This window comes from Lampris incognitus, chromosome 5 (assembly GCF_029633865.1).
Source record: "Lampris incognitus isolate fLamInc1 chromosome 5, fLamInc1.hap2, whole genome shotgun sequence".
NCBI lineage: Eukaryota > Metazoa > Chordata > Actinopteri > Lampriformes > Lampridae > Lampris > Lampris incognitus.
Genome location: NC_079215.1, coordinates 62,959,549 through 63,103,727, shown reverse-complemented (window position 1 = coordinate 63,103,727; position 144,179 = coordinate 62,959,549). Strand labels below are relative to the sequence as shown.

The window sequence follows — 144,179 nt, the reverse complement described above, 5'->3', positions numbered from 1 at the left end:
GACTGGATTTTCCCCCTCTGGCATCTTAGTGTTTTGGGAGAAGGACGCCTTGAGGCTGCCAGTATCACAATATACTATCAGCCCTGTCTGGAAATACACAGACAGCAACACCTTCTCACTGAACAGCAGACTGAACATATCCCGGCGGTCCGAGAGGGACCAGGAAGCAGCATATTCCTGTGTAGTAAAACACGAGTCATATGAGGAACTATTCAAAAGCACAGTACAACCTGTGTTTGGTAAGCAGTAAATGATAATATTTAGTAGAAGGAAGCATCAGCACTTGTAATGTACAGTTGTCTAAAAGAATAGTTGGGTTTCCAGGGTTTCTATTGTGTATCCTACTTAGACAAAGTCAGACAACTCGTGGGTGCATGTGGCTGTGCTTGCAGGGTGAAGGTAGGTTGACAGGGAGTCTGGCCTCGCTGAGCTCAGCTGCTGCAGGTCTACCGGGATCCTCTTAAAAGAAGGGAAACACACTTTCTTTGAAACCGAGTGTTCATACTTGTTACTCGCTAGCCTGCCATTCACCATTTCTCTTCATTCTACGAATGGTCCAAGTAGATATCCATCATCTGAGCTAAGCTAGGCTAAACTCACCGTTCAACGTACCTTCAAACTACACACAGATATAACAGGGCCTCCAGGTGGCATGGCGGTCTATTCCGTTGCCTACCAACATGGGGATTGCCGGTTCGAATCCCCGTGTTACCTCCGGCTTGGTCGGGCGTCCCTATAGACACAATGGGCCGTGTTTGTAGGTGGGAAGCCGGATGTGGGTATGTGTCCTGGTCGCTGCACTAGCGCCTCCTCTGGTCGGCCAGGGCGCCTGTCAAGGCGGAAGGGGGAACTAGGGGGATTAGCTGATCCTCCCACGCGCTACCTCCCCCTGGTGAAACTCCTCACTGTCAGGTGAAATGAAGCGGCTGGTGACTCCACATGTATCGGAGGCGGCATGTGGTAGTCTGCAGCCCTCCCCGGATCGGCAGAGGGGGTGGAGCAGCGACCTGGACAGCTGCACAGTGCCGATTCCGGTTTCTACTGCAGTGGTCATACTAGTTTCCTGTTTGTTGGCGCGTGCTATTGACAGTGGCATATTTTCCGCGATGCCTGCAAGATTTGCCATGGATCAATGTCAACGACATGCACACAACTGTCGACAAACCTTCACCTGCACCTCCCAGCAAGCGGGTGAAAAGGTTCAAGTTGTACATATCAAGTTACGGCCACCATTATGAGGACGAGCAGACGAGCAGACGGACGGGATTGTGGACGTAACTGGATATGTACAACTTGAACCTTTCCACCCGTTTGCTGGCAGGTGCAGGTGAAGGTTTATTGACTCAGACATCAGGTTTAAAAGGCGTTCCCGGAGCAGCCGGAAGGTTTCATTTCACTGGGCTGAACATACTTTCTCATGGGTGTCATACATAGTGGATCTTAATTCTCTATATTCAAAGAACATTTATAAAAGTGACACGTGTTCCCCAGCTCCAGTGACACCGAGTCCACCTTCAGTCACCCTCCTCCATGGCCCTGGCGAGCTTGTGTGTCTGGCAAATGGTTTCAGGCCTGCACCGGTGAACATCAGCTGGTTCCTTGATGAGACTACAGAGTTGTGGAGCTACAACACCAGTGAGCCACACAGAGGACCACAGGGGGACTTCAGCGTCCAGAGCCGACTCCGCCTGCCCCCTGTTGACTGGCCACTCGGGGCAGTCTACACTTGCAGGGTGACACATGTTACCCTGACACTGGCCTTAAATTTCACCAAACCAAGTAAGTAAACGACTCATTGACACGTCACACGAGAAGATGAAACGGTTCTCCCACAAAATATCAAAGCTCGACCAGAAAGATGTCTCGTGCACTGGCGCCACGTGGTCCCTGTAGCCCGCGGCCGTGAGCCACGGTAGTTTGAACTCTTCTTGCTCTGAGCTGAAAGGGGGAGATGTGGGTTTCTGCACTGTGGGGTAGTAGGGCCTCATAAAACCCATTTTACTTTTTTCTCCATTCCGTTTTATTTTTTCCCAGTTTCGGGATTTCCGGTTTTCTTTTTTCCTGGATTCTCTCTTTTCTTCTTTGTTTAACTGTATAGATTTAATCATTTAATCACTGCCACTTGTCCCATGTCCCCTCGGGGGTGAAGAAAGTAGTGCTGGTTCTGATTAACTGTCTACATTTAAGTTTTTACTTATTTTACCAATTTCTTACAAGATATCGTTGTATAATAAATGTAAACAAGACAATAAAAACAATCATAAAATGTTAAAATGCTTCCAAAAAGGGCTTCAAATCTTAGAGACTGGGTGGACTTAACACAGTCGACCTGATAAAGGACAAACTCAGTATTCTATAAAATAATGAGCTCTCTAACGGGACGATGGGCTCAGCACTACTGTAACAACACCACATCTTGCACCACAGGACTTCACCATGGGCAGGAGTGGGACTTGCAGCGGTCACTTGCTGCCTTCTCCTTCTGTCGTCGCCTCTTGTTCTGCTGCTTAGTGGCTTCTGGACTTCACCGGCACACCAGCACACAACTGCTTGGACAAGGACAGATCATTGTAATGATCACGTGACCATACTGGGCCTGTCCCATTACCCGCACCTAAGTTACCAGGGTTCCTAGTAAGCTAGGCCCTACTTGGTTGCATTTTCCTGACTGTGGTAAGACGGCAAGTGTGGGCCAAGGCTGTGCAGAACTTGTGAAGCAAAGTCGCACACTGAGGTGTTGTTGTCACCACGTCACTCACGCTACAGCTAAACACTTGTTTTAGCCACCGGCAAGCTGTGGGCTGCTGACTTCAAGATTATTCAGTGACATCTGCTCTCAACTTTAACACACTTACTGACTCACGAGGCGTCTGGGTAGTGTAGTGGTCTATTCTGTTGCCTACCAACACGGGGCTCGCCGGTTCGAATCCCCGTGTTACCTCCGGCTTGGTCGGGCATCCCTACAGACACAATTGGCTGTGTCTGCGGGTGGGAAGCTGGATGTGGGTGTGTGTCCTGGTCGCTACACTAGCGCCTCCTGTGGTTGGTCTGCTCGGGGGGGGGTGACTGGCGGGAATAGTGTGATCTTCCCACGCGCTACGTCCCCCTGGTGAAACTCCTCACTGTCAGGTGAAAAGAAGCGGCTGGGGACTCCACATGTATCGGAGGAGGCATGTGGTAGTCTGCAGCCCTCCCCACATCAGCAGAAGGGTGGAGCAGCAAGCGGGACGGCTCGGAAGGCTGAGTTTGTTACCTCAGCCTCATTTTTTTGATTAGTCATCAAATATTCAACAGTGAGGTGTAGTAAATGTGTAATAAGCTGTGCTAAGATGATAACAGGTGTTAAAAAGATAGCCTACATTAAAAACACTTCTTGTCCGTCGTTTCGGCAGCCATTGTTCCTCCAACACCGGCAGCAACATGGCGGCTACACGTGACTCTGGACACTGTTCTGGAGCGGTATCAGCATCAGGGTGCACCCAGTGTCGGTCACGTGGACTGTAGGCTGAACGCTTTTCAGATGTAGGACACACTTGGACCACATGGAAAGGTGCACTTATGACCACAGAGTTTCAGGGGTTCTGCATTTTACTCCAGACCCTCTACACACCGAGACCCCGTCTGCAAGCTCTGCAGAATGTCCAGGCCTCTGACGGGCGATGTCGTCCACTTTATACACATGGACTACGTACATACACCAGTGTGCTGCATGACAAATGACTTGCATTGTGAGAGCATGTTACCCCTGCAAGGGGTAAAATGTCCCTTCAGAAACATCTGGGCAGGGGTTTTATGTCTGTGGTGCAGTCATTTCATTAAAGATGGTCTTTAATTCAGCAAACATCATCTACTGTTACAGAACTTCTAGACCATGTGTACGTTGACCAGAACCAGCATGATGTTGTTATTCAAGATGTGGAGGAAGAAGACTGGTACATGGCCTTCACTTTCCTCCTGCTCTTCTTCATTTCCCTTCTCTATGGAGTGACAGTCACCCTCATAAAGGTGAGCATATGAGCAGCGGCTCTGAACGGCTTTGGCAGCATTTTGTGTCACTGGTATGATTTACCTCTGTTAACATGAATACATGCTGGTTATATGCAGGTAAACTATTTATCCATATTCATTATGGTCTAAAACGTAAGACAGCACCCATCCTGATGTGTTTCCAGCCTGCTGGAACTTTCTGGTATCACAGCAGTTACACATGCTGTTCAGTTTTGTGCCAGAACCAAGATGAAATCAGAATAAGACAAACAAGATGTTGATATGGTGTCTTATGATATCTAAAGTGTGTGTGACTTCAAAAAATGTGTTATTTTTAGTTAATTTCTGCACATATCTTACAAAAGACCATTTACATTTTTTAATATATATTTTTCCTTTCAGACTAAATGACATCCCAAGACAGATCCAACGGATTCCTGTCTATGGCCGGAAATGTGGATTTTTTTTTCTTTCCTTTTCTTTTCTTTTTAACGGGCAGATATATACGTATATATAAAGTTTACCCATTCTCTTAATGTTTGTTCATGTAAGCTGATTTGAGTAATTCCATCTTGTACAGTCGAACCCGCTTCAGTGGAGAACAGCCTGACAACTCGAGGGTTGTTCACATCTTTATGCCAGAACAACAACGGCTCAGTCCAGACCCCTCTTAGACCACTCCGGTCTCTCCGGACCTGTCTTTCAATACTACTCAGCTTGATTTAGTGACGTGGACACCAAGTGGTCAGCACCGCTTCCACCCAGCCAGAGGGCCCCTGTGTATCCCAGCCCATCTGTGTGGAGATCCACGTGCTCCCTGTGTGTGCACGGGGTTGGGTTACACATGCTCTCCTCCCGCTGCACAAAGGTGTGTATTTTAGATGAAGTGGAAACTCTTAATTGTGTGTGGGATGTCCGTTGTTCCTCTCTGACTTCCACCCTCAGCCAGAACCCCGAATAAGGTCAAGACAGTGACTGGACAGTGGATGGATGAATGGACGCATGGATGGAGTATAACAAATTATGTCATCTCATTAGTTTTTCAGTGTCATATCTGGTGTAGTAATGTGCATATTGGCAATTTGTCATCGCCGCTTTCTACATTGCAGAGAGTAACACAAATACTAAAACATTACAGTTGTATTTAACTTGTCATGGCTGATGATTGAAAATGCAGTCACGTGTCATTTTCACCTCGTGAAATGAATTAAAGTGTTTACATGAATTTGTGTGTCGGCGTGCTGATTATTCCCCGTCTGATAGGATATTAAAAGTGGTGTATAAATAACACTTTGATTGCTTGCTTGATATCAAAACAAACCACTCAACTCACTCCTCGGGACCATCTATGCAAGGCATTAGTTTCAATTTTGTCTAACCGCTGCTGTACCAAGAGTATCCACAAGAGGGAGCCGTAACCCCATTTTCAAACTTACATTTATTGGACTTTGCATTTTATAAATCACAGAATCAGCATGAAATAAATCCAGTATAATTCCCATCCCTCCTCTGCTCCCTAACACGTCTCCTACCCCCCCCAACCAACATCCTTCGAAATAACATCAAGTACAAATAAATATATGACAGATATACAATGACCTCATTCACATAAACACACAAGGGAGAAAATAAAAATAAAATGATAAAAATACACTCATTTTTATCTTTTTAAACTAATTCTTCATTAGACTGCTGCAGTTCTGCTCCAACCAAGAAAAGATTAGGTTCTGAACTATCCAGTCTGTTATTTGGGTTAGGTTCTCATAGTAGGTAAGAAAAGGCCTCCAGACTCTTTCAAATGTATTTGCTTTCCCCTTCAATGTAAACTAGATTGTTTCGAGCTTCAGGTGAAACATCATCTCTTTAAGCCATCTGGTCTGGGATGGTGGCCCCGCTCTCTTCCAGTTGAGGAGGATGAGACGGCGAGCTAACAGGGTAGTAAAGGCAACCACGTGGCACATTTCAGTCGACCACACTGCGTCCTCTGGCCTCAGTCCAAACAGGGCACTAATGGGCTGAGGGACAACTGTCCTATTATACACGTCACTAAGGGATTCAAAGACCTTTTCCCAAAAAGTCTGAGGGCTTGAGCGTGACCAAAACATGTGCAGCCAGTTTGCAGTGGTGGTCTTCCACCGGTCACAGGTGGGATCAGTGTTTGGGTACATCCTTGCCCGTTTCTCCTTAGTGAGATGAAGACGGTGAACTATCTTGAATTGTATTAGACCGAGTCTAGCACAAGGAGATGAGGAGTGCACTAGGTCGAGAACTCTAGTCCACCGGTCCTCCGCAAAAGACAGGCCGAGGTCTTGTTCCCCAACTGTCCTTAGGTTGTTTAGAGACTGTGGGTTAAAAGTGTTAATTACATCATGCATCCAGGAGATGGCGCCTGTGAGACTAGTGTTAAATCCTAAAAGAGCATCTAAGGGGGTGCTTGGAGGTGGCTCTGGGAAAGGGTGATAGCCTTTTGTACAAAGTGCCGAACCTGAAGGTGTCGAACTCCATTTTATCTTCAGCTGTAATGTTTCGTCTGTCCCCACGTGAAAGACAAGTCAAGTCATGTGTGGCAGTGGCACTGGTCTGTATGCAGATGCTCACAGGTTTGAAATCATCTGGAGATATCTAATGGCAGAAGTCAGGGCAGCACCTCCTGGACAACACAAACAGCAACAGTCGAAGGAAAGAGAGAGGGGAGAGAGAGAGAGGGGGGGGAGAGAGGGGGGGACAACTGTCTGTGGTTGCGAACACTTGTGTGTGTGTGTGGGGGGGGGGGTGATCCATCCAGCATCCAAACTGCTTATCCAACTGGGGTCGCGGGATGCTGGAGTCTATCCCAGCAGTCATTGGGCGGCAGGCGGGGAGACACCCTGGACAGGCCGCCAGGCCATCACAGGGCCGAGAGACACACACACACACACACACACACACCCACACACACACACACACACAGAGACACACACACACACAATGTAGTACGACCGATCCACCTGACCTACAGGTCTTTGGACTGTGGGAGGAAACCGGAGGAAACCCACGCAGACACGGGGAGAACATGCAAACTCCACACACAGGACGACCCGGGACGACCCCCAAGGTTGGACTACCCGGGGGCTCGAACCCAGAACCTTCTTGCTGCGAGGCGACCGCGCTAACCACTGCGCCACCGTGCCGCCCACACACTTCATTGAAAGCTCACCGCCATCGGAGCAGCTTAAAGCAACGTCAGCGTTTTACCTGCCTTTTCTCTTCATGGAGGACGAAACTGGCTCCACATATTGTTCTTCATCACAACAGGAACAAGGTGGTCATTCAAGAAGGAAACGTGTCATCTTCTCTTTCATTAGCGCCACGTGTTAGACGTTCCTTACAAAAACAAGAAACATGCATATTTACTGAATATGAAACATATAATCTGTTTCAACATGAATAAAAACAAAGATAACAAGAATCAATGAAGAATCAAGAACAATGTGTTGTCATTTCTATCATGTAACGGAAGTTCCTTTCACCCGCCCACAGCAGTGCAACACAAAAGATAAAAACATCCACATTTCCAAAAGCACCAAAACCAGAAAACAAAGCCAAACACACACACGGAGTTAACAACACAGTGTGTTCAGTGCAACACAGTCCAAAAACTCCGCTGTCTGGATAATGAAGCCAAGCAGCATGACTGTCGGAACTTCCGGTCTGTATGGGCTAGCAGTTAGCTTAGCTTGCTCCGCTTCCGTGTCCTGTCAGAACGCCCTCGATCGGTGCGTCCCTCTCGGGCGCTGCTCCAGGCAAGGCCGTGGTTCTTGGGCCCACAGGACGCAGCAGACCAGGTCCCTCAGCCGATTCACCTAACATTATTTTATTTAAATCCCAGAGACTACCGTAAATTGCTTCAACAGACGCCGCCAGGATGCAGACGAATGGTCGCGCATGCGTAAAACAACTCGGGTTTCCGTAACAGATCGGGTAGGCGTGGTCACAAAAATTGAGCTTCGCGGGGACATCGGCAGGAGGACGTACGCTGAGGTCCGCCATTGCGTCATTTTAGTCCGCGAGGACCCCAGCCGAGTACAGTCTGTATGGTCCGCAAGACTATGAAGCGGCCTTAAGCGGCTTGGATAATGGACAGGAAGGGAACGTGCCCTCAGCTCCTCCCCCCTCTGTGTCGTCACGGCGTTCCCTCCCCCGCTGCGCCTCGCAGTGTATATAAACTGGTGCGCTCAGCGCGGCCGCGCCATTGCTTCTAGACTTCTACGAGGGAACAACGAGAGTAACGCGTCCACTGTGAAGAGATAACTGTAAAGCGACCATTGAAGACTACGAGGTAAGTATCGTCACACTTTTATGGCTCCATCATTTTCTACATTCTCCTTAAAAAAAAGTCACGAGTGCAACGTATTCTCATGAACGGTTCGTATGATATCGTAAGAAAAGTGAGGTCCACATTTTCGAAGATATCCTACGAAATTCTGCGATTCAGAACGCATACGCAATCCCCCCGTCGCCCAACCTCCCCCCGCGGGGGGGCCTGTTCTGTGGGGGGGCGCGCCTTCGGGGGGGGGGCAGGGGACTGTTCTGCGGGAGGGGTTAAGGGGGCCCTCTTGGGGGGACGCCTGGGCCTGTTCGGGGGGGCGCCGGCCTGTGGGGAAACTGTTCTGCGGGGGGGCGCGCCTTCGGGGGGGGCAGGGGACTGTTCTGCGGGGGGGTTAGACCGACCCGGGCTTTTCATGGGGGCGCCCGGCCTGGGGAGAGGGGTTAAAGTGTCCCGGGGGCGCCCGGGGCTGTTCATTGGGGGGTGTTAGGGTGCGACAGGATGGGCCGGGTGGGCTATTCTGCGGGAAAAGTTAGGGTGCCCCGAGTTGGGGCGCCCGGGGCTTTTCAGTGGAGGGGGGGTTTAGGGTGTGGTGGGGGGGCAGGGGGGGCCGGGGAAATTGTTGTGCGGGCGGGGTTAGGGTGGGCGTTCGGGGGGTGGCGCCAGGCCTGCAAAGAAACTGCTCTGCGGGGGGGGGGGGTAGGGTGGTTAGAGTGCCCCAGGGTGGGGCGGCTGGGACATTTCAGTTGGGGGGAGTTAGGGTGTGGCAGGGGAGCAGGGTGGGCCGGTGGGCTGTTCTTGGGGGCGCCCGGCATGCAGGGTTCTGTTCTGCAGGAGGGCATTAGGGTTTGGCGGGGGGCCGGGAGGCCTGTTCTACGGGGGTGTTAGGGTGAAGTGGGACACTCGGGGCTGTTCTGCGGGGGGGTTAGAATGCCCCGGGGGGGCACCCGGGGCTTTTCATTGGGGGTGCTAGGGTGCGGCGGGATGGGCAAGGTGGGCTGTGCTTCGGGAGGGATTAGGGTGCCCTCTTGGGGGGAACGCCCTGGGATGTTCAGGTGGGCGCCCGGCCTGCGAAGAAACTGTTCTGCGGGGGGGGGGGGGGGGGTTAGGGTTTGGTGGGGCGCCGGGGGGGGCTGTTCTGCGGGGGGGTTAGAGTGCCCCGGGGGGGGGCGCCCGGCCCCCTCGCAGGCGGGAGGGGGCGGGTTAGGGTGCGGCGGGAAGGGCCGGGTGAGCTGTTCTGCCGGAAGAGTTAGGTTGCCCCAGATTGGGGCACCCGGGGCTTTTCAGTGGGGGGGTTAGGGTGCGGGGGAACTGTTCGGCGGGGGGGGGGTTAGGGTTTAGCGAGGTGTTGGGGGGCTGTTCTGCGGGGGGGGGTTAGTGTGCCCTCTTGGAGAGACGCCCGGGACTTTTCGGGGGTCGCCCGGCCTGCAGGGAAACTGTTCGGCGGGGGGTAGTTAGGGTTTGGCGGCGGGGGCTGTTTTGCGGGGGGAATAGCGTGGCCCGGGGTTGTTCTGCAAGGGGGCTTAGGGATTGGCGGCGGGGGCGGTTCTATGGGGGGGGTTAGAGTGACCCGGGGAGGGCGCCTGGCCCCATCGCAGGCCGGGGGGGGGGTTAGGGTGCAGCGGGGTGGGCCGGTTGGGCTGTCTGCAGGAAGAGTTAGGGTGCCAGTGGGGGGGTAAGATGCAGGGGAACTGTTCTGCGGGGAGCGTGGTTAGGGTTTAGCAGGGTGCCTGTTCTCTGGGGGGGGGGGGTTAGGATTTGGCGGGGGGGCCGGGTAGCTGTTCTGGGGGGGTTAGTGTGCCCCGGGGGTGGTGCTCCACCCCCTCGCAGGCCAGGGGGTTAGGGTGCATGGGGGGAGGCACCCGGGGCTGTTCTGCTGGGGGTTAGTGTGTCCTTGGGAGGGTGCGCGAGGCTGTTCAGTGTGTGTGTGGGGGGGGGGGGGGTTACGTTGCGGCGGGTTGGGCCGGGTGGACTGTTCTGCAAGAGGGGTTAGGGTGACCCAGGGCTGTTCGGTCTATTGAGGGGACACTCGGGGCTGTTCGGGGAGCTGCCCGGCCTGCGGGGGGGGCTGTTCTGCAGCAGGGATTAGAGTGCGGTGGGGTGGGCCAGGTGGGCTGTTCTGCGGGTGAGGTTAGGTGGTCCCCGGGCTGTTTTGGGGGGCTCCCGGCCTGCGGGGAGGCTGTTCTGCGGGGGGGTTAGGGTTTGCCGGGGGGGCTTTTCTGCGGAGGAGGGAGTTAAGGTTAGGGGTAGGGGTAGGCGTGGCCCAGAATAACTTGGAATACATACGAATTTCCGTGCACTACTTTTCGTACGATATCATACGAACCGATCATGAGAACATCCTGGTGATGGTACCTTCAGTGAAGAGGTAGAGGATGAATTGAATTTGTTGCCTCCATTAGTCACAAAAACTCATCATTTGTAAAGCAAGACATGCACCAATGGTTAGTGAGTGTGTTAACAGATGTTTTATCAACACTCAATACTGCAACTCGTGATTAATTCAGGTCGTTACTAGTTGTTAGTTAAGTGTTTTGTATGACCTCATCTAAAGTGAGGACTATCTATGCCTTACAGAGCACTTACACCTGAGACTGAAAGACCAGCGGTACCTTGAGACTCACAACAGTCTAAAGGATCACAACATTCTTCAGAAAGTGTAAGTACATGATTAACACACTATTTACACACCTTCTACCAGATGATTAACACTATTTACACACCTTCTACCAGATGATTAACACTATTTACAAACCTTCTACCAGATGATTAACACTATTTACACACTTTCTACCAGATGATACACACCTTCTACCAGATGATTAACACTATTTACACACCTTCTACCAGATAATTAACACTATTAAACACAATTTCTACCAGATGATTAACACTATTTACACACCTTCTACCAGATGTCTAACACTACTTACACAATTTCTACCAGATTAACACTATTTACACAATTTCTACCAGAAGATACATACCTTCTACCAGATGATTAACACTATTTACAAACCTTCTACCAAATGATTAACACTATTTACACACCTTCTACCAGATGATTAACACTATATTTACATACCTTCTACCAGATGATTAACACTATTTACACACTTTCTACCAGATGATACACACCTTCTACCAGATGATTAACACTATTTACACACCTTCTACCAGATGATTAACACTATTTACACACCTTCTACCAGATGATTAACACTATATTTACATACCTTCTACCAGATGATTAACACTATATTTACACACCTTCTACCAGATGATTAACACTATTTACACACTTTCTACCAGATGATACACACCTTCTACCAGATGATTAACACTATTTACACACCTTCTACCAGATGATTAACACTATTTACACACATTCTACCAGATGATTAACACTATTTACACACTTTCTACCAGATGATTAACACTATTAACACACCTTTTACGAGATGATTAACATTATTTACACACCTTCTACCAGATGATTAACACTATTTACACACCTTCTACCAGATGATTAACACTATATTTACATACCTTCTACCAGATGATTAACACTATATTTACATACCTTCTACCAGATGATTAACACTATATTTACATACCTTCTACCAGATGATTAACACTATCTACACACCTTCTACCAGATGATTAACACTATTTACACACCTTCTACCAGATGATTAACACTATATTTACATACCTTCTACCAGATGATTAACACTATATTTACACACCTTCTACCAGATGATTAACACTATTTACACACTTTCTACCAGATGATACACACCTTCTACCAGATGATTAACACTATTTACACACCTTCTACCAGATGATTAACACTATTTACACACATTCTACCAGATGATTAACACTATTTACACACTTTCTACCAGATGATTAACACTATTAACACACCTTTTACGAGATGATTAACATTATTTACACACCTTCTACCAGATGATTAACACTATTTACACACCTTCTACCAGATGATTAACACTATATTTACATACCTTCTACCAGATGATTAACACTATATTTACATACCTTCTACCAGATGATTAACACTATATTTACATACCTTCTACCAGATGATTAACACTATCTACACACCTTCTACCAGATGATTAACACTATTTACACACCTTCTACCAGATGATTAACACTATCTACACACCTTCTACCAGATGATTAACACTATTTACATACCTTCTACCAGATGATTAACACTATCTACACACCTTCTACCAGATGATTAACACTATTTACACACCTTCTACCAGATGATTAACACTATCTACACACCTCCTACCAGATGATTAACACTATCTACACACCTTCTACCAGATGATTAACACTATATTTACATGCCTTCTACCAGATGATTAACACTATTTACATACCTTCTACCAGATGATTAACACTAGTTACACACATTCTATCAGATGATTAAAACTATTTACACACCTTCTACCAGATGATTTCCAAACTGGGAAATAGTGCAGCGGTATTCTTTATAATGTTGGGGATACCACCTGCAGTCAGCTGAGACTGACAAAGTCACTAGATGAGTGATGAAACGTGTTTCCTGCTAAACGTAGTGTCCAGATGAACCGATTCAATTTTTTCTGGGATTTCTACACCTGGATTTTTGAGCACTTATTGCAGTGCCCGTTCAAAACGAATTTGACCTGTTGTAGAAATTTGTAATCTGAGTGTGGGGACAGTTGATCTGAAGTATTTACTACAGTGACGTCATCACGTCTGTGCATTTGACGAACATTAGCCGAAAGAACGAATGACTGCGCAAGGTTCGAATATACGTGAACTAGCTCGTGGAAGAGGGAGGGATTAGTAAAGAGAGGGAGACCCAGAAAGAGAGAGAGGGGCAGGGAGAGAGAGAAAAAGAAAAGTGTGACTGAAAAAGTGAAAGAGGGGGGAAGTGGTGAGCACTCTAATTTGTTTGAGCTCTACAACGAAGCGGCGGTCGTCTGAGAAGGAGTTTGTTTCACAGCGACGCTGACATCGTCTGAGCCGCCACTTCTTTTATTATATTTAGGGGCTTCTTCTATTCTTATCATTTTGCTACCTCCCTGTTTTTACTACCTCACTTATTTATGCTAAATGTTGTTTGTTCTTGTTTTTAGCTTGTTTTTTTTAAAAAAAAATTAATCATTTACCTTGTCTAGTGTTGCTGGTCTGAGAGTTACCAAATAAAATGTCGTTGTTTGCACACAATGGCAGTAAAGTATCTTATCTTATCTTTCTTATTATTCTTTTTTTTCAGATCCCCACAGTTGTTGTTTATCATCTCCATAAAATCGTCCTGCATCTGAAAAGCAGCCACAGCAACCATGTCGTTCCTGTACGTGGACCGCAACCTGGTCAACAACCCCTTGGCACAGGCTCAGCTAAAAAAGGCTCTGTATGATGAGGCCAAGGTCCATGAACTGCAGGTGCTCGAGATGAAACAGAAACACAGCCAGGCCTTTGACGAGCTCAATGAGCAGCTTAAGCAAGCTAAGAGGAACAAGGTGTCTGTAGACAAGGCCAAGGAGGCTCTGGAGTCTGAGAGGAATGAGCTTGCCATAAAGTTGCAGATACTGATGCAGAGTAAAGGAGAATCTGAGCATCACAGGAAGAAGGCTGAAGCCCAGGTCCAGGAACTGCTTGCCAAACAAGCAGAGACTGAGCATCAGCGCCAGGAGCTGGCTGAAAAGTTGACCAAGCTGGAAAATGTCAATAGTGTGCTGAGTGATGTGGAGGGCAAGTTGATCAAGGCAAGAACATACTGCTCTGCTGTTGAGTCCCAGCTACAGGATGTCCAGGAACTGCTGCAGAAGGAGACACGCAAGAAGCTGTCTCTCAACACACGTATGCATCAGCTGGAGGATGAACAGAGCAGCCTGAGAGAGCAGCTGGAGGAGGAGGAAGAGGCCAAGAAATCTGTACAGAAACAGCTTTTCAGTGTGCAGGCTCAGCTTGCTGACATGAAAAAGAAAGTGGAGGCAGAAGCTGGCTGTCTGAAGAATGCTGAGGAAGGAAAGGAGAAGCTTCACAGGGAGCTGAAGGCAGCGCACCAGCGATGGGAGGAGAAGTGTGCTGCCTTTGAGAAGATGCACAAGACCAAGATGCATCTCCAGCAGGAGCTGGATGACCTGCACGTGGGCCAGGACCATCTCAGACAGATCATCTCCAACTCGGAGAAGAAGCAGAAGACGTTTGACCAGACGCTGACAGAAGAGAAGAACATCTCTGCACATTATGCACAGGAGCGTGACCGTGCTGAGGTTAAGGCAAGGGAGAAGGTGACTCATGCCCTGACTTTGACCCGTAAGCTGGAATCTTTTATCGACATGAAGAATGAATTGGACAGCAGCAATAAACTGCTGCGTGCTGAAATGAAGGAGCTGGAGAAGTCCAAGCGTGGAATGAGGCAGCAGCTGGATGAGATGAGGACCCGGCTGGAGGAAGTAGAGAATGAGTTGCAGGCCACAGAGGATGCCAAGCTGCGCCTGGAGGTCAAGATGCAGGCAATGAAGGCCCAGTACAAGAGGGACCTGGCAGGACGAGATGAGATGGGTGAAAAGAAGAAAAGGGCACTGATTAAACAGGTGCGAGAGATGGAGCTTGAGCTTGTGGATGAGAGGAAACAGCGTTCTGTCGCTGTGGCAGCCCGTAAGAAGCTTGAACTGTACCTGAAGGAACTGGAGGCAGCCACTGATATGGCCAAAAAGAACCGCGACGAGGCCCTTAAGCAGCTGAAGAAACTCCAGCCCCAGATGAAGGAACTTATCAGGAAGCTAGAAGACACTTGTATGTCCAGGGAAGAGATCCTTGCTCAGGCCAAGGAGACCGAGAAGAAGCTGAAGGGCATGGAGGATGACATGATCCAGCTGCAGAAGGAGTTGACAGCTGTGAAGCATGTGAAAAGACAGGCCCAGCAGGAGAGAGACGAACTACAGGGTGAGATTAACAACCAGGCCAGCAAGAATACGCAAATTGCAGCGGAGAAGAGAAGGCTTGGGGCGCACATTGCTCAGCTCGAGGAGGAGCTCAAGGAGGAGCAGAATAACACAGAACTGGTCAACGACAGGCTGAAGAGAGCCATGCTGAAGAATGACCAGATGAATGTGGCGCTTACTGCTGAGCGCAGCACCTCCCAGCGCATCGAGGGGGTTCGAGCCCAGCTGGAGCACCTGAACAAGGAGCTGAAGGGAATTGTCAAGTCCAAGTCCAGTATCTCCGCCCTGGAGACCAAAATCGCCCAGCCGGAGGATCATCTGTACATAGAGACCAGGGAGAGGCAGGACACCTCCAAGTTGGTCAGACGCATCGAGAAGAAGATGGAAGAAGTCATCGTGTAGGTGGAGGGTGAGATACGCAACACAGAGCGGTACAAAGACCAGGCAGAAAAGTTAAAAATCTCGTATAAAGCAATTGAAGAGGCAGCTGGAGGAGGCTGAGGAAGAGGCACAGAGAGCAAATGCAAACCATAAGAAACTGCAGTGGGAGCTGGAGAATGCCGCCAGACCGCCTCAATGTTTCACCTCGGGTACAGCTCTGGGCAGGGCCGTACAGCTCCATTCCAACGACAGCTCTCATAGCCATTAAAAGGGAGAAAGAAATCGACGAACAAATAAATAATAAAAAGGATACAAATAAAAAAAGAAGAGAACGTTTAAGGCGCGCATTGTTCAGCTAGACGAGGAGCTCGAGGAGGAGCAGAATAACAAAGAAGTGGTCAACAACATGCTGAACCATAGGAAACTGCAGCGGGAGCTGGAGGATGCCACAGAGTCCGCGGATGCCATGAACCGTGAAGTTAGCACCACCTTCCTCTCACCATGTGTCAGATTGTTAGCCGTGCCGGTATTGAAAGCGACGAGGAAAAACATACCAGGTGTCATGATCTGTAATCTGTGCTCTCTCATGCCATGGTTTTTGATTCAACTGCGTCCGTGTGCCTGAATGACCTTCATTGCATGGCTTCATTCACCTCTGCCTTCTCCGATTGGCTGTCCAGTTTCTGCCCTGTCCTGCACCCAATCTCCCTGATGGGCCTCCATGGGGTATATATACCCCTTGGTTGCTCTGCTCTTTGTCTGGGGTTAATGGCCTCCGTCGGGGGGGTTGTTCAGCTGGATAACCAGCAGTCTGTTTCCCGGTCTGCTTGCCCTGAACCCGCTAGCCGACAGCCTGCCTACCGGCCAATAAACCACCAGTCAAGGGGTGGTGCCGAGCCGGCTCCAGCCCTGGACCCATTCTGGGGAACCCGCACAGTGGCCAACTCCTTCTACAGGTTCCTGTTCTGCTGGCCACCTCAGCCGACCCGTCGGGTTCAGCTGCCCAGCGTCCCCGAGCCTCAGCTGCCCAGCGTCCCCAAGCCTCAGCTACCCAGCATCCCTGAGTCTCAGCTGCCCAGCGTCCCCGGGCCGCCTATGAAGCCTGCTCCAAGAGCGGCTGCCACGCCGCCTCCGAGGTCTGTCTTCTGAATGGCTTCCTTGCCGCCTTCCATGCCTGTACCCCGAGGGGCTGTCTTGTCACCTTTGAAGCCTGTCGCCCGAGCAGCTAACTCGCTACGTCTGAAGCTTGTCCCCCGAGCGGCTGCTTCACCTCCTCTGAAGCCTGTCCCCAGAGCGGCTGCCTCGCCACCTCCAAAGCCTGTCCCCCGAGCGGCTGTGTTGCCGCCTCCGAGGTCTGGTCCCCCAGCGGCGGCCATTCTGCCACCTCCGAAGTCTGTTTGCCCGACGGTCGTCCCGCCACCTCTAAAGTCTGTTTGCTTCGCGGCTGTCCCGCCGCCTCTGAACTCTTTGCCCAGCGGTTTTCCTGCTGGCTCTGAAGTCTGTTTGCCCAGCGGCCGTCCCGCTGTTTCCGAAGTCTGTTTGCCCAGCGGCCATCCAGCCACCTCTGAAGTTCATTTGCGCAGCGGCCTGCCAGCTGCCTGCGGAGTCCGTGTGCCCAGTGGCCCTCCAGCCGCCTCCGAAGACTGTTTGCCTAGCTGCCCTCCAGCCACCTCCGAAGTTCTTTTGCCCAGTGGCCATCCAGCTGCCTTCCCGAGCGGCCCTCCAGCCATGGCGGTACTGTCGACATCGCTGGTCTTCGGGTCATCCATCTGCCCACCCGCTGGAGGTGCTCTGCCTCCTGGTCCTGCATCCTGATCGCCCCCCCGATCGGTCCCAGCCCTCGGGCAATCCGCCTGAGATCCCTGGCCCCATTCGTCCTCCCACTGGGCCCCTCTGTCCATCCTCTGGGTACTCTGGGTCCTTTGGTTTTGGGACGTCTGGAATCTGCCCCTTGGGGGGGGGGGTGTTGTTATGGTCTGTTATCTGGGCTCTCCCATCCCCTGATTGGTGGGATGGTTAACCTGCGTCTGTGTGCCTAAATGACCCCTGATGGTCCGGCTTCCCTCACCTCACCCTTCTCCGATTGCCTGTCCGGTTTTTGCCCTGTCCTGCGCACCTGCACCCAATCCCCGATTGGTCTCCAAAGGGGTATATATGCCCATTGTTTGTTCTGCTCTTTGTCGGTTCGTCTCATTCACACACTGAGACACATTTAGATACAAAGGGACTTTTGTTCACCAGAGTGCCGTGTGTGTTGTCAGCTTTCCCCGTTGTCTGTTCCTGCCGTTTTATTCCTGCGTTGTGTAAGTTTTGTCTCATTCCTGCTGTGAGCTTTCCCCGCTCTCTGTACCTGCTATTTGTCATTTTCCTGTAATAAATGAGCTGTCTGAACTGGTTGCCTCCACCATCTGCACTTGGGTAATCTCCCTTCTACTCCTGTGACAGCACGAACCGACCAATATGGACCCTGAAGATGGTTCAACGTAACGGAGACAACGTAGGCTGAGGCCGGTGTCTGGGGTGAATGGCCTCCGGCAGGAGGTTGTTCGGCTGGATAACCAGCAGCCTGTATCCCGGTCTGCTGGCCCTGAACCCGCTAGCCACCAGCCTGCCCACCGGCGGGTAAACCACCAGTCGAGGGGTGTTGCTGAGCCAGCTCCAGCCCAGGACCCATTCTGGGGAACCCGCCTGGCAGGGGAGGTCCCCGTAGTCTCTTCCAGGCCCATGTCCCTCGGCAGCCAGCCGATGTCCTGTCCAACTAACAGCCGCCGGCCACACTGGCCGAATACGTCTATGAGTTCCTGTTTGGCCAGCCACACCAGCCGACCTGTCAGGTTCAGCTGCCCAGCGTCCCGGAGTCTCAGCTGCCCAGCGTCTCCGGGCCGCCTCCGAAGCCAGCTCCATGAAGCCTGCTCCTCAAGCGGCTGTCTCGCCGCCTCCAGAGGCTGTCCCCCGAGCAGCTGTTTCGCCGCCTGCACAGCCTGTCTCCCGAGCGGCATTCTTGCCAACTCTGAAGCCTGTCCCCTGAGCGGCTGTCTCGCCACCTCCGAGGTCTGGTCGCCCAGCTGATGCCCTTCCGCCGCCTCCGAGGTCTGGTCCTTCAGCACCGGCCCTTCCGCAACCTCCGAAGTCTGCCTGTCCCGCGGCCGTCCAACTGCCTCCGAAATCTGTTTACCCCACGGCCGTCGCGCCGCCTTCGATGTATGTTTGCCCAGCGGCTGTCCCACCACCTCCAAATTCTGTTGGCTCAGTGGCCCTCCAGCCACCTCCAAAATTTGTTTCCCAAGCGGCCCTCAAGCCACGGTGGTACTGTTGGCATCACTGGCCTGCGGGTCATCCATCAACCCGTCCACCGGAGTTGCTGTGCGTCCTGGTCCTACATCCTGTTCACCCTCCCGATTGGTCCAAGCCCTTGGCCTGTCCGCCTGAGATCCCTGGCCCCATTCCTTCTCCCCCTGGGCCCCTCCGTCCATCCTGCTGGGGACTCTGGGTCCTTTGGTCTGGGGTGTCTGGAATCCGTCCCTTAAGGTGGGGAGGTCCTGTCATGGTCGGTGATCTGGGCTTTCCCATCCCGACTGGTGGCTTAGTTCATCCTTGTCCATTTGCCTGAATGACCCTGATGCCCCGGCTTCCCTCACCTCCCCCTTCTCCGATTGGCTCTCCGGTTTCTGCCCTGTTCTGCTCACCTGCGCCCAATCTCCCTGATTGGCCTCCTCAGGGTATATATGCCCCTTGGTTGCTCTGCTCTTTGTTGATTCGTCTCACTCACACACTGAGACACACAGAGACTTTTGTTCGCCAGAGTGCTGCATCTGTTGTCAGCTTTCCCCGCTGTCTGTACTTGCTATTTGTCATTTTCCTTTAACAAAAGAGTTGTCTGAACCGGTGGTGGCCTCCACCGTCTACACTTGGGTCCTCTCCCTGCTAATCCCGTGACATCAGGCTCCGTCAGCCGATCCAACGCCAGCTCTCCCAGCCAGATACATTCGACACACCTCCCCCGCACTCCACACGATGACGCAAACGCAGACAAAACCACTGGACAGTCGACGCTAGGCAAGGCCGCCGTCATACCGCCTCAGTGTTTCATCTCGTGTACAGCTCCTGGCAGGGCCGTACAGCTCCGGAAAGGGCTATAAGCCCCCTCCGCTGACCCAACGCCAGCTCTCCTAGCCATTAAACGGAGAGAAAAAAAAACTGATGAACAATAAACAAATAAATAAATGAAAATAAACAACTTCACACGGAGACACAAACTTAGACGTAGACATGGACAAAGACACTGCACAGTCGGCACTGGGTGAGGCCGCCGCAAATGCGAGTTCACGCCGCCATCTTCCCACACCTATGGTTGATAAATAAAAATTAAAAGCGCTACAATAAACATCATTAAAGCACAGGGTGAATGTGTTGAGTCTTTTGTCGTTAGTTGGTATAGAAATCTGTTTCAATCACGTTATGCAGACTTGATGAAAGAGGACAAGGTTATTTTAATTTGAATCTAGTAAAGTTAAATTCTCAGGATCTACTCATGTTTAAAACCACATTATTGTTGACTTGACTGATAACTGATGTATTACAAACCTTCTCTGCCACTGCCGACTTCCTCATACAATACCACGCCTCCTCTCTCATCACCCTGTCATATGGTTTCTCTAACTCCACAAAGACACCGTGTAACTCCTTCTGGCTTCAAGTGTCGGAAGACGGCGGCGCAAGGCAAAATTCCCTTACAAAAAACACTATAGTTTTATTATAGAAAATTACTTTAGAAATACCACAAAAAAGAAAAAAACTATCAAAATTTACTATAGTATTTCTATAGTGTTTTGGGACGCATTATAGAAAAATACTATAGTAATACTTTAGAGTTGGCTATGGTGATGATTTAGTTATACTATAGTGTTTGCTATAGTGTTCCCTATAGTATTTCTATAGCAACTATAGTATAACTATAGTTATACTGTAGAGTTTTATATAGTATTGCTATAATGTTATCTGTAGTATTCCACTATATGAAACAACTATAGTAATACTATACAGCTAGCTATACTGATATTAGTGAATTTATATCTAATTAGCTATAATATTTGTATAGTCAGCCCTATAGTCAATATGGTCTCACACAAATGAAAGCATATGTAGTGTCGGTGTGACCAGAGCTTGTCCTTACTCCCTACTTGCCCACTCTGGGTTACACTAGAATGCAGAGCAGTTTCAATGGGTAAGATTACACATTAAACAAAACACATTCACAGAAAGAAAAGTGAAAACAAAACTACATTTTAATCTATTTATTAATCAATTTACATTTTGAGGTATTTACTCTCATTGTTCCGTTTCATTCTCATGACGGCCAAACTTTCATTGAAGGTGAAGTCAGGGTGCTGCTCCTGCACATACTCTGTAGGGGACAGAACAGAAAACTTATTAGAATTTAGCAAAACACAACACCAGAAATAACTACTGGTGGACTCGGAAAAGGGTCTACTCACTTGCAATCGCAGACACAGCTTTGGGGTGGAGCTGCGCTTTTGCCTCCAACCCTTTCCAGGCATTTGCCTGCTTGCCAGACAGTGATGATGCAGCCATGGTTTCCCGGCTCAACAAGACGGACATTAGTTCCGTTACCTTCTTTTTTGGCTCCTTGCTCAGCCGGGAAAGGACATGTTTTTTGACTGACACCCCCTCAGCCAACTCCACCTGGTAGAAATCAGACAAATGGGTAGGCGTGAGAGTGACAATACATTTTAATGCAGTAAAAATTGTCTTCGGCTTCTAAGCGATATTTAGGCTAGGTATTTACAGTAGAAATGGGTGAACACATACAATTCAACATTGTCATGAATTACACTTTGAGAAAACGCATAACATGTATTTTTACTGCGAGACAATCATATACAATGTTATTAACGATTGAATTAAACATGCACAGTTTCATACCACCTAGCAAGGAGATTGGTGTAAGTTGATGGAACTTGATGACACTGTATCAACAGCCACATGGTCCTCAGGGGTGGGGACAACAGTGGGCATCAGTTGTCTCTAGATGAGGAAGATATGACAGAAATAAGGATCAGCTGTTATCTGTCATGTTATTCCATTTAATCAGAGGAGATCTATGTAGCCTTTTGACTTTGAAATAACAGCTTTAAAATCATTTTGATGGTTCCGACTTGTAATAGGAAGAATTGTGCCCATTTTGACTCACTACCTCCAATGCCTGGTTCTAGTACTATGTCACTTTAGGTAGTGTCACGATATTTCCACATTTCTCAAAAAGATTGATTGGTGTGTGTGAGAAAAAAAAAACTTCTCAGAAAGATTGAATGATCCTAAACAGGAGTTACAGTGACAGAGACCGAGGTATATTTTTAAGTTTAAGGACACATTTTCTGTTGTTTGTGTGGTCGGTATATGAAGAGAGTTTAAGGTGCTATGAATCATATATACGAACCTTGTGAGCTCGCCATTAATTTCTATGTTGCACAAAATATTTATTGCTGAAAAACATGACTTACCTTGACCTGCACTAATGCACCGCTGCAGATGGATGTTCTCTCTTTTTTTAATTTAATACTGAGAGATTGTCCGATTTCCCGACTAGGAACTGCGAGTTATGAGAGCGTTTTATTTAGGTTTTATTTCTCAGAAGTCGGCGATCCCGAGTTAGACCATGGGGCGATATAAAAAAGGGTATATAGCAAAACTGGACATGCGGGCTCAGGCTGGAGGGAGGGAAGCAGTCATTGAGGCCTTTTTTGCAGAAAAACCCCAAAACAAAACCATTGGGACATAAAACGGGAACCCCTAGCTCTACACCTTTTCAGACAGGTTTGTCGGGATTACATAAAATGGTTACAGCTGGTTTGGAAGGAGGACAGGAGAGGAGTCAAAACATGTTTTGACAAAGGGAAAAGATAAGATTCTGCATCATCTCATCATAATGCCACGTGCACTCTGCGTGCGTTAGTTATCACATATACGACCCCCCCCCCCGTTTTTCCATATTGCATCGTTGCAAAAGGAAGACGGAGGTTATTACATAATGAGGTGAAAATGTATTACATTTTATCGAGTTATTACATATGTGATGTGTGCATACTTATTTCATTTGCCTTCGCTCTTCATGGAGTCCCTCTGTGTCAAGCCCTAAAAAATGTCAGAGAAAAAATTCCTTCATTTGCAAATCCAAATACATTTCTAAATGAAGACCTGCAGTCTATGAGGAAGACTAAAATGATAGACTATGAGAGATTATGCTGTCAGCAACATTTCTGTAAATTTCAAACATATACTGTAAATTTGATTCTATTTCTATCTATGCACATTCTTAATTTAATAACTCCATCCAACAGTTAACTAACTAAGATCTATGGAAACAAGAGGGTTTCTTTTGTTGTTTTTTTCTTTTCCTTTACTTACACGTCAAAGACTCCGGTTGAGGGCTTCTTTCTGTGATTTTCTTTTTCTGGTCATGTATAAATGATATAAAAAAGAACTTGTCAGCTGGCAAATAATCAAATGATAAAAGGTAAACATCCATCTGTAGTTAGGGTCAATTGTCGCACATTACAAAACATAAAATAACCCTTTTAAATCACCAAGAGGAGGACCTCAACAGTGACAAGGGATAGGAATTGATAGCTAAGATTTGATCGATAGCGGTCTACTTTCGTGGGGACAGACAGACAGACACTGTTCTAGACGGCTCCGGCCACGAGGCCACGCCGTAAGAAAATATTTAGTTTACGTTAAGAACGTGACAGTAAAATCCAGGAGCTGTTAGATTTTTCATATTTAAAAAAGGACCAGCTGCCGTATTTCAAAATGAACATGGGGTCCGTCCCAACATCAGTTCCACCACATGCAGTACCATGTGTTTCCAATGGGGGGTAGCAGAGCTAAGAGTTCCCTGCCACTCTGTGGCCCATAGAAATCAATGGAAATTAAATGGCAGGGAACCTCACACAAATTTGCCCCATGTTTATTTTCAGGTATGGTGGTGGCTTCATCATGTTAATGGTATGCTTGTCATCAGCATAAACCCAGAAATATGTCAGTGTCAAAATAAAATTGACTAAAAATGTATTGACATTTATTTTAAAAATGAAAAACTAAATCTGTAGGCTAAATTAGGCTATCCAAAATACATAGGAGTAAATAGCGGTCTGAAACCGGTCTGAAACTAGAATATTTGGGTTTTTAATTTTTACCAATCTTTTGAAAATTTTTAGAAAATGTTTCACACCACCATATAACAGAGTACTATGTGTAGATAAATGAGACAACAATCCCAATTAAATTGATTTTAATGCCATGTTTTAACGCCATAACGTGAAAAAAGTCAGGGGTCTGAATACTTTCCAGAGCCACTGTATATGGGTTAAACTGTTATCAATTGATAATATTGAAATATTGGAAAAAAAGAAAGCATTGCCTGAAGTTCAACATCAACAAAACAATCAGTAAATAAAAGATCTGGTCTGTAAGCAAATCATCAGTTTGTCAACAAGGAACTTGTGATATCCACTATTCCCATTATTCTATTCCAAATAGTGGCCATCTCTTTGTGGAAAAAAAAACTTCATTTACAAATACTTTTTGATTATTGTAGGCAATTGAGGTGCCTGATAATCATCTCAAATATATTCAGTTCCTGACCCAGGTCGCTTGTTTTGTGGTTCTTCTCAAAGCCTTTTCAAGATGTGTTTTTACTGACTTGATTTTCTCACACTGGCCAGAAACTCCTTTGTTGGCATGGAAGCCAACCTGCTCAGCCGAAGGAATCTGTCTCCTGCACGTCTGCCCCAGTTGGAGGCCACCAAAAAAGCCAAAGCTCAGCAAAAGGCCGACAGGGCAGAGAAGGCCAGCGACGTCGTTTTGAGGCCCTCCACAAGTAACGAGAATCAGGTCATGAGATTACAGATCCCCCAGATTCCTCAGGCAGAGGGAGTCTCGGTCAGGAGCTTCAAACCATCCACGACGATGAGTAGCAGACCGAACAGAATGGCTAGTGAAATGAAATGCCAAACTTGTAGTGAGCAGGTTTTGATATGTAATGAGCGCGCATGCGCGAGTGTGGAGACTTGGAAGATATGCCTAGTAAAAGGTCAACGTTATGCCTTGGTCTCCGGTCCATTCTTTACTAATATAAGTACTATAAAGTACAAGACATGGTGTCAAAAGTCGTCGTCCTCGCCTCTGAGATAAATACCATCACCCGACGCAAGTGACCGGAATGATCCGTGCAGTTTGACTACGTGAGAAAAGAACTTTTGAATTCGCCGAGTGCACTAGCAGAGTTAACGCTAACGTGGCGCTGCATTGATACAACGTTTGAGAGGAGCATTCGGAAGGTAAAACAGAATGGATTCTCTATTTTCAATAAGTCCGCCTGAAGCATTTGACTTCGGAGACTTTGGTAGTTGGCCTAATTGGATCCGACGTTTTGAAAGATTCTGCACAGTGGCAGCAGGACTAAATGCAAAGAGTCAAGAGTATCAAGTTAACTCGCTAGTTTACACTATGGGAGACATGGCGGATGACGTTCTGAACACATTAGCACTGACGGGTGAGGACAAGAAAAAGTACGACAAAGTAAAGCAAGCATTCGATAAACATTTCATATGCAAGCATAACGTGATCTACGAAAGAGCTAAATTCAACAAACGTAGCCAGGAGCCTGGTGAGACGGTTAAAGCGTTTATTACTGCTGTGCATGAACTGGCTGAGCATTGTAAGTATGGAATTCTCCAAGATGAGATGATCAGAGACCGCCTTGTCGTAGGTATCAGAGACCATGGACTTTCAGAGAAGTTACAGCTAGATTCTGAGTTGACTCTCGTGAAAGCTATCACAAAAATCCGCCAAAGTGAGGAAATTAAAAAGCAACAGCCTGCATTGAGACAGAGTAGCACAGATGGCACAGATGCAAAAATGGATGCAGTTAGATTCTAGTTCAAACAGAAATACTCTCCACACGGAAAAAGTGGTTTTAAACCAAAGGAAAGAGTGCAAAATAATGCAAATACTAAATGTGGCAGATATGGGTAGGCACATGAAAATTCATTCAATGCATGTCCCGCGCGCACTGCTGAGTGCAAGAAATGTAAGAAAAGGGGGCATTTTGCCGCTGTTTGTAAAACGAAAATGAGAGTGGAAGAAATTAAGGAAAATGACTTGGATGAAAGCGTAGAGACATTGTTCCTGGGCACAGTGAATTGTACAAAATCCAACACATTCTGGCAGAAATCGGTTGCAGTGAATGGTCAGCAGATGACGTTCAAGTTGGACACGGCGCTGCAGTGACAGCTATCCCGGCAAATTTGTATTCACAAAAGCGACATGGAAAGCTGCTACTGACAACCAAAAGACTGTGTGGACCAAGTAACTCTCCTATAGAAGGGAAGGGACATTTTACTGCGGATATTAGTCACAATGGAATTGTAGCGAAGCAGCAGTTGTATGTCGTGCCAGAGTTAGTGACTCCTTTGCTTGGCTTACCAGCGATACAAGACCTCTGCCTGCTCAGCCCTGTGCAAGCTATCACAGCAGCTGAGGTAAGCTACAAAGAACAATATCCCAGAGCTTTCACAGGCTTAGGTAAGCTAGAGGGAGAATACAAAATTAAATTAAAAGAAAATGCCACTCCCTTTGCCCTCGCTGTGCCATGCCATGTGCCATTGCCCTTAAGAGGAAAAGTTCAAGAAGAGTTAAAAAGGATGGAGGAAATGGGCGTTATTTCTCCCATAGAGGAAGCTACAGAGTGGTGCTCAGGAATGGTCGTAGTACCAAAACCTAATGGAAAAATTAGAATATGTGTCGACCTAACCCGCCTGAACAAAAATGTGTGCAGGGAGAGACATATTCTTCCAGCTGTTGATGAGACGCTAGCTAAGCTAGCTGGAGCTAGGATTTTTTCCAAACTGGATGCCACTGCCGGTTTTTGACAGGTGCCTTTGCACAAAGATTTAGCCCCACTCACCACCTTCATCACACCATTTGGCCGTTATTGTTTTAATCGGCTTCCCTTTGGAATATCATCTGCGCCAGAACACTTTCAGAAGCGTTTAATGCAGATGCTTGACGGCCTAGAAGGAACTTTGTATCATGCAGATGACATCCTGGTGTTCGGTGCCACGACCAAAGAGCATGATGACAGGGTGCATCAAGTGTTGCAAAGACTGCAGCAGCAGGGCCTAAGTCTGAATGACAAATATCAGTTCGCAGTGAAGCAGGTCAAATTTCTCGGACACGTTGTCAGTTCAGAGGGCATACAAGCAGATCCTGAGAAGATTAGGGCAATTAGAGAGATGCCACCACCCAAAGATGTGGCTGACGTAAAACACTTCATGGGGATGGTCAACTATGTCGGGAAATTCTCTCCTAACATCGCAGAGCTCAATGGGCCAATCAGAGAACTCCTGAAAGCAGAAAACATGTGGATGTGGGGAGCAGCGCAGCAGTGTGCCTTTGAAAAGGTGAAAAACGAGCTCAGCTCATCTACTGTCCTTGCCCGATACAGTCCAGAGAAACTGACCAGGGTGTCAGCAGATGCATCGTCTTACGGATTAGGAGGGGTCTTATCTCAGCTTCAATAACCTGGATACTGGAGGCCAGTGGCTTTCATATCTCGCAGCATGACTGAAACAGAGTGCAGATATGCCCAAACTGAAAAGGAGGCCCTTGCTGTCACCTGGGCTTGCGAAAGATTTCAGACCTACCTCCTGGGCCTACACTTTGTGATGCAAACCGACCACAAACCGTTAATAAGCCTTCTCACCTCAAGGACGCTGGATGATGTCCCGCCTCGTATAATGCGCTTCAGATTGAGACTTCTGCGTTTTTCCTACTCAATCGTACGTGTACCAGGGAAAAATCTTATTGCAGCTGACGCTCTATCAAGAGCTCCACTCCAGCGTACTGCAACAGAGGAAGACCTTGCACTTCAGAACGACGTCACAGCTCAATTCAGTGAGGTCATCCAGCAACTCCCGGCCTCACCTGAGAAGTTGCTACAAATAAGAGCACAAGAAGAAGATCCAGTGTGTAAGCAGCTGTCCTCCCTGATCCACACAGGATGGGAAAGAAGCAGTTCTGCGCCACAGTTAAAGCCTTTCTGGCAATACAGAAACGACCTGTTGATGGTGGATGGCCCGTTGATGAAAGGAAAGAGAATACTGATTCCAGCAAGCATGCAACAGGACATCTTGGACAAAATTCACCAGGGTCACCAGGGAATGGTGAAATGCATGGCCAGGGCCCATGAAGCAGTGTGGTGGCCTGGGCTGACAAAACAGATCAGAGGGAAGGTATGTCAGTGTGAAATTTGTGCTAAAGAGAGTCAATATGCCACAGAACCTCTGATGACCACACCCTTGCCATCACGCCCATGGGAACGGCTAGCAGCTGACTTATTTGAGTGGAAGAAGGGTCAGTATTTAGTAGTCATTGATTACTATTCAAGATACATTGAGGTTACCAATTTAACAAGCACTTCAGCAACAGCTGTGATTGTGAAAATAAAAGTCATCTTTAGCCGCCACGGGGTGCCGGATACACTCGTCACAGACAACGGACCGTAGTTTGCTGCTGTAGAGTTCGCAGATCTTGCTAAAGATTACAACTTTCAACATGTTACCAGTAGCCCCCATTACCCGCAAAGCAATGGGGAACCTGAACTTGCAGTAAAGACTGTGAAATCCTTGTTGCAGAAGAGTGAGGACCCTCACAAAGCGCTTATGGCGTACAGAGCTACTCCTCTTGCCCATGGAGTATCACCGGCACAGCTCCTGATGGGGCGCAACATCCAAACACCCCTTCCGGCGTGTCCACGCACTCTCAAACCAGCATGGCGAGACTTGAGAGCTTTTGAGTTGAAAGACCAGGAGCTTAAAAGAGAACAGGCTGAAGGACACAACAGACGACATAGAGCACGGGAGACACCACCACTCCAACCAGGTCAGAGAGTTTGGATACGGAATGTTCCACACACAGGAGTCGTCTCTGGATCAGCAGGGACGCCACGTTAATACGTGGTCCAAACCTCAACAGGCAGTCTCCGAAGAAACCGTTCTCATTTGAGTAGTGCCTTCACCGTCTGGAAGCCAGCCAGACTCTGGACAACACACCAGAGTTGGCAGGGCAGTCAAGCCTGTTAAAAGACTGAATTTGTAGTTTAGTGTTGTGAGTATACACGGAGCAGAATAACCTCCATACCACAACAGAGAGGATCAGGTGGTCTACCCTACCTCTCAGTTAGGTTATGTACTTGTCTTGATATGTTCATAGGTAAAAAAAAAAAAAGGAAAATGAGATGTGAAATGTGTCTAGATATGAGATGTGAAATGTGAAGTTCATTTAACCAGTTTACATATGCTCACGTTTACAGAGCTGTTTAAGGTGCCAGCTGTTCCCCTGCCTTGTTGGTAAAATCAGCATTAGGCTTTATTAACATATGATTTAATTTGTCTGTAAAGATCCTGAAACTATCAGTTTAAAAGGGGGCGATGTAGTCAGCAGGTTTTGATATGTAATGAGCGCACATGCGCGAGTGTTGAGACTTGAAGATATGCCTAGCAAAAGGTCAACGTTATGCCTTGGTCTCCGGTCCATTCTTTACTAATATAAGTATTATAAAGTACAAGACAAAACTGAGCCGCTGTCATCATTTGCAAGAGTAGAATAGCCCAACCTCCCACTGCTGCCCAAAACTGCAGAGGTGCCAGTCATGCCGGTCAAAACCAGCCAGGCAGGAAGTGCCAGAAAGGACAGCGCCACCAAGAGAAAGACCCAACTAACCAGCAAAGAGCCATCCCTGAGATTACAGCTCCCCCAGATTCCTCAGGCAGGGGGAGTCTCAGTCGAGAGCTTCAAACCATCCAGGCCGATGAGTGGCAGACCGAACAGAATGGCTAGTGAAATTAAATGCCAAACTTACCCGCTGCCATCATTTGCAAGAGTAGAATAGCCCAACCTCCCACTGCTGCCCAACACTGCAGAGGTGCCAGTCATGCCGGTGAAAACCAGCCAGGCAGGAAGTGCCAGAAAGGACGGCGCCACCAAGAGAAAGACCCACCTCACCAGCAGAGATCCATCCCTGCAAAACAAGAGCTTTAGGACAGAGAAAGAGCAGGATGGAGCAGCAACAGAGAAAACAAGAAACCCCAAACGATATAAAAGATAAAGATAGGACTTCCGGTGGGACGGTAGAGCAGCATGCACGCTTGAGCTGTGAACACTCTCGCGCCAAAACATTAAACTCCGCCAAAACTTGACAAGTAAACACAGAAGGACCTAAGACCCCTGACAATGATTGGAGGTTCAATAAAAAACCAAGAACAAAAGAAACCCAAACAACCCAAGTTAAAAATAAATAAATAAATAAACCGTTCAGCCGATGACAAGCATGCTAATAACACTACGGCGTCATTTCAAACTAGCCTGGATTCTTTTTTAATTAATTGTTTTTTTTATTGATTATTTTTTAAAAAAAAAATTTTTTTGCCCCTTGGTAAAGAAGAAGAAGGTTATTTTTTTAAAAAGAAGGATGTTAAGTGTATAGTAGGTTGCAGTATCACCTTTCTGAAGGCCTCGTCTTGTACTGCACTCCAGACCCATGCCACGTCGCCTCTCAGTAGGTCGTTGAGTGGTTACCAATACTAACTAGTGAATACTGATGAGTCACTACATCTTACAGTTTTTCAAATATCACAATATTGCGATTCGAAATTATGATTTTTTTTAAAATATAATTTTACAGTATATTTCTCATACTTGATACTCATGACCAGTGCTCCCTGGAAGAACAAATCTTTTATCTCAATGGGACCTTCCTGGCTAAATAAAGGATAAATAAACTATTTCCTCTCAGAGATGACTAAAGTATTCTGATTCTGAAAAACAAAAAAATAGATGAATAAATATATAAATAAATAAAACAAAAACTTGGATCGGCCGGGGCTCACACCATAACTGTATTTTCTAACACATCTTTACTTTTTACAGTGTCTTTTTTTTTTGCATATCGTTCTCTATGATTAATATATTAAGAGAGCAAGGTAACAGGTCAAATTCCTCATACACAAACATACTTGGCGAATTAGACTGATCCTTGAATCTTAAGGCTCCATCCACGGTAGAGGCTAGTTCCCATCGATGCAGAGAACGGAAATGGAGTAGAGAACGGTCAACTGAGCATGCGCGAAATGCCTCTACCATGCCTCCACATGCCCCGCGCAGCATCCAGGCGCTAGGATTCTAGGAAGACCCACCCCTACTCTGCGTCTGATTAGCTAACTTTAACCCTAACCCCGCCCTAACCCTAACCTACCCAAACAACGGAGGCAACGAGTACTTGCGCATGCTCAATTGACCGTTCTCTGCATCGATGGGAACTAGCCTCTATCCTCCATCCACTCTGTAGTATAGCCGATTAGACAAGTTGATGAGATATCGCGAGAAGAGGACAACCGAGAACGACGGGAAACTGAGAAGGTAGATCAAAAGTGAATGCTGTGATTTGAACAGGAATATATGTTATTTGTAACGGTGCGGCTGCCCGCTACTGCAGAACTAGCCGGCATCCTACATTCCGGATCAGAATAAACTAGACGGACAACAATATTGACAAACAAGTGTTTATTAGCGCACACGATTCACACACACACTCCGACAGTCAACGTCGCTCCACAATATACGGACGGCATCGCAACGCGATCGTTCCCCCGTCTGCAAGACATAAACCTAAACGCAAATGTAATATTACTTGGTGTTGAGATCGGCCGGCTGAATGTTAAGAAATTATGGACTGTTTAGCCATATCACATGAACTCATCAGGTACTCACTGTTGCAGTTGACAGTCTTCCGGTTTTGGATGGGGAGAGAACCCGACAGAAAGTCGTAGCGGACATTTGAACTGTGGAGGGCGTGACGTCATAATTGAGATGGGGTTAAGTGTCTGGGATTAGAGGGGTGTTTGGGGCTATGATAGATATTTATGGTTATTTATGGTGTTGCGTAATGAATTGAGTAACTGTCTTTTGATAGAGTTGTTTATTGTAAGATGTTAGATGTATTTGCAGTTGATTGATTTGAGTAAAGTGCAATGGACTGGACCAGGGAATGAAATGCCGGGCCAGGTTTGGGTTATGGGAGTTTTGGTCTGAGGTGAGTGTAAGAGTTGAAAATGACCTCACTCAGATAAAGTGAATTCTCCCAAAATTTGTATTTTAACATGAAAGTGTTGGCTAGCCTGTTGAGCATTAGTATGGCATATAACGCAGGATGCAGTATTATTTGAGCAGAGTATCCATGGTTTTCTTGTGTAATTTTATGGGTAATAAGTGCCTTATTTAATTTATAATGGATGACATTTGCTTTGGTTTTGCCGTAAGGTAGCATTTTGATATGAGATGTGTTTATTTGCACATTTGCAATTTTTATTTTAATTTTATTGAGAAAAAAAGAAATGTTTTTTTGTTTCTTCTGCCGGAAGCTGTGAGTATGAGGAGGCCAGCAGCCAGCTGATTGATGAGAGGTGAGGTGTAAGCGAGTGCCAGTAAAGTGTCCAGGTCTCAGCCACGATCCCAAGCCTCCGCCTCCTTCCTTTTCCACGCAAACATCATACTACAACAAACACAACGCAGAGTCCCAGGGCGTGTAGGGAGACGACGGCCGAACGCAAAGTGCGGGTTACATCATGGTGCCGTGACCCGGATCGTGGTGCTTCGAGATCCAAGGAGATACAGAGACTCGCGTCCTCGCCTTTGCTGCTGCTGCATTGAACTGCGTGACCTTCAGTGACTGGACAGTGTGGTGGACTGAACTACTGTCATCGGCGCTGCAGCATTGGCAAGATACTCACCTCTTCAAATATCCTTTAAAGACTGTTGAAAGCTTGCTATATCCATTTGAGGACTTTTTATGATATTTCGATAAACTTAACTGTTATTTGAGTTGTGTAAAAGTGTGCTATGTGAGATCCTGCTATAGGAACACTGTGTTTAACATTATGCTGATATATATCATTCATAATTTTTTGGTTTTGGTTAAGGGTTGTGTATTGACCATCTGATTTTGACTCAAGTTTAATGTGAGTTTTGAGTTGATAGTGATTATTGTTTTTTGATATATTTACTGGAAAAAAAGAAAAAAGGGGAGATTTTGCATACACAGCTAAACTTATTCTGTGAACACAGTGAATCATTAATAGTCATCTGTTTTGACACCAACAGTTACACCAGTCATAGTGATTTAGAAAAAAATATATCAAAATGTTCAGTGACTATGCAGATTATCAGTCAAAGCAAGAAGGTGCCTCTGCTGCCACACCGGGTTCCCAACTGCCCCCGATGCCCACAGCCAGCCACAACTGTGACTCTCCAGCCCAGACAAAACCCCACCTTTCAAGCAAGGGCGTAACAACCACCAGTGCTGCAAATCAACAGCAATCAGTGAGGCCAAAGCTTAACAACTACTTCACTAGCCCCACCACCACCCAACAGCTGATCCTCCCTCAAGACCACCACAGCAGTCAGCAGCCCCCATACCCAGGACTAAGTGCACCACTCACTCCACCACCCCCAATACTGTCACCTTACCCTATTCACTACTCCACTCCAGCTCATGCACCCACCTTGCCAGCCTCTAGAGCTCCAATGCAAGCACCCTCACTATGTTTTGACAGCAGCCCAGCGGCCAAACCAATCCACCGGAACAGCAGGCCAGACTACAGCCTGCCCAGTGCATCCCTTCCAGCTGTACAGATATTAGTGGAACCTAATCCCCCGGCTCAAGCCAGTGTGAACCAGCACACACACCCTTTGCCCATTCACAGCCTCTCGTGACCCACCTCCACGGAAATGCAAACTGTACAGCGGCCTACCATGACTCACCCAGACACCCCTCCTTACCAAAGCCCTGCTGCCGAGCCTAAACCCCAGGTCTACACTGGTCCTGCATATAATCCCCCTGTGCCCCAGGCCCTCATGCAAAGCTTTCAAATGCCACCAATGATGAACATTATGAGCTACCCCTCTTCTACTGGCCAGACCCTTCAAAGTTTGCAGCATGGATCAATCCCCCAGGTGCATATGTCACAGCCTGCTGCCCTCTACCCCCAAGAGGTGACCACCCCACTAGCAGTGCAACATGTAGCCCCTAACCACACAGCCCCTGCCTCAGACCCTCGAGCTGTCATGTACCACAACACACTCCCACAACACCCTCCACCACACCCATCCACCACCCTGCACATGCACCCACGTCCGTATGAGCCCCCAATGAATGCTGCCGTCAGAGCCGCAGCCAACACAACCCTTCCACCAGCTGCATATGGTGGGTTCATGCAAACTCGTCAGGTAAAAAATGTCCAAATCTTCACTGGCAATCCAGACAGCAAAATACTTGTAGAAGACTGGGTTCGTGATATGCAGTACCTTCTGGAGGCAATCGAGCTCCCCAAACACCTCCGCTTTTCGACTGTTGTGCGACACCTGAGCGGTGAGGCCAGGAAGCTAGTCCACGATCAGACTCCAGAGAAGGCGTATGAGGAGCTCAGGGCTGAATACAGCGACACACAAGGCTCACTTGATCCACTAGCCGACTTCTATGAGCGCAGCCAGAGGTCCGGAGAGTCTGCCTGCTCTTATGCTATTGCTCTGGAGGCAACACTGAGAGCGGTAGAGGAAAGTCAGAGAGGGGGCAGGCAATTTCCTGATCGTGACAGTAAACTCACTCGACAGTTTCTAAGAGGGCTTATGGATGAGATGGTGTATGCAAGGATCGCACCAATGAAGCCCAGGTTTTTGAGTTTCCGGGAGCTGCAAGCAGAGCTTAGAAACCTTGCAAATGAGACTCAGAAGTTCCAGTCACAACACAAGACAAAGAAAGCGCTCACCCAGGTGCAGGTCACATCAGAATGTGATACCAATATGAGGTCAGAGAGGTCAAAACACACTTCAGAGTGGACAGAGCTTAAAGATATGGTCAAGAAATTAGCTCTTAGCCAAGAAGAACAGATAACCAAGTTGGCTCACCTTGAGTTGAGAATTGCTGCACCTACCCCTGCACCAGCCCCTGCACCCCACTAAGGCCCCAACCATCTCCCAGAACAGTTACTCAGGGCTCCAGTGTTGTTTGCTACCGGTGTGGGAAGCAAGGGCATATAGCCCGAGTATGTCGAGCGGTGCTCCCAGATCCCAGTCCGCCCTGGACTCACCGACCCCAGCCTGCGACCTCCGCGGAGGGCACCACGCCCCACTCAATGCAGCATTTAAATGCCTAGAGCCTGTGGTAACTGGGGCAACCATGGGCAAGCAGCAAGACCCCCCACTGCAGGTGAGCGATACTGATGATGGAGTAGAGGACATTCCTATTGTGGGTCCCAGGAATGAGGGTGAGGTGGAAGTCGATGGATTAAAGTGCAGGGCTCTTATCGATTCCGGCTCTCAGGTAACCAGTATTACTCACGGATACTGGTGCAACCACCCTGACCTCCATGGACAGAAACTACGGCCCTCTAAAATACCCATAGCAGGTGCAGCAGGTCAGGATGTGCCTTACTCTGGTGTCCTGCGCATGAAGTTGATAGTGCTGGGGAAAGAGTTCCAGAGTGTGCCGGCTTTTGTTGTCCCTGACTCCGAGTATCGCTCCTCCGTCCCACTGCTTGTGGGAACTAATGTCGTCCATGCCGCCAGGAGGCACCTCCAAGCAACCTATGGGGAGCAATATCTTCAGCGGGTGAAGGAAAGCCATCCAGAGTGGTACACAGCTTTACTGGAAACTGGCGACACTGAATATACAGGAGCAGACGACATGGTGGGCCCTGCTGTGTACACTGGCTGTAAAATACGCATCCCGGGAGGGAAAGAGATGGACTTAATGTGCAAAATCAAAGCTGGCCCACAAAGAAAGACATACACAGCGCTAGTTGAAGGCCACGCCTCCATTCGGCTTCCCCAGGACCTTATGGTCGCCAAAGTTCTTGCAGATGTGAAGAAAGGCTGTGCTCCTGTCAGAGTGATGAACCTGTCCCAACAAACTGTCACAATCAAACCACACACACAGCTGGCCAGCGCCTTCCTGGTGGACAGTGTTGTGGATTTTTCAGCCACGGAACAGGGTTGTCATCAAAATGAGGAAAACAAAGAGACATACCTGTGTCTGAACCAAGTTGTGAGCAGTGGTGGGGTGGACATAAGTGAAGCAGCAGTGGAGAATGAGCACCAGCGCGCCCTCCTAAAAGAGCTTGTGGAGAGGAATATGGGGGTGTTCTCACAGCACTCAATGGACTACGGCCACACAAAAGCAGTGCAGCACGAAATCCCCCTGGTCGACTCAAAGCCCTTTCGACTCCCGTACCGCAAGATTCCCCCTTCACAGTGGCAGGATGTGAGGAAGTTGCTGACAGAAATGGAAACAGCAGGGGTTATCAGGCCTAGTAAGAGTCCATATGCTTCGCCAGTAGTGATTGTTACCAAGAAAGACGGATCACTAAGATTAGGCATCGATTACCGAAGGCTTAACGCCTGCAGCACAAGAGATGCATTTCCACTGCCCAGAATAGAGGAGGCCCTGGAGGCTCTGGGTCAAGCAAAGTATTTCTCAACACTTGATCTCACATCTGGATACTGGCAGGCAGAGGTGGCGGAGCAGGACAAACACAAAACAGCATTCAGTACTCACATGGGGCTGTTTGAAGCCAACAGAATGCCTTTCGGCCTTCAAAACGCTCCGTCCACCTTCCAGAGACTCATGACCTGCTGCTTTGGCGATCTGAACTTCACCCATCTCCTGATCTACCTTGATGATCTGATCATATTCTCTAAAACCTTTGATGAGCATCTGGAGAGGCTGCAGCTGGTGTTCGATCGACTGAAGGAGCATGGCTTGAAGTTGAAGCCTTCCAAATGTCAGCTTGTGAGAAAGGACGTGCACTACTTGGGTCACCTGGTGTCTGCGGAGGGCATCAGGACAGACCCAGAGAAGATCGGCAGAGTCAAGGACTGGGCGAGGCCCACAAATCGTAAAGAGGTGCTTCAGTTCCTGGGATTCACCGGATATTACAGGCGGTTTGTGTGCAGTTACTCCACCTTAGCCGCGCCCCTGTACCGCCTTACCGCTGGTGACCCTAGAAAGAAACGGAGAGGGGGGAAGAAGAGGTTAGTGCCTGACCCGCCCTTTGTCTGGACTGATGAGTGTGAGGAGGCTTTTCAGTCACTGAGAGAAAGATTGACAACTGCTCCAGTGTTAGGCTATCCAGACTACAGCCTACCCTTTCTGCTCCAGACTGACGCCTCGGGGGAGGGGCTTGGTGCTGTATTAGCCCAAGTTCAGGACGGAGTCGAGAGAGTCATAGCTTATGGCAGCAGAGGCTTGAGCCCAGCAGAGACGAGGTATCCTGCACACAAACTAGAGTTCCTCGCTCTGAAATGGGCAGTGACCGACAAGTTCTATGACCATCTATATGGGCGCAAGTTCTCAGTCCAGACAGACAATAACCCCCTCAAGTATGTCATGTTGTCTGCAAAATTGGATGCTACAGGTCAGCGGTGGGTGTCTCGGCTGTCAGCATTTGATTTTGATGTGCAGTATCGAAGGGGACAGAATAATGCGAACGCTGATGCCCTCTCCCGGCTGTCTAACCAGGAGGTCACCCAAGTCCTGCAAACCTGCCCTCAGCTTGTATCAACCAAAGTACAAAGGTGTGTAGAGGAACAATCTCCCCAACAACTGGAAAGCTCCGCTGCAGAGGGACCTGAGCATCAAGAACCTCTGTCACACACGCTCGGTGGATCCTATCAAGATGTGGGGATGGACTCTCTACCTGCATTGACAAAACAGGAGATTCGTGCAGGGCAAAAAGAGGATGCTGTAATCGGTCCCGTTTTGCACTTTAAAAGTGTGAACCAAAAACCGAGCCGCAGCGAGAGGATTGGTGGTGGCAGGCAGGTTTGCCTTTTCTTAAAAGAGTGGCGGAGGTTATTAGTAAGGGATGGAATAATGTATCGTCAGGTCCAAGACTGTCAAAGGGGAGTAGTAGAGCAGCTGGTACTACCAGAGAGATTTCACACATCCATCAAGACTGCATTTCATGATGACACAGGGCATTTAGGGTTTGAGAGAACGCTGCAGATGATAAGGGAGAGATTTTACTGGCCTAAGATGTTCCAGGAAATCAAGGCTTGGTGTGAGCAGTGTGAAAGGTGCTGCCTCAGAAAGACTCCGACTGCAGGCCTCAGGGCTCCCCTGGTCAGTATTCACAGCAGCACTCCTATGGAACTTGTGTGTGTAGACTTTCTGACTCTGGAGAAATCAAAGGGAGGCATAGAAAATGTGCTTATTGTCACTGACCACTTCTCCCGGTATGCCCAGGCCTATCCCACTAAAGACCAAAAAGCCTGTACAGTGGCGAAGGTACTGTGGAAGAACTTTTTCTGTCGGTTTGGATTCCCAGCAAAACTACATGCAGACCAGGGGCGTAATTTTGAAAGTGCTGTGGTGAAAGAGCTGTGTAAATGTACTGGTGTCACTAAGACACACACAACCCCCTATCACCCCCAGGGTAACGGCACCACCGAAAGGTTCAACCGGACTCTCATGGACATGCTGGGGACACTAGAGCCTCACCTGAAACCCCGCTGGCACGAGTATGTGGATGCAATGACACATGCGTATAACTGCACCAAACATGACTCTACTGGGTACACACCGTATTACTAATGTTTGGTAGACATCCACGACTCCCAGTCAACCTGATTTTTGGGCTTTCTACCACCAAAGAGCCATGTGAGTATAGTGAATATGTCCAGACCCTGCATGACTGTCTGTCGGAAGCTTATACTCAGGCTAACCAGCCCTCACGACATGCAAAAGAGCAACAGAAAAGGTACTATGATCAAAAGGCAAAGAGTCAAGGTTTCAGCCCAGGGGACAGAGTCTTGGTCAAAATATGTCATGTGGAGGGACGGCAGAAACTGGGAGACAGATGGGAGTCACGCCCATACATTGTGGTGAAGAAACAACCCAGTATACCTGTGTATGTGGTCCGAACAGAGGATGGTGAAAAAGAGAGAGTGGTTCACCGCAACCTTCTTACACAGTGTATGTTTCTTCCGGTGGAGCGGGCTGGTGCAGCAACAAGTGCAGGAGTTGAGTCTGACATGGGGGACTGGGAGGTGGATGGCATGGAGGTAAAGGGGGAGGAAGCCGAAAAAGTGAGTCAAGGGAGGAAAGAGGACATAAATGTCAGTGACACCAACGCACTTGATGGCCCCAGCCTGAGGAGGAACCCAAAGAGAACTCGACGTCCCCCAAAGAAACTGTCTTACGAGTCACAGGTGGTGAGATCAAAAGAGGAACAGCAGAAGATAGAGAGGGGCTGGACATTGTGGCAGAGGGCCATAGCAGAGAGAGCAGCAGGGCACGTATAATCCACGGAAAAAACAAACAAACAAACAAACAAGTTTTATTAATGGTTTATTTACTTTGATTGCATTTACACATCTACATTTCATATGCAACTCATGGTATTAATACGTCACTTTCAGTGTGATCTGTTTTAATGTTTATGCTCATAAGTTTTATTTGTTTTGTTTTGTTTGGTCTGATGGCTGGGACGCCATCAATTAAAGAAGGGGTAGATGTAAGGTAGTAATGTAAATCCGCCACAGGGTGGCACTGTTACGCTGTATGTTCCCCTGGGAATGCCGCAAATGGCGATGTTTGTCCCTTTTGCAACACCGTACCCCTAGTTCTTGTCCCGGGCAAAAGGCTACGTTGATCACATGTTTTTTGTTTCTTCTGCCGGAAGGTGAGCAGTGTTGCTGGCGGTCTGCATTATCATAAAGATATTGATTTATATCGCACATATTGTCTAACTGTTTATTCTGTGGTGTTAATAGACAAGTTGGCTTATAACCTAGTTAAAGTTTGATGTCGAACATTGTATTTGGCAAGAGAAATGTGACAGAAAGTGTTGGCTAGCCTGTTGAGCATTAGCATGGCATATAACGCAGGATGCAGTATTATTTGAGCAGAGTATCCATGGTTTTTTTGTTTCATTTTATGGGTAATAAGTGCCTTATTTAATTTATAATGGATGACATTTGCTTTGGTTTTGCCGTAAGGTAGCATTTTGATATGAGATGTGTTTATTTGCACATTTGCCCTTTTTATTTTAATTTTATTGAGAAAGAGAAATGTTTTGTTGTTTCTTCTGCCGGAAGCTGTGAGTATGAGGAGGCCAGCGGCCAGCTGATTGATGAGAGGTGAGGTGTAAGCGAGTGCCAATAAAGTGTCCAGGTCTCAGCCACGATCCCAAGCCTCCGCCTCCTTCCTTTTCCACGCAAACATCATACTACAACAAACACAACGCAGAGTCCCAGGGCGTGTAGGGAGACGACGGCCGAACGCAAAGTGCGGGTTACATCTATAAAAACTATTTTTAGCTCAAAACATGCGATTATTGGCTGATTTCGAATCATTTATGACGAAATGAAAATTTGTAAAAAATAATATATTTTTTTTTTTGGGTAGGAAAATTGTAGGGTGGGCCTGGTGAAAAGTGGGCGGGCCTAGGACCGTCAGGCCCACCCATAACGCCGTGCCTGGAGCACACCCTCCGGAATATAATTTGGGAGGGAAATTAATCTTCAAGAAATGACGTGTTCGTACAACTTTGAAGAGCATGGGGATTTCAATCTGTGGGGTAAAACTGTGGAACAGTGTCACCATGAAACTCAAACAAAGTACAAACATAACACAGTTCAAGAAGAAGTACAAAGGTCTGATTATCAAGAGATAAAGAGATGATGAAGAGTTATATTAATGTAGAGGACTGGAAAATATTGGGTTGTAAAAACAGACCCCCTTCTATTTCATTTTTTACTTTCCTTTCTTAATTTATGTTTATTTACTTACCAGGTTCATTTTCACTATTCACTGATCAGGCCTGAACATTGAGTCTAGTTTAGGTGCTATTACACAATAAGTCCTGTAGATGGCGGACAGCGGCCACAAATGAAAGGTCTCTGGTCTGTGTAGCTGTAGTTTAAGTTGTATTAACAGAATGCTGAGTGTTTTGGAGGCATTATTTTGATTGTTAGATTGCTGGTTAGCATACTGCTGTGCAGCTGGCTGGGCTCCGTTTTCTCAGTGGCCGGCGTGGGGTGGCATGTGGCCAGCGGAGGTGTAGCATGCATCACCTGAATTTTGGTGGCGTTTAGCTCAGTAGGAGACACATACTACTATGTTTATGTGTGTGATGAACTTCTAATGCGTTTGTGTGTTCAGTTAAGTAACTGTCATGATAAAGGAGAGACCAATGGCTACTACTGTTTTGCACGATGTGTTGGTTTATTTTCAATGCATTTGGGTTTGATGGTTTAGGATTGTGTTTGCTGATTGGTGGACCTTTCTCATGGATACTTGCCTGTAGTGTTTGACATTTCACTCCTACCTAAAACCACCATGGGCAGTCAAAATGACAGCCGGTTTTTAAACTTTATATCTGTCAAGACAAATACCCAACTGAGATATTAATGCATCAGATATGTTAGTATGTCTGTTAGGATATTTACTGGATACCAATGATTCTTTTTAACGAAGAAAGGATCTCTCTCTCTCTCTCTCTCTCTCTCTCTGTATATATAGATAGATATAGATATATATCCGCTTACTGTCCACAATAGTGGAAGCATTATATCCACCAAACATGGAGCATAAACCCCTCTTAGAATACATACAAGCAGTGGATAGAGGCAGCCAAAGCAGAAACATGATACTGTTGCGGGACAGCTCCCTGACAGACAGACAGTCTGACTAAAGTAACGCGAGACCCTGTTAGCCAATGAGAAGAGACTTAGGAATGCGTGCGTGCTGCCTATTGTTATCCATTGCACAGCACAGCGTGAGTTAGTTGTTATAGTGGTTTACAGACTGTCACACAGTGTTAGCTTAGCATAACGTGTTAGCGATCAGACGTAACATTCCTGACTCCTACACCTCGACTGAGCTGACGCTAGACAGTGACTAACCAGCGACGACCATAATAGAACCAGTAAGAGTGATTACCAGCCCCCAGAGAGAGATCAGAGTGTGCAGCCAGTGACAGTGCGAGTGTCTGCAGAGTGAGACCATCCCAGCCAGGCTAGCCAGCGTCCGTCATCGTCTGCAGACTGCAGGAGCAGTGCAAGGTGGGTTGCTAAACCCGTAGCCTAGCCCGGCTAATTAACGCCAGAGACTGTGTTGTCGCACCATAATTCCCAGCCTCCAACTACTTAATATAAGAACATCTAAACCCAGTCCCGCGACAAGTGGTGTCAGAAGTGGGATAATTGGATTGCATTCTGTCTCCATACAGAATAGCGGTGCTATTGCTATTTACGTTAGCGTCCTTGCTAACTAGCAACCGGCTAATTACGTGCAGTAGCACTTTATCAAGGCCATCGTTGCATGTGATCTAGATGATGTTGGAACCTACTGAGGAGATCGAGCACGTGGAGCACGGTGCTGTAGGGGGGGGAGAGGATAGCGCTGTGGAAAGCGAAATGGAAAAGCAGATGTGTCGTCTAGCCCAAATGTTTGAGCGGTCCCTCCTTAACCAAGAAAAGCAGGAACAATCAATGGAGGAGGTGAAGTACATGCTTAAAGGGGTACTTGTCGGGCGAGTTGTGCCACATCCCCAACCTCCCGCTGTGCAGCAACTGAGCACGGGACTCCACCCGCTCCCTAGTTCCCCGCAGCCATTCAATGGCTATCAGGAGGGCTTTGATAGTGGCCATGGAGCCAGTCATAGCATTACAACATTGGAGGTGCAGGACATGGAGTTAACTACTCCACTGGTCCCCCGTCCAGACGGACCGGATGTGAGACCCCGTGAATATGCTTTGCCCCCGGGAATGGAGAATGTCGGCCCAGTAGCGGATGGCCGCAACAGAAGTCACCATCCCAAACCCCTTGTCACCAGTACTCCAGCGGAGCGTAAAGGGGGAGCGCCAAACCCGACATCGACGGCCACCGGCGCGACGCAGTCCGACCTAAATGCTGACATCAAGGAGTTGAAAGCCGAGGTAGCGGCGCTGCTGCAGGAAATGCGGCGTTCCTGGAAACCGTCCCCCCCGCAGCTGACATCCGACACAGCCGAACAGAAGAAGGACGAACGGGGCAGAACTCTAGAGCGGCCGGCGAGCAGCACTAATGGGCAGCGGCGTTACCAATCACCGAGTCCGGGCGCCACCCCTAGAGGCTCCTGTTACCAGTGTGGAGGCCAGGGCCACTTCCAACGAGACTGCACCTCCCGCTCACCGAGCCCTCACGTCAAGGAAAAGGCCGATAGCCAGCCAGCACCCCGCATAAACCGAGCAGCAGGAGATGGTCCTAGTCTGGTAGTGCCCATCACGGTCAACAAACTGGAACTCAAGTGCGTTGTGGACACCGGCGCGGAGGCGACCGTCATGTCTGAAGACACCTTCCGTCAGCTGGAGCTAGCTGGTCAGCCAAGTGTGGGGACTGCCGTCCTGAGGAACGCGGAGGAGGGGAAAGAAATGACCGAGACTCCGAAGTATAGAGTCACCATCCGCTTGGGCCGTAAGACCAAGGACTGGGACGTCTACGTCGCACCCATCCGCGACCCCTTTCTCCTGGGTCTGGACTTTATGCTAGCCGCCAGAGTCACAGTTTCGGTCGGAGGACAAGTACACGTTGATGGAGAACCGATCGGCACTGTCGTCATAGGCAGGTCGCTAGGAGAGTACACGGTTTCCAGAGTACTGCTGGAGTGCCCCTCGACTTTACCAGCGGAGAGCGAACGCGACGTCTGGGGTCTAGTGGAAGGCCCAAAGCCAGGAATTTCTGCCGTCCTGGAGCCCACTGGCCTTGCAGAAGGAGTCTCTTCAGGCAGTGTAGTAGTCGACGTTGCCAAGAGAGTCCCTGTGCGACTATGCAACTTGTCGCCCCGCGAAGTGACCCTAAGGAGAGGTGTTTGCTTGGGCGTGTTGGTTGAGGCAGAGGAAACCCCGTCCCTAGAGCCGAACCCCACGAACCCGGCGGAGAAGGAACAAGTGTCAGTGCGACGGCTGGAGTCCGCAACAGCCTTCGATCTACCAGACCATCTGTCATCCCTGTATGCAGCCGCCAGTAAGGAGCTCGAAGAGGGGCAGCAGAGAGCCCTACTGCAGCTTCTGGTCAAGCACAAGGAGGTCTTTGCAGCAGCAAACGACGACCTGGGCTGTTTTGATGCTGTCCAGCACCGCATCGACACCGGAGAGGGACGCCCAGTACGCCAGGCAACCCGCCGCACACCGCTGGGGTTCCAGCAAGAGGAGGAACAGCACCTCCAGGAAATGCTGAAGGCTGGAGTGATAACGCCATCGACGTCTGAGTGGGCTTCACCTGTGGTCCGGGTGAGGAAGAAAGATGGAGGCGTTCGATGGTGTATCGACTACCGAAGACTCAATGAACTGACGCTGAAGGACGCGTACCCGCTTCCAAGGATTGAAGAGTGTCTGGACACCCTGGAAGGCGCAACCGTGTTCTCCACGTTAGACATGCAGAGTGGATACTGGCAAATTGGAGTCCATCCTGCTGACCGATGCAAGACGGCCTTCATTACTCGCTATGGCCTGTACGAGTACGCCCGAATGCCTTTCGGACTCTGCAACGCGCCAGGCACCTTCCAGAGGGCCATGGAGGTTGTCCTGCGCGGGTTGCAGTGGAAGAGCCTCCTCGTGTACCTAGATGACGTCATCGTCATTGGCCGCAGTGTTGAAGATGGGTTGAAGAACCTGGCCATCGTCCTCGAGCGGGTCCAAGCCAGCGGGCTCAAGCTCAAGCCCCATGAAAGCCCCACGAAAGCCCCACGAAAGCCCCATGAAAGCCCCACGAGCGCCCAGGTGTCTCCCTCCTTGTCTCCGCCCTTGGCTACCAGCAGTTCTCCAGGGGAGCCGACCACTACTCGACGCCGAGAGGCCGCAGCCCGTGTTCCAGGCGGGCAGTCTTCCGCCCCTGACCCAGAGGGAGCCGAAGCAGACGTTGCTGAGCCCCTGCCCCTCCCCACCACTAGACGGGGCAGACCAGTCCGGCCGCCTGCCTGGCTCCGGGACTCTGTTCGAGACTGATCTTGACGGACGTGACTAGTTGACTTAGGGGGTTACTAGGCTAGTCACAGGAGTCCTACTTTAATAGTGACCACCCAACCAGTTTATTTTGACGCCCTTAGTTCCGGGCCTAGTTGTGTGCCGGGTGTTTTGTCCCGGGTGTAATTCCGACTCTAGTTCCCAGAGTTATTTTATCTTTATGTTGAAGGGACTCAACAATCTAAAGGGGGGGTAGTGTTGCGGGACAGCTCCCTGACAGACAGACAGTCTGACTAAAGTAACGCGAGACCCTGTTAGCCAATGAGAAGAGACTTAGGAATGCGTGCGTGCTGCCTATTGTTATCCATTGCACAGCACAGCGTGAGTTAGTTGTTATAGTGGTTTACAGACTGTCACACAGTGTTAGCTTAGCATAACGTGTTAGCGATCAGACGTAACATTCCTGACTCCTACACCTCGACTGAGCTGACGCTAGACAGTGACTAACCAGCGACGACCATAATAGAACCAGTAAGAGTGATTACCAGCCCCCAGAGAGAGATCAGAGTGTGCAGCCAGTGACAGTGCGAGTGTCTGCAGAGTGAGACCATCCCAGCCAGGCTAGCCAGCGTCCGTCATCGTCTGCAGACTGCAGGAGCAGTGCAAGGTGGGTTGCTAAACCCGTAGCCTAGCCCGGCTAATTAACGCCAGAGACTGTGTTGTCGCACCATAATTCCCAGCCTCCAACTACTTAATATAAGAACATCTAAACCCAGTCCCGCGACAATACTGAGCATTAAAGATGGGTAATGTCTCAAGTTACTGTAAATAGCATGGGGTGTTGTGTCTTTTTGTTGCTGTACACTCAGACAGTAGTGGGGAGGAATATGTCCCACATGACACTAAGACAACTTTTTGAGGAAGTAAGATGTCAGTCAGTAATGTTAGCAAAGGGAACTTAACACATAGTATTTACTGTGAAGGAAACACCTGCTGTCAACAGTAATTTGGGTGAATATGAATATTTGCTGGAGAAGAGAAGTACACTAGAAAAAAAAGTCTAGTTGATCAGCAAAACCTGATCTTATCATTTATGTAACAATACTAAGTACACATGAGTTATGTATTTGTGTGGAGCATTTTACTAGTTGGTATATACAGTACAAAACACCTTGTAGTTCCTCTGCTTTGCTGCTCAGGACATCCACCTGTCAGTTATTTGAGTGAAGCAGGTGTTTTATTGTGCAAGACGGACACATCAAAACAGCCCAAATGTACTCCACATACAAAGTAATCCTTCACATTCACTTTCTCAAGCTGGAATTAAAATGATCCAGCAATCCAGTCTTTCACTGAAATCTAAGACTGGCACAAAGAACATGTCCACTTCTGTATTTGTGTCAGGTCACCAAGTTGTTATTCAAATCTCTTGAGAAAGAAATGTGATGTTTTGCTGTGTGTGTTCAGGGAAGATTATTAGAAAACCAGCAATCAAGCTCTATTCATATTTACATAAGACTAGTGACTATTCCTGGAACACTTTAGTATGTAGGTGTCCTATTCTATGCAAAGTATACTTCCTTGTTAGTCCACTATAAGAAGTTCATACCAGGCTCTTAGTTGGACCAGAAGAAGAGCAGCTCCCAGCAGTTCAACTTCAACACAAACCATGTTGTCTGTAGCTCTGCTGCTGCTGCTGCTGGCAGCTGGATCCTGTGAGTCTCTTTGAGGGAGAAACATTCAGGACCACAAAGCTTCTTCTGTTTATCCTTTCTGCACTGAGGTACAAAGTTGAGTTTTCAACTTTTTCTCTCTCTTCTACAGGTGTGAACAGTCAGCAGTTGAATCAACCAGCGTCTCTGACTGTCCAGCCAGGACAACCACTGACCATCACCTGTCAGGTCTCTTATTCTGTTGATAGCTACTGGACAGCCTGGATCAGACAGCCTGCAGGAAAAGGACTGGAGTGGATTGGAATGAAAAGATCTTCATACACATACTACAAAGAGTCACTAAAAAACAAGTTCAGTATCTCTTTAGCAGCTTCCAGTAAGACAGTGACTCTAACAGGACAGAATATGCAGCCTGAAGACTCAGCTGTGTATTATTGTGCCAGAGACACACAGTAACACAAACCACTGGTAGACCTGTACAAAAACCCTCTCTGTTCCTGAACAGTTAAGCGATGATCCACCAGATGACACAACCTCAACTCACTAAAAACTTCAACCACTGTTTCCTGATGAAACACAAAAACACCCTTTGAATAAATGTAAAAGTTAAAAAGTGGAATGAAAATAGCATTCTATTGAGAGTATCTACATAAATCTATTTATGGAGAAATATCTAAATATTTACTAATCTTATCCAGATTTACATCTTTTTCTTGTCCAAATAAATGGGTGCCATATTAGGACTATAAGAAACTTTATATTTTGCTCTACATTATGTATTTATGTTGTTTCAGAATTATAAAATAAACACCAAAGTAAAAGCAGTGATAGACAATCTCTAACTAGAAAGAGTATATGAAAATAAACTCCTAGGTGTGATACTAGACCACAACATCTGCTGGAAACCTCACATTCAACCTCAATTCATTGAGAAGCACAATATGTTGACCAGTAGACAGTACGGGTTTTGACCAAACAGATCGACATCTCTGGCACTCATTGAATTAATTGAAGGAATAACTAATTGCATAGATTAAAAAAAGTTTGCAGAGGGAATATTTACAGATAAAAAAAAAGCTTTTGACAAGGATGATCATAATAGATTAACAGACAAATTGGAAAGGTATGGTATCAGAGGGGTGGTACAGAATTGGCTAAGAAGATATTTAAGTAACAGGCAGCAGTTTGATAGGTGAACATGAATTGTCATGCATGGATATTGCTTGTGGTGTACCCCAGGGGTCGGTTTTAGGTCCAAAACTGTTCATTCTCCACTTAAATTATATATGCAACATATCAAAAATATTGAAATTTGTTTTATTTGCCGATGACAGCAATATATTTTGTGCTGGTGAGAATTTACAGCAGCTTTTGGAGGTGACCACAACAGAAATGGAAAAATTAAAACTGTGATTTACAAAAATAAATTATCCTTTAAATCTGGACAAAACAAAGGTTATGTTGTTTGGAAATTATAAGATAAACACCGACCTGCTCTCAGGGTCATAGGGGTGCTGGAGCCTAACCCAGCAGTCATTGGGTGGCAGGCAGGGAGACACCCTGGACAGGCCGCCAGGCCATCACACAGGGCCAACAAACACACAAACACACACACACACACACACACACACACACACACACACACACACACACACACACACACACACACACACACACACACACACACACCTAGGGACAATGTAGTACGGCTGATCCACCTGACCTACATGTCTTTGGACTGTGGGAGGAAACCAGAGCCCCCAGAGGAAACTCACGCAGACACGGGGAGAACATGCAAACTTCACAGAGGACGACCCGGGACGACCCCTAAGGTTGGACTACCCCGGGGCTCGAACCCAGAACCTTCTTGCTGTGAGGCGACCGAGCTGTCCACAACCATTATGTACACTACAAAAAAGAGCCATAAGGATAGTTAATAATGTAGGATATCATGAACACACCAACAAGCTATTTTTAAAGTCAAGTGCCTTGAAGTTCAGGGATTTAGTAGAATTTAACACAACACAAATAATGTTCAAAGTAAGAAACAATCTACTACCGAGCAATGTACAACAAATATTCCCAGATAGAGAAGGGGAATATAATTTGAGAGGGAAATTAAACTTCAAGACATTATTGTTTGTACAGCTTTGAAGAGCATGGGCATTTCTATCTGTGGGGTAAAGTTGTGGAGCAGTGTGAGCATGGAACTCAAACAACGTACAAACACTACACAGTTCAAGAAGAAGCACCAAGGTGTGATTATCAAGAGATATAGGCATGATGAAGAGATGTGCTACCTGTCTAAGGTTTACTGATCTCCAAACAGCAAACATTCCTAATAAAATGTTTATATTAGTGTATATCTGGGTTGTTTTATATCTTCCATCCATCCATCCATTATCCAAACCGTTTATCCTGCTCTCAGGGTCACGGGGATGCTGGAGTCTATCCCAGCAGTCATTGGGCGGCAGACGGGGAGACACCCTGGACAGGCCGCCAGGCCATCACACAGGGCCGACTGTTACGGCCACGGGTGTGTCCGTGTCCGTATAGTTGTGTGTTGTGTTGCCTCCTGTATCTAACCCTCCCTCTGACTCTACATCCAGGTATCCTCCAGGTGCTCCTCCTCACCTCACCAACCGGGCAACAAATCGTCCAGTTCCATCAGCTGTCCAGTGTCCCATGTAAACCCCCCCCCCCCCCCACGTGTCTTCAGGTCCCCGGCCAGCTGGTTTAGTTTGTGTGATTTTCTTTTGTGTGTTGTAGCTACTTTGTGTTTATGTCTTTGTCTCTGTAGCTACTTTGTGTTTGTAATGTCTGGCCCGTTTTCATTTAAGTTTTGCATTGTTTAAATCTTGAGTATTTTGAGTTGTGTTTAGCCTTTAATTTGTTTAGTTCTTTTGGGCAAGGGGGTCAAGGTAAGATGCCCATGAGCAAACCCCCCATCACGTAGCTTACCTCTGTTAGACACACTAGGTTAGCAGCGGCTGCCACTTTTTGTCTTTAGGCTTGGTGCTTTTCAGCACTGTCGGGGGGGGTTACTTTTGTTAGTAGTGTATTGTTTTGGCAACCGTTCGGTTCCCTTGTCCTGTCATGGTGCTAATAAATATTTATATTTTATTATATATAAACGTTTATGTCTCATGTGTTGCACCTTCACCTCAATGTTACCCAGTACACTAATTGTTGCACCCTCATCGGACCGAGGGACGTGACACACACACACACACACACACACACACACACACACACACACACACACACACACACACACACACACACACACACACACACATTCATTTCATACCTAGGGACAATTTGGATTCACCTGGCCTACATGTCTTTGGACTCTGGGAGGAAACCCACACAGACACGGGGAGAACATGCAAACTCCACACAGAGGACGACCCCCCAGGGTTGGACTATGCCAGGGCTCGAACCCAGGACCTTATTGCTGTGAGGCGACCATGCTACCCAACGTGACACACACACACACACACACACACACACACACACACACACACACACACACAATGAGGAGCGGAATATCAACACAAATACAGGAGAAAAGGTTTAATACATTGCAGTACAGCCCTGTTTCGTGCGTCGCACACTCATCAGCAGCTGGCGAGTGTGCGACGAACGAAACAGGGCTGTACTGCAATGTATTAAAACCTTTTCTCCTGTATCTGTGTTGATATATACAGTGCTGCTTGAAAGTATGTGATCCCCTTGAGCAGTTTAGATGTTTCTGTTGTTTTACCATGATTTTCTTATTCTATCATCACCAGTTTTTATGTATGAAATGTCAGATATATGTTTATCAGTTGCATGTACTTGTTTAGTGGGACTTGTTTAAGTAGCCCAAAAACTACATGAAACATGGAATTAGTGTATGTGCAAAAGTAAGTGAACCCCCAGCTGCACTGGTTAAGTCAAGCAGGTAACAGACTGAGGTGAAACACATTTGGGTGCTTAATTAATCATTTAAGCAGGCCAATGAAATGAGACATCCTTGGGAAAGGGTTTGGCCTGCACTAATTAAAAGACAGAGGAAACCAACCAAACCACTGTGGTCCCATACAAATCAACAATGCCGAGAGCAAAGGAGATATCCGAGGACATGAAGAAGAAGGTAGTGACAGCCCATCAGTCTGGGGAGGGATATAAGACCATCTCCAAAAGATTCCAGCTCCATCCATCTACTGTAAGACAAATAATTTACAAATGTAGGGCCTTCAACATGACAGCAACTCTGCCTAGAAGTGGACGCCCATCAAAAATATCACCCAGAAGCACCAGAAAAATAATAAATCAGGTAAAGGCCAACCCACACATCACCTCTAGAGAGTTGCACACCTCTCTGGTAGCATCTGGGACAAATGTGCATGCATCTACAATCAGACGGAAATTGAATAGCCATGACATTCATGGGAGGGTTGCTAGAAGGAAGCCTCTGCTCTCAAAAAAGAACAAAGCTGCCCATTTCAACTTTGCCAGAGAGCACTTGGACAAACCAGAGACCTTCTGGAAGTCCATTCTCTGGACAGACGAGTCCAAAATAGAATTATTTGGTCACAATCAAAACCAACATGTTTGGAGAAAAGCCAACACTGCATATGAAGAAAAGAACCTCCTCCCAACAGTGAAGCATGGTGGTGGAAATGTGAAGGTCTGGGGCTGCTTTTCTGCTTCTGGACCTGGACGACTCCATATTATCCAAGGAACCATGAATTCTCCGGCATATCAACAAATTCTTGACCAGAATCTCCTGCCATCAGTCAGGGAGTTGAAGCTGGGACGAAAATGGATTATGCAACAAGACAATGACCCAAAGCATTCCAGCAAAACTACAAAGGAACGGCTTCAGAGAAAGAGGATTCGTACTCTGTATAGGCCCAGTCAAAGTCCGGATCTTACTCCAATTGAAATGTTGTGGTGAGACCTGAAGAAGTTGGTACATACCAGATGTCCCTCCAACCTCTCTCAACTGGCTGAGTTCTGCAAGGAGGAGTGGGCAAAAAGCCCCATAAGCAGATACAAGAGACTGGTTAGTGGTTACAGAAGACGTTTGGTTGAAGTAATGGCTGCAAAAGGAGGAGCCACAAGCTACTAATACAAGGGTTCACATACTTTTGCACATGTTAAATTTTCAGTTTTTGTGAAATAAACTACCTTTGTTGAATTAAATAATGAAAATATATCTCTTTGTGTGTGTGTGTCCATTATTTGGAAGGTGTGCTTTACAAATTGGGATTTGGATGTATGTGTAATAAGCTTATTTTAATGTTTTTTACAAAAACAGTGACCATGTCTGGAGGGTTCACAAACTTTCAAGCAGCACTGTATATATGGCAGTGACTTCGGTGGCCAGCTTGGGGATGTGGAGTGGGAGATACAGGCATTGCCTCCCGGCTGCGACGGTTCCCTCCATTGGAAGCGCTCCCCAGTCGGAAAACTAGAGTGGGGTGTAACCGCAGTGAGAATGCCACCCAGCCAACCGACCATATCCCCCATTGAGAACTCTTCCCAGATCGGCAGAGTGGGCCACGCACACGGTCTCTATCTTTGCTGCTCCATTGATGGACACCACTACTGGGCCATTGTGGACAAAGGGTCCACCATCTCCATTGTGCATCCAGGGGTGCTGCCAGAGACAGAGTGGAGGCCCACCACCTGTAAAATCAGAACTGTGACTGGGGAACTAACCAGCATGCTGGGGAAGAGAGCACTGCAGGTGCAGGCAGGGAAAGCCGCAGCCAACCACGAGTTTTGGTTGGCTGAAATACAAGACCCTGCATCATCGGGCTGGACTTGCTGACTCGCTGGGGGGCTCTGGTCAATGTGTCGAGTAATGCCATTCACCTCGGCACAGAGACCTCTCTGGACGGCGCCGGAGGGCCAGGGAAGGTGGGATGTATCCACATCCAGCCAACTCCACCTGTCACCACGCCGCCGCCCCCCCCACCCCCACCCCCACTGTCACCACCACTGCCACCCAAGGTGATGACGACACTGCCCGGCCCACCAGCAATGACGACAACCCCTATTGAGGCTACCATTCCTCAGACACCCTCATCGGACACTGTTGCCACCATCCAGGATCTGTATCAGCGGAGCAGTGAAGGGCTGGACCCTCAGCAGAGCCAACAGCTGAGAGACCTGCTCCAACAGTTCACTGAGATTTTCGCTGCACACGAGGAGGAGTGCATCCAGACCAACCTGGTGCAGCAAACAATTGACACTGGCACAACTCTGCCCATTAGACTGCGACCCTACTGGTTAGCGCTTGCCAAGCGTGAAGCTGCAGAGAGGATGAGTCTAGAGATGGCTGCGGCCGGGATGATAGAGCCATCCAACCGCCCTTGGGCCGCCCCTGCCATCCTGGCCAAAAAGAAGGATGACACCTGGAGGTTCTGTCTGGACTTTCGTCAACTGAATAATGCAACTTGTAAGGACTCCTACCCCTTGCACTGCATTGACGACGCTCTGGACCACATCGCAGGGTCGCAGTGGTTCAGCTCACTTGACCTACGGAGCGGTTACTGGCAGGTGGAGCTGGCACCAGAAGCCAGACCCAAGACAGCCTTCACCATCGGCCAGGGACTCTGGCAGTTTCGCGTGATGCCCTTTGGTCTCTGCAATGCCCCCGCCACGTTCGAGAGACTAATGGAGAGGGTGCTGGCTAACATCCCCCACAACCGGTGCGTGGTTTACCTTGATGACCTTCTGGTTCATGCCGCTGACTTCGAGCTGGCCCTAGAGAACATCCGTCAGGTCTTCCAAGCCATTCAGGGGGCGGGTCTGCGCCTGCACCCCAAGAAATGCAACCTCCTTTGACGTGAGACCAAGTTTTTGGGGCATGTGGTGGGGACAGAGGGCGTGGCCCCTGATCCTACTAAGGTGGAGGAGAAATGGCCAGTTCCGCGAAACGTCAGCGAGGTGCGCAGCTTCACGAGGCTCGTCTCCTACTTCCGACGTTTTGTCCGCAACTTTGCCTCCATTGTCAGTCCCCTACAACGTCTCACCGAGAAGGGACGGGAGTTCAACTGGATCGACAACTGTGCAGCCGCCTTTGCGCGGCTCCACACCGCCTTGATCACTGCACCCATCCTGTCCCTTCCTGATTCTAAGTGCCGCTTCATTGTGGACACAGACGCCAGAGATGTGGGGCTGGGGGCCGTCTTGTCTAAGGAGGTTTGCTGGGAGAGAGAGAGTGGTGGCCTACTACAGTCGTGCCTTGAGCTGCCCCGAACGCAATTACTGCGTTACACGATGCGAGCTCCTGGCGGTAGTCGCGGTGTTCGATCATTTTCGCCCCTATCTCTGTGGCCAGGCCTTTCTCCTGCAGACGGATCATGCGGCCCTGATCTGGCTGCTCAGCTTTAAGGAGCCCAAAGGCCACGTGGCTAGGTGGATTGAGGAGCTGCAGAGCTACGTTTTCGAGACCCAGCACCGAGCCGGGCACCTGCACAGCAATGCAGTTGCCCTCTCCCGTCATCCCTGCAAGGACTGCAGACACTGTGAGTGCCAAGAGGAGCAAGACAAAGCAATCCTCCAAGTGTCCACCATGTGGCAGGTTGAGCCAGAGGAGGCGTGGCTGATGGCAATTGACAACCAGGAGTGGCAAGCAGCGCAGGATAGTGGGTCGACACCAAGGCACGCCCCCACTGGCAAGCTGTCTCTGCCATGTCAGTGGAGACCAAGGCCTACTTTTCCCAGTGGGCCACCTTGGACTGTAGTACCGGGTCTGGCAAGCGCCGGGCCGGGGAAGAAGTGTGTGGCAGTTACTGGTGCCCAAGGACTAGCGTCAACGAGTGCTACGGGTGGCCCACGGCTCGGTGGGGGCGGGTCACTATGGGGTGGCCAAGACGCTGAACAAACTGCGCTAACGGTTCTACTGGGCCGGATGCAGGTACGACACTGAACTTTTTGTGCACTGTTGTGATGCCTGCACCACCAAGAAAGGACCAACCAGACGCTCTCATGCCCCTCTACAATAATACCAGGTGGGGGGCCCCATGGAGCGGGTCGGTGTTGACCTTCTTGGCCCATTTCCCACCACAGACAATGGAAACCGCTACGTCCTTATGGCCATGGACTACTTTACCAAATGGCCTGAGGCGTATGCGGTCCCAGACCAGAGCGCTGCCACTACAGCCGAGTGGCTGGTGTGTGAGATGTTCTGTCGGTCAGGGGCGGAACTTCGAGGCACAGGTGTTCGCTGAGGTGTGTCAACGCATGGGGGTGAAGAAGACCAGGACAACGACCCTCCACCTCCAGAGCGACAGACTGGTGGAGAGGTTCAATCGTACGCTCACAACACAACTTGCGATTGTCACCTCACGGCACCAGCGAGACTGGGACTGTCATCTCCCCCTGGTCCTGTGGCCGTACCGGTCGGTAATACAAGAAAGTACTGGGTGTTCACCGGCCGCGCTCATGTTCGGGAGAGAACTGCGGACCCCTGTGGACTTAGCCTTTGGCACGCCCCCTGGCACTGACCTTCCCAAGATATCTGGCTTCGAGTACCTGCGGGACCTCCAACAACGTCTGGCCAAGGCACACGATTTTGCTCGGCAAACAAAAGCGGGCGTATGACACTCGTTGACAGGGCCGCTCCTTTACCCCAGGAGCGAAGGTGTGGGTCTTCAACCCAACTCGGAAGAGAGGAGTCTCCCCCAAGCTCGCCAGCCAGTGGGTGGGGCCCTGTGAGGTGTTGGAGCAGCTTTCGGGTGTTGTGTACCGGGTGAAAATGTGTGTCCGGGGGCGGGTGGTAGTTCTGCACCGGGACCGTTTGGCACCTTACCGCCCCTTGGCTGAAGAACCTGCAGATCAGCTTAGCCAACCCGGGACGGTCCCTCCTACACCCACAGGCCCTACCAACCGGACGGACAGTGGGGAACAGGGACCCGTGCCTTCCCCTTCGCTATAGGGACTTTGTTGTCGGCTGAGGACAGGCGACACGCTGAAGGGGGGTAATGTAGCGAAGAGGCTACCCCATTAGAATTGTGCCCTCCTGTTTCACCCATCAGGTACTGCGTTCAGATGGTCAGTTATGTTATTAAATGTTTTGCAAGTGTTTTATGTGGTTTTATGTGTTTATGTGATTCCTATTTAGTGTAGTATAACTGTAGTTATCGTTCTGTTATGTTGTGTAACGTTGGTACTGAAACCATGATCAACATTGTTGTTCAGGTAGATGACCCCCATGTATTGTTTCGTGTTTCTGTCAAGTTCCTGTCTGCATGAGTTCAATATAGGAGACTGAAAAGTTACCTTTGTCACTATTTTCACATTCGCCATAAAATAAATACAACTGTTAAAACAAACACTCAACGGCTGGGAAAGTGCTCAACAAATAAAGAGAAAAATAACTCAGTGGGTCAAGCAAATTCTTTATGAGACAGTACAAGCCTGTATCATGCCATAAGCAGCCAGCTGTCAATAAAGCTCCTCGGGAAAGGACCTTTCCAGCTTTGACAGCTGTTTGTTGCATAAGCGGCCTCAATTCCTCTACATAGCATTTATAAAAGAAGAAGAAGAAGGAGCAGAAGAAGAAGAGAAGCGGGGAGACGAGAGATTCAAGGCCGGTGAAGAGGAGATAGTTGGAAAACGTAGCAAACGTCAGTTTTATAATTTACAAGTTTAATCGCACAATATTCGAAGGCGTAAGCTGTAAGTGTGATACCGGTGGATGTGAAGTGGACGTCGGTTAGATGTTGCTGCGTCCTTCTCCAGTTCGCCGTGACTCGTTAGCCAGCTAGGTAGCTAAGCTAGCAGCTGCTATAGTAGCCTTGTTTGCTAGTTCCGTGAACATACGCAGCTGTTAAAAGAAGACTCGTACGGGATCAGACACACCAGAGAGCGGGTGGAGCCGCCGCCAGGGTTTGCTCCCCCTTCCTCCGGCTACGTGGGGTTCTCACGCTGGAACAAGTCACCAGCAGCAGGCCTTTGTCTCGTCCCCACCGCGCCTGCTGGGCCATTCGTGCGCAGCGCCACCTCCTGACCATTGCGGAACTGCCCTTCTCCTGACCTGAGTGAGTACGGTTGTCCGTTTAGCTCGCAAGAGGGACGGTAACATCGGTGGGACACGTGAAACCAGACCTGCAGCGAGGGTGGGTTGTTGAGGACCTCTTCATTAGTTTGATAGATGCCGGCTTTAGTTTAGTTAATGTTTAATGTGCTTGGTTTGGAATACTGAAAAAGGTCCCTACTTTAATTTTGTATTTGAACCGTATTGAGCTTGATATAGTGAAAGTGCACTATTTATTTTGTTTTGTTTTGTTGTGTTGGTTTTTGTTGTTGTTGCAATAACTAAACATTTCGAGTTGCAACTTTGTCTTGTTTGATTATTCATCTAAAGGTTATTAATTTCATGGGAATTTGTATGTTTAGGGAACCCAAACTAAGATTAATGTAAATACGCCCATTTCACGCCTCGGCCATCTTGGATTTTTTTTTAAAAAAAACAAGCGGTGGGAATTTAGCCACGCCCCCTTCTTACTTCGTTGAAAACGCTGCTGGAAGCAACATGTCGTACTGCTGTGTACCATCCTGCAACTCCTATCAAAGAAGGGAAAGAGATAAATCCTTGACGTTTCACCGCTTCCCCAAACGCCTGCACACCCGTAAGGCATGGGTGGTGAAAATGAAGAGGGATACAGGGCCACATTTTCAGGTAACTACCAATACCTTCACCTTTACCTAGCTAGCTGGCTGGATAGCTAGCTAGCTAGCGCCCTAGCAACGTTGTTAGCTAGCTACGACCATGACAGTTAACATGTTGCTGACAGTAACGTCAGATATAATTTGTCATTATAGATCACAGACAACACCAGGGTGTGCTCATAGCACTTCACCGTGGACTGTTTTCGCAAGACGTTTGTTGGGCTGACAAAACTGAAACCCGGAACTCTACCGACCATTTTCCCATGGTCAAATCAACCTACGCCGAGGAGGTAGCTAAGTTTACTAACTTTACTAGCAGACAGACATCACGGTAGGTCATGCAGAGCTATAATAACGTTAGCTGGATGTTGTCATGAAAATGATTTTAGGATGTTGATGAAATGAAACATAATACCTGCCATTAATAGCTTGTATTTTTAGGGTTCCTGTTCGTGGTGGTCAACCTGCTGGGGAGGTGACACCTGAGTCAGCAGATGAGTGAGTAACGTTTACAGTTGTGCACTCATGTTTACAACTAAATTCCACATTAAGATGCCATATGGCTAAATGTTTACTCCTCCTGCTATTATTGCAACAGACATTATGTACATGTAGGCCTACTGTATGCATTGAGCTGCAGAGGTTGCACCATGTACAGCCAGTTAAATAATATTGGGGTGACCAGTTTCACTGTGACTACAACATTACAAGGGAGACAGAAGTTTGACGTTGAAAAATGTTTGCTCCCGTTTGTAGTCACATTGGTGACTTAATAGCGGAAGAAGATGAAGAGGAACATGAAGAGGAACATGAGGGAGATAGGTGAGTTGTTACTGTCAGTACAATACAATTTTTCAAACATGTAGATTACTGCATTGTATAATATGTATATATATATTCACTAATCTTTCAATAGTGGATAGCTCTGTTTTGACACATCATCTTGATAACAGGAAAATGTGTGGATTTATATTGCTTCCCACATGTATGACATATCCTCATGTGTCTAGTGAGGTTTGGGTGACTCTACCTGATCATGACTACGACGTGAAGCCCCTTTCTGTGGAAGACCAGCTTGACGCAGTGAAGAAACGTGTCGCTCTCCTGGAGGACAAAAATAAAAAGCTGAAAAGTGAGCGTTTCGGTCTAGAACGCTTCCAGTGTGCACCCAATCTGATCAGGTTTTACACTGGTTTTAAGGATTACCGCACCCTCAAAGCACTCTTCCTAGCTTTACAGCCTACTGCAGAGTCCATGGTGCGATGGACTCAAATGCAAAGGAACAGCCATAACCTAGAACACATTTCTGTGTCTGGCTTCCATGCAGAGCATTTATCGCTGATTGATCAGTTTTTCCTGTTCTTGTGCCGTGTGAGGCAGGGCTTTTTTGCTCTGGATTTATCTGTACGATTCAATGTGTCGCCGGCCACAGTCAGCAGGAACTGTACGACGTGGGCCAACTATTTGCTCTTTATGTTAGGGACCCTCCCAATATGGCCTAGTAGAGCAGCAGTAGATGAGCTAATGCCACCAGTATTCAGGGAATTCAACCCAAACGCAAGAGTGATACTAGACTGCACAGAGATCCACATCGAGAGAGCTAGTTTGAAGGTTTTGAACACCATGATATACTCCCATCATAAAAGTAACACTACACTGAAATCCCTAATTGGGATCACTCCCTCAGGGTCAGTTAGCCTGGTAAGTAATCTATACACAGGATGCATTTCTGATAAGGAGATAACTAAGAGGTCAGGTGTTCTGGACCTCTTAGAGTCAGGTAATGAGGTCATGGCCGATAAGGGCTTCCTTATCAAAGACCTGCTCGATGAAATAGATGTAAAACTTGTCATCCCTGCATTTTTAGGCCCAAGTGGACAGTTTAGCTGTGATGAGCTCACAGACACACAGAGTACTGCTGGCTTGAGAATACACGTCGAACGGTCAATAAGACGCGTAAAGGATTACCACATTTTTGATGGAGTCATACCCCTTCCACTAAGTGGAACAGTCACCCAACTGTGGACTGTGTGTGCTCTCCTAACACATTTTCAGGGACCCATGTTTTAAACCTTTGTTAAATTCAGCTGACAAGAAAATAGTGCACACAAACCTTAGATAGATTGAAACATATTTAACTTCATTTCAGTACAGTCCCATTTTTTTAGCGAGTTCCAGTTTTTTGCTACAACAAAATGACAGTTGACCGAACATATTTTAGTTTAAAATGAACCAACAGTTTTGTTAAAGTTAAAGGACAAAGAATGAAAATATTGTAGGTGGGACAATCTAATGTATAAATATTGAATGTACAGTATAAAAATGAAATGTATCTTATTTTTTATTTTATTGTGATTAAACAGCTTCGTTGAATACAGCCCTGTGTGTGTCTCTCCTCACTGGCACAGGAGAGGCAGAAAGTACTCGAAAAAGAAAAGATCCAGCTTAGTTTTCATATTGTGGTAAATGACGGTAGGTGCTCGAGGTTGGTAGTCCAAACCATGTTTACTGCTGCTGGCCCCGGCTGCACTGATTTCCCATTGATTAAGAAGGGGGCGTGGCTAAGTTACCACCACTTGGTTTTTTTTAATCCAAGATGGCCACGGCGTGAAATGGGCGTATTGGATTATAGTGAGAGAACCCCCCCTCCTCCTCCTCCTCCTTTTTGTATTTAATGGCGGGTGGCAACTAGCGTTTAAGGTGCATTACTGCCACCTACTATGCTGGAGTGTGAGCCAGAATATTAAAGGATGAAAGGCAAGAGAGAGAGAAAAAAAACCCTAATAATAATAAATAATTATAGCGCTAGATCCTCTTCATTATGCCAATTTCTTTTAAGAACACAAACAATGGCTTATATTTCTCCCCCTCAATGCTGAATACATTTCTAAGATTAAATACTCCCACCCAAATGTCTTGAGTTCCTTCTTCAGCTTTTCTCTGTGTGTTTAGCATTTCTGGCAGTGAGTGAGAGAACCTAGGGGGGAATTATCAGTCTACGTCACTCTAACGTCACGCAGGTTCTACTGCGCATGTCGGCTGCAGCAAGGAAGCGGCCGGCATCATCGTGTTGTGTTGTGCAGTCGGTTGCCAGAATCATTTTGACAAACAAAACGCTCAAGTTTTACCGAATTCCATCAACTCACACCCCTTTTAAGACTAACCGGAGACGTCTTTGGTTGCAAGCAACCAGAAGAGGCGATTGGAGCGAGGAACTAATTAAAAATGCCTACATTTACAGTGATCACATCATAACAGGTAAGTTAACGTTAGGCCTCAGCTAACAGGCTAATCAGACATAACGTTAAATCGCTTGTTTTAACTTAGAACAACAAACGTTAAATAATGTAATTATTGAGTCATGTGCATATATAACTAACAATGTTTGCAAGCAATAGAGTAATTATGTTCAAGTTTGAGTTGAACTAGCTTAGAAGCTAGTGTACCTTGGTTCAATTTTGCTAAAGTTGTGTTGTTAGTAACTGTTAACGTAGTAATGGTAGGCCAATGACCTGTTTTGGTGTGTTAACGTTACTGTAAGTTACTGTTAGTCACACTTTATTTGTACAGAAGAGGCATCTGAGGACTTCGACAGTCCTGACTTTGCCCCGTCTGTCGTCTACTCAACCCAGTCCAGCAAAGGTGATGCAAAACATGAAAGGTAAATATGGTCACTTCCTTGTGATTTGTTGTTCACTGTGATCACCCACCGTGACTCGAACTAGCATAACTCGAAGTAGTCGAAATGAAGAAATGGTGAGTAATTTAATGTAGCTATATTTTTGTAAGGATTATCTGTTAGGCCAGGTAGTTTCTGTTATGTATTTATTATCTCATGAAGCCCTTTGAGGCGTGCTATGTGATTTCCACTGACTTGAATTGAGGATGTGATAAACCTGTGGTCAGCTGAGTAAATTAACTGTTTTTGTACTAACTACTTGCTCTCTTCTGTGTGTATTAGATATGAGAGAAAAAGTAGAAGGGATAACCCCCCCCCCAGACAGCCAGACAATAGACATAAGTCCACAGAAGTTGTTTATGAGGCTGCATCGGAATCCACACGCGCTTCCCTCTCCCCAAATGATTGCGGAATGGAGCCTGGTGCTGGTCCTTGCACGGGTAAGAACTTCTAACATCTTAACTATTGTACAGTAGGACATGCACTACCAGGATTAATCAGGTTGTCCTGTTTATATATTTGTTGTGAAAAAGTATTTGGCCATGATTCTGTTTGGCACACTCTGAATGATCACCCAGAGTATAGCCGTTTCCCAGATATGAAAAATAGGACTGTGAAATTTCTATTTATCTTTGTAGCTAATCTCTTTTTCAGAAGCCACGGTCCCGAAGGCTCTCCATGATGACCTCAAACAGAAGTACAGCCAACTTTCTACCGAATGTGATAACCTGCGTTTGGACATCAACAAACTCAAAGCCGAGAATGAACAACTAAATGCAACACTCAGGAACACACAGTTTTCCTTTAGCGCTATCAAATGCAAAGCAGCACGGGTTCTGTTTTTCACAAGTCTGACCAGTGTCATTTTTGAGTGGTTGCTCCAAACAGTTAAAGACAGTGTTGAGGTTGTGCGTGGCTCTCTGACCCTCGAGGACCATCTATTGGCTATCCTGATGAAACTCTGATTAGGGCTCAGCAACAAGGGTATTGCATTCAGATTTAATGTTACTGAATGTACCTCAACTTCAATTGAGGACTCATCTGAAAAAATGGGTAAAATTGATCACAATCAATCTGACGTGACAAACTCCATGCTCCTTGCCGCAATTGAACAGATTGGTGAAAGACAGAACAAGTTTCTAGAGAGGCTGCAATCAATCGAAGCTACTGGGGGGGCCAATACCAAGACCATCCAGGATCTTACCGCCTTGGTGTATGAGACAGGAAAGCAGGCAGTTGATGCTGGCAATAAAGTTGCTATTCTAGAAGAGAAGTTAAAAAGTTGGAGGGAGCGAACAAAAAGCTTCAGGACCGAGTGGACGAATTGGATGCCTGCAAAAGACGATGGAACCTACGAATATCAGGTATCCCAGAGCGCGAAGGAGAAAATGTGAAAATGTCTATGATTGGTGTATTTACATGTGTGTGTCCCCTGGATTAGCCGACACCCTTCAGGGATCCGTTGGTGTCGTCCATAGACTGGGACCAAAGAATGGTAATGGGCAGCCACGTCGCATCATTCTTCAATTCACCTCACGGTCTCACCGCGATCGCATTTGGAAAGATGCCAAGAACTCTGAAGCGCTCAAACAAAAGAAGATCAGGATCATGGAAGACCTAACTCAGCGTACAAAGGATGACCAAAGCAAACTATGGCCGCTCTTGGAGCAAGCAAGGGAGGAGGGAAAGCAGGCTGGCTGCAGTGGACCTTATGCAATCATCGCTGGGAAAAGAGTCTCGGCAGACGATATCTAACATTTTTATGGCTTCTGCCTTCAAATGATGAACAAATGTTCCAGTTATTACTACTTGGTAGGCAGGTAAATTTTCAAACATAATGTTGTTTGGTATGCCTCTCACATGCTAATAAGTTCCATGTTGTGCTGGTTTGGGTTTAAAGGATTTCTCGCTCCCCTTCGCTTGCTTGCTTTACCTCTTGAGTGCAAAACAACGGGGGTGCGTTATTGTATGTTCAGTTCCATTGTCACTTATAAAAAAATCTTTATCTCCCTTTATACTGTAGCAAGCTCTTGATTTAGTTTATCCCCTTGCACTGTGGGTCTGGGGGTTGAGTTTACTTGAGGGGCCGATTGCACTGGGGGTCGGGGGGTTGAATGAATTTAATTGTGTCAAGTTATGTGAAATTATTTTATGTGAAATTAATTTGGCACGGTTGGATTAATTTGCTTGCTTTTCCCGGGTGTGGTCAGTTTCCTGGTTATTGTTTTTTTTTGGGTGGACTTGGCTTTTAGAATTTACAGTGTAAGTTTTAGGGTGATTAAAAAAAAATTTTTTTTGGGTCCATGTTGAGATAGCCCAGTGCTGACAAAAGTTATTGTTTTTGAAAGGGTATAAGATTAAGTTATATTTTGCGCTTTGTTTTTTCTCTCTCTCTCTCTAACTCTCAAACTTAAACATATTCCATATCTACCAAAAGGGTAGGTTTTTTTTAATTCTCTTTTCATTCAATTCAATTTCATATTGTTCCATTTTTAATATTTTTTCTTGTTTTTCTCTTAATGTGCGGGGGATTCGTGAAGTCACTAAATGCAAAGCTTTGTTTTTATTTTGCAAATCTTAGAAAAGGGATATTTATTTTTTACTGGAAACTCACTCATGCCAAAGTGATGAAAAATTCGGGCGAAGTCAGTGGGGAGGTAAAATATTGTTTTTTATGGATCAAATCACTCTGGTGGGGGAGCAATTTTATTTGATGGCAACTTTAGTGGAAGCTCGGTTGAAACACATTTTCCTAGGGAAGGAAGATGGATAATTTTGGTTTTACAAAGTGAGGATTATTTCTTTATTTTAGCAAGTATTTATGAGTTTAATAGATCTCCTTTGAACATTGTATTTCCTGAGAATGTACCCGCCAAAATGTCTTCCTTAAAACAAAAATATGTCTCTGTCTCAGTAATTGCAGGTGGGGACTCAAATGAGGCACCCAATTTATATTTAGACAGATTCCCCCCCAAGAGATAGTGTGAACAACCTTTATCCAGTAATTAGTTTTGTTGGAAACCTTTCCTTGTTAGATGCTTATAGATGTACTCATCCAACCAATATGGATTCATTTACATGGTTTAAGAAAGATTTATCAAAGAAGTCACGGATAGATTTTTGGCTTATATGTGGTTGTCTTACACCCTTGCTACTTTCCAGTGAAATCTCTCATGCTCCCTTAACAGATCATGCCTACATTGACCTTGTTATTTCTAATTCAGCTAATAGATGGCGTAGACATCCGGGGTGTTGGAAATTGAACCGCTCGCTCTTACAGCAGCCTTCTTACTGTGAAAATATTAGGAAAAAAATAATAGTATTTAAGAATATATCTCCTGTTTTGAAATAGGAACTATTAAAATTTGAATGCCGTATTGTTTTGTAAATATAGCAAAGAACTCTCAAAAACGAATGCTTCTAGAAATTCTAACATTTTAAAGGAAATAAGTTCCATGTTATATTTAGATCAACCCACTGAAGATGATAAACAGAACTATATTCACTACAGGGGAATCTGAATAATCTTTATGTTGAGAAAGCAAAAGGTGCCTTCATAAGGTCCAGGGCAAAGTGGCTAGAATTTGGAGAAAATAATTCTGCTTACTTTTTTTTAAATTAGAGGAAAAAGTCCTTCTTTGATAAAGTTAAATCATTTATCCCTAGAATTAGTCAGTGTTGACTTTTGTGAGTGCCCACATAATTTAGAAGAATTAGATGAAGTAGTCAAAAAGGACCCCCCTTAATGAAAGCCCTGGCCCTGACGGTCTACCCCTGGAGTTTTACAAAACTGTCTCGGATGATATTAGAGAGCTGGTTTTAGATTTGTTTGAGGAATGTTCCAAAAAGGGTGAACTGTCTGAGTCAATGAAGCAAGGATTTATTACATTAATACCAAAACCTAACAAAGATATTCTATTTTTAGATAACTGGCATCCATTAACAATGCACAACTCAGATTACAAATGGTTTGCTGCATTATTTGCCGATAGATTAAAGCCTTGTTTGGAAGAAATAATTTCTGTTACAGTCAGGCTTCATGAAGGGTAGACACATCGCAAACAATATCCGCCTGGTCCTGGATATTATCGACAATCCAGATCTAATCCATGACAATGCTATTATACTATTCCTAGTGTAGCTCTCTCCACGACAACATGGACACAGGTCGGTTCTTTGAAACGGGCGTTTATTGCTTGGACACGTCTTGTTTCTCTGATACATCCACGCCTTAGTCACTCCTGTTTCAAAGAACCGACCTGTGTCTGTGGTGTCGTGAAGAGAGATACAGTGAGAACTCGTTGGCCGCTTGTCATGAAAAGAGGTTCTTACGTCCTTGGGAGTCTTTTGAAAGATTCTCTTGACTGTCTGCTTTGGCTTCAGATGTCAGTAATTGAACTTTAACATAATATATGCAGCACTTGAAAACCTTTTATTCTAAGAAATAAAATATGGTTCGTCAGCAATGGCAAGAAAAGCTTTTCTCTCATCGTAGATGTTAGGACCCAAGTATTGTGTAAGGCTGCCCTTTATATGCCTGAGCGTGCGACTTATTGTATTTTCATTGTCACACTTACGCTGCCACCAAAATCACTCATTAACTTGGAATGTGGGATTTACTTTTAAACAAAGATTATGAAAGGAATTTATCAAATGGTTTAAGTCTGAATGAATTTGACTTTAAGTATGTGATTTAGTTGGCTTCAAGTAAGGTAACTACCATGTGAATAGGTCTTTCGAGGTGAACTGATCCAGTAAGTGGTTTTCCCTTATCTAGTGTAGTGTCACTGATTAGTAGCTTCAGTTTTGTCTTGACTGCATGAGCATGGGCTTTGCGAACCTCAGGGTCAGTCATTTCTACTTCTCCCGCCATTTCCTCTTCATGTGGAAGATTCTGCTGCCAAAGAAAGTCGGGCCCTTTCAACCAATTAGACTCTTTCAGCTGAACTGAACTTTGTTTATCATCTGGGAGATTAGGCTGTCCATCTTGAAAGGAAGTGGGAGTTTGTAGTGGCTATCTTCCTTCTGCCTTATGTTTTCTTTCACTTTGGACAAGAAGAGAAGGTCTTCCTGAGAAATTGGATTATCATCTGCAGTGATATCTGTGAAATCAGATTCGAGAGCCTTGATTATGTCTGTTGGATTGAGCTCTTTGACTTGAGTTCTGCACATGAAGTCTGCACAGCACAGCAGGTGTTACTTGTCGCACTATGATTCTATGACTGGTTCCTATTGCATTGCCATAGTCACTTGCTGGAGTCACACAGCCAATGACGCTCCAGCTGAGATCAGTTCACAGTGCATACGGATGAATTCCTTCACTGGACAGGATCTCCCTTGGAAGAAGTGCTTGTTGGCCGTTATAGCCTATCAGAAGGCCTACTTCACAATCCAATGGTGGTGGAATCTTGTCTGCCAATTGTTCCAGATGAGGCCATATCAGAGCCGTTTCAGAAGTTGGAATGTGCAACCTGTCTGCTGGAATGAACTCTTGTGTGAAAACTGATGGCAATGGAATCCTTTTCTCTAAGTTGTATCCTCTCACTTGTAGATTTGACAGTTTCTGACAGGGTATGACTGTTGATCTTGCAGACGTTGTGGATAGCCGCAAACTGACATTCTCTTCGTTTGTGTTGAGGTCTTTGGCCACATCATCTAGGATGAAAGTCGTATCACTCTGCATGTCTAAGAGCACGTAGACAAGAACTTCTTGATCTGGTTGTTCTGTGGATGGGACCAAGACTGGTATGATTGAGGACATTTGTGTGCTTAGGCCTTCTTGTATGACTCTGTTTGTAGTTGCTGTTGCAGCCATTTCTTGGGTGTCTGCTCTATCCTTTGAGTTGTCGTCTCCTTTCATAGGTGTCGACATTTGATGTTCTTTGAACTTGTCATAATGCAAACATGTAGGGTGTCTCTTCTGACACTTTTCGCATGTGCTCTTGTTATTAAAACTTCATGAGTGATGACCAGTCTTCAAACAGCCAAAGCAAAGCTTCTCTGCATGTACAAACTTGACACAATCTTGAACTGTCTTTTCACAGAACCTTTTGCACTTGGCAAGGATATGTCCTGTTCTTCTGCAGAACATGCATGGTGGGATGTTACTCTGTGTTGTGTTTGTGGACAGTGTCTTTGCTTGAATGGGTTGGCTTTGTACATGCTTTGTTTTCTCGCTTTCCACACTCTTGAGCGTTTGTATTGAGGATATGGGATCGCAAGCGAGATCTGCTTCCTTCGATAGGAAGTCTACAAACTCATTGAATGGTGGGTACCCAGCGTTTGCTTGTCTAGCTTCTATCGCTTTGCGGTTCCATCTGGATACCAACCAATCTGGCAATTTCAGTAGAATTTTTTTGACTCTCATTGTAGTCATTGAGGACTTCCAATGTCTTGATGTGGGGCATTGCGGCCTCGCAGCTCTTGAGGAAGTCTGCAAATTCTCTTATTTCACAACCATCCTTAGAGCGTATTTTTGGCCATCCATGCAGCTTGTCTCTGAAGGACTTCCCAATAATAAATGGGTCTCCGAAACGTTTTTCCAACAGCCGGCAGGCTGAGTCATATGCTGCTTCGGTGCCTAGTAGGAAAAATCCTTCAATGGCTTTGTTTGCAGCGCCACGTAAGTACTTTCTTAGATAATACAGTTTTCATTCTTTGGAATGTTTTTCCTGCCTATCAATTGTTAGGGTTTGTGCAAGACCCCAAGCGCAAGACACCAAGCAAAGATAGAGTTCGCCGAAACTGGCGTACTTTATTAACAGTTCATACAAAGGTCCAACGGGACAACATGCACGGCAACGAAAAGAGTCCAGCAAGTCGCTTTGCGGGTAGTCACCAACAAACAGAGAAAATACGGGAAAACTCACGGGTAATCCAAATTGCGGACGCGGCAGGATGATTCTGCAGGGAAAAAAACTCCGCAGAGAAAATAACAAATCCACGGGTCGAGATAAACTCGGAGAGAATACAGAGTGAGGGAAGCGTAACCACTTCAACGAGGATGTTACGGCACGAACTGGCAATGGGCTCCGGGAGACCAGCAAACTTAAGCCCAGCCCTGACTACTAAGCCCAGCCCTGATGAGCTGATTGGCTGCAGGCACGGGATGGGCGAGCCGTAACAGTACCCCCCCCTCCACGGGAGCGACCAGGTGACTTGCCAGGCATGTCGGGATGGGAACGATGAAACTCAGTGAGCAGCCCAGGGTCCAGGATGAGCTGGCGGGATACCCAGCTACCGTAGCCTTTCCAGTCCACCAAATACTGGAACCCCCGTCCTCGGCTCTGGACGTCCATCAGCCGGCGGACCTTCCACTGGGGGTGCCCATCCACAATCTCAGGGGGAGGCGGAGCTGGGGCCGGAGGCATCAGAGGACTGTGGGAGACAGGCTTAACCCGAGACACATGAAAAACAGGATGGATCTTCATGGAAGCCGGAAGCTTCAGATTCACCGCCGCGGGACTGAGCACCTTCCTGATCTCAAAGGGCCCGACGAACCGGGGGTTCAGCTTCTTCGCGGTGGGCTGAAGCGGGAGGTCCTTGGAGGACAGCCACAGCCTTTGGCCTGGTTGGTACGTAGGCGCTGGGGACCGGCGTCGGTTGGCTCCCCGACTGGCGCGCTCAGCTGCCCGGAGCAGAGCAGCTCTAGTCACCTCCCAGATACAACGACACCAGTTCAGGTGGGCCTGCACGGAGGGAACTGCCACTTCCGACTCCTGCGCAGCAAAGAGAGGCGGCTGGTAGCCCAGGGATGCCTCAAAAGGTGAGTGACCGGTGGCAGAGCTGACCAGGGAGTTGATGGCATACTCGACCCAGGGGAGGAACCGGCTCCATGATTTGAGCTTCTTGGCGGCAACGCACCGGAGGGCGGACTCCATGCTCTGGTTCATCCTCTCCGTCTGCCTGTTAGTCTGTGGGTGATATCCAGAGGAGAGACTAACAGAGGCACCCAACCCCTTACAAAAGGCCCGTCATACCTGGGAGACAAACTGGGGCCCTCGGTCCGAGACGACGTTCAGGGGAAGGCCGTGAAGACGGAACACGTGGCTCATCAGGAAATCCGCCGTCTCAGAAGCCGATGGGACTTTGGGGAGGGCCACCGGGTGCACGCCCTTACTAAACCGGTCCACCACTGTCAGGATCACAGTATTACCCTAGGAGGGAGGCAGTCCAGAGACGAAATCCAACGCCACATGGGACCAGGGCCGGCTTGGAGTTGAGAGTGGCTGCAGCAGACCCGCGGGTGCCTGGTGAGAGGCCTTGCTGCGAGCACAGACGGAGCAGGCCTTTACGAAGTCCCTGACGTCGTTCTTCATGGTGGGCCACCAGAAACGCTGAGCCAGGAAGGTGAAGGTGCGGTGGACACCCGGGTGGCACGCAAACTGACTGGCATGGCCCCACTGAAGAACCCGGGGCCGGACTGAGTCCCGGACGAACATACGGCGTGGAGGCACGTGGCTCGGGGCTGGATGGGAGCGCAACGCCTGCCCGACCACGGTCTCGATGCCCCAGGTAACCACGCCCACCACCCTGGCCTCAGGAAGGATGGGAGCCGGCTTCACTGTAGCTGGCTCCCTCCTCGGGTGTTGTCGGGACAGGGAGTCTGCCTTCGTGTTGTGAGACCCGGGGCGATAGGTCAGCCTGAAGTCAAACCGACTGAGGAAGCTGGCCCACCGTGCCTGCCGACCATTGAGACGCTTGGTTGCTTGGACGAACGTCAAGTTCTTATGATCAGTCCAGATGGTGAACGGCTGTTCCGCCCCCTCCAGCCGATGGCGCCACTCCTCCAGAGCAGCCACCACTGCCAGCAGCTCCCGGTTCCCGACATCGTAGTTCTCCTCGGTGGGGAGGAACCGGCGAGAGAAGAAGGCACATGGATGGACCTTCTGGTCAGATGCTGACTACTGGGAGAGGACAGCCCCCAACCCGGTATCCGAAGCGTCCACCTCCACGATGAATTACCTCTTGCGGTCGGGGTGGAGCAGGACCGGGGCGCTGGTGAACCTCTCCTTGAGGGACTGGAACGCCGAGCAGGCAGCTGGGGACCAGATGAACGGCTGGGAGGGGGAGGTCAGCCTGGTGAGAGGTTCTGCCACGTGGCTGTAGTTCCTGATGAACCTCCTATAGAAGTTCGCAAACCCGAGGAAGCTCTGCAATTCCTTCCGGGATGTGGGATCGGGCCAGTCCACCATGGCGTGACCCTGGAAGACCCCAAGCGCACGACACCAAGCAGGGATAGAGTTCGCCGAAACTGGCGTACTTTGTTAACAGTTCATACAAAGGTCCAACGGGACAACATGCACGGCAACAAAAAGTCTGGCGAGTTGCTTTGTGGGTAGTCACCAACAAACAGAGAAAATACGGGAAAACTCACAGGTAATCCAAATTACGGACGCGGCAGGATGATTCCGCAGGGAAAAAAACTCCGCAGAGAAAATGGCAAATCCACGGGTCGAGATAAACTCGGAGAGAATACACAGGGAGGGAAGCGTAACCACTTCAACGAGGATGTTACGGCACGAACTGGCAATGGGCTCCGGGAGACCAGCAAACTTAAGCCCAGCCCTGACGACTAAGCCCAGCCCTGACGAGCTGATTGGCTGCAGGCGCGGGATGGGCAAGCCGTAACATCAATGTTTCGAAAGATAGTCGCCAGTCTTTGAATTTCAAAGGATCTCCAGTGAATAATGCAGGCTCTGGTGTTGGAAGACGATTGGCACTTATAGCTTCTGCTAGTATGTTGACCAAATCAGAGATGTTTTGTACTTGGGGCATAGGCATCAAAGTTGGTGGAGCTTGAGGTACCAGTTGCAGACTCTGGGGACTAGGAGCTTGACTTGTAACTGGTAGAGATTGAGGAATGAATGGGGGATTTGATGCATGGAGGGCTTGGGTTATGACTGGCAGAGACTGAGGAATAACTGGAGGAATTGTGAGGTTAAGAACTTGAAGTTCTCCTGCTGGTTCAACATCATGCAGCAAATCGATTGGTTCAAAATTTTCTTCGACTTGATCGTAGGCCTTTATTCGAGCTCTTGCAGCGTTCAACTTCTTCAGTTCTTCTAGGCGTTTAAGCTTTCTACGCTTGTCTTGCATTGCTTGTTGTCTAACTAGCTTCTCAGATTCAAACTGTGCCAGCCGTTGTTTATCTTCAGCCTCTAGCCTTTGAAGTTCTGTCGCTTCCCTTTCTTGTTCACCCAACACTGCCAAAACATCATGGGATGCGGCAGCTTCAGCCAGAGCCTCCTTTTTATTGACTGAGTGGATGCTAGAGTGGATAGAACCATATTTTGATCGATGAGACAATGGCTTTGATAAAGAACTCAGTGAGTCTAGGATCGATCCAACATCAGGCCAAGGTGGTTCTTCCTCTTCATCTGTTGTACGCCCTTCAAGTTGCCTTTCTGCCTTTCAAATAATGAATGCTGAAAGTGATATGCACGTGTCAACTCTGCGCTGCTGGTCTGGTTCAGGAGTCTGCATTCGACGTAACGCTTTATAAATGACCTTTACATCAGAACAGGTGCTTTTCATATTCTCAGTCAGCTCATTCAATTCGTCTTCGGAGGCCTCATCAGTCAGTATTTCCTTACCTATTCTTACATGATACCTCAATTTCTCATAGATGATTCTATACCGACGTTGTACACTCTTCAGCCTTTCTTTTTGAAGCTCTTTTCCCTTTTCTGTTAGGGTTCGGGTTCTTTCACTTCTATGTAGCCTTTCCACTTCTTCTGTAGATTTGGTGTCAGTAGCTTCAGGTTGAGCAGGTGGTTTGGCATGTTCACGGCAGGTCTCAGTGCTTGTGTCAGACATCTTAAGATAACTTGAATGGCTATCAAACGTATGTAACTATTGAGCTTGAATTGGATTTCTGTTAGGCTGTGTGTAAATGTAAGCTACAGTAGGCCTAAATGTGAGTCGCTAGGAAGGTTATTAATAACTATGAATTCCTTGACAACTGTGTGAAGACTATGTGGGGAACCTAATTTCCTAAATATAGACTTCAATATTGCATCAAGATAACTACCATTATTTAAATGATCTAGACTTCGAGTTGACTTCAATTTCAAAACAAAAAATAAGAAGATTGGGAATTACTTTGGCACAAATATGCAAGTATAAACCTTAATTGCAGAGAGAATATGCTTAGAAATGCGTTAAGTCACTTATCCTTTACATAAGAAAGGTTTTCACATCAATGGTAAGCTTCACTTAAGTTGCCTTTTAAGCTCGGTTACTTTTCATAAAATACAACATTTGAACAATTCTTAAATTTCAATTTATAATAATGTCCTTTTCTTTAACCCTTACTAAAAATGTGTTTACTTGCTTATGGGGTTAAATTGTTATTATACCTTGCTTAAGGGGTGGCGTTCCCCTTTAAACCTTATGACATGTAACAACCACGAACAATGGCACATTAGATTTATCCCCAAACATATAGGCTAAGCACAGTATGCAAGGTTAATAGACTTGAGTCCTTAGTTGCAATTTCCAAGTCGAACCACTTCTCACAACACCTTAACTTAACGGTTGCGGCGGAGCACTTCTTGGATTTGGCATGAAAAGTTGCGCTTTCAACACAGTCTAATCACCGTTGCTTGCAGTTGCTATGCTGACAATGCGTTATTTGCTTTGCTTATCTGATATGCTGGATCTTCGTCGCGTCGTTACCCGCTGCAATCTTGTCGTCTCTCCTACCCGTGTTGAGCAGGCGAGTTCTCACTGTAGCTGTCTTCACGACAACACAGACAGTCACGCCCGTTTCACAGAGCCGACCTGTGTCTGTGAGAACTCGTTGGCCGTTCTTATGTACTTGAGAGTCTTTTGAAAGTTTATTTTGATTGTCTGCTTTGGCTACAGACGTCAATTATGGACCTTTAACATAATATATGCAGCACTTGAAAACCTTTTATTGTAAGAAATAATCTCCGTATGGTTCGTCAGCAATGGCAAGAAAATAATTTCTCTCATCATAAATGTTAAGACCCAAGTGTTGTGTCAGGCTGCCCTTTATATGCATGAGCATGTACCTTATTGTATTTTAACTGTAACACTTACGCCTAGATTTTTACAAGGCCTTTGATACTGTTGAGCACCCCTTTATTTTTGAAGCTTTAGCTCATTTTGGTTTTGGTAAAAAATAATTTAAAAAAAATAATCCAAACTCTGTATAAAAACATCGATAGTAATGTCTCTCTGCTTAAAGGCACCTCTCTGCGTTTTGAATTTCAAAGAGGAATGCGATAGGGATGCCCAATAGCCGCTTATTTATTTTTGATAGTTGCAGAACTTTTTAGTTTATATGTTGTTCACTGTTCAGATATTGAGAGTATACAAATTGGGGATAATTGTGTAAAGACAAGCCAACTGACTGATGATACATGTCTTTTTCTAAAAAATGAAAATCAGGTTCCAGTCATCCTAGAGTCTTTAAAAGGTTTTTTCAAATCCCTCTGGTCTAATTATCAGTCAGAACAAGAGTGAAGTAATGTATGTACATGACACTGACAAAACATCTATATGTGGGTTAACAGTAAAACAATCAGTTCAATGCCTTGGTATTAAGACAGACAACGTGTCCTCTGATAGAATTTTAGGGAACGTCAGGCCCAAATTAGAAAAAGCAAAAAACATGTTTTGTTGCTGGTTACAGAGAGATCTTACTATTTAAGGCCGAGTGTTGCTATCTAAAACGGAAGGCATTTTCAGGCTTGTGTACCCGGCATTGTCTCTTTATGTTGACAATAAAATGTGTGCAGCTATTAATTCACTCTTATTTAAATGTATTTGGAAAAATAAGACTGACTATGTAAAAAGGAAAACAATCATTAGAAGATACTCTGAAATTGGCTTTGATGCTCTGGACTTCATTACTATTAATAATATCTTTAAAATCATACGGATAAAGCACTGCCTTGCTGATAATGATTCCCCATGGTATTATATGCCCAACCTGATTTTTCAGAAATGTTGTGGTTTAAAATTTTTACTTTCCTGCAATTATAAATGTAGTAAATTGCCCCTTAAACTAACAAACTTAAAAAAAAACTCTTGAAGCCTGGAAATTAGCATTCAAACATAATTTCTCCCCCCCATACCCACACTATTTGGAACAACCAGTATGTGGTATTTAGAAACAAGTCTATAGTTTTTGAGAACTGGATGGACAATGATATAATATTTGAATTGGATTTGATAAATTCCCAGGGTCGACTTTACAGTTATGAGGATGTTATGCAAAAAACTGGTGCAGACCTTTCTTAGAAGGAATATGACAAAATTGTCAAGAGTATGTCTACAGGACTGATGCATCTTGTAAAGGCTCCTTTATGTTATGGCCCTTCTTTTCTCCTGTTAAGGTTTTTTCTGTGGAGTTTTTCTTCATCTGAATTGAGGGTCTGTGGATAGAGGCCGTTGTTCATTGCACAGAATGTAATGTGATTGTAAAGCCCTCTGGGACAGAATTATGGTTTAGACTGATACCATGGATGAATTATAGTAGAAGATGCCAGATCTAAAAATGGCGCCTGTTCATTCCTATAAGAATTGCTCGCCTGGTGCATATGCCGAAAAAGTTTCTGGCTTCTGGGTTACTTCCGGGTACATGCGCAGTAGTGTTACTCCCATCATGCCTCTAGGCCAGGGGTTTTCAAAGTGTAGGAAAGTGAGCCTCCCCTCAGAGAACATAAAAACGCCTGCGCCCCCCCCTCCTAATTATTATTGCTGTTATTACTGTTATTGTTGTTGCTATAATGTATGTTCCACTCAGGTATAAAAACGGGTTTCAACAATAAATGATATATCTTTGAAGATGATCTTTTATTTTTTTTAAACATCTTTTTCAAACATTTTTAAACATCTTTATCTTTATGTTTTAAACATATTTTTAAACGTTTTAAACATCTTTATAAACACCTTTATCAAACATTTTCAAATGTTGTAGATACTGTTACTAAAAATCGATCCATTTTGCTCCAAGCATTGCTGAATTTAACTAAACTTAGCTAGATGTTTACGGTTACCTTTTCTTCACGTTTTTTTTCTCACGCTGCGCCTCCCCTGAAGCTCTCTGGCGCCCCCCAGGGGAGGCGCGTCTCACACTTTGAAAACCCCTGCTCTAGGCTATGAGAACGAGCGAACCGCGTTCAGGATCCGGTGCAGCGCGTTCATGAATGCTGTGCGAGCGGACTTCATGGATGCATAATAAGACTACTACGGGACTTATTTGCGAGTTGAAACCATGGATGTATTTATACAGACGGCAACACGAGTGCTCGTACACAGCCGTGACGTCATGCAGAAAAACATTCTGGGCTTTGGAAAATTTTAAAAAGATTAAAACCCCATGGCTTGAAAATATACAGTACAAAGAGTAATAATTGGCCGTGATTATAGCTGCAAGTGTCCTGTCAACAGTTTTACAGGCGTCTCTTTAACAATGGTGGTCTATAGGGAAAATGCTTTTCGGGCTGCAGAGGATTTTTCGCTGCAATACCGCGAGTGACCACTGGAAAAGAACTTGGTTGCAAGGCTGAGCGGCGCCGCCGTATCCGGTTCCACTATTACATCCATGGCCGATACAAATCTGACTTGACTTTTGCTGTTGTTGTTATAACCAAACAGCAAAATCAAGAAAAAGGTGTTGTTTTTAGTATGTTGCTGAGGAGGCTTTCTCAAAACTTTACCCAATAAACACCGAAACACAGTGATGTACTGGGAAAAAAATGTCCATGACCTGTATCTTTACTTAATTTGAAAGAGATTTCACAATGTAAGTGGTAAAATCTACATCTAACAAATTTAAAAAGTGAACATTGGCATCTAGTGGGGTAGAGTTGTGGTTGCATCTCTGAATGTGTAAATAAATGGTGGAAGGCTTGTTATGGGACTTTATCAAGCCATGAAGTATTTAGAAATGGGGAACAACAGTAGAGGACAAAAAGGAAAATTTCTTTGATTGTAGAGGTCTAGTGAAAAGTAACTGTCTATGCAGTATTATTAGACATTTTAAACCCAGGGCATTTTATAACCTGTTGCAACTAGAATGGGCTGCTTGTTTTAATACCTTGGCATCAGATTATAGACCTTTTTCTAAGTTACTTGTCTATATTTAAACTTTTGGAATGTTGGCTCAAACATGTCAGTGATGAAATTTTTTCAATTGCTCCCCTGTTTCAAGTCTTTCAATGTTATGTAAAACATGTTTTACACTCTATTTGTCTGTATTGGCAAGTGTTTATTATGTGTTGCTGTGCGATGGGAGGGTGACACATCAGCACAGGTGACACCAAGAAACTGGCAAGGATTATCAGGAAGGATGACTCAGTCATTGTTCTTGATACAGACATGCTGGAGAATTAAGTGGGGGAACAAACTGGCCCGCTATAGACCATAGGGTTACACTTCCCATCCTCTGTGACTCCAGTAAAACTATGCCACTCCAACTAAATCCCAAATGTGATTGAGTCAGCAGCGTTTCAGAAGTCTTTTGCCCCTCCAGCCACAGGTGAACAGCTCTCCCTTGTGCCAGAGCCATGACGTGGTGAACTTACGTAACATGGTTGACCAAACCTGACTTATTAGGAAATAAATCCACCAATGACTAAATTTTTAAAATGCTCAAAAAAATTGAGAAATAAGTAAATGAGTTAATGCAATAATTAATTAAATATTTCACGCATTCAAAAAAGCTCCAATAAATTGGGAAATAAATAAAACACAAAGAAATTGAGTACATTTATAAATGTGTAAATTAATTTATTTCACATTATTTATTTTGTTGTTCACTGTCATCTCAGAATTTATTTTCCCTTGCAGGATTTATTTTCCTTCAACATGATTTCCTTAGGGGCATGGCCTAATTTTTTTAACCTTCAATATGCAAGGGAAGGTGTGGCCTAATTTATTTTACCTTCAATATGCAAACTATGAATTGTCCCAGATTCGTGATTGGACGATGTATGGCACAGTATTTGCTTTAGTTGCAAATGACCAGGTGGGAGTATGAGTATGAACAGGTAGCAACATGCCTGTGTTTATTTAAACAATCCAGCGTTCAGTCCAGTGAGGTGGAGTGAGGTCAGTGGCTGGGTGGGCAGTGGGCATTCCCAAATCCAAATTACATCCTTTGGTGCTCGCTAAGGTTTTATAACAATCTGATCCTTCTTCATTCTTCCAAAAGCCACAGAATTCTAGAATACTGTGGCCCCCTGGCTGAACTACATTCCAAATGAAAACCTAAACACAAATATTGTCAAAGTATTTATGAAGTACTTTTTTTCTTGGTTTATATCATAGCTGTGAACTGACCAAGTAACACCGCTGCCTTTCCTCAGAGCTCCCAAACCATTGTGGATTTCATTGTGTTCACTACAAACAGCAGTTATGAGATACTATTTGTAAATATTGTTGGAACATCACCTGAAAAGAAGAACACAAACACAACACAAAGACACAACATTTGTGGTAAAAATATGTAATTTATATATGTAAAATATATTTAAATGATGTACCATTTCATTAATTCATGTCCAGTATTATGATGTATAATAAAATGACTGATAGTAGAACTGAGAGTGAATTCATGCAAATAAACTGGGTGCTGAGGTGACAGAACAATGAGATCATATGTATTGAGGTCACCTACAGATCAATTAAAACACTCATTTTTTGGGCAACGTGAAAATAGCAGTTAGTCACGTAGGGCGTGCTTTTACCCAAAACGATTTAGAAGCAACTTATAAGAAACAAAGTGTCAACAGCATATTGGGAGACAAATGGTGAGAAGGTCAACATATAACAGCATGTATCCCATCATTAATGCTTCTCCTGTGCAGTTAGACCCCTGCCCAGTTCAACTACATCATGTAACAACTTGTAAACCTTTTAAAAAGTGAATCAACATCATCACAAACGTTGTATAGTGAAAGTGAACAGTAAATATTATTTATGAGTAACTGCACTGATTTGTAGAAATGGAAGATAAACTGAGATGACTTGCACAAATCTGTATAGACTTCAAAATGGTTGACAACTTTCAGGGCTGTTTTTGATGTATTAGTGAGAGATGAATTGTCAATCAATGAAAAGAAAACGTGACATGATGCCTTGAGCCAGCCTGAAAAGAAAAAACAAAACAAAACTGCAAAACTACAAGTAAAAAAAAAAGAAAGAGTGTGACTTTGGAAGCCATATATGACCCATGTACTCATGTCATTCACAGTATCAATCAATCAGTCAATCAAGTTGCATTTTATATAGCGCTTTTCTAGCTGCAACAGCCACTGGAAGCGCTTTTCATTTCTGGTCAAGTCTGAATTTCAGACACCTGTTACAAGCCATTTTCTGTACAATCGCTGCCTATGTCGTATTGCAAGGCCACCGAAATGTGATTTACAACAATTAACTTATTCACACATGTATTACAAAAAGATTTGACATGGGCCGTTTGAGACTACTGACATTAAGCAGACCAGTGACAGACCTTAGTCGGTATGCAGATAATGGATTGTCGACAGTAGTGGAATGGTCACCAGAAACTACAAAGTTATTTTCCTGCACCTAACGGTACTCAATTTCACATTTAGCCAGTATCTTAGAAAACACAAAGTGACAAAAGCATAATACATGATACTGGCTGCACAGCATGCATGCAAGCATCCACTGCAGCTAAACACTTCAGTTCAGCTACACAATCGCAAAAGCGCATGAATGTAAGAACGGTGGCATACCTTTGTGGACTCTACATTTGTATAGGTTTGTAAAAATGAACAAAAAATGTCACTGCAAAGTAGAGGTCTAAAACTCAACAATAAATATCAATTCACATGTTGTGTAGATTTGTAAAGTCCATTACTAAACACTTCAATTCAGCTACACAAACAGTTGCATACCTTTGTGAACTCTACATTTGTATAGATTTGTAAAAATGAACAATGATACTTGAATTAAAACATCTAGAAAATAATTGTATAGAGAGCTATTAATAATAAGGATATGAAATAACAAGTGTGTGCAGCTGATAGGGAAGGCGTTTCAGCGATGGTTGTCTGACACAGGGCAGCCTTGTATAAAAAAGTCAGAATTTAGAGACATTTTGTTTTTTCTTGTCTATGCATAAATGTATAAAATGTGTTGTAGGTAAAGGTCGACTGATTTATGAGAAAAATAACAAGTTTTTCAGATCAGGTTGTTCAGAAAAGCCTGTGGCAGCTACAGACTGCAGCAGCTTAGGTTTTTGTAATGGTGTTTATCACTGTGAGCTGGGGGAGTGGTACACACAGTGTTAAACACCATGACAAAAACCTCACATGAGAGACAAAGATCTGTACAAGCTCAGGATGTATTGCAACAATTATTAGATAACATCTATATATATATATATATATGTGTATTCATTTAATTTTTAAAATGTGCCTGCACATTGATTTAATGACAATAAATTGAATGTGTGTGTGTATATATATACACTACCGTTCAAAAGTTTGGGATCACCCAAACAATTTTGTGTTTTCCATGAAAAGTCACACTTATTCACCACCATATGTTGTGAAATGAATAGAAAATAGAGTCAAGACATTGACAAGGTTAGAAATAATGATTTGTATTTGAAATAAGATTTTTTTTACATCAAACTTTGCTTTCGTCAAAGAATCCTCCATTTGCAGCAATTACAGCATTGCAGACCTTTGGCATTCTAGCTGTTAATTTGTTGAGGTAATCTGGAGAAATTGCACCCCACGCTTCCAGAAGCAGCTCCCACAAGTTGGATTGGTTGGATGGGCACTTCTTTGAGCAGATTGAGTTTCTGGAGCATCACATTTGTGGGGTCAATTAAACGCTCAAAATGGCCAGAAAAAGAGAACTTTCATCTGAAACTCGACAGTCTATTCTTGTTCTTAGAAATGAAGGCTATTCCATGCGAGAAATTGCTAAGAAATTGAAGATTTCCTACACCGGTGTGTACTACTCCCTTCAGAGGACAGCACAAACAGGCTCTAACAGGTACTATTTAATGAAGATGCCAGTTGGGGACCTGTGAGGCGTCTGTTTCTCAAACTAGAGACTCTAATGTACTTATCTTCTTGCTCAGTTGTGCAACGCGGCCTCCCACTTCTTTTTCTACTCTGGTTAGAGCCTGTTTGTGCTGTCCTCTGAAGGGAGTAGTACACACCGGTGTAGGAAATCTTCAATTTCTTAGCAATTTCTCGCATGGAATAGCCTTCATTTCTAAGAACAAGAATAGACTGTCGAGTTTCAGATGAAAGTTCTCTTTTTCTGGCCATTTTGAGCGTTTAATTGACCCCACAAATGTGATGCTCCAGAAACTCAATCTGCTCAAAGAAGTGCCCATCCAACCAATCCAACTTGTGGGAGCTGCTTCTGGAAGCGTGGGGTGCAATTTCTCCAGATTACCTCAACAAATTAACAGCTAGAATGCCAAAGGTCTGCAATGCTGTAATTGCTGCAAATGGAGGATTCTTTGACGAAAGCAAAGTTTGATGTAAAAAAAATCTTATTTCAAATACAAATCATTATTTCTAACCTTGTCAATGTCTTGACTCTATTTTCTATTCATTTCACAACATATGGTGGTGAATAAGTGTGACTTTTCATGGAAAACACAAAATTGTTTGGGTGATCCCAAACTTTTGACCGGTAGTGTATATTATTTTTTTTTGACAGCTGATGAGGGGAAAAGGAAGCCCTCTTTAAGGCCTAGGCAATTAACGTTTGTTTTTTGTTTGTCTGCTTGTTTGGTTATTGTGGAAGACAGTCATTTTTGAACATAGCTATTGCTTGATTCCTGTTTCAAACAATTTGTCAGTTTGACTGTTTCAGAGGTTGACCGGATGAAAAATGTCCCCAAAAGTGTGTTTTACATCCTGAAATATATCAATGAAGTAAGTCAAATTTTCTGCCTCACTGACACAAAACATTTTGTTCTTTATGAGCAGAATGGACCACTAAAATGTGTTGCTTTCAAGCTTCCCCAAAAAGACAATAGGAAAACTACAGCATGTACATAATTTAGTTGCAAAGGTTTGGACTGGCAAGAAGAAGGGAGACCATATGACTCATGTCTTATACTCTTTATACTAGTTACCAGCTGTGTCAAAATACATTTTAATATTACTCTATGGATCTGTTGATACAAATAATATGCTCCCAGAATATGTTGCTGTATGTCTCTGATATCTGTAAACTCCCTTTTTCTTAGCTATTCCAATAAATAAATAAATAAATAAATGGAAAGTAAGGTGGAGCTGCTTTAACACTGAACCTGAATTTCACTACTAACTAAAAAATTTTCAGTCTGGATTTGACTCAGTGACATTTTAGTGAGGCTTTTGATTGGCTCTGTTCCTTATTTAACTTAATCTTGAAACTCCATAGCCTATTCTTGTTTGGTTGATTATAATCTTTCAGTGCTGTGGTACAGATTAAGTTCTTCTTGTTTTTATATTATTTCATTGATTTTGTTTTTTCTTGTCTATGCATGAATGTATAAAATGTGTTGTAGGTAAAGGTCGACTGATTTATGAGAAAAATAAGTTTTTCAGATCAGGTTGCTCAGAAAAGCCTGTGGCAGCTACAGACTGCAGCAGCTTAGGTTTTTGTAATGGTGTTTATCACTGTGAGCTGGGGGATACACACAGTGATAAACACCATGACAAAAACCTCACATGAGAGACAAAGATCTGTACAAGCTCTGGCTGTATATCAACAATTATTAGATAACATATATATATTTTCATTTTTAACAGGTGCCTGCCATTGTTTTTAATGACAATAAATTGAATATATATATATATATATATATATATATATATATATATATATATATATCTCATTTGAAAGAAACACTCAATGGTAGGGAAAGTACTCAACAAATAAGGAGCAAAATAAAAGATAATTTACTTGACTCACTGGATTATATATATATATATATATATATATATATATATATATATAAATTTTGACAGCTGATGAGGGGAAAGGAAAGCCCTCTTTAAGGCCTAGGCAATTAACATTGTTTGGTTTTTTTTTCATTTGTTTGTCTGCTTGTTTGGTTATTGTGGAAGACAGTCATTTTAGAACATAGCTATTGCTTGATTCCTGTTTCAAACAATTTGTCAGTTTGATTGTTTCAGAGGTTGACTGGATGAAAAATGTCTCCAAAACTGTGTTTTACCACCTGAAATATATTGCTGAAGTAAATCAAATTTTCTGCCTCACTGACACAAAAAAAAGTCCTCTTTATGAGCAGAATGGACCACTAAAATATGTTGCTTTCAAGCCTCCCCAAAAAGAAAATAGGAAAACTACAACATGTACATAATTTTGTTGCAAAGGTTTGGACTGGCAAGAAGAAGAGAGACCATATGGCTCATGTCTTATACTCTTTATACTAGTTACCAGCTGTGTCATAATACGTTTTAATATTACTCTATGGATCTGTTGATACAAATAATATGCTCCCAGAATATGTTGCTGTATGTCACTGATATCTGTAAACTCCCTTTTTCTTAACTATTCAAATGAACAAATAAATAAATAAAAAGTAAGGTGGGGCTGCTTGAACACTGAGCCAGAATTTCACTACTAACTAAAAACTTTTCAGTCTGGATTTCACTCGGTGACATTTTAGTGAGGCTTTTGATTGGCTCTGTTTCTTATTTAACTTAATCTTGAAATTCCGTAGCCTATTCTTGTTTGGTTGATTATAATCTTTCAGTGCTCTGGTACTGATTATGTTCTTCTTGTTTTTATATTACTATTTCATTGTTTTTGTTTTTTTCTTGTCCATGCATGAATGTATAAAATGTGTTGTAGGTAAAGGTCGACTGATTTATGAGAAAAATAACAAGTTTTTCAGATCAGGTTGCTCAGAAAAGCCTGTGGCAGCTACTGCCTGCAGCAGCTTAGGTTTTTGTAATGGTGTTTATCACTGTGACCTGGGGGATACACACAGGGATAAACACCATGACAAAAACCTCACATGAGAGACAAAGATCTGTACAAGCTTTGGATGTATATCAGCAATTATTAGATAGCATTATATATATATATATATATACTAGTGAGTCAAGTAAACATTTTTTTTTACTTTCCTCCTTATTTGTTGAGCACTTTCTCTACTGATAAGTGTTTATTTTAACAAAATGATATATATATATATATATATATGTGTGTGTGTATGTGTGTGTGTGTATGAGAATTTATATATAATCCAGCGATTCAAGTAAATTCGCTGAGACAGTACATGCCTGTTTCTCTCTCTCTCTGTCTCTCTCTCTGTCTCTGTCTCTGTCTCTCTCTCTCTCTCTCTCTCTCTCTCTCTCTCTCTCTCTCTCTCTCTCTCTCTCTCTCTCTCTCTCTCTCTCTCTCTCTCTCTCTCTCTCTCTCTCTCTCTCTCTATATATATATATATATATATATATATATGTGTGTGTGTGTATATATATATATATATATTTATGTTACTTTAATCCGGCCTTGGGGGTATGCTTTCTCCATTTGTGAGTATTGAAAGCGCCGCTAGGATTTGTTTGGTATGAGCAACCAGCCAATATACAACTGACCGAGTCATGATTTTCAAATGTTTCCCAATGTGTCGAAATAGTTTCAGTAGAAAGAAGATTGTTGTTGCAAATGTGGCACTTGAATGGTGAAAAGCTATCGTTTTGTGAGGATTGTTGAGCAGGATGGGATTTGCTTAGGTGGGTCAGTAGAGTAGGAAGTACAGCAAAGTATGCAGAGGAAGAGGTTGGCAAAGAAGAAGTGGGATAGTCAGAGAGATGAAGAGGTTAGACACTAAGGAAGGAGAAAAAGACTTGTACCGATTGGCTAGACAGAGGGACCGAGCTGGGAAGGATGTGCAGCAGGTTAGAGCGATCAAGGATAGAGATGGAAATGTGCTGACAAGCGAGGAGAGTGTGCTGAGGAGGTGGAAGGAGTACTTTGAGGGGCTGATGAATGAAGAACATGATAGAGAGAGAAGGTTGGATGATGAGGGGATAGTGAATCAGGAAGTGCTTTGGATTAGCAAGGAAAAAGTGAGGGCAGCTATGAAGAGGATGAAGAGTGGGACTGGGGGGAATAGCGTGATCCTCCCACGTGCTACGTCCCCCTGGCGAAACTCCTCACTGTCAGGTGAAAAGAAGCGAATGGTGACTCCACATGTATCGGAGGAGGCACGTGGCATTCTGCTGCCCTCCCGAATCGGCAGAGAAGGTGGGGAAAGAGTGGGGAAGGGTACAGTTGGGGAGAAAAGGGGGGGGTCCAAAAATAAAAAAGAGAAAAGAATGGGCAGACAAATACACTCACCGGCCACTTTATTAGGCACACCTGTCCAACTGCTCGTTAACGCAAATTTCTAATCAGCCAATCACATGGCAGCAACTCAATGCATTTAGGCATGTAGACATGGTCAAGACGATCTGCTGCAGTTCAAACCGAGCATCAGAATGGGGAAGAAAGGTGATTTAAGTGACTTTGAACGTGGCATGGTTGTTGGTGCCAGACGGGCTGGTCTGAGTATTTCAGAAACTGCTGATTTACTGGGATTTTCATGCACAACCATCTCTAGGGTTTACAGAGAATGGTCCGAAAAAGAGAAAATATCCAGTGAGCGGCAGTTCTGTGGGCGAAAATGCCTTGTTGATGCCAGAGGTCAGAGGAGAATGGCCAGACTGGTTCGAGCTGATAGAAAGGCAACAGTAACTCAAATAACCACTCATTACAACTGAGGTATGCAGAAGAGCATCTCTGAACGCACAACACGTCGAACCTTGAGGCAGATGGGCTACAGCAGCAGCAGAAGTCCACACCGGGTGCCACTCCTGTCAGCTAAGAACAGGAAGCTGAGGCTACAATTCGCACAGGATCACCAAAATTGGACAATAGAAGATTGGAAAAACGTTGCCTGGTCTGAGGAGTCTCGATTTCTGCTGCGACATTCGGATGGTAGGGTCAGAATTTGGCGTCAACAACATGAAAGCATGGATCCATCCTGCCTGGTATCAACGGTTCAGGCTGGTGGTGGTGGTGTAATGGTGTGGGGGATATTTTCTTGGCACACTTTGGGCCCCTTAGTACCAATTGAGCATCGTGTCAACGCCACAGCCTACCTGAGTATTGTTGCTGACCATGTCCATCCCTTTATGACCACAGTGTTCCCATCTTCTGATGGCTACTTCCAGCAGGATAACGCGCCATGTCATAAAGCTCGAATCATCTCAGACTGGTTTCTTGAACATGACAATGAGTTCACTGTACTCAAATGGCCTCCACAGTCACCAGATCTCAATCCAATAGAGCACCTTTGGGATGTGGTGGACCGGGAGATTCGCATCATGGATGTGCAGCCGACAAATCTGCAGCAACTGCGTGATGCTATCATGTCAATATGGACCTAACTCTCTGGGGAATGTTTCCAGTACCTTGTTGAATCTATGCCACGAAGGATTAAGGCAGTTCTGAAGGCAAAAGGGGGTCCAACTCGGTACTAGCAAGGTGTACCTAATAAAGTGGCCAGTGAGTGTATATTTTGCAGTTCACCTTTATTGATAGCCTACATTTAGCAAAAAAATAAATAATAATAATTGAAAAATACATCGATATTCGGGCCCAGCCTTAGAAGTTGTTTATCTGTATGAATATCCATACAATACTACTGAGTAATTCATAAACTTGTGTTTTACTTGTCTAAACTACAGTAGCACCCCCCCAAACCCCATCCCCCATCCCACAGGTCAGACAACCACCACCACAAGTAAATGGTCAACCTGTGGAAAACACTGAAATGCCATAATGACCAAAAATAACATGAAGTGCACAGATCTGTATCTTTTTTAGGTTTTAAGTTTTATTTTTAGCCTTTTTATGCAGGGAATGTGGACCAAGCATGCAACATATTTACAATGATGCCCTGCTGGGGGGCTGTTGGGTATCACTTGTGGTCACCCTGACAGTAACTGCTGAAGGAGGAGTGTTTGTATTTCTTTCTTTCTCTCTTGTATTTATTTTGTATTTATTTCTCCCAGCCATGGCTGGGAGGAATAAATACATAAGTTATGTTCATATGTATATGAAGTTTAACTTATTTATAAGTATGAAGGTGCAATATCAATTCTGCATATTAAGTGAAACATAAGCAATAAGCTACAAAGTCAAAACAGGCAAAACATGATGGAGTCTTGGAACAGAAACTGAATAAAGTGTGCATACGTTGTGGTTGTGGGAGCAAGGCATAAGGCAACTTCCTCACTGGTTAATGTTTATGTAACAGACAGGAAACAATATTCACCACACCAGGTGCTTCCGCTTCATGTCAACAAATTGGAACTTCACGTTGAAACAAAGGCAGCAACCAAGGGTTCTAACTCTGAGACTGAAAATGCTGCAACACCAGAAAATATTACAAATATCTGTCTCAACCAAGTTTATTGTGATTTTAATTATCCAATCACATTGCTGCAACAGGCAAGCTAGTGGGTTGTTTATGTTATGTCACTTTTTGCAATTGTTCTTTTCACTATATAAGGTATGTTAAATCACCATATTAATATATTATGGCATACCTGATCATATCCACTTAAACTGTAATGCCCTGACTACAGGAGTGTGATATAGCCTGGACACCAATATGAGCCCTGAGTAGATAGTTGGTTTATTGTCTTTGAAAGTAAATTGTTTTTCAAGTCAGGTGCATCAAACAGGATACACATAAGAAAGACAATATACTGTAAGACAACAATGATTTTAGAGACAGGTATCAATGACAATGATTCAATACTTTTCCCCTATAGTTGCTGTCCATGCAAACTGTTAATGCTAACTCTAACTAGTGTTACTCTAGTTGCTGTCCATGCTAACTGTTAATGCTAACTCTAACTAGTGTTACTCTAGTTGCTGCCCATGCTAACTGTAAATGCTAACTCTAACTAATGCTACTCTAGCTGTCCATGCTAACTGTTAATGCTAACTCTAACTAGCGCTACTCTGGTTGCTGTCCATGCTAACTGTTAATGGTAACTCTAACTAGTGCTTTCAACATCATGACGTTTTAGCTGACGACTGATTGTCATTCAGATAACTGTCTTTTATCCATTTTATGCAATGATTATGGTATAACCCTAATAACAGTGTAATAATACACATACACCTTACGAGGAACAACCATTTATTGACATCAAACACTGGAACATATAAATATATGACATTTTTCTTTGCCTTTTAGGTTTTGTAATCACTTTTGTAGACAAAGCCCATTACTGAACTAGACAAAGAAATTACATATTGCTTCCTCCAAGTTATTGAGCTCTCCTTTTTTATTTGGCTTAAAACCAAAATGTGTCCACAGGGGTGCAGTTGTTTTTGGCTTTGTTACTACAGCTTGACCTAAATACGTTCATTTCAGTAGCTGGCATAGTTTGAGATCGTTTGATAATGTTTCACCCCATACTCTGCTGCAATATTTGTTTTAAATAACTTTGTGGTGGAGTAGCTATAGTCATTCTCATCTACATGTTTCAGTTTAACTGGCTATAGTGACTGGCTTTTGCAAAACAAGACTTTTTTGGGGGGTTAAGGAAATGTATTAATTAAAGCCTCTGCAGTGTGCTCTGACTTGGTGAGTTGAACTATTTCAGTTCTTTGCACAAGCGTAGTGATCATTAGCAGTTCATCTCCATGTAACATGATCGGTTGTGTTGCCTTATTGGAAAGCATCCCTATGATTTCTTTTCTCGCTAATTGCCTTTGTGCCAAATCTACCTAATTGAAAACTGGAATACCTGACACTACAGCTGAATCAAATTAACCACCGGGCAGAATAGAAAACTAGCAGTACTGGAGATCGCTGAAGAATGGATTGAAAACTACTAGTATAGAGAGTCCTGTCAAAACTATCAGTCAGCTTAGCAAGCAGTGAGTTTGCACAACCAGTGTATTGTACATGAGTGTGAGGGCAGTGACTGAGTAAACATACAAAACCATTAGATAAACCTTTAAAATGTAACTTCAGGTAATAATAAACAGACTGCAAATCCAAAATATTAGCACAGCTTAGTGTGCTACAGGCATCCAAGCATTTTTCTAAATTTCTCCATCTTGAAAAGATTGGTATTCAAGGAGGGGTATTCACAGTTTATTTATCAAATATTGGTCCTGCCTGCTCTGCCCAGCCCCTGCCTTCAGTCGTTGGTCTGTTTCCAGGGAACACCGCTTGGCTTTCTGCTTCCCGGTTTGGTCAAGGTCCCCTTCCCTATGAGCTCTTGCCGTGGACCCAATGTTTCCTGTCTGCTCCTCACTCTGCCAGCCTCTCATCTTGCCTGGCATTAAAAGACTTGTTTTACTGAAACCCTGCCTTGAGTCTGTCTGTGTTGGCATATTGGGTTCAGTCTTGCAGCCCCAGTTAACGGTACGATCTGGCCAGTATGGACGCAGCCACCACAGACGGGCCCCAGCAAGCGCTCGCCAATCAGGACATACTACTCGGGTAGCATGACAAGACCCTGAGACCTGTTATGGACCAAATCAGTGCCGTTGTGCAGTCCCTCATTGACCTCCAAAGCAATGTGGCTGCCCTGAACTTCCCTGTAGTGTCCAGTTCCACACCCCTGTCTCGCAAACCATCTATCCCTGCTCCTGAGCGATATGATGGTGATCTCAGGGGTTTGCCAGTCTGTTGCAGTGTTCTCTAGTTTTGGAACAACAACCTCATACGTATGTATGCCGGTTAGAGAGAGCAAAAATCACTTATGTGATTGGGTTGCTCCGAGGTCCCAAGTTTGCCTGGGCAACCGCGGTGTGGGAGAGGCAAACCACTGTCTGCGCCATGTATGCCAGCTTCACTCTGGAGATGAGGAAGGTTTTTGATCATCCAGTTCGAGGTAAGGATGCAACAAGGCAGCTCATGTCTCTCCGGCAGGGTAACTGTAGTGTGGCCAAAATTGAATTCCGGGCTCTCGTCGTGGAGAGAAGCTGGATCCATGAGTCTCTCCAGGAGACGTTTCAACATGGGCTTAAAGAAAACATCAAGGATGAGTCGTGTCCCGGGAGGAGCCTAGTGGGCTCAATGAACTCATTGCTTTAGCCATCCGAATCGATAACCACCTTCAGGAGCACCAAAGGGAGAAGGCAAAAGCAGTCTGCTTTTGTCTCCTCCATGCCTATTTCATCTGTATTGATTGCTTCTGTTCCCCAGACTCCACCCAACCAGGAACCCATGCGGCTGGGCCGGACTCGCCTTTCCACAGAGCAATGTCAGTGGTCATTCAACCTGAGGAGTTGTCTATACTGCTTGTCTATACTGTTGTCTATAGCCACTGGCCGGTGCACCCAGCAAGAGTCGGCTCGGCAGTTGTGGGAGAGATACTGCTGAGCTGAACCACTTACTCCTCCCTCTCTCGCCATCAACTGGAAGCCACTTTGGTGTGGCGGGGCCAGCATTGTCCTCTGTCCGCTCTTCTTGACTCCAGTGCTGATGCGAGTTTTTTTAGGCCAGCAAGTGGCCAGACAGTTCACTCTGGACACCACTCCCATCGACCCACCTCTGGAGGCCAACTCTCTAAATGGCCTTGCCCATGTCATGGAGAAGACCATTCCTGTCCTCCTCCATCTCTCCGGCTACCACCAGGAAAAGATCAATTTTCACATCATTGACAGCCCCCATTTTCCCGTAGTTCTTGGGCACCCGTGCTTGAAACTCCCCAACCCATACTTCAACTGGATCATGGGTAGGGTTAATGCATGGAGTTAATTTTGCCATTGTAACTTTTTGCACTCAGCCTCTGCTCCAACTCTCCCCAGTTTGCAGTATTTTCCTGAGCCACTAGACCTCTCCACAGTTCCCTCAGTATATCATGATCTATCCTCAGTTTTTAGCTAACACCAGGCTCTGTCTCTACCTCCCCGCCGGCCCTATAACTGTGCCATAGACTTGGAACCTGGAGTGCCTCTGCTCAGCAGCTGGCTTTACAATCTCTCCTGGCCGGAACAAGAGGCCATGGAAACATACATTTGTGACTCCCTGGCTGGAGAGATATATGCCCCTCTTCTTCTCCAGTGGATGCAGGGTTTTTCTTTGTAAGTAAGAAAGATGGCCCACTTAGACCGTGCATTGAATTTCACAGAGCTTAATCAGATTACTGTTAAGAACAAATATCCGTTGCCACTAATCAGCTCTGCTTTTTTCTCCCTCCACGGTGCCGTGGTGTTTTCTTTCTAAGTTGGATCTCCACAATGCCTACTACCTTGTGTGCATGCGAGAGGGGGATGAATGAAAAATGGTATTTAAAAAAACTTCTCCGACACTTTTAAGTACGTAATTATGCCATTCGGCCTGATGAATGCACCTGCTGTGTTCCAAGTCCTGATAAAGTCGGAGGGTAAAGTTGCAGTGCCATCGGTGCAGGCCAACCTACAAGGCTGCTGGCGCATCTGGAGTCAGGCCCGCGCTGCCCTGCTCCATGTCTCCACCCTGTCCCAGGTTAACCGTCACCGCACCCCAGCTCCTGCGTATGTCTCTGATCAAGAGGTGTGGCTTTCCACCAAGGACCTGCTGCTGAAGGTGGAATCCAAGAAGCTCTCTCACCACTTCGTTGGTCCTTTCCCAGTGGACAAGGTTATTAACCCAGTGGCAGTACGGCTCAAACTCCCAGCCTTCCTTCAGGTGCACCCCATGTTCCATGTCTCCCATCTGAAGCCCGTCTTCTCCAGTCCCTTGTTCCCCCCCCAGCAGTGGCCCCTCCATGCATGGGATGGCAGCCCAGTATATCCCATCCGGTGGCTTCTGGACGTACTCCATCGGGGCCACCCTGTAGTACCTGGTGGATTGGGAGGGATATGGTCCTGAGGAATGCTGCTGGGTCCCTCAAAATCACATCCTGGACCTTCCGCTCATCCGAGCTTTCCATGAGCTCCATCCTGACAACCCCGTGGGGGGGGTGACAAGCCTGTGGGGGGGGTGACAAGCCTGTGGGGGGGCCCTCCCAGGACTCACCCTCTTTGACCCAGTCTCCCTAATTGTCTCCCTTATCTTGGCTACTCCCCCTGCCCTAGTTTCGCTGTCTCCTGTTTGTGTGTGTATGTGTCTTCAGGATTGGAGGCAGGTGTGTGGCAAGCAGAGCAGAGGTACACCACCTGCATCTCATTTACAGCAATCAACCCTACCCCTTATGTACCCAGCCTTGCCACATCCACCTTGTCAGACCGTAGTGCCTGCGCAGTTCAGCCTACACTTCTGGCCTTTATGTTGCGACATTGCCTGTTTCCTCATCTAGACCCGGCTCCCCATGTTTCCCACAGTCCTGCCTGCTCTGCCCAGCCCCTGTCTCCGGTCGTTAGTCTGTCTGTGTCGGCATATTGGGTTCAGCCTTGCAACCCCGGTTAACATGAATTGTTTTTGTTTTTCTGGAATCTCTAAAAGTGCTGTTGTTGGCTTTGGGCAAGAAATTCAACTTTTAAATGGAAAATAGATTGTCTTGACTAAAACTTACCAATGTCATGTGACTAGTGTGAAAGGTCACATGACCAGACCAGCTTACTACCTGCTTGGTAGAGGCTAGTTCCCATCGATGCAGAGAACGGTCAACTGAGCATGCGCAAGTACTCGTTGCCTCCGTTGTTTGGGTAGGTTAAGGTTAGGGCTAGGGCGGGGTTAGGGTTAAAGTTAACTAATCAGACGCAGAGTAGGGGTGGGTCTTCCTAGAATCCTAGCGCCTGGATGCTACGCGGGGCGTGTGGAGGCATGGTAGAGGCATTTCGCGCATGCTCAGTTGACCGTTCTCTACTCCATTTCCGTTCTCTGCATCGATGGGAACTAGCCTCTACCCTTCCTGCTTGCGCCTAAGGAAGAAGATGTCTTCCTCAGACTTCTACAAAAGGAAGTAAGTGAAACACCTTAATTAACAGATAGAACTATAATATTTGGTACATATATTCTTTAAAGGCTGTACTACTGAAATATATTGAGAATTGTACTCCTGCATATATATTTTGGTCGTAAGAGGTGTAAATTTGTTAATGGTCCCAATTGTGACCGCAGCCCAGTATCACGCCAAAACATGTAATTCACCCGCCGGTCCAACGTGTCAATGTCACGGTTTGCCTCGCTCAGGCGTGAAAAGTACACGCGTATATGACGGTGCAATGCCAGCAGGGGGCGATGATTAGCACAATGCCAGCAACTCCCCACGGAGGAAAAGAAGCATGAGGGTCCGCGGTGGCGTAGCGGTCTAAGCATCGGCTTGGTGTCGATGCAGTTGCCTACTGGGGACTGGGGTTCGCGCCCCGGTCTCGTCAGATCCGACTATGGCCGGACTCGATGAAGCAGCAATCATTGGCAACGCTGTCTTCGGGAGGGGGGCGGAGTCGGCTTGTGTTCGTCATGTGAATGCGTCTCTGTGTGTGTCGGAAAAACAGTGGTTCGGCTTGGATTCGCCTTGTCACGAAAGTGGGGAGGCGCTTTCCTTCGAGACTGCCGGCCGGAGAGATGCAGTTGGCGAACGCATACAATACGAGGGTGGGTGTTTGAATTAAAATAGGGATCAATTGGCCACTAAATTGGGAGAAAAAAGGGAAAAATCAGAAATAAAATTAAAAAAAAAAGAAAAGCATGCAGCATTTTCCAAAATCCCTCCCCATCAGGTATACGTGGCTGCTATATTTTTTTTAAATATTTTTTCTGTTGCTTATGAGTGTTGTCATGTTAATTACATTTCATTTGGCGGTAGAGAGTCGACCCCTAACCCTAATCATCGCCCCCTGCTGGCACTGCACCTTCAGACACGCGTGTACTTTTCACGCCTGAGCAAGGCAAACCGTGACCCTGACACGTTGGACCGGCGGGTGTATTACAGGTAGACTATGAATGGCGATGCAGAGGTGAACTCTCTGGAGGATGAGACAGATGTCCATGAGAACTAATTGGTGATCCCCACCTCCCACTCCTGCAGTCAATCCATCTGATAGATGACTCAAAGGCCAACAGCGACCCTTCCTACAAAGTACAGCCCATCTTCAGTGCACTGAATGAGTCTTACAAAACGATGCCATAGTCAAAATGGTTATCGGTTGACGAAATTATGATACTTATTGTGGCAGGCATGTTGCAAGCAATTCATCAGGGGCAAAACAATCCGGTTTGGATATAAATTGTGGAGCCTAGCACCCTTTGCTGCATGGCATCCCCTCTCTTTCTACTATCACTATCCAATGAAAGCAGAAAATTCCAAAAAAAAAATCCTGACAGACTCGTTGGACTATAATGACATAAATTCAGTGTTCAATACGAAGCCCCGTTGTCTCCTGCTGTAATCATCAGAAGTAAGCTAATGTACAATTTCAGACTGTAGTAGCCTATTTCAATGTTAATGTTTATTCGGGTTTTGGGTTACTGTTTATTGCTCCAAAGGGGTGTGGTTAGCGCGGTCGCCTCACAGCAAGAAGGTCCTGGGTTCGAGCCCCGGGGTAGTCCAACCTTGGGGGTCGCCCGAGGTCATCCACTGTGTGGCGTTTGCATGTTCTTCCCGTGTCTGCGTGGGTTTCCTCCAGATGTTCCGGTTTCCTCCCACAGTCCAAAGACATGTAGGTCAGGTGAATTGGCCGTACTACATTGTCCCTAGGTATGAATGTGGGTGTATCGGCCCTGTGTGATGGCCTGGTGGCCTGTCCAGGGTGTCTCCCTGCTTGCCGCCCAATGACTGCTGAGACAGGCTCCAGTATCCCCGCGACCCTGAGAGCAGGATAAGCAGTATGGATAATGGATGACACCTTTTATTTTACTGTTACAGTGTTGGATTGTACGTGGCGTCTAGTTTCTATGTCCTGGCTTCTGTTGGTCATAAATCAATGAGCCACCCTCACATGAGCTTGCCAACGGCAGTTTTTGTGTTATTGTAAGTTGAAACGTGTTACGTGAACAACAGTAATAGTTATGAAGTAAATTCTAACCATGTCTCATTCTTCTGTGTTGCATATGTTGCTGTTATGATTTTAAATGTGTAAATCGGTCTAACTGAACAGTTTGTATGAATTCTGACTACGCTGTTTTCCACCGGTCACTATTGTGACCGAGTATAAAACCTAATATTTCACTAACTTAACCAACAAATAATCAAAAAGGGCATCAAGTTTGTGTGTTGGGGAGGTCAAAGGAGTAAAATGCATGTACTCAAATTGCAAAGAAACATTTGGGAATAAACCGGTTAATTTCCTCAAAGCTTCATATTTTGTACAATAAGCCATTAGCACATCCAGTGTGAGTTTTTCTAGTTCTGTGTTTTTTCTGTATTTTGTTAAACATCAGTTTGTGACGTGTCTAAATAGACCCAATCAGAGACACAGAAGTAAGCGAGAACACATTCCTGAAATGGCCAAGTGCCACGGATAACGTAGAGTCGAGTCTTTTGTGGGCACTGGTTTTTGTACAGAGTTACTGTGACGTTACTGCACTGTGACACTTACTTTGACTACTGGGGAAAAGGCACGGTGGTCACGGTCTCATCAGGTAAGAGAAACTCTTATTTCTGATAACACACACACATCTTCATTTCTTCAACATAACACATTTTAGGGTAGAAGCAAGTTTGGAATTTGTGGTGTTTTTCTGTTGGGATTAAGTAGAGATGAAATGAAACGACTGCACCTATATAATCTGGCGGTCACATGTTGCTACTGTAAAACAGTAGTTTTACTGCTCATTTACAATCTCATTTATCAGCAGTTGCAAAATGTTCCGTGCTGTTATAGTTGCCGGTCTACGGCACTACCGATGTGGATACTAGGTAGTGATAATGCCGGTAACGGTAGTTCTGGTTGGCCGTGTGAAATGAATTGTGTAATGATGATAGCTGGGTGTTAACTACTCACTAGTAACCGTTTCATCAGGTAAGGCTTTTAACATCATGCACAGTTTGAAACCCACACTGATTATTTGCTCAGGATTTAGATTTCTCTACTTTGTGTTTGAGCGGCCAGAGGCAGTTTGGTTGTGTTGAGTTGGCAAATGTCAGGTCCAGATTTCTGCCGTTGCAACGTAATGTGTTTAAAATGTTAATTAAGTGTAAAGATACGCAGCACAGTGCTGTCATTATTATCACTATTATCGTTATAGAATAGCTTACTTAGGAAAGTACGAACTAGCAAGCGTTTTTCTTTTTTTTCTCACTTAAGTTTTTAAAAAGATATGAACAGAACAGTAAAATATACAAACAGATAGAAATAATAATGAAAAATAACAGTAAATAGTTGTCTGGAAATATTTCAATATTCAAACAAATATTTTAATTAGGCATTAATTTAGTCGGTGTCATTTCTCATATAAATGTTCTATTTTTCACAGTTCTTTTTAAATATATTCTAGCAAGTGTTTTGCAGTGATAAATATTCCGCTTTTATATCTAATTGCTGGTAAAATCAAAGCAAAAGGTATTTTCTGTGTATTTGCTACCAGACAGCCTTCACCAAAGCCGAGCTTATCCAGGGGAAACTTCAGTTTAAAAAGCAGAATGCAGTGTTTCAGCCGTGTAAAATGTGGAAATTAAAATGGGTTGTGTGATGTGCAGTATAAGCTACAGCAATGCCTAAGCCAATATTTGACAGTGTCACAGATTCCTCTCTGGTTTTCCAAAGCCTGAGTTAACCAACACTTTTTATGTAGCTTGAGGAATGTTCAGGGGACTTTGTTGAGTACATAAATGGTAAAAAATATTACTTTCAATATACTGCTTACTGGTGTGAAACTAACACGACCTTTGTTATCACAGGGAGGTTGTTGTGCCCCTGTTCTAGTCGAGCAACACCAGAATGTGTGTGACTTCCTGCAGGAGGACTTGTCAGTAAGAGAGACATGTAATGTGTGTATTGCTGTTGTAAGGACGGTTTGTCTCTCCTCTGTCAGCCACACCAAAGGCCCCTACTGTGTTTCCTCTGGAGCAATGTGGCCCCGAGACCGGAGACACCGTGACTCTCGGCTGCCTCGCCACCGACTTTACACCCGCCTCACTGGGCTTCAGATGCACCAACGCCGAGGGAGTTGCCCTGCCTGATGTACTTCAGTACCCCGCTGTTGAGAAAAACAGGGCTTACTTTGGAGTCAGTCGGGTCCGCGTGCAGCGAGACTACTGGGACGCCAGGAAAGTTGTCAACTGTGTTGTTGAGCATTCAGCAGGACAAAAACAATGCCGCCTTCAGAAGAAAGGTGAGTTACTTGTAGATGATGAAAAACTCAAACACTTTTTTAATCCAACATGTGAGTTGGTTTAAATTACATTTATTAGATCAGTACTTCGCGTATAATGAAGAAATTTCTGTTAAGTATTTTTTACAATTATCTTTTCCTTACAGAAATGTTTAATTGTCTTCTATGTTTCTAAACAGAAATGATTTCTAATGCAAAAGTGTATGTGCAGAAAAAATTCATAAATATATTGGATTTGACAAAATATAAGAAAAAAATGTAACAAACAGAATATCTTATGTCATCCAGTTGTTTTTTTAAGTGACCAAAGTAAAAACAAGGTTCAGTATTGAAATCAATAACTGATTTAGGTGTCTTAGAAATATCTGCAAAGTTACAAAGCTATGTTGTTGTAAGAAAGATTGGAACAGGAACAAAGGAAACACAAAGAACCTCATGATAGTTGTAATTCCATGTTATTCAAGTTGTACTGCGTCAGTGGCAGGTTGCAGCAAGTTGTACTGTGTCAGTGACAGGTTGCAGCAAGTTGTACTGCGTCAGTGGCAGCTTGCGGCAAGTTGTACTGCGTCAGTGGCAGCTTGCGGCAAGTTTTACTGCGTCAGTGGCAGCTTGCGGCAAGTTTTACTGCGTCAGTGGCAGCTTGCGGCAAGTTTTACTGCGTCCGTGGCAGCTTGCGGCAAGTTGTACTGCGTCAGTGGCAGTTTGCGGCACGTTGTACTGCGTCAGTGGCAGCTTGCGGCAAGTTGTACTGCGTCAGTGGCAGGTTGCGGCAAGTTGTACTGCGTCAGTGGCAGGTTGCGGCAAGTTGTACTGCGTCAGTGGCAGCTTGCGGCAAGTTGTACTGCGTCAGTGGCAGGTTGCGGCAAGTTGTACTGCGTCGGTGGCGGGTTGCGGCAAGTTGTACTGCGTCGGTGGCAGGTTGCGGCAAGTTGTACTACATCGGTGGCAGGTTGCGGCAAGTTGTACTGCAACAGTAGCAGGTTGCGGCAAGTTGTACTGCAACAGTAGCAGGTTGCGGCAAGTTGTACTGCGTCAGTGGCAGGTTGCAGCAAGTTGTACTGCGTCAGTGGCAGGTTGCGGCAAGTTATGTTGCGTCGGTGGCAGGTTGCGGCGAGTTGTACTACATCAGTGGCGGGGTTGCGGCAAGTTGTACTGTGTCAGTGGCAGGTTGCGGCAAGTTGTACTACATCGGTAGCCGGGTGCGGCAAGTTGTACTGCGACAGTGACAGGTTGCGGCAAGTTGTACTGCGACAGTGGCAGGTTGCGGCAAGCTGTACTGCGTCAGTGGCAGGTTGCGGCAAGTTGTATTGTGACAATGGCAAGTTGCACTGCGACAGTGACAAGTTGCAGCAAGTTGTACTGCGTCGGTGGCAGGTTGCAGCAAGTTGTACTGCATCAGTGGCAAGTTGTCCTGCGACAGTGACAAGTTGCAGCAAGTTGTACTGCGACAGCGGCAAGTTGCAGCAAGTTGTACTGCGACAGCGGCAAGTTGCAGCAAGTTGTACTGTATCAGTAGCAAGTTGTACTGCGACAGTGGCAGGTTGCAGCAAGTTGTACTGTATCAGTAGCAAGTTGTACTGCAACAGTGACAAGTTGCAGCAAGTTGTACTGCGTCGGTGGCAGGTTGCGGCAAGTTGTACTACGACAGTGGCAGGTTGTGGCAAGCTGAACATTGCTGGAAAGGAAAGGCTTAAGCTTGCCCATGCAAACTGAGATACTGGCTCGTATTTTTTCCTCTCTTTCCATCCTAACGTAGGCCATCTGCACTTAACATATGCACCGTGTAGTAATATGTCTGCTTCCTTCCATCTACTTGCATAATCCTTTGGTTTTCTTATTGTTGTCTTCCTGCACTTTGTTTCACCAACAATCACAGTTCAAAATCCTGTTTAGTACAGCTGCCATGGCATGGAAATCTTCTTACCGCAGTATTAGAGGAGAGTAATATTGCAGGTTTAATAATATTACAAGTCGTGGGGGGGTCAGTGCAGCCGTTCCAGACTCGCGTTTACACCAACACGTACAACGAATGTACAACACATACATCAACAAGTGTCAAACTCCCTCTTTAAGAAATGTTAATAGGCAGAAGATAGCTATCGAATGTCAACAACAAGCGGGCTTAAGCTAAATACTTATTTACCCGCTCATTTATAATCTGTTCACATGGGGCTTTTAATTTTTGGGGAGGCCCAGTAATTTCTTATAATTGCAGAGATCATTTGTGAATTGGAGTTGTGTTATGTGTGTTACCTGCCCCCTGCTTGACCCCATTCAAAAGGGGATTATCAGGCTAACTGATGGACTTTCTGGTCATAATTCGACAAGCGTGTTCATGGCACGCGCAACTCAAATACACCACAAAATGCTGAATATTTAACAGGTCTACCACAAGAAGTCAGTCAGTTGGTATCAAACTTGCAAATCGTAAAAACAAATAAGTACGTCAGTTGCATCGCATTGCTTAAAAAGTAAAGCCATGTTTACTGGGGGAGTGTGTGATTTAAGTCAAGAAAGTATTTGGAGCCGCTTGGCAAGCCAGTTCTCCAGCAGGCTAAAGTAGTCCAGTTGAAATGCACCACACAATAATGTAAAAGCATGTGGTACAGTTAGTTGTTAGGCTGAATTTGAGTTACTTGTTTTTTTTCCTCCTCACAGATGTGCATTTAGTTGTGGTTTCTATTTGGTTTGTCTGTTGTAGTTTCAGAGGAAGTTGAGCCTCTTAGTGTTAACTGAATGAGGGACACTGAGAGGACAAAGAGAGCAGATTGTGCACAATGTTGGGCAGCGAAGCTCTCAGAGAATATGGGAAAGGCTGTTAGGATGGTGATGAGGTTGTTGTTGCAGGCCGACTGTTTAGTCAAGGGCAGGTTTCCAGCTGTGTGGGACTCTGTCAGTGTTAGCTTGTATGTACAGTCAATGGATATGCAGAAGCATGTACTGAAGCCCCGCCCCCTTATTGATTTTGTATATGTTGTAAATTTTAAAAAAATCCACATTTACACTCTAGTGACAACCAAACATGTTGGGGGGGGGGGGTGACCAGTTTAAGCTCTTACTAACACGGCATAAAAAGTTAATGAATATAGTTTTAGTCTCTTACCCTCCACTTTAGCACATTTATTGCCCTTAGCTTCTGCATATATATCATTCTCTGCTTCTGCATACATATATCTGTGTATGTTTGTTTTTCAGTCGAGTTTCATCAGTTGCCAACTCTTAACGTGTTGATCTCTCCTGAGATGAAGAATGAGAGATCAGCTTCCTTCTCCTGCTTTGCCACTGATTTTTCACCAAATGCTCATGAAATCAAATGGCTCAGAGACGATGAGGAAATCCGTGACAAAATCTCTGAGATCCAGACCTCCTTTGAGCCCAAACGTAATGAGAATGGGACTTTGTACAGTGTCGTAAACTATCTCCAGGTTGATAAAAGTGCTTGGACGGAATCGGAAGCCAAGATTACATGTGTGTTTAAGCAAAAAGAAGAAAATGTCAACAAATCTGTGGACTATAATACCACACCGGGTGAGTAAACCTATGGAAAGCAGAAATGATCATAATTGCAATTCTAATGATTTCCCAGCTGTAACAGTTCAGTCTTGCTTAACCACTCTTCTTTCTACAGGTTCCACCACATGTAATGACCCATGTGTATATGTTGACATTGAGATCTTGCCCCTCAGTTTGGAAGACCTGTTTCTGAACAAAAAAGCTAAACTTGTGTGTGAAGTGCTGGAAAAACAAGGATCCGTTGAGTCTGTTGAGTGGCAGGACAAAGATGGGAAACCTTTAAACAAGGACAGTCATAAGAGCAGCCGAGGACCCCACAACCTCTACAGAATTGAAGTGGATGTCCTGTTTGAGGAGTGGAGCGAGGGGATGGAATATTATTGTGTTGTTGAACACAACGACTTAATTAAAGCTGTAAGGGAGCGTTTTCAAAGGGACAAAGGTGAGAATGTTTTTGGTTACAGTACATGAAAGACTAACAATGTATTGTGCTGTCATTTAGTGCATGTTTTACATATAATATATTTTAATATTAAATGTCAAATATGTTAACATATCTATAAAATATGATTGCTTATGGCAGGAAACAGGCTTGTGCTGTCTGTCTCATAAAGAATTTACTTGAATCACTGGATTATTTATATACACACACACACACACATATATATGTTTGTGTGAAGCATTCTCAGTTCTGGCACTAAGTTGTGATTGTTCTCTCATGCTTGCAGGAGAAACGATTAAGCGGCCATCTGTTTTTCTGCTGAGTCCAGTAGAACAAACTAGTAATGACGTGGTGATCCTGACTTGCTATGTGAAAGATTTCTACCCCAAGGAGCTTGTAGTGTCTTGGCTTGTTGATGATGTGGCAGCAGATCCAGCTACCTATACATTCAATACCACAAATCTTTTAGAAAACAGCGGATTCTACTCTGTATATAGTGAGCTTACGTTGAGCTTGGACCTTTGGAAGAAAAATGACAAGGTGTTCAGCTGCGTTGTCTACCACGAGTCTATGATGAAAACAACAGGAGTCATTATTAGGTCCTTTGTACAAAACACCAATGAAAAACCCAACCTGGTTAACGTCAGCCTTAACATCCCTCAAATTTGCAAGGCCGAGTAGATGTGATGTTGTGTCCATGTGTGTTTTGCTATGTGTGTGTTTTGTTTGTTGCCTGTGATATGACATGCTGTTTGTCTTTAAATGCAGAACTAAAATCAAAATAAAAAAGATTTACTTCAGGACTGTTTTGATGTATGTTCAATTCAGTTTGTATCCTCATTTCAACATTTTTGCAATGCCATATGTTTAGTTAACATACAAGTTGAAGAAAGTACACATCAGATGGAGGTATCAGCATACCAGCAGCTTAAAGTATAGTGACCAGTAGGCCATAGACATGTTTATATGCAAAATTAAATGCTCTAAAATGAAGCGTCTGATGCTCATCACTGACCATAAAAATGAAAAATCCCCCAAACAGCCTAACAAGTAAAGCCTAAATGACACTAATCTTAACAACTACATGACTAGATGACTAATAATAACTTATTAGTTGTTGTTTTCTGTTGTTATGGTGCATTTATTTGTACTGTATTGTCTTGTCTCATGTGCCCGTGTTACCTCTGTTGGTTTTAGCCTGTCAAAATAGATATCTTTTCAAGAACTAAATCACTTAGCCTGGGCTCCCAATACATCACTGTGTTTTAAGGACTCACAATAGTACTCCACAAGCCAAGCCACATGCATGCCATTATCTTTTCTTTTTATTTTTCTTTTGTAAAGAAGGGTCTTTCTAGAGCAAGTCAGGAATCACTGTTTTTGCCAACATCTCCATTTTATTATACAAATATGTATTGTGGACTTAGGACTAAGGTCAAACGTATTGTTCAGTTAGTAATCCATAATACACAAATGGAGAGCTGGGAATGAAAAGACGTAAGGCAGTCTGGTCACTGCCTCTTGCACACCTGAGTATTAGTTTCAAATACAGTCAAGTCCAAAGAATAAGCACACAAGAAGCACACAAAACCCTTACACCATGTGCACTCGTTAAAGCTGCAGAATAAACCATGTTCTTTGTAAGGCAACAGAATCAGTGTGAATGAGAAGACAGCTTCTGGGTATATTTTCTGCGAGTGTACAAAGGGCACCAGGAACAGCTATCAAGTAATAATATTGGGTCGTGTAAGGATGTGTAGTCTCTATATGGTGGCTATTGTATGAAATTTTAATTTATTTGAAATTCAGTGGAGGACAAAGGTAAAACTGCCAATGTAACACCACGTTAATCTCTTCATGCAGAATTTATTTTTCTGACAGACAACCAGTGGGGTCACACCACAGAGACGGAGCAAGATAGCACCGGGAAAACAGCCATTACCTTCATCATCCTCTTCCTCATCACTCTGTTCTATAGCGTCGGAACCACTGCCATCAAGGTAGTGAGCCTCCATTACCAAACATTAAGGATGAAATAGTTTCTGAGACAGCATGGTTTGATAAGTTAGAGTTCAATATCTGGCATTGGTATATCATGCAACTTGGATTTAGCATATTTCCCGGACTATAAGTCGCTGTTCTTTTACTCGTCTGGCTGCTCCTGCGATATATATTCCAAAGCCATTTCATTCATTCATTATCCAAGCCGCTTGTCCCAACTGGGGTGGCGGGGATGCTGGAGCCTATCCCAGCAGTCATTGGGCGGTAGGCGGGGAGACACCCTGGACAGGCCGCCAGTCCATCACAAGGTCCTATCCCAGCAGTCATAAAAAGAGTCGTATTGTTAATTAGATTAACAATGAGGCGACACAATAACTCAGACGGATAGCACGCTGATTCAGCTTGACTGTCTTTTTACTGAAGGTCTTCTTCTGTGGTGTTACATGTCATTCAAAAGGTACGTTACAGCAGCAGCGCCACCACAGGCTAAGCCTAGTTACTACACATCACATCTCCCTCTTTCAAGCAGAACACCTGAACATGTAACCAAAGCAAATAAACCTCAGTCCTGTAACACCACAGATGCAGGAGGTCGAGTCTTCTTGTAGGTTACAGTAGTCCCCCTCTCCCGGAAGCGCGCCCTCGCGCTTAGTTTTTCCCGCGCGCTCTGAAGAGACTTATGAGGATCTGCACACTTCCGGACACCACAGCTGCCACCAATGTAACCGAGCATATCTTCCGCCCGCTGCGGGATTCGAACCAGCGTTGTACTGCACCACGAGGCGGAATCGCTAACCGCTCGACCAAAGGGGCCAATCTCAGCCAATCACAGCGCGTGTTGCAAAGATCAAAGGATGGCCAGACTCTCTCTATACACACGGCGCTGTCCTGGTCGCTGCACTAGCGCCTCCTCTGGTCGGTCGGGGTGGCTGTTCAGGGGGAGGGGGAACTGGGGGGAATAGCTTGAGCCTCCCACGCTCTACGTCCCCCTGGTGAAACTCCTCACTGTCAGGTGAAAAGAAGCGGCTGGTGACTCCACATGTATCAGAGGAGGCATGTGGTAGTCTGCAGCCCTCCCCGCATCAGCAGAGGGGGGGGGGGAGCAGAGACCGGGACGGCTCGGAAGAGAGGGGTAATTGGCCGGGTACAACTGGGGAGAAAAGGGGGGAAATCACAAAAGAGAAAAAAGGAAGGAATAAATGCAGTGGGAGCAGGATTAAGAAAACAGTGCCGTGCAGGGGTCTACACCCCGAGTATACATAGACACCGAAGAGACTTGTTGTTTCCTCACAACATGTTTTTCTCTCTGAGTGAGACTTATACTGCGATTCCCTTGTGGTCCGGGAGATGTGGTAATGCAACACAATCCTGTACAACTACACACAACAACAGGGTTTGAATAAGGTTAAATTAAACAAAGAGAAACGATCAAGAATGAAAACACACAAAGCTGTTGTCCTGTGGAAGTGAGGAAAAGAAGAAGGATGATGTTATAAAAGATGGCTGAGACACAACACATGTCATTACTAGAGACACAACATAGTGATTCTTCTTCTGTTTCTGAGTCAGTCTTTCTCTTCTTTTTCCTTTCCAGATTAAATGAAAACGTGGAAAAGGTGACGAGTGATTGCTTTAAAAAGTAATGTTTCACATGTTGGTTCTTTGTCTACTCATTTGTTCAGAATGTAAGTGTTCACAACCGTCATTTCTCTCATTCACTATGTCGGCTTTGTATTCTCATTGAAAATAATAAATGTGTAACTGAAGAAAATGATTTAGGGAACTGGTACTTTTTCTCTCCTACTTCTTCGAGTAGGTTCTCATTTGGGTCCTGTTGGCTTTTAAATGATCAGATCTAATTTAATATCTGCCTCTCATATTGGTGCTGGTTCTGCCTTTGAAACGTGTTTAACTGCAGCTTGTTTGCTTTGAAATGTGTATTTTACTTTGCACCGCCCCGCAGCTGGACTTACCAGACCATGTCCAGCTCCATATTCAAATGGACCGTTACTGCGGTGTGGTGGTAAAAACAGGCCAGAGAACTCAGTCAAGCAGCACAACAGAGAGAGAAGCCCACATGTAAATACTTCTGAGATATTTAGAGTTACACTTTAGTTCCCTATCTGGCAGAGCCAAACTTCACACCTGCTGTTGGCGACGCACCGCTGCTCTGTTCAGTCTTTCACTTCTGTTTTTCGGGAGCTTTTTTTGGTACCAGCATGTTATCCAACGCTTCCGCCTGCTTCCTGCCTGTTTCGCTCAGCCCTGCCCTGCTCTAGCTTTTGTGCAACAGCCATCCAGCTCCACCCGAAACTAAGCTCCTGCCACTGTGACAGTACATCTGCGCCCTCTAGCCTGGGTAACAAGACAACAGACTTAGTACTGACGGTAGACTTGGTGACATGTACACACATCACAACAGGTATGTGTATCTCCAGCGGCTCTGAAAAAGGGCCCGAGCCATCAAACATTCACGTTGAACACACTAGATGAAAAGAAACGCTTATCTTATACATACTTCCTGTGTCTCAGTGCAGCGGGTTGTCCATCCGACCGTCACCATGTCCCCTGACTGGAGGTGGGTCTCTGGGGCCGCAGAAGTGAGCCTTGTGTGCACCTACAGCGGTTACTACCCAGACGACCTAGAGGTGCAGTGGCAAATAGACAGCCGTGCTGTCGACATCGTTCCGGTCCAAAAGAAGTTTCAAGCTGGGAAAAAGGAGGAAAAAACGTTCAGCCTAAGCAGCCAGATTGAGTTGGACCGGAAAAACTGGACAAATGGCTCAAATGTCACGTGCAAGTCCAAACACCACGACGCCGAGTTGAGCAAATCAATCAGTATTTGTGCAAGTAAGTGCGGCTACTTCTCAGTGACGATGCAGCAGTGTCGTTGCTCCATCACTCCTCTCAACATACGCCTTTCACACTACAACTCCTTTAAAATGTACATTTAGGGGCGTCAGCAGAACACAACTGATGACAAAAGTCTAAACATTCAGAGAGAAGATGTTGAGCTTGGCAAATGCATGTTTGATTGATGAAGTTAAAGATAAGAAGTTACAAGAAGTAACATCCAGGATGTTTGGTCTGACTTGATCAATGCTCTCAAGTTAAATTAACTTGATTTTTGACTCGTTTGACCAGCAAATGATTTGAACGATAATCATGAGAGATGTTGCCACTGGATATAAAGATTTAAAGATATGATATGGCTGTTATGGAGTCAGATAAACACGACTTCGCTAAACAAGTGATCTTTTGGCAGTTTACCCTTCCTCCCCTCCTTGCATTCACCTGGAGACCCCCAGCTTCAAAACAGTGATGATGGCAAAGCCCGAGGTGACGGCTACGTGTGTGGTTGAGACTGTCTATGATGCCAAGGTGACCTGGCATGTCGATGGGGAAGAAATCTCAGCCACAAGAACCGTGCCGAACCGGACCGGCAGCAAGACCTATTTCAGCAGCAACCTGACTGTTTCCACAGACAAGTGGATGACGTACAGTCGCGTGACATGTAGGGCTGAACACCCCTGCTCCCCTCCAGCTGAAAAGACGGTGGATATAAGTAAGTCACCTGTACCAAATGATGTTCATGTGATATTTGATACAACTGAACTCTGCAGCAACCCCTGTGTTTGTTTCAAAGGGCTTACAGCGGACAGGGCCCCGTCGGTGCTGATCAGAAGATCTCTGCCACACTTGCTTCATGGAGAAGATGCCGTGCTGGAGTGTGACGTCAGACAACTCTCCTCTAGCGACCTCTACGTCACCTTTCAGGCCAACGGAAGTGACATATCTGAAAAACAATTTGTTGATCTTTCCAAAGCCACAGGCCTCACTTCAACCACTCTCCAGTTCTCAGTTCCAAAAACCCACCAGGGAAAAGACAACACGTTCACCTGCAAAGTGAACCAAGGCTTCGTCAACAGCTCGGTATCAGACTCAACCGGACGGATTTTTGGTAGGTGACCAGCTGAACTTCTGTTGTCAGTTGTGTTTAGTCTGTTGGTGTCCAATGTCTCTTTGTCAAACTCTTTCAATAGTAATTTATGACTTTGTGTGGGGACATTTAGGTGACCTGTCAATGGAGCTTCTTCTGGTCCCCAGTAAAGACTCAGGACAACAGAAACTCTTGTGCATTGGCTGGGGTTTCAGTCCCCAAATCAAATGGCTTTCTGGGTCTCAGGACAGATCGGCATCAACTAAAGACATCTTATTAGGTGAAGACGGTCGTGTGGCAGTAATCAGTCATCTCAGTGTGCCTCAAAACGAGTGGACAAAAGCAGTGGTCTTTACTTGTGAAGTCTCTGACAAGGTTTTAAATAAAACTGTCCGCGATGAAATGGGCTTCTGTTCAGGTAAAGTGAAACAAAAAGGGAAGTAAAAACCTACACTAACTGTAGAATAACAGTCACTACCCCGAAGTAAATATGAAAATATAGTGTTTATAATTCCACTTATAACTGTACATTCAGAATATTTCTAAATGTATTTTCATTATCAATAAGAGTTCCACGATGAGTCATCCATTATTAAGGAGCTGTATTTTATATATAATTTGGTCTTTATTTAATGATATGCCAGTCAGATATGTACATCATAGTCTTGTTCACTTTGACAAGGAACATTTTTTTATTTTATTTTCAATAACAGCAGCATCATCTCGGAAAGCTGGTGTCTTCATTCAGGGTCCAGCTCTCCAGGAACTGCAGACAGATGAACAGTTGGCTTTCACCTGTCTTCTGGTTGGTCAAAATCTTGAAGATTTCTCCATCACTTGGAAAGTTGGTGGAAATAAGTCTCAGAGGGCATTGACTGAACCACGGCTGAGTCACGACAATGGGACCGAGACCATTCGTAGCTTCCTGAATGTATCAGCAAAGGCTTGGCTCACATATACACAAGTATCCTGTGAGGGGAAGCACCTATGCTCCACACAGGGTTACGAGACGCACATAAGCAGAAGTAGAGGTATCCTTACCAACACAAGCATAAAGTTGACCTGCAGCCTCAGGCCCCGGTCACACCAGAAACTGGCAGTGCAAAAGAATGTTGCATGCTCCTGTGGGAACAAACTTGCTGACCAAAAAACACTCGGCACAGTGAAATGAATGGAACATGGTGAGACCATCCAGTCTTGCTTCACAACCAACTGCAAACCACGCTGCATTAATCTTGTGTAGTAATTTATCTTCTGGCAGAGCACAATAGTTAAAACTGGATGATTTAACGCTAGTGAAACAGGGAGCTTCCTCCATTTTGGATCCTCACTAGCCACTGCCCCATCAGATGCCAACGCAGTCCAAGCAGTTCTGCTACTGGTTGACGGTGTGAATTTGCATGTCAGAGTTCCCCAAAGCTGAACTCTACGTGACGTCATCGAGAAATTTACTTTGCTACCGGATGCAAATCCACTGATAGCAACAGTTTCATTCAGAGTAGTTGGTTTTGGCGGGAAACATCCCTGTCGTAAATGCTGGTGTGACCAGGGCCTTAATATTGCAGGACAAACGGGTGGCATCAATAATCAACCCTGCATTAATACCTCACCATTATCTAAACTGTCGCTTGTGCTCCCATAAATGAAATGATGGAAATGAAAAGAGCAAAATACTCTGATCATTGTTGTCTTCCTTTTTCCTTTCAAAAGATCCTAAGCCGCCATTTGTGAAGATAACAAGGCTGAATGACACGGACCTGCCGGGCTCAAACATGGAAACGCTCATTTGCCTTGTGACTGGATTTTCCCCCTCTGGCATCTTAGTGTTTTGGGAGAAGGACGCCTTGAGGCTGCCAGTATTACAATATACTATCAGCCCTGTCTGGAAATACACAGACAGCAACACCTTCTCACTGAACAGCAGACTGAACATATCCCGGCGGTCCGAGAGGGACCAGGAAGCAGCATATTCCTGTGTAGTAAAACACGAGTCATATGAGGAACTATTCAAAAGCACAGTACAACCTGTGTTTGGTAAGCAGTAAATAATAACATTTAGTAGAAGGAAGCATCAGCACTTGTAATGTACAGTTGTCTAAAAGAATAGTTGGGTTTCCAGGGTTTCTATTGTGTATCCTACTTAGACAAAGTCAGACAACTCGTGGGTGCATGTGGCTGTGCTTGCAGGGTGAAGGTAGGTTGACAGGGAGTCTGGCCTCGCTGAGCTCAGCTGCTGCAGGTCTACCGGGATCCTCTTAAAAGAAGGGAAACACACTTTCTCTGAAACCGAGTGTTCATACTTGTTACTCGCTAGCCTGCCATTCACCATTTCTCTTCATTCTACGAATGGTCCAAGTAGATATCCATCAGCTGAGCTAAGCTAGGCTAAACTCACCGTTCAACGTACCTTCAAACTACACGCAGATATAACAGGGCCTCCGGGTGGCATGGCGGTCTATTCCGTTGCCTACCAACATGGGGATTGCTGGTTCGAATCCCCGTGTTACCTCCGGCTTGGTCGGGCGTCCCTATAGACACAATGGGCCGTGTTTGTAGGTGGGAAGCCGGATGTGGGTGTGTGTCCTGGTCGCTGCACTAGCGCCTCCTCTGGTCGGCCAGGGCGCCTGTCAAGGCGGAAGGGGGAACTGGGGGGATTAGCTGATCCTCCCACGCGCTATCTCCCCCTGGTGAAACTCCTCACTGTCAGGTGAAATGAAGCGGCTGGTGACTCCACATGTATCGGAGGCGGCATGTGGTAGTCTGCAGCCCTCCCCGGATCGGCAGAGGGGGTGGAGCAGCGACCTGGACAGCTGCACAGTGCCGATTCCGGTTTCTACTGCAGTGGTCATACTAGTTTCCTGTTTGTTGGCACGTGCTATTGACAGTGGCATATTTTCCGCGATGCCTGCAAGATTTGCCATGGATCAATGTCAACGACATGCACACAACTGTCGACAAACCTTCACCTGCACCTCCCAGCAAGCGAGTGAAAAGGTTCAAGTTGTACATAATGTTATGTATGCACACATCGACAGTGCTGTATTTAATTTGGTGCTGTTCTATTGTGCTGGGATCGATTGGTGATGCCTGCGGGCTCTGGGTTGTTTGATCGGGTCTGCCTTTGATGCTGTGTCAGTCTAAATAAAGAATGCCACGGAGAGGTTGTGTCGAGCGACAGCGCTGTGTCCTGACGTGATTTCTAAACTTAATATTGGCGACGAGGATGGCTGATGTCTCCCTCCCACCACCTGCCCCCTTCCTGGCATTACCTGGCGAGCCTCCGGTACCATGGACTCGCTGGCTACATAGTTTTGAAAATTACATCATCGCCTCAGGGCTCGACGACGTGAGCCAGGCTAGGAAGACGGCTCTGTTGATACACTGCTTGGGAGCAGAGGGTCATCGTGTGCTCGGGACTCTGGGAAACGTCACAAACTTTGATGAAGCTGTGGGACTTATGAGCACCCATTTCGCTGCTCCACAGAGTGCCCTCCTTCGGCGATTTATATTCCGTCAGCGACACCAACTGCCTGGTGAGTCTGTGCAGCAGTACGTAGCTAATTTGCGAGGGCTAGCTAGCTCATGCAAGTTCGGCGCGCTTCAGGACGAGATGGTTCGCGACCAGCTAATCGAACACACCAACAACGCAAAGGTGCGTGAGACTCTCCTGCTGGAAAAAGACGGTCTGCTGCTGTCCACAGCAATTACCATCGCACTACAGGTTGAGGTAGCAGCTGAGTGTGCTGCTATGCTAAATACACAGCAAGTGGCCACCTCCAGTCAAGCTGCCAACGACTCCTCCCTCTACTCACGGCTGCCCCTCGGGACGCAACCCAGCCAGAGCGAGGCGGGCGCCGACTCCACTGGGGACGTCTTGCAACTGCAACGACGGCGTTCTCGGCCCCGCCCTCAACAGTCCTGTGGTAACTGTGGATCTCGGTCTCATGTTTCAAGGGCTCAGAACTGCCCTGCCCGTGGCCAGACATGCTGTAGCTGCGGTAAGCACAATCACTTTGCCAACGTCTGTCGATCTTCCCCGGCTGGGTCAGAGGGCCACACCCCCCAGTCTTCAACCGCCGTCATTCACAAGGTGAGCTCTGCGCCAGTGTCATTCAAATCATGCACAGTCAACATTAATGATGTGTGCATTCCCCTGCTGTTGGACACCGGTGCAAGTGTGTCTCTCCTGAATGTTGATACCTACAGTCAATTTTTCGGTTCACTGCCACTGTCCGCACCCTCAGCTGTCCTCTGTGGGTATGGTGACTCCAAAATCGATCTGGTTGGCTCTCTCCAACTGACTGTCCGCTATGGAACCAAGCTGGTGCCTAATGCAGTTTTTCATGTGGCACGCCGTGGGGCCAACCTGATGGGCCTGGACCTGTTCTCCGCTCTGGGGTTCTCCCTCTTAGACACAAGGGGGGCAGCAATCCTGACTGTCGCCACACCTTGGCAGCAGAAGTGGCCATCGCTGTTTATGGGGCTGGGCTGCCTCTCCGCCTTCACCCATCAACCTCTCCTCAACCCTGCTGTGAAATCTGTCATCCAACCACTGCGCCGCATCCCGTTGGCTCTCCGTGATGGGGTCTCCGCCGAGCTGCAACAACTGCTGGAAGCTGGCATCATTGAACCGGTGGACGCGTCACCTTGGGTCTCAAACCTCGTGGTGGCTAAGAAGAAGTCGGGGGGCCTGCGTGTCTGCGTCGATCTACGTGCAGTAAATAAGGCAGTGGTCCCGGATAAGTATCCACTGCCCACCTCAGAAGAACTCACTGCTCAGTTCTATGGCTCTGAGGTGTTCTCCAAGCTCGACCTCAGACAGGGGTACTTACAGGTGCCCCTCCACCCCAGCAGCCGAAACCTCACAGCCTTTGTGACACATGCAGGAGTGTTTCGCTACACCAGGATGCCTTTCGGTCTCAGCTCCGCCCCTAGCTGCTTCCAGAAAATCATGGTCTCCGTGCTGGCTGGCATACTGGGCGTGGCCATTTATCTGGACGATATAGTGGTACACGGGCCCACCAGTGAAATCCACGACAAGCGCCTTAACATGGTCTTCGCAGCCCTGTCCAAGCACAAGCTAACTCTCAATGCTGAGAAATGTGTCCTCTCTGTGCCAGCGATCGAGTTCGTGGGGTTCCGGCTGTCAGCGAGCGGTGTAACTCCACTACAATCCAACGTGGACGCCATTCAGGCCATCCCTGAGCCCAGCTCGGCCGCCCAGGTCGCCTCCTTCCTGGGTATGACAAGTTACTACCTGAGGTTTCTTCCCCAGTACTCTGCGACCACAGCCCCCCTGCGCCAGCTGCTGCGTAAGGACGAGCCATGGGTGTGGTCAAAGGCATGCAGTGACGCTGTGCGTGATCTCAAGACTCAACTGACTTCACCACCAGTGTTGGCTCACTTCAACATCTCCAGCTCCACCTTTGTGACCTGTGACGCATCAGCCACAGCGATAGGGGCCGTGCTGTCTCAAACCCAGAACGGTGTGGAGAAGCCCATTGCCTTCGCCTCCCGTGCCCTCAACCTGACCGAGCAGCAGTACTCCGTGGGTGAGCGTGAGGCGTTAGCCTGTATCTGGGCTTGTGAAAGGTGGCACCTCTACCTCTATGGCCGTTCCTTCACCCTCAGGACAGATCACCAGGCCCTGACAGCGCTGCTGTCCACATCTGGGACAGGCCACAAACCCCTGAGGCTGCACCGCTGGTCTGACCGCCTCCGCCAGTACAACTTCAGCCTGCAGTTCACCCCAGGCAGAGACAATGTTGTCGCCGACCTGCTCTCTCGCTCTGTCTCCACCCCAGCTCCACAGACGGACACTGACTGTGTGGAAAAGGACATTGTCCAAATGCTACACACACCCCTCCAGGCCACTGTCTCTCTGCAGGAGCTGAGGGCAGCCTCCGAACAGGACCCTGTCCTCTCCCAGCTCCGCACCTACATCCAGAACGGCTGGCCTCACAAGGTCCCAGAGGAGCTGGCTGCGTTCGCCCGAGTCAGACAGGAGCTCTCCTGCTGGAATGACACCTGCGTGGCACGTGGGTTTTGCACAGTGGTCCCAGCTGCTCTCCGTGCACGTGTTTTGAATACGGCGCATGAAGGCCACCTGGGCACTGTGAAACTGAAACAGCGCTGCCGAGACCTGGTGTGGTGGCCGGGGATAGACAGAGATATTGAGGCTCTGGTGAAGGACTGTTCTGCCTGCCTTGTGAGTGGCAAGACCGGCCACCAGGCTCCCCCTCCCCTGCAACCTCTCGCCTGGCCCTCTCAGCCCTGGGAACACCTGCAGTTGGACATTTGTGGTGAGATCCATGGAGTTCCCCACCACCAACGCTTCATGGTGGTCGCCTACGATCTACACTCAAAATGGCCTGAACTCACCACTTCCGGCACTGTGACCTCACAGATCATCATCGACTTCCTGGACTCTCTTTTCTCTCGCTGGGGCCTCCCAAAGGCCATCACCACTGACAACAGCCCTCAGCTGGTCTCTGCTGAGTTCACTGCTTATCTCGACAGCAAGGGCATCCGTCATATACGCACTGCGTACTACCACCCCCAGGCCAATGGCGGCGTTGAACGTTTTCACCAGTCACTGAAGAACGGCCTCAGAGCACACATGGCCCAAGGGTGCTCTTTCACGCAGGCCATCCGTCACACTCTGCTACACTATCGGGCCACACAGCACTCGACCACAGGCGTCTCCCCAGCCTCTCTCATGCTAGGCCGGGAACTGTGCATGCCCCTTGACAGGCTCCGCCCCTCCACACCTCAGGCACCTCCCTCTGGGGTCAGAGCCTCAGTCACTCGTCAGCAGACGCGGATGAAGCAACGGTTTGACCGGTCAAAACGAACCAGGGTGCCAGACATCAATGTGTCAGACTGGGTCAGGGTCCGCAGGCCCCACAGGGACAATAAAATGGCTTCATACTGGTCCTCTCCTCTCCAAGTCACCCGTCAGCTGGGCCCAGCCACTTACCTCCTCAGCGATGGCACTCGGTGGCACTCCAGTCGTCTACGGAAGGTGTCAGCTCCGCCACGCACAGCTGGTGACACAACCATAGCCATTCCCTCAGCATGGCGAGACGCCCCGGGGCTTCATGCAGCTCCTACACGGGCCCCAGACATTCCTGGGCCTCAGCTTCCCCTGCCTTCCCCCTCCCCACCTCGGCCTGCCCAACCTCAGGCCGCCCCGCGACCTGTTCGCACACGTTTACGCCCTGGCCACCTAGAGGACTTTGTGTCAACCTTTCATGTTTGAAATCCTGCCGGGGGGGGGGGGAAATGTTATGTATGCACACATCGACAGTGCTGTATTTGATTTGGTGCTGTTCTATTGTGCTGGGATCGATTGGTGATGCCTGCGGGCTCTGGGTTGTTTGATCGGGTCTGCCTTTGATGCTGTGTCAGTCTAAATAAAGAATGCCACGGAGAGGTTGTGTCAAGCGACAGCGCTGTGTCCTGACGTGATTTCTAAACTTAATACATATCAAGTTACGGCCACCATTATGAGGACGAGCAGACGGACGGGATTGTGGACGTAACTGGATATGTACAACTTGAACCTTTCCACCCGTTTGCTGGCAGGTGCAGGTGAAGGTTTATTGACTCAGACATCAGGTTTAAAAGGCGTTCCCGGAGCAGCCGGAAGGTTTCATTTCACTGGGTTGAACATACTTTCTCATGGGTGTCATACATAGTTGATCTTAATTCTCTATATTCAAAGAACATTTATAAAAGTGACACGTGTTCCCCAGCTCCAGTGACACCGAGTCCACCTTCAGTCACCCTCCTCCATGGCCCTGGCGAGCTTGTGTGTCTGGCAAATGGTTTCAGGCCTGCACCGGTGAACATCAGCTGGTTCCTTGATGAGACTACAGAGTTGTGGAGCTACAACACCAGTGAGCCACACAGAGGACCACAGGGGGACTTCAGCGTCCAGAGCCGACTCCGCCTGCCCCCTGTTGACTGGCCACTCGGGGCAGTCTACACTTGCAGGGTGACACATGTTACCCTGACACTGGCCTTAAATTTCACCAAACCAAGTAAGTAAACGACTCATTTACACGTCACACGAGAAGATGAAACGGTTCTCCCACAAAATATCAAAGCTCGACCAGAAAGATGTCTCGTGCACTGGCGCCACGTGGTCCCTGTAGCCCGCGGCCGTAAGCCACGGTAGTTTGAACTCTTCTTGCTCTGAGTTGAAAGGGGGAGATGTGGGTTTCTGCACTGTGGGGTAGTAGGGCCTCATAAAACCCATTTTACTTTTTTCTCCATTCCGTTTTATTTTTTCCCAGTTTCGGGATTTCCGGTTTTCTTTTTTCCTGGATTCTCTCTTTTCTTCTTTGTTTAACTGTATAGATTTAATCATTTAATCACTGCCACTTGTCCCATGTCCCCTCGGGGGTGAAGGAAGTAGTGCTGGTTCTGATTAACTGTCTAAATTTAAGTTTTTACTTATTTTACCAGTTTCTTACAAGATATCGTTGTATAATAAATGTAAACAAGACAATAAAAACAATCATAAAATGTTAAAATGCTTCCAAAAAGGGCTTCAAATCTTAGAGACTGGGTGGACTTAACACAGTCGACCTGATAAAGGACAAACTCAGTATTCTATAAAATAATGAGCTCTCTAACGGGACGATGGGCTCAGCACTACTGTAACAACACCACATCTTGCACCACAGGACTTCACCATGGACAGGAGTGGGACTTGCAGCGGTCACTTGCTGCCTTCTCCTTCTGTCGTCGCCTCTTGTTCTGCTGCTTAGTGGCTTCTGGACTTCACCGGTACACCAGCACACAACTGCTTGGACAAGGACAGATCATTGTAATGATCACGTGACCATACTGGGCCTGTCCCATTACCCGCACCTAAGTTACCAGGGTTCCTAGTAAGCTAGGCCCTACTTGACTTGCATTTTCCTGTCTGTGGTAAGACGGCAAGTGTGGGCCAAGGCTGTGCAGAACTTGTGAAACAAAGTCGCACACTGAGGTGTTGTTGTCACCACGTCACTCACGCTACAGCTAAACACTTGTTTTAGCCACCGGCAAGCTGTGGGCTGCTGACTTCAAGATTATTCAGTGACATCTGCTCTCAACTTTAACACACTTACTGACTCACGAGGCGTCTGGGTAGTGTAGTGGTCTATTCTGTTGCCTACCAACACGGGGCTCGCCGGTTCGAATCCCGTGTTACCTCCGGCTTGGTCGGGCATCCCTACAGACACAATTGGCCGTGTCTGCGGGTGGGAAGCTGGATGTGGGTGTGTGTCCTGGTCGCTACACTAGCGCCTCCTGTGGTTGGTCTGTTCAGGGAGGGGGGGGTGGGGGTGACTGGCGGGAATAGTGTGATCTTCCCACGCGCTACGTCCCCCTGGTGAAACTCCTCACTGTCAGGTGAAAAGAAGCGGCTGGGGACTCCACATGTATCGGAGGAGGCATGTGGTAGTCTGCAGCCCTCCCCACATCAGCAGAAGGGTGGAGCAGCAAGCGGGACGGCTCGGAAGGCTGAGTTTGTTACCTCAGCCTCATTTTTTTGATTAGTCATCAAATATTCAACAATGAGGTGTAGTAAATGTGTAATAAGCTGTGCTAAGATGATAACAGGTGTTAAAAAGATAGCCTACATTAAAAACACTTCTTGTCCGTCGTTTCGGCAGCCATTGTTCCTCCAACACCGGCAGCAACATGGTGGCTACACGTGACTCTGGACACTGTTCTGGAGCGGTGTCAGCATCAGGGTGCACCCAGTGTCGGTCACGTGGACTGTAGGCTGAACGCTTTTCAGATGTAGGACACACTTGGACCACATGGAAAGGTGCACTTATGACCACAGAGTTTCAGGGGTTCTGCATTTTACTCCAGACCCTCTACACACCGAGACCCCGTCTGCAAGCTCTGCAGAATGTCCAGGCCTCTGACGGGCGATGTCGTCCACTTTATACACATGGACAACGTACATACACCAGTGTGCTGCATGACAGATGACTTGCATTGTGAGAGCATGTTACCCCTGCAAGGGGTAAAATGTCCCTTCAGAAACATCTGGGCAGGGGTTTTATGTCTGTGGTGCAGTCATTTCATTAAAGATGGTCTTTAATTCGGCAAACATCATCTACTGTTACAGAACTTCTAGACCATGTGTACGTTGACCAGAACCAGCATGATGTTGTTATTCAAGATGTGGAGGAAGAAGACTGGTACATGGCCTTCACTTTCCTCCTGCTCTTCTTCATTTCCCTTCTCTATGGAGTGACAGTCACCCTCATAAAGGTGAGCATATGAGCAGCGGCTCTGAAGGGCTTTGGCAGCATTTTGTGTCACTGGTATGATTTACCTCTGTTAACATGAATACATGCTGGTCATATGCAGGTAAACTATTTATCCATATTCATTATGGTCTAAAACGTAAGACAGCCCCCATCCTGATGTGTTTCCAGCCTGCTGGAACTTTCTGGTATCACAGCAGTTACACATGCTGTTCAGTTTTGTGCCAGAACCAAGATGAAATCAGAATAAGACAAACAAGATGTTGATATGGTGTCTTATGATATCTAAAGTGTGTGTGACTTCAAAAAATGTGTTATTTTTAGTTAATTTCTGCACATACCTTACAAAAGACAATTTACATTTTTTAATATATATTTTTCCTTTCAGACTAAATGACATCCCAAGACAGATCCAACGGATTCCTGTCTATGGCTGGAAATGTGGATTTTTTTTCTTTCCTTTTCTTTCCTTTTTAACGGGCAGATATATACGTATATATAAAGTTTACCCATTCTCTTAATGTTTGTTCATGTAAGCTGATTTGAGTAATTCCATCTTGTACAGTCGAACCCGCTTCAGTGGAGAACAGCCTGACAACTCGAGGGTTGTTCACATCTTTATGCCAGAACAACGACGGCTCAGTCCAGACCCCTCTTAGACCACTCCGGTCTCTCCGGACCTGTCTTTCAATACTACTCAGCTTGATTTAGTGACGTGGACACCAAGTGGTCAGCACCGCTTCCACCCAGCCAGAGGGCCCCTGTGTATCCCAGCCCATCTGTGTGGAGATCCACGTGCTCCCTGTGTGTGCACGGGGTTGTGTTACACATGCTCTCCTCCCGCTGCACAAAGGTGTGTATTTTAGATGAAGTGGAAACTCTTAATTGTGTGTGGGATGTGCGTGTGTGACAATGGACGTGTCCGTTGTTCCTCCCTGACTTCCACCCTCAGCCAGAACCCCGAATAAGGTCAAGACAGTGACTGGACAGTGGATGGATGAATGGACGCATGGATGGAGTATAACAAATTATGTCATCTCATTAGTTTTTCAGTGTCATATCTGGTGTAGTAATGTGCATATTGGCAATTTGTCATCGCCGCTTTCTACATTGCAGAGAGTAACACAAATACTAAAACATTACAGTTGTATTTAACTTGTCATGGCTGATGATTGAAAATGCAGTCACGTGTCATTTTCACCTCGTGAAATGAATTAAACTGTTTACATGAATTTGTGTGTCGGCGTGCTGATTATTCCCCGTCTGATAGGATATTAAAAGTGGTGTATAAATAACACTTTGATTGCTTGCTTGATATCAAAACAAACCACTCAACTCACTCCTCGGGACCATCTATGCAAGGCATTAGTTTCAATTTTGTCTAACCGCTGCTGTACCAAGAGTATCCACAAGAGGGAGCCATAACCCCATTTTCAAACTTACATTTATTGGACTTGGCGTTTTATAAATCACAGAATCAGCATGAAATAAATCCAGTATAATTCCCATCCCTCCTCTGCTCCCTAACATGTCTCCTACCCCCCCAACCAACATCCTTCGAAATAAAATCAAGTACAAATAAATATATGACAGATATACAATGACCTCATTCACATAAACACACAAGGGAGAAAATAAAAATACACTCATTTTTATCTGTTTAAACTAATTCTTCATTAGACTGCTGCAGCTCTGCTCCAACCAGGAAAAGATTAGGTTCTGAACTATCCAGTCTGTTATTTGGGTTAGGTTCTCATAGTAGGTAAGAAAAGGCCTCCAGACTCTTTCATATGTATTTGCTTTCCCCTTCAATGTAAACTAGATTGTTTCGAGCTTCAGGTGAAACATCATCTCTTTAAGCCATCTGGTCTGGGATGGTGGCCCCGCTCTCTTCCAGTTGAGGAGGATGAGACGGCGAGCTAACAGGGTAGTAAAGGCAACCACGTGGCACATTCCAGTCGACCACACTGCGTCCTCTGGCCTCAGTCCAAACAGGGCACTAATGGGCTGAGGGACAACTGTCATATTATACACGTCACTAAGGGATTCAAAGACCTTTTCCCAAAAAGTCTGAGGGCTTGAGCGTGACCAAAACATGTGCAGCCAGTTTGCAGTGGTGGTCTTCCACCGGTCACAGGTGGGATCAGTGTTTGGGTACATCCTTGCCCGTTTCTCCTTAGTGAGATGAAGACGGTGAACTATCTTGAATTGTATTAGACCGAGTCTAGCACAAGGAGATGAGGAGTGCACTAGGTCGAGAACTGAAGTCCACCGGTCCTCTGCAAAAGACAGGCCGAGGTCTTGTTCCCCAACTGTCCTTAGGTTGTTTAGAGACTGTGGGTTAAAAGTGTTAATTACATCATGCATCCAGGAGATGGCGCCTGTGAGACTAGTGTTAAATCCTAAAAGAGCATCTAAGGGGGTGCTTGGAGGTGGCTCTGGGAAAGGGTGATAGCCTTTTGTACAAAGTGCCGAACCTGAAGGTGTCGAACTCCATTTTATCTTCAGCTGTAATGTTTCGTCTGTCCCCACGTGAAAGACAAGTCAAGTCATGTGTGGCAGTGGCACTGGTCTGTATGCAGATGCTCACAGGTTTGAAATCATCTGGAGATATCTAATGGCAGAAGTCAGGGCAGCGCCTCCTGGACAACACAAACAGCAACAGTCGAAGGAGAAAGGGGGGGGGGCAACTGTCTGTGGTTGCGAACACTTGAGTGTGTGTGTGTGTTTGGGGGGGGGGGTGATCCGTCCAGCATCCAAACTGCTTATCCAACTGGGGTCGCGGGAGTCTATCCCAGCAGTCATTGGGCGGCAGGCGGGGAGACACCCTGGACAGGCCGCCAGGCCATCACAGGGCCGAGAGAGAGAGAGACAGACACACACACACACACACACACAATGTAGTACGGCCGATCCACCTGACCTACAGGTCTTTGGACTGCGGGAGGAAACCGGAGGAAACCCACGCAGACACGGGGAGAACATGCAAACTCCACACACAGGACGACCCGGGACGACCCCCAAGGTTGGACTACCCCGGGGGCTCGAACCCAGAACCTTCTTGCTGCGAGGCGACCGCGCTAACCACTGCGCCACCGTGCCGCCCACACACTTCATTGAAAGCTCACCGCCATCGGAGCAGCTTAAAGCAACGTCAGCGTTTTACCTGCCTTTTCTCTTCATGGAGGACGAAACTGGCTCCACATATTGTTCTTCATCACAACAGGAACAAGGTGGTCATTCAAGAAGGAAACGTGTCATCTTCTGTTTCATTAGCGCCACGTGTTAGACGTTCCTTACAAAAACAAGAAACATGCATATTTACTGAATATGAAACATATAATCTGTTTCAACATGAATAAAAACAAAGATAACAAGAATCAATGAAGAATCAAGAACAATGTGTTGTCATTTCTATCATGTAACGGAAGTTCCTTTCACCAGCCCACAGCAGTGCAACACAAAAGATAAAAACATCCACATTTCCAAAAGCACCAAAACCAGAAAACAAAGCCAAACACACACACACACACACACACGGAGTTAACAACACAGTGTGTTCAGTGCAACACAGTCCAAAAACTCCGCTGTCTGGATAATGAAGCCAAGCAGCATGACTGTCGGAACTTCCGGTCTATATGGGCTAGCAGTTAGCTTAGCTTGCTCCGTGTCCTGTCAGAACGCCCTCGATCGGTGCGTCCCTCTCGGGCGCTGCTCCAGGCAAGGCCGTGGTTCTTGGGCCCACAGGACGCAGCAGACCAGGTCCCTCAGCCGATTCACCTAACATTATTTTATTTAAATCCCAGAGACTACCGTAAATTGCTTCAACAGACGCCGCCAGGATGTAGACGAATGGTCGCGCATGCGTAAAACAACTCGGGTTTCCGTAACAGATCGGGTAGGCGTGGTCACAAAAATTGAGCTTCGCGGGGACATCGGCAGGAGGACGTACGCTGAGGTCCGCCATTGCGTCATTTTAGTCCGCGAGGACCCCAGCCGAGTACAGTCTGTATGGTCCGCAAGACTATGAAGCGGCCTTAAGCGGCTTGGATAATGGACAGGAAGGGAACGTGCCCTCAGCTCCTCCCCCCTCTGTGTCGTCACGGCGTTCCCTCCCCCGCTGCGCCTCGCAGTGTATATAAACTGGTGCGCTCAGCGCGGCCGCGCCATTGCTTCTAGACTTCTACGAGAGAACAACGAGAGTAACGCGTCCACTGTGAAGAGATAACTGTAAAGCGACCATTGAAGACTACGAGGTAAGTATCGTCACACTTTTATGGCTCCATCATTTTCTACATTCTCCTTAAAAAAAAGTCACGAGTGCAACGTATTCTCATGAACGGTTCGTATGATATCGTAAGAAAAGTGAGGTCCACATTTTCGTAGATATCCTACGAAATTCTGCGATTCAGAACGCATACGCAATCCCCCCGTCGCCCGACCTCCCCCCGCGGGGGGGCCTGTTCTGTGGGGGGGCGCGCCTTCGGGGGGGGGGGCAGGGGACTGTTCTGCGGGAGGGGTTAAGGGTGCCCTCTTGGGGGGACGCCTGGGCCTGTTCGGGGGGGCGCCGGCCTGTGGGGAAACTGTTCTGTGGGGGGGCGCGCCTTCGGGGGGGGGCAGGGGACTGTTCTGCGGGGGGGTTAGGGTGCGGCGGGGGGGTCGGGGGGAAGGTTCTGCGGGGGGGTTAGACCGACCCGGGCTTTTCATGGGGGCGCCCGGCCTGGGGAGAGGGGTTAAAGTGTCCCGGGGGCGCCCGGGGCTGTTCATTGGGGGGTGTTAGGGTGCGACAGGATGGGCCGGGTGGGCTATTCTGCGGGAAAAGTTAGGGTGCCCCGAGTTGGGGCGCCCGGGGCTTTTCAGTGGAGGGGGGGTTTAGGGTGTGGTGGGGGGCAGGGGGGGCCGGGGAAATTGTTGTGCGGGCGGGGTTAGGGTGGGCGTTCGGGGGGTGGCGCCAGGCCTGCAAAGAAACTGCTCTGCGGGGGGGGGGGGGGTTAGAGTACCCCAGGGTGGGGCGGCTGGGACTTTTCAGTTGGGGGGGGTTAGGGTGCGGCAGGGGAGCAGGGTGGGCTGGTGGGCTGTTCTTGGGGGCGCCCGGCATGCAGGGTTCTGTTCTGCAGGAGGGCATTAGGGTTTGGCGGGGGGCCGGGAGGCCTGTTCTATGGGGGGTGTTAGGGTGAAGTGGGACACTCGGGGCTGTTCTGCGGGGGGGTTAGAATGCCCCGAGGGGGCACCCGGGGCTTTTCATTGGGGGTGCTAGGGTGCGGCGGGATGGGCAAGGTGGGCTGTGCTTCGGGAGGGATTAGGGTGCCCTCTTGGGGGGAACGCCCTGGGATGTTCAGGTGGGCGCCCGGCCTGCGAAGAAACTGTTCTGCGGGGGGGGGGGGGTTAGGGTTTGGTGGGGCGCCGGGGGGGGCTGTTCTGCGGGGGGGTTAGAGTGCCCCGGGGGGGGCGCCCGGCCCCCTCGCAGGCGGGAGGGGGCGGGTTAGGGTGCGGCGGGAAGGGCCGGGTGAGCTGTTCTGCCGGAAGAGTTAGGTTGCCCCAGATTGGGGCACCCGGGGCTTTTCAGTGGGGGGGGGTTAGGGTGCGGGGGAACTGTTCTGCGGGGGGGGGTTAGGGTTTAGCGAGGTGTTGGGGGGCTGTTCTGCGGGGGGGGGTTAGTGTGCCCTCTTGGAGAGACGCCCGGGACTTTTCGGGGGTCGCCCGGCCTGCAGGGAAACTGTTCGGTGGGGGGTAGTTAGGGTTTGGCGGCGGGGGCTGTTTTGCGGGGGGAATAGCGTGGCCCGGGGTTGTTCTGCAAGGGGGCTTAGGGATTGGCAGCGGGGGCGGTTCTATGGGGGGGGTTAGAGTGACCCGGGGAGGGCGCCTGGCCCCATCGCAGGCCGGGGGGGGGTTAGGGTGCGGCGGGGTGGGCCGGTTGGGCTGTCTGCGGGAAGAGTTAGGGTGCCAGTGGGGGGGTAAGATGCAGGGGAACTGTTCTGCGGGGAGCGTGGTTAGGGTTTAGCAGGGTGCCTGTTCTCTGGGGGGGTGGTTAGGATTTGGCGGGGGGGGCCGGGTAGCTGTTCTGGGGGGGTTAGTGTGTCCTTGGGAGGGTGCGCGAGGCTGTTCAGTGTGTGTGTGGGGGGGGGGGAGGGGTTACGTTGCGGCGGGTTGGGCCGGGTGGACTGTTCTGCAAGAGGGGTTAGGGTGACCCAGGGCTGTTCGGTCTATTGAGGGGACACTCGGGGCTGTTCGGGGAGCTGCCCGGCCTGCGGGGGGGCTGTTCTGCAGCAGGGATTAGAGTGCGGTGGGGTGGGTCAGGTGGGCTGTTCTGCGGGTGAGGTTAGGTGGTCCCCGGGCTGTTTTGGGGGGCTCCCGGCCTGCGGGGAGGCTGTTCTGCGGGGGGGGTTAGGGTTTGCCGGGGGGGCTTTTCTGCGGAGGAGGGAGTTAAGGTTAGGGGTAGGGGTAGGCGTGGCCCAGAATAACTTGGAATACATACGAATTTCCGTGCACTACTTTTCGTACGATATCATACGAACCGATCATGAGAACATCCTGGTGATGGTACCTTCAGTGAAGAGGTAGAGGATGAATTGAATTTGTTGCTTCCATTAGTCACAAAAACTCATCATATGTAAAGCAAGACATGCACCAATGGTTAGTGAGTGTGTTAACAGATGTTTTATCAACACTCAATACTGCAACTCATGATTAATTCAGGTCGTTACTAGTTGTTAGTTAAGTGTTTTGTATGACCTCATCTAAAGTGAGGACTATCTATGCCTTACAGAGCACTTACACCTGAGACTGAAAGACCAGCGGTACCTTGAGACTCACAACAGTCTAAAGGATCACAACATCCTTCAGAAAGTGTAAGTACATGATTAACACACTATTTACACTTTCTACCAGATGATTAACACTATTTACACTTTCTACCAGATGATTAACACTATTTACACTTTCTACCAGATGATTAACACTATTTACACACCTTCTACCAGATGATTAACACTATTTACACACCTTCTACCAGATGATTAACACTATTTACACACCTTCTACCTGATGATTAACACTATTTACACAACTTCTTCCAGATGATTAACACTATTTACACACCTTCTACCAGATGATTAACACTATTTACACTTTCTACCAGATGATTAACACTATTTACACACCTTCTACCAGATGATTAACACTATTTACACACCTTCTACCAGATGATTAACACTATTTACACACCTTCTACCAGATGATTAACACTATTTACACACCTTCTACCAGATGATTAACACTATTTACACACTTTCTACCTGATGATACACACCTTCTACCAGATGATTAACACTATTTACAAACCTTCTAACAGATGATTAACACTATTTACACAATTTCTACCAGATGATTAACATTATTTACAAACCTTCTACCAGATGATTAACACTATTAACACAATTTCTACCAGATGATTAAAACTATTTACACACCTTCTACCAGATGATTAACACTATTTACACACCTTCTACCAGATGTCTAACACTACTTACACAATTTCTACCAGATTAACACTATTTACACACCTTCTACCAGATGATTAACACTATATTTACATACCTTCTACCGGATGATTAACATTTACACACCTTCTAACAGATGATTAACACTATTTACATACCTTCTACCAGATGATTAACACTATTTACACACCTTCTACCAGATGATTAACACTATTTACATACCTTCTACCAGATGATTAACACTAGTTACACACATTCTATCAGATGATTAAAACTATTTACACACCTTCTACCAGATGATTTCCAAACTGGGAAATAGTGCAGCGGTATTCTTTATAAGGTTGGGGATACCACCTGCAGTCAGCTGAGACTGACAAAGTCACTAGATGAGTGATGAAACGTGTTTCCTGCTAAACGTAGTGTCCAGATGAACCGATTCAATTTTTTCTGGGATTTCTACACCTGGATTTTTGAGCACTTAGTGCAGTGCCCGTTCAAAACGAATTTGACCTGTTGTGGAAATTTGTAATCTGAGTGTGGGGACAGTTGATCTGAAGTATTTACTACAGTGACGTCATCACGTCTGTACATTTGACGAACATTAGCCAAAAGAACGAATGACTGCGCAAGGTTCGAATATACGTGAACTAGCTCGTGGAAGAGGGAGGGATTAGTAAAGAGAGGAAGACCCAGAAAGAGAGAGAGGGGCAGGGAGAGAGAGGAAAAGAAAAGTGTGACTGAAAAAGTGAAAGAGGGGGGAAGTGGTGAGCGCTCTAATTTGTTTGAGCTCTACAACGAAGCGGCGGTCGTCTGGGAAGGAGTTTGTTTCACAGCGACGCTGACATCGTCTGAGCCGCCACTTCTTTTATTATATTTAGGGGCTTCTTCTATTCTTATCATTTTGCTACCTCACTGTTTTTACTACCTCACTTACTTATGCTAAATGTTGTTTGTTCTTGTTTTTAGCTTGTTTTTAAAAAAAAAATTAATCATTTACCTTGTCTAGTGTTGCTGGTCTGAGAGTCACCAAATGAAATTTCGTTGTTTGCACACAATGGCAGTAAAGTATCTTATCTTATCTTCTCTTATTATTCTTTTTTTCAGATCCCCATTAATCACTGCCTCAGTAGCGGCTCCTGCACAGTTGTTGTTTATCATCTCCATAAAATCGTCCTGCATCTGAAAAGCAACCACAGCAACCATGTCGTTCCTGTACGTGGACCACAACCTGGTCAACAACCCCTTGGCACAGGCTCAGCTAAAAAAGGCTCTGTATGATGAGGCCAAGGTCCATGAACTGCGGGTGCTCGAGATGAGACAGAAACACAGCCAGGCCTTTGACGAGCTCAATGAGCAGCTTAAGCAAGCTAAGAGGAACAAGGTGTCTGTAGACAAGGCCAAGGAGGCTCTGGAGTCTGAGAGGAATGAGCTTGCCATAAAGTTGCAGATACTGATGCAGAGTAAAGGAGAATCTGAGCATCACAGGAAGAAGGCTGAAGCCCAGGTCCAGGAACTGCTTGCCAAACAAGCAGAGACTGAGCATCAGCGCCAGGAGCTGGCTGAAAAGTTGACCAAGCTGGAAAGTGTCAATAGTGTGCTGAGTGATGTGGAGGGCAAGTTGATCAAGGCAAGAACATACTGCTCTGCTGTTGAGTCCCAGCTACAGGATGTCCAGGAACTGCTGCAGGAGGAGACACGCAAGAAGCTGTCTCTCAACACACGTATGCATCAGCTGGAGGATGAACAGAGCAGCCTGAGAGAGCAGCTGGAGGAGGAGGAAGAGGCCAAGAAATCTGTACAGAAACAGCTTTTCAGTGTGCAGGCTCAGCTTGCTGACATGAAAAAGAAAGTGGAGGCAGAAGCTGGCTGTCTGAAGAATGCTGAGGAGGGAAAGGAGAAGCTTCACAGGGAGCTGAAGGCAGTGCACCAGCAATGGGAGGAGAAGTGTGCTGCCTTTGAGAAGGTGCACAAGACCAAGATGCGTCTCCAGCAGGAGCTGGATGACCTGCACGTGGGCCAGGACCATCTCAGACAGATCATCTCCAACTTGGAGAAGAGGCAGAAGACATTTGACCAGACGCTGACAGAAGAGAAGAACATCTCTGCACATTATGCACAGGAGCGTGACCGTGCTGAGGTTAAGGCAAGGGAGAAGGTGACTCATGCCCTGACTTTGACCCGCAAGCTGGAATCTTTGATCGACATGAAGAATGAATTGGACAGCAGCAATAAACTGATGCGTGCTCAAATGAAGGTGCTGGAGAAGTCCAAGCGTGGAATGAGGCAGCAGCTGGATGAGATGAGGACCCGGCTGGAGGAAGTAGAGAATGAGCTGCAGGCCACAGACGATGCCAAGCTGTGCCTGGAGGTCAAGATGCAGGCAATGAAGGCCCAGTACAAGAGGGACCTGGCAGGACGAGATGAGATGGGTGAAAAGAAGAAAAGGGCACTGATTAAACAGGTGCGAGAGATGGAGCTTGAGCTTGTGGATGAGAGGAAACAGCGTTCTGTCGCTGTGGCAGCCCGTAAGAAGCTGGAACTGTACCTGAAGGAACTGGAGGCAGCCATTGATATGGCCAAAAAGAACCGCGACGAGGCCCTTAAGCAGCTGAAGAAACTCCAGGCCCAGATGAAGGAACTTATCAGGAAGCTAGAAGACACTTGTATGTCCAGGGAAGAGATCCTTGCTCAGGCCAAGGAGACCGAGAAGAAGCTGAAGGGCATGGAGGATGACATGATCCAGCTGCAGAAGGAGTTGACAGCTGTGAAGCATGTGAAAAGACAGGCCCAGCAGGAGAGAGACGAGCTACAAGGTGAGATTGACAACCAGGCCAGCAAGAATACGCAAATTGCGGCGGAGAAGAGAAGGCTTGGGGCGCACATTGCTCAGCTCGAGGAGGAGCTCAAGGAGGAGCAGAATAACACAGAACTGGTCAACGACAGGCTGAAGAGAGCCATGCTGAAGAATGACCAGATGAATGTGGAGCTTACTGCTGAGCGCAGCAGCTCCCAGCGCATCGAGGGGGTTCGAGCCCGGCTGGAGTGCCTGAACACGGAGCTGAAGGGAATTGTCAAGTCCAAGTACAAGTCCAGTATCTCCGCCCTGGAGACCAAAATCGCCCAGCCGGAGGATCAACTGTACATAGAGACCAGGGAGAGGCAGGACACCTCCAAGTTGGTCAGACGCACCGAGAAGAAGATGGAAGAAGTCATCCTGTAGGTGGAGGGTGAGATACGCAACACAGAGCGGTACAAAGACCAGGCAGAAAAGTTGAAATATCGTATAAAGCAATTGAAGAGGCAGCTGGAGGAGGCTGAGGAAGAGGCACAGAGAGCGAATGCAAACCATAGGAAACTGCAGTGGGAGCTGGAGAATGCCGCCAGACCGCCTCAATGTTTCACCTCGGGTACAGCTCTGGGCAGGGCCGTACAGCTCCATTCCAACGACAGCTCTCATAGCCATTAAAAGGGGTAAAAAATCGACGAACAAATAAATAAATAATAATAAAAAAAGATACAAATAAAAAAGAAGAGAACGTTTAAGGCGCGCATTGTTCAGCTAGAGGAGGAGCTCGAGGAGGAGCAGAATAACACAGAAGTGGTCAACGACATGCTGAACCATAGGAAACTGCAGCGGGAGCTGGAGGATGCCACAGAGTCCGCGGATGCCATGAGCCGTGAAGTTAGCACCACCTTCCTCTCACCATGCGTCAGATTGTTAGCCGTGCCGGTATTGAAAGTGACGAGGAAAAACATACCAGGTGTCATGATCTGTAATCTATGCTCTCTCATGCCATGGTTTTTGATTCACCTGCGTCCGTGTGCCTGAATGACCTTCATTGCATGGCTTCATTCACCTCTGCCTTCTCCGATTGGCTGTCCAGTTTCTGCCCTGTCCTGCACCCAATCTCCCTGATGGGCCTCCATGGGGTATATATACCCCTTGGTTGCTCTGCTCTTTGTCTGGGGTTAATGGCCTCCGTCGGGGGGGGTTGTTCAGCTGGATAACCAACAGTCTGTCTCCCGGTCTGCTGGCCCTGAACCCGCTAGCCGACAGCCTGCCTACCGGCCAATAAACCACCAGCTGAGGGGTGGTGCCGAGCCAGCTCCATCCCTGGACCCATTCTGGGGAACCCGCCTGGCAAAGGGGAGGTCCCCGTAGTCTCTGCCAGTCTCATGTCCCTCGGCAGCTGGCCAACGTCCTGTCCAACTACCAGTCGCCAGCCACAGTGTCCAACTCCTTCTACAGGTTCCTGTTCGGCTGGCCACCTCAGCCGACCTGTCGGGTTCAGCTGCCCAGCGTCCCCGAGCCTCAGCTGCCCAGCGTCCCCAAGCCTCAGCTACCCAGCATCCCCGAGTCTCAGCTGCCCAGCGTCCCCGGGCCGCCTATGAAGCCTGCTCCAAGAGCGGCTGCCGCGCCGCCTCCGAGATCTGTCCTCTGAATGGCTTCCTCGCCGCCTCCGATGCCTGTACCCCGAGCGGCTGTCTCGTCACCTTTGAAGCCTGTCGCCCGAGCAGCTAACTCGCTACGTCTGAAGCTTGTCCCCCGAGCGGCTGCTTCACCTCCTCTGAAGCCTGTCCCCAGAGCGGCTGCCTCGCCGCCTCCAAAGCCTGTCCCCCGAGCAGATGTGTTGCCGCCTCTGAATCCTCTCCCCCGAGCGGCTCTGTTGCCCGCCTCCGAGGTCTGGTCCCCCAGCGGCGGCCATTCTGCCGCCTCCGAAGTCTGCCTGCCCCGCGGCCGTCCCGCCGCCTCCGAAGTCTGTTTGCCCGACGGTCGTCCCGCCACCTCTGAAGTCTGTTGGAACCCCGCTCGTCCCGCCACCTCTAAAGTCTCTTTGCTTCGCGGCTGTCCCGCCGCCTCTGAACTCTTTGCCCAGCGGTTTTCCCGCTGGCTCTGAAGTCTGTTTGCCCAGCGGCCGTCCCGCCATTTCCGAAGTCTGCTTACCCAGCGGCTGTCCAGCCACCTCTGAAGTCCATTTGCCCAATGGCCCTCCAGCTGCCTGCGGAGTCCGTTTGCCCAGTGGCCCTCCAGCCGCCTCTGAATTTCCTTTGCCCAGTGGCCCTCCAGCCGCCTCCAAAGTTCTTTTGCCCAGTGGCCATCCAGCTGCCTTCCCGAGCGGCCCTCCAGCCATGGCGGTACTGTCGACATCGCTGGTCTTCGGGTCATCCATCTGCCCACCTGCTGGAGGTGCTCTGCCTCCTGGTCCTGCATCCTGATCGCCCTCCCGATTGGTCCCAGCCCTCGGGCAATCCGCCTGAGATCCCTGGCCCCATTCGTCCTCCCACTGGGCCCCTCTGTCCATCCTCTGGGTACTCTGGGTCCTTTGGTTTTGGGACGTCTGGAATCTGCCCCTTGAGGGGGGGGGTGTTGTTATGGTCTGTTATCTGGGCTCTCCCATCCCCTGATTGGTGGGATGGTTAACCTGCGTCCGTGTGCCTGAATGACCCTGATGGTCCGGCTTCCCTCACCTCACCCTTCTCTGATTGCCTGTCCGGTTTTTGCCCTGTCCTGCGCACCTGCACCCAATCCTCCTGATTGGCCTCCAAAGGGGTATATATGCCCATTGTTTGTTCTGCTCTTTGTCGGTTCGTCTCATTCACACACTGAGACACATTTAGACACAAAGGGACTTTTGTTCGCCAGAGTGCCGTGTGTGTTGTCAGCTTTCCCCGTTGTCTGTTCCTGCCGTTTTATTCCTGCGTTGTGTAAGTCTTGTCTCATTCCTGCTGTGAGCTTTCCCTGCTCTCTGTACCTGCTATTTGTCATTTTCCTGTAATAAATGAGCTGTCTGAACTGGTTGCCTCCACCATCTGCACTTGGGTAATCTCCCTTCTACTCCTGTGACAGCACGAACCGACCAATATGGACGCCGCAGATGGTTCAACGTACCGGAGACAACGTAGGCTGAGGCCGGTGTCTGGGGTGAATGGCCTCCGGCAGGAGATTGTTCGGCTGGATAACCAGCAGCCTGTATCCCGGTCTGCTGGCCCTGAACCCGCTAGCCACCAGCCCGCGCACCGGCGGGTAAACCACCAGTCGAGGGGTGTTGCTGAGCCAGCTCCAGCCCAGGACCCATTCTGGGGAACCCGCCTGGCAGGGGAGGTCCCCGTAGTCTCTTCCAGGCCCATGTCCGTCGGCAGCCGGCCGATGTCCTGTCCAACTAACAGGCGCCGGCCACACTGGCTGAATACGTCTACAAGTTCCTGTTTGGCCAGCCACACCAGCCGACCTGTCAGGTTCAGCTGCCCAGTGTCCCTGAGTCTCAGCTGCCCAGCGTCTCCGGGCCGCCTCCGAAGCCAGCTCCATGAAGCCTGCTCCTCAAGCGGCTGCCTCGCCGCCTCCGACGCCTGTCCACCGAGCAGCTGCCTCACCATCTCCAAAGCTTCTCCCCCAAGCGGCTGTCTCGCCGCCTCCGGAGGCTGTCCCCCGAGCAGCTGTTTCACCGCCTGCACAGCCTGTCTCCCGAGCGGCATTCTTGCCAACTCTGAAGCCTGTCCCCTGAGCGGCTGTCTCGCCACCTCCGAGGTCTGGTCGCCCAGCTGATGCCCTTCCGCCGCCTCCGAGGTCTGGTCCTCCAGCGCCGGCCCTTCCGCAGCCTCCGAAGTCTGCCTGTCCCGCGGCCGTCCAACTGCCTCCGAAATCTGTTTACCCCACGGCCGTCGCGCCGCCTTCGATGTATGTTTGCCCAGCGGCTGTCCCACCACCTCCAAATTCTGTTGGCTCAGTGGCCCTCCAGCCACCTCCAAAATTTGTTTCCCAAGCGGCCCTCAAGCCACAGTGGTACTGTTGGCATCACTGGCCTGCGGGTCATCCATCAACCCGTCCACCGGAGTTGCTGTGCGTCCTGGTCCTACATCCTGTTCACCCTCCCGATTGGTCCAAGCCCTTGGCCTGTCCGCCTGAGATCCCTGGCCCCATTCCTTCTCCCCCTGGGCCCCTCCGTCCATCCTGCTGGGGACTCTGGGTCCTTTGGTCTGGGGTGTCTGGAATCCGTCCCTTAAGGTGGGGAGGTCATGTCATGGTCGGTGATCTGGGCTTTCCCATCCCGACTGGTGGCTTAGTTCATCCTTGTCCATTTGCCTGAATGACCCTGATGCCCCGGCTTCCCTCACCTCCCCCTTCTCCGATTGGCTCTCCGGTTTCTGCCCTGTTCTGCTCACCTGCGCCCAATCTCCCTGATTGGCCTCCTCAGGGTATATATGCCCCTTGGTTGCTCTGCTCTTTGTTGATTCGTCTCACTCACACACTGAGACACACAGAGAATTTTGTTCGCCAGAGTGCTGCATCTGTTGTCAGCTTTCCCCGCTGTCTGTACTTGCTATTTGTCATTTTCCTTTAACAAAAGAGTTGTCTGAACCGGTGGTGGCCTCCACCGTCTACACATGGGTCCTCTCCCTGCTAATCCCGTGACATCAGGCTCCGTCAGCCGATCCAACGCCAGCTCTCCCAGCCAGATACATTCGACACACCTCCCCCGCACTCCACACGATGACGCAAACGCAGACAAAACCACTGGACAGTCGACGCTAGGCAAGGCCGCCGTCATACCGCCTCAGTGTTTCATCTCGTGTACAGCTCCTGGCAGGGCCGTACAGCTCCGGAAAGGGCTATAAGCCCCCTCCGCTGACCCAACGCCAGCTCTCCTAGCCATTAAACGGAGAGAAAAAAAAACTGATGAACAATAAACAACTTCACACGGAGACACAAACTTAGACGTAGACATGAACAAAGACACTGCACAGTCGGCACTGGGTAGGCCGCCGCAAATGCGAGTTCACGCCGCCGTCTTCCCACACCTATGGTTGATAAATAAAAATTAAAAGCGCTACAATAAACATCATTAAAGCACAGGGTGAATGTGTTGAGTCTTTTGTCGTTAGTTGGTATAGAAATCTGTTTCAATCACGTTATGCAGACTTGATGAAAGAGGACAAGGTTATTTTTATTTGAATCTAGTAAAGTTAAATTCTCAGGATCTACTCATGTTTAAAACCACATTATTGTTGACTTGACTGATAACTGATGTATTACAAACCTTCTCTGCCACTCCCGACTTCCTCATACAATACCACGCCTCCTCTCTCATCACCCTGTCATATGGCTTCTCTAACTCCACAAAGACACCGTGTAACTCCTTCTGGCTTCAAGTGTCGGAAGACGGCGGCGCAAGGCAAAATTCCCTTACAAAAAACACTATAGTTTTATTATAGAAAATTACTTTAGAAATACCACAAAAAAGAAAAAAACTATCAAAATTTACTATAGTATTTCTATAGTGTTTTGGGACGCATTATAGAAAAATACTATAGTAATACTTTAGAGTTGGCTATGGTGATGATTTAGTTATACTATAGTGTTTGCTATAGTGTTCCCTATAGTATTTCTATAGCAACTATAGTATAACTATAGTTATACTGTAGAGTTTTATATAGTATTGCTATAATGTTATCTGTAGTATTCCACTATATGAAACAACTATAGTAATACTATACAGCTAGCTATACTGATATTAGTGAATTTATATCTAATTAGCTATAATATTTGTATAGTCAGCCCTATAGTCAATATGGTCTCACACAAATGAAAGCATATATAGTGTCGGTGTGACCAGAGCTTGTCCTTACTCCCTACTTGCCCACTCTGGGTTACACTAGAATGCAGAGCAGTTTCAATGGGTAAGATTACACATTAAACAAAACACATTCACAGAAAGAAAAGTGAAAACAAAACTACATTTTAATCTATTTATTAATCAATTTACATTTTGAGGTATTTACTCTCATTGTTCCGTTTCATTCTCATGACGGCCAAACTTTCATTGAAGGTGAAGTCAGGGTGCTGCTCCTGCACATACTCTGTAGGGGACAGAACAGAAAACTTATTAGAATTTAGCAAAACACAACACCAGAAATAACTACTGGTGGACTCGGAAAAGGGTCTACTCACTTGCAATCGCAGACACAGCTTTGGGGTGGAGCTGCGCTTTTGCCTCCAACCCTTTCCAGGCATTTGCCTGCTTGCCAGACAGTGATGATGCAGCCATGGTTTCCCGGCTCAACAAGACGGACATTAGTTCCGTTACCTTCTTTTTTGGCTCCTTGCTCAGCCGGGAAAGGACATGTTTTTTGACTGACACCCCCTCAGCCAACTCCACCTGGTAGAAATCAGACAAATGGGTAGGCGTGAGAGTGACAATACATTTTAATGCAGTAAAAATTGTCTTCGGCTTCTAAGCGATATTTAGGCTAGGTATTTACAGTAGAAATGGGTGAACACATACAATTCAACATTGTCATGAATTACACTTTGAGAAAACGCATAACATGTATTTTTACTGCGAGACAATCATATACAATGTTATTAACGATTGAATTAAACATGCACAGTTTCATACCACCTAGCAAGGAGATTGGTGTCAGTTGATGGAACTTGATGACACTGTATCAACAGCCACATGGTCCTCAGGGGTGGGGACAACAGTGGGCATCAGTTGTCTCTAGATGAGGAAGATATGACAGAAATAAGGATCAGCTGTTATCTGTCATGTTATTCCATTTAATCAGAGGAGATCTATGTAGCCTTTTGACCTTGAAATAACAGCTTTAAAATCATTTTGATGGTTCCGACTTGTAATAGGAAGAATTGTGCCCATTTTGACTCACTACCCCCAATGCCTGGTTCTAGTACTATGTCACTTTAGGTAGTGTTACGATATTTCCACATTTCTCAAAAAGATTGATTGGTGTGTGTGAGAAAAAAAAAACTTCTCAGAAAGATTGAATGATCCTAAACAGGAGTTACAGTGACAGAGACAGAGGTATATTTTTAAGTTTAAGGACACATTTTCTGTTGTTTGTGTGGTCGGTATATGAAGAGAGTTTAAGGTGCTATGAATCATATATACGAACCTTGTGAGCTCGCCATTAATTTCTATGTTGCACAAAATATTTATTGCTGAAAAACATGACTTACCTTGACCTGCACTAATGCACCGCTGCAGATGGATGTTCTCTCTTTTTTTAATTTTATGCTGAGAGATTGTCCGATTTCCCGACTAGGAACTGCGAGTTATGAGAGCGTTTTATTTAGGTTTTATTTCTCAGAAGTCGGCGATCCCGAGTTAGACCATGGGGCGATATAAAAAAGGGTATATAGCAAAACTGGACATGCGGGCTCAGGCTGGAGGGATGGAAGCAGTCATTGAGGCCTTTTTTGCAGAAAAACCCCAAAACAAAACCATTGCGAGATAAAACGGGAACCCCTAGCTCTACACCTTTTCAGACAGGTTTGTCGGGATTACATAAAATGGTTACAGCTGGTTTGGAAGGAGGACAGGAGAGGAGTCAAAACATGTTTTGACAAAGGGAAAAGATAAGATTCTGCATCATCTCATCATAATGCCACGTGCACTCTGCGTGCGTTAGTTATCACATATACGACCCCCCCCCCCGTTTTTCCATATTGCATCGTTGCAAAAGGAAGACGGAGGTTATTACATAATGAGGTGAAAATGTATTACATTTTATCGAGTTATTACATATGTGATGTGTGCATACTTATTTCATTTGCCTTCGCTCTTCATGGAGTCCCTCTGTGTCAAGCCCTAAAAAATGTCAGAGAAAAAATTCCTTCATTTGCAAATCCAAATACATTTCTAAATGAAGACCTGCAGTCTATGAGGAAGACTAAAATGATAGACTATGAGAGATTATGCTGTCAGCAACATTTCTGTAAATTTCAAACATATACTGTAAATTTGATTCTATTTCTATCTATGCACATTCTTAATTTAATAACTCCATCCAACAGTTAACTAACTAAGATCTATGGAAACAAGAGGGTTTCTTTTGTTGTTTTTTTCTTTTCCTTTACTTACACGTCAAAGACTCCGGTTGAGGGCTTCTTTCTGTGATTTTCTTTTTCTGGTCATGTATAAATGATATAAAAAAGAACTTGTCAGCTGGCAAATAATCAAATGATAAAAGGTAAACATCCATCTGTAGTTAGGGTCAATTGTCGCACATTACAAAACATAAAATAACCCTTTTAAATCACCAAGAGGAGGACCTCAACAGTGACAAGGGATAGGAATTGATAGCTAAGATTTGATCGATAGCGGTCTACTTTCGTGGGGACAGACAGACAGACACTGTTCTAGACGGCTCCGGCCACGAGGCCACGCCGTAAGAAAATATTTAGTTTACGTTAAGAACGTGACAGTAAAATCCAGGAGCTGTTAGATTTTTCATATTTAAAAAAGGACCAGCTGCCGTATTTCAAAATGAACATGGGGTCCATCCCAACATCAGTTCCACCACATGTAGTACCATGTGTTTCCAATGGGGGGTAGAAGAGCTAAGAGTTCCCTGCCACTCTGTGGCCCATAGAAATCAATGGAAATTAAATGGCAGGGAACCTCACACAAATTTGCCCCATGTTTATTTTCAGGTATGGTGGTGGCTTCATCATGTTAATGGTATGCTTGTCATCAGCATAAACCCAGAAATATGTCAGTGTCAAAATAAAATTGACTAAAAATGTATTGACATTTATTTTAAAAATGAAAAACTAAATCTGTAGGCTAAATTAGGCTATCCAAAATACATAGGAGTAAATAGCGGTCTGAAACCGGTCTGAAACTAGAATATTTGGGTTTTTAATTTTTACCAATCTTTTGAAAATTTTTAGAAAATGTTTCACACCACCATATAACAGAGTACTATGTGTAGATAAATGAGACAACAATCCCAATTAAATTGATTTTAATGCCATGTTTTAACGCCATAACGTGAAAAAAGTCAGGGGTCTGAATACTTTCCAGAGCCACTGTATATGGGTTAAACTGTTATCAATTGATAATATTGAAATATTGGAAAAAAAGAAAGCATTGCCTGAAGTTCAACATCAACAAAACAATCAGTAAATAAAAGATCTGGTCTGTAAGCAAATCATCAGTTTGTCAACAAGGAACTTGTGATATCCACTATTCCCATTATTCTATTCCAAATAGTGGCCATCTCTTTGTGGAAAAAAAAACTTCATTTACAAATACTTTTTGATTATTGTAGGCAATTGAGGTGCCTGATAATCATCTCAAATATATTCAGTTCCTGACCCAGGTCGCTTGCTTTGTGGTTCTTCTCAAAGCCTTTTCAAGATGTGTTTTTACTGACTTGATTTTCTCACACTGGCCAGAAACTCCTTTGTTGGCATGGAAGCCAACCTGCTCAGCCGAAGGAATCTGTCTCCTGCACGTCCGCCCCAGTTGGAGGCCACCAAAAAAGCCAAAGCTCAGCAAAAGGCCGACAGGGCAGAGAAGGCCAGCGACGTCGTTTTGAGGCCCTCCACAAGTAACGAGAATCAGGTCATGAGATTACAGATCCCCCAGATTCCTCAGGCAGAGGGAGTCTCGGTCAGGAGCTTCAAACCATCCACGACGATGAGTAGCAGACCGAACAGAATGGCTAGTGAAATGAAATGCCAAACTTGTAGTGAGCAGGTTTTGATATGTAATGAGCGCGCATGCGCGAGTGTTGAGACTTGGAAGATATGCCTAGTAAAAGGTCAACGTTATGCCTTGGTCTCCGGTCCATTCTTTACTAATATAAGTACTATAAAGTACAAGACATGGTGTCAAAAGTCGTCGTCCTCGCCTCTGAGATAAATACCATCACCCGACGCAAGTGACCGGAATGATCCGTGCAGTTTGACTACGTGAGAAAAGAACTTTTGAATTCGCCGAGTGCACTAGCAGAGTTAACGCTAACGTGGCGCTGCATTGATACAACGTTTGAGAGGAGCATTCGGAAGGTAAAACAGAATGGATTCTCTATTTTCAATAAGTCCGCCTGAAGCATTTGACTTCGGAGACTTTGGTAGTTGGCCTAATTGGATCCAACGTTTTGAAAGATTCTGCACAGTGGCAGCAGGACTAAATGCAAAGAGTCAAGAGTATCAAGTTAACTCGCCAGTTTACACTATGGGAGACATGGCGGATGACGTTCTGAACACATTAGCACTGACGGGTGAGGACAAGAAAAAGTACGACAAAGTAAAGCAAGCATTCGATAAACATTTCATATGCAAGCATAATGTGATCTACGAAAGAGCTAAATTCAACAAACGTAGCCAGGAGCCTGTGAGATGGTTGAAGCGTTTATTACTGCTGTGCATGAACTGGCTGAGCATTGTAAGTATGGAATTCTCCAAGATGAGATGATCAGAGACCGCCTTGTCGTAGGTATCAGAGACCATGGACTTTCAGAGAAGTTACAGCTAGATTCTGAGTTGACTCTCGTGAAAGCTATCACAAAAATCCGCCAAAGTGAGGAAATTAAAAAGCAACAGCCTGCATTGAGACAGAGTAGCACAGATGGCACAGATGCAAAAATGGATGCAGTTAGATTCTAGTTCAAACAGAAATACTCTCCACACGGAAAAAGTGGTTTTAAACCAAAGGAAAGAGTGCAAAATAATGCAAATACTAAATGTGGCAGATATGGGTAGGCACATGAAAATTCATTCAATGCATGTCCCGCGTGCACTGCTGAGTGCAAGAAATGTAAGAAAAGGGGGCATTTTGCCGCTGTTTGTAAAACGAAAATGAGAGTGGAAGAAATGAAGGAAAATGACTTGGATGAAAGCGTAGAGACATTGTTCCTGGGCACAGTGAATTGTACAAAATCCAACACATTCTGGCAGAAATCGGTTGCAGTGAATGGTCAGCAGATGACGTTCAAGTTGGACACGGCGCTGCAGTGACAGCTATCCCGGCAAATTTGTATTCACAAAAGCGACATGGAAAGCTGCTACTGACAACCAAAAGACTGTGTGGACCAAGTAACTCTCCTATAGAAGGGAAGGGACATTTTACTGCGGATATTAGTCACAATGGAATTGTAGCGAAGCAGCAGTTGTATGTCGTGCCAGAGTTAGTGACTCCTTTGCTTGGCTTACCAGCGATACAAGACCTCTGCCTGCTCAGCCCTGTGCAAGCTATCACAGCAGCTGAGGTAAGCTACAAAGAACAATATCCCAGAGTTTTCACAGGCTTAGGTAAGCTAGAGGGAGAATACAAAATTAAATTAAAAGAAAATGCCACTCCCTTTGCCCTCGCTGTGCCATGCCGTGTGCCATTGCCCTTAAGAGGAAAAGTTCAAGAAGAGTTAAAAAGGATGGAGGAAATGGGCGTTATTTCTCCCATAGAGGAAGCTACAGAGTGGTGCTCAGGAATGGTCGTAGTACCAAAACCTAATGGAAAAATTAGAATATGTGTCGACCTAACCCGCCTGAACAAAAATGTGTGCAGGGAGAGACATATTCTTCCAGCTGTTGATGAGACGCTAGCTAAGCTAGCTGGAGCTAGGATTTTTTCCAAACTGGATGCCACTGCCGGTTTTTGACAGGTGCCTTTGCACAAAGATTTAGCCCCACTCACCACCTTCATCACACCATTTGGCCGTTATTGTTTTAATCGGCTTCCCTTTGGAATATCATCTGCGCCAGAACACTTTCAGAAGCGTTTAATGCAGATGCTTGACGGCCTAGAAGGAACTTTGTATCATGCAGATGACATCCTGGTGTTCGGTGCCACGACCAAAGAGCATGATGACAGGGTGCATCAAGTGTTGCAAAGACTGCAGCAGCGGGGCCTAAGTCTGAATGACAAATATCAGTTCGCAGTGAAGCAGGTCAAATTTCTCGGACATGTTGTCAGTTCAGAGGGCATACAAGCAGATCCTGAGAAGATTAGGGCAATTAGAGAGATGCCACCACCCAAAGATGTGGCTGACGTAAAACACTTCATGGGGATGGTCAACTATGTCGGGAAATTGTCTCCTAACATCGCAGAGCTCAATGGGCCAATCAGAGAACTCCTGAAAGCAGAAAACATGTGGATGTGGGGAGCAGCGCAGCAGTGTGCCTTTGAAAAGGTGAAAAACGAGCTCAGCTCATCTACTGTCCTTGCCCGATACAGTCCAGAGAAACTGACCAGGGTGTCAGCAGATGCATCGTCTTACAGATTAGGAGGGGTCTTATCTCAGCTTCAATAACCTGGATACTGGAGGCCAGTGGCTTTCATATCTCGCAGCATGACTGAAACAGAGTGCAGATATGCCCAAATTGAAAAGGAGGCCCTTGCTGTCACCTGGGCTTGCGAAAGATTTCAGACCTACCTCCTGGGCCTACACTTTGTGATGCGAACCAACCACAAACCGTTAATCAGCCTTCTCAGCTCAAGGACGCTGGATGATGTCCCGCCTCGTATAATGCACTTCAGATTGAGACTTCTGCGTTTTTCCTACTCAATCGTACGTGTACCAGGGAAAAATCTTATTGCAGCTGACGCTCTATCAAGAGCTCCACTCCAGCGTACTGCAACAGAGGAAGACCTTGCACTTCAGAACGACGTCACAGCTCAATTCAGTGAGGTCATCCAGCAACTCCCGGCCTCACCTGAGAAGTTGCTACAAATAAGAGCACAAGAAGAAGATCCAGTGTGTAAGCAGCTGTCCTCCCTGATCCACACAGGATGGGAAAGAAGCAGTTCTGCGCCACAGTTAAAGCCTTTCTGGCAATACAGAAACGACCTGTTGATGGTGGATGGCCCGTTGATGAAAGGAAAGAGAATACTGATTCCAGCAAGCATGCAACAGGACATCTTGGACAAAATTCACCAGGGTCACCAGGGAATGGTGAAATGCATGGCCAGGGCCCATGAAGCAGTGTGGTGGCCTGGGCTGACAAAACAGATCAGAGGGAAGGTATGTCAGTGTGAAATTTGTGCTAAAGAGAGTCAATATGCCACAGAACCTCTGATGACCACACCCTTGCCATCACGCCCATGGGAACGGCTAGCAGCTGACTTATTTGAGTGGAAGAAGGGTCAGTATTTAGTAGTCATTGATTACTATTCAAGATACATTGAGGTTACCAATTTAACAAGCACTTCAGCAACAGCTGTGATTGTGAAAATAAAAGTCATCTTTAGCCGCCACGGGGTGCCGGATACACTCGTCACAGACAACGGACCGTAGTTTGCTGCTGTAGAGTTCGCAGATCTTGCTAAAGATTACAACTTTCAACATGTTACCAGTAGCCCCCATTACCCGCAAAGCAATGGGGAACCTGAACTTGCAGTAAAGACTGTGAAATCCTTGTTGCAGAAGAGTGAGGACCCTCACAAAGCGCTTATGGCGTACAGAGCTACTCCTCTTGCCCATGGAGTATCACCGGCACAGCTCCTGATGGGGCGCAACATCCAAACACCCCTTCCGGCGTGTCCACGCACTCTCAAACCAGCATGGCGAGACTTGAGAGCTTTTGAGTTGAAAGACCAGGAGCTTAAAAGAGAACAGGCTGAAGGACACAACAGACGACATAGAGCACGGGAGACACCACCACTCCAACCAGGTCAGAGAGTTTGGATACGGAATGTTCCACACACAGGAGTCGTCTCTGGATCAGCAGGGACACCACGTTAATACGTGGTCCAAACCTCAACAGGCAGTCTCCGAAGAAACCGTTCTCATTTGAGTAGTGCCTTCACCGTCTGGAAGCCAGCCAGACTCTGGACTACACACCAGAGTTGGCAGGGCAGTCAAGCCTGTTAAAAGACTGAATTTGTAGTTTAGTGTTGTGAGTATACACGGAGCAGAATAACCTCCATACCACAACAGAGAGGATCAGGTGGTCTACCCTACCTCTCAGTTAGGTTATGTACTTGTCTTGATATGTTCATAGGTAAAAAAAAAAAGGAAAATGAGATGTGAAATGTGTCTAGATATGAGATGTGAAATGTGAAGTTCATTTAACCAGTTTACATATGCTCACGTTTACAGAGCTGTTTAAGGTGCCAGCTGTTCCCCTGCCTTGTTGGTAAAATCAGCATTAGGCTTTATTAACATATGATTTAATTTGTCTGTAAAGATCCTGAAACTATCAGTTTAAAAGGGGGCGATGTAGTCAGCAGGTTTTTTTATATGTAATGAGCGCACATGCGCGAGTGTTGAGACTTGAAGATATGCCTAGCAAAAGGTCAACGTTATGCCTTGGTCTCCGGTCCATTCTTTACTAATATAAGTATTATAAAGTACAAGACAAAACTGAGCCGCTGTCATCATTTGCAAGAGTAGAATAGCCCAACCTCCCACTGCTGCCCAAAACTGCAGAGGTGCCAGTCATGCCGGTCAAAACCAGCCAGGCAGGAAGTGCCAGAAAGGACAGCGCCACCAAGAGAAAGACCCAACTAACCAGCAAAGAGCCATCCCTGAGATTACAGCTCCCCCAGATTCCTCAGGCAGGGGGAGTCTCAGTCGAGAGCTTCAACCATCCAGGCCGATGAGTGGCAGACCGAACAGAATGGCTAGTGAAATTAAATGCCAAACTTACCCGCTGCCATCATTTGCAAGAGTAGAATAGCCCAACCTCCCACTGCTGCCCAACACTGCAGAGGTGCCAGTCATGCCGGTGAAAACCAGCCAGGCAGGAAGTGCCAGAAAGGACGGCGCCACCAAGAGAAAGACCCACCTCACCAGCAGAGATCCATCCCTGCAAAACAAGAGCTTTAGGACAGAGAAAGAGCAGGATGGAGCAGCAACAGAGAAAACAAGAAACCCCAAACGATATAAAAGATAAAGATAGGACTTCCGGTGGGACGGTAGAGCAGCATGCACGCTTGAGCTGTGAACACTCTCGCGCCAAAACATTAAACTCCGCCAAAACTTGACAAGTAAACACAGAAGGACCTAAGACCCCTGACAATGATTGGAGGTTCAATAAAAAACCAAGAACAAAAGAAACCCAAACAACCCAAGTTAAAAATAAATAAATAAATAAACCGTTCAGCCGATGACAAGCATGCTAATAACACTACGGCGTCATTTCAAACTAGCCTGGATTCTTTTTTAATTAATTGTTTTTTTTATTGATTATTTAAAAAAAAAAAAATTTTTGCCCCTTGGTAAAGAAGAAGAAGGTTATTTTTTTAAAAAGAAGGATGTTAAGTGTATAGTAGGTTGCAGTATCACCTTTCTGAAGGCCTCGTCTTGTACTGCACTCCAGACCCATGCCACGTCGCCTCTCAGTAGGTCGTTGAGTGGTTTTGTCACTTCCGATAGATGTGGAAGGTACCTGCCCAGGTAGTGGACCATCCCTAGCACCCATCTGAGTTCTGTGGTGTTCTTTGGTGGCACAGCTGTGGGATGGCCTCGGCCTTCGCTGTGGCTGGGCGGACCCCATCCTCGTCTATGATGTGTCCTAGGTAGCGGAGCTGTGTCTGGCACAGGAGACATTAAGGAAAGGAAAGGGGAAAAAAACGACCCTGGATTGCATTAGCAAACAGATTCAAGCCTTGCGAAATGAACTGAAAACAGACCTGAAATCAGTCAAGGACAAAATCATCGCCCATCTGGTTTTTGACGGTTGTGTGTTTTTATTGATTGTTTTTTGATTTTTTTATTGATTATTTTATTGGTTGTTTTTATTGATTCTATATTATATATTTTTGTAAATAAAGTTCCTATTTCATCCTAGTTTCACTGACAATCATCGTCCAAATGAGAAACGAACTTGTCGTGACTGTCTGTCTAATAAAAAAATAATGCCAGGTACACTCAGTTGTCTGGGAGTTTGATTCTTCCGCTCATTTATGTCATCCTGCTAGTTACACACACTCGTGGTAGACCGCATGGTCCCATTAGATTAACCACCTCCGTTACATCCGGTTAGCGCATTATTGGAAATGTAGTAGTCGCCCCTTTATCCGGCAGTATTAAACATTACAGAACTGACAAAATTCAAAGAAGACATTGATCACAAATTTCCAAAAATAACCGCAGAGATAGGAGAGTAGAGAGAGAAGGTGGACGCCACCTGACCTATACATGTCTTTGGACTGTGGGAGGAAACCGGAGCCCCCGGAGGAAACCCATGCGGACAACATGCAACTCCACACAGAGGATGACCCCCAAGGTTGGACAACGCTGGGATTTGAACCCAGGACCTTCTTGCTGTGAGGCAACTGCGCATACTATCTGTGAACTGAGTTACCAATACTAACTAGTGAATACTGATGAGTCACTACATCTTACAGTTTTTCAAATATCACAATATTGCGATTCGAAATTATGATTTTTTTTAAAATATAATTTTACAGTATATTTCTCATACTTGATACTCATGACCAGTGCTCCCTGGAAGAACAAATCTTTTATCTCAATGGGACCTTCCTGGCTAAATAAAGGATAAATAAACTATTTCCTCTCAGAGATGACTAAAGTATTCTGATTCTGAAAAGCAAAAAAATAGATGAATAAATATATAAATAAATAAAATAAAAACTTGGATCGGCCGGGGCTCACACCATAACTGTATTTTCTAACACATCTTTACTTTTTACAGTGTCTTTTTTTTTTGCATATCGTTCTCTATGATTAATATATTAAGAGAGCAAGGTACCAGGTCAAATTCCTCATACACAAACATACTTGGCGAATTAGACTGATCCTTGAATCTTAAGGCTCCATCCACGGTAGAGGCTAGTTCCCATCGATGCAGAGAACGGAAATGGAGTAGAGAACGGTCAACTGAGCATGCGCGAAATGCCTCTACCATGCCTCCACATGCCCCGCGCAGCATCCAGGCGCTAGGATTCTAGGAAGACCCACCCCTACTCTGCGTCTGATTAGCTAACTTTAACCCTAACCCCGCCCTAACCCTAACCTACCCAAACAACGGAGGCAACGAGTACTTGCGCATGCTCAATTGACCGTTCTCTGCATCGATGGGAACTAGCCTCTATCCTCCATCCACTCTGTAGTATAGCCGATTAGACAAGTTGATGAGATATCGCGAGAAGAGGACAACCGAGAACGACGGGAAACTGAGAAGGTAGATCAAAAGTGAATGCTGTGATTTGAACAGGAATATATGTTATTTGTAATGGTGTGGCTGCCCGCTACTGCAGAACTAGCCGGCATCCTACATTCCGGATCAGAATAAACTAGACGGACAACAATATTGACAAACAAGTGTTTATTAGCGCACACGATTCACACACACACTCCGACAGTCAACGTCGCTCCACAATATACGGACGGCATCGCAACGCGATCGTTCCCCCTTCTGCAAGACATAAACCTAAACGCAAATGTAATATTACTTGGTGTTGAGATCGGCCGGCTGAATGTTAAGAAATTATGGACTGTTTAGCCATATCACATGAACTCATCAGGTACTCACTGTTGCAGTTGACAGTCTTCCGGTTTTGGATGGGGAGAGAACCCGACAGAAAGTCGGAGCGGACATTCGAACTGTGGAGGGCGTGACGTCATAATTGAGATGGGGTTAAGTGTCTGGGATTAGAGGGGTGTTTGGGGCTATGATAGATATTTATGGTTATTTATGGTGTTGCGTAATGAATTGAGTAATTGTCTTTTGATAGAGTTGTTTATTGTAAGATGTTAGAAGTATTTTTGCAGTTGATTGATTTGAGTAAAGTGCAATGGACTGGACCAGGGAATGAAATGCCGG

General features: G+C 46.6%; 2 protein-coding genes and 2 pseudogenes across 2 annotated transcripts in view; all 4 read left to right on the top strand.

The window, feature by feature from the left end:
- Positions 1-4,860, top strand: part of LOC130113248 (immunoglobulin mu heavy chain-like) — a 192,585-nt gene extending 187,725 nt beyond the window's left edge. The window contains exons 11-14 of the mRNA XM_056280816.1: positions 1-239; positions 1,492-1,779; positions 3,860-4,005; positions 4,568-4,860. The exon at positions 1-239 is cut by the window's left edge and continues 85 nt beyond it. Coding sequence (XP_056136791.1) covers positions 1-239; positions 1,492-1,779; positions 3,860-4,005; positions 4,568-4,597 — 703 coding nt within the window. The 3' untranslated portion in view covers positions 4,598-4,860. The remainder of the gene's footprint in view (positions 240-1,491; positions 1,780-3,859; positions 4,006-4,567) is intronic.
- An 8,802-nt stretch (positions 4,861-13,662) lies between these two features.
- LOC130113071 (myosin-9-like) lies at positions 13,663-17,469 on the top strand (annotated as a pseudogene).
- Positions 17,470-46,402: 28,933 nt separating this feature from the next.
- LOC130113070 (uncharacterized) lies at positions 46,403-116,163 on the top strand. Its single transcript, XM_056280581.1, has 15 exons — positions 46,403-46,448; positions 46,558-46,858; positions 94,206-94,282; positions 95,675-95,974; positions 99,170-99,502; positions 99,603-99,929; positions 100,216-100,606; positions 103,525-103,546; positions 104,468-104,780; positions 105,196-105,891; positions 106,004-106,288; positions 106,578-106,901; positions 107,581-107,904; positions 113,628-113,915; positions 116,006-116,163. The coding sequence occupies exons 1-15, from the start codon at positions 46,403-46,405 to the stop codon at positions 116,161-116,163; spliced, it is 4,185 nt and encodes a 1,394-aa protein (XP_056136556.1).
- An 8,684-nt stretch (positions 116,164-124,847) lies between these two features.
- On the top strand, positions 124,848-128,088 carry LOC130113069 (myosin-9-like; annotated as a pseudogene).
- Positions 128,089-144,179: the final 16,091 nt, after the last annotated feature.

Coding starts and splice junctions, on each gene's coding strand:
- LOC130113070 (XM_056280581.1), top strand. CDS start 46,403: ATGTTGTCTGTAGCTCTGCTGCTGCTGCTGCTGGCAGCTGGATCCT. Junction 104,781..105,195: donor ATCAATCAGTATTTGTGCAA/GTAAGTGCGGCT, acceptor ATCTTTTGGCAG/TTTACCCTTCCTCCCCTCCT. Junction 105,892..106,003: donor CTCAACCGGACGGATTTTTG/GTAGGTGACCAG, acceptor GGGGACATTTAG/GTGACCTGTCAATGGAGCTT.